The sequence below is a fragment of the Oncorhynchus mykiss genome, chromosome 28, assembly GCF_013265735.2.
Source record: "Oncorhynchus mykiss isolate Arlee chromosome 28, USDA_OmykA_1.1, whole genome shotgun sequence".
Classification (NCBI taxonomy): domain Eukaryota; kingdom Metazoa; phylum Chordata; class Actinopteri; order Salmoniformes; family Salmonidae; genus Oncorhynchus; species Oncorhynchus mykiss.
Window position 1 is genome coordinate 42,285,956 of NC_048592.1, and position 144,179 is coordinate 42,430,134.

General features: G+C 42.6%; 6 protein-coding genes and 1 long non-coding RNA gene across 14 annotated transcripts in view; 4 read left to right on the top strand and 3 right to left on the bottom strand.

Moving 5' to 3' along the window:
* The first annotated feature begins 8,424 nt into the window (after positions 1 to 8,424).
* LOC110508269 (collagen alpha-2(VI) chain) lies at positions 8,425 to 54,913 on the top strand. Its single transcript, XM_036966129.1, has 28 exons — positions 8,425 to 8,590; positions 12,589 to 12,686; positions 13,560 to 13,660; positions 19,094 to 19,237; positions 19,537 to 19,899; positions 20,002 to 20,022; positions 21,629 to 21,694; positions 23,942 to 24,040; positions 28,649 to 28,675; positions 28,779 to 28,904; positions 29,958 to 30,020; positions 30,121 to 30,183; positions 30,950 to 31,003; positions 31,094 to 31,129; positions 31,297 to 31,359; positions 31,484 to 31,609; positions 31,927 to 31,989; positions 32,561 to 32,611; positions 33,657 to 33,818; positions 34,396 to 34,431; positions 34,955 to 35,000; positions 37,327 to 37,479; positions 37,635 to 37,729; positions 39,353 to 39,534; positions 39,697 to 39,875; positions 39,966 to 40,004; positions 49,881 to 50,215; positions 53,702 to 54,913. The coding sequence occupies exons 2-28, from the start codon at positions 12,602 to 12,604 to the stop codon at positions 53,966 to 53,968; spliced, it is 3,045 nt and encodes a 1,014-aa protein (XP_036822024.1). The 5' UTR covers positions 8,425 to 8,590; positions 12,589 to 12,601; the 3' UTR covers positions 53,969 to 54,913.
* Positions 54,914 to 63,187: 8,274 nt separating this feature from the next.
* Positions 63,188 to 70,437, top strand: si:ch211-227n13.3. Of its 4 annotated transcripts, none has more exons than XM_021590146.2 (7): positions 63,234 to 63,536; positions 63,967 to 64,024; positions 64,928 to 65,465; positions 65,578 to 65,653; positions 65,729 to 65,821; positions 65,922 to 66,084; positions 69,042 to 70,437. In XM_021590146.2, the coding sequence occupies exons 1-7, from the start codon at positions 63,493 to 63,495 to the stop codon at positions 69,243 to 69,245; spliced, it is 1,176 nt and encodes a 391-aa protein (XP_021445821.2). In that variant the 5' UTR covers positions 63,234 to 63,492; the 3' UTR covers positions 69,246 to 70,437. The 4 variants fall into 4 exon arrangements, with proteins under 4 accessions (XP_021445824.2, XP_021445823.2, XP_021445821.2 ...); XM_036966484.1 differs by having other exon boundaries at positions 63,967 to 64,001; XM_021590149.2 differs by lacking the exon at positions 63,967 to 64,024 and having other exon boundaries at positions 63,188 to 63,270.
* A 4,354-nt stretch (positions 70,438 to 74,791) lies between these two features.
* Positions 74,792 to 82,185, bottom strand: cfap410 (cilia and flagella associated protein 410). The gene is made up of 7 exons (XM_036966040.1): positions 81,752 to 82,185; positions 81,637 to 81,655; positions 81,198 to 81,244; positions 78,965 to 79,194; positions 78,622 to 78,802; positions 78,452 to 78,533; positions 74,792 to 76,179 (listed from the first exon to the last, which is right to left on the bottom strand). Exons 1-7 carry the CDS (start codon positions 81,826 to 81,828, stop codon positions 75,880 to 75,882), a joined length of 936 nt encoding a protein of 311 aa, XP_036821935.1. The 5' UTR covers positions 81,829 to 82,185; the 3' UTR covers positions 74,792 to 75,879.
* A 322-nt stretch (positions 82,186 to 82,507) lies between these two features.
* On the top strand, positions 82,508 to 99,456 carry rpl37a (ribosomal protein L37a). Of its 2 annotated transcripts, XM_036965881.1 has the most exons (5): positions 82,508 to 82,573; positions 92,197 to 92,303; positions 94,428 to 94,556; positions 94,890 to 94,972; positions 99,295 to 99,456. In XM_036965881.1, exons 2-5 carry the CDS (start codon positions 92,301 to 92,303, stop codon positions 99,356 to 99,358), a joined length of 279 nt encoding a protein of 92 aa, XP_036821776.1. In that variant the 5' UTR covers positions 82,508 to 82,573; positions 92,197 to 92,300; the 3' UTR covers positions 99,359 to 99,456.
* Positions 83,910 to 84,525, bottom strand: LOC118944818. Of its 2 annotated transcripts, none has more exons than XR_005040198.1 (3): positions 84,493 to 84,525; positions 83,973 to 84,116; positions 83,910 to 83,926 (listed from the first exon to the last, which is right to left on the bottom strand). It is a non-coding gene; the product is annotated as an uncharacterized LOC118944818 (long non-coding RNA). The 2 variants fall into 2 exon arrangements; XR_005040199.1 differs by lacking the exon at positions 84,493 to 84,525 and adding an exon at positions 84,303 to 84,366.
* Positions 99,457 to 114,559: 15,103 nt separating the features above from the next.
* On the bottom strand, positions 114,560 to 124,746 carry LOC110509173 (UDP-glucuronosyltransferase 1A8). Of its 3 annotated transcripts, none has more exons than XM_036966737.1 (8): positions 123,851 to 124,746; positions 123,005 to 123,217; positions 119,781 to 119,908; positions 119,210 to 119,303; positions 118,939 to 119,064; positions 118,766 to 118,853; positions 116,382 to 116,601; positions 114,560 to 115,342 (listed from the first exon to the last, which is right to left on the bottom strand). In XM_036966737.1, the coding sequence occupies exons 1-8, from the start codon at positions 124,694 to 124,696 to the stop codon at positions 115,069 to 115,071; spliced, it is 1,989 nt and encodes a 662-aa protein (XP_036822632.1). In that variant the 5' UTR covers positions 124,697 to 124,746; the 3' UTR covers positions 114,560 to 115,068. The 3 variants fall into 3 exon arrangements, with proteins under 3 accessions (XP_036822632.1, XP_036822631.1, XP_036822633.1); XM_036966736.1 differs by having other exon boundaries at positions 123,608 to 124,746; XM_036966738.1 differs by lacking the exons at positions 119,781 to 119,908; positions 123,005 to 123,217; positions 123,851 to 124,746 and adding an exon at positions 119,697 to 119,702.
* An 18,327-nt stretch (positions 124,747 to 143,073) lies between these two features.
* The window catches only part of LOC110508270 (serine/threonine-protein kinase pim-2-like), a 6,889-nt gene continuing 5,783 nt past the window's right edge, over positions 143,074 to 144,179 (top strand). Inside the window, exons 1-2 of the mRNA XM_036966349.1 lie at positions 143,074 to 143,172; positions 144,082 to 144,179. The exon at positions 144,082 to 144,179 is cut by the window's right edge and continues 139 nt beyond it. Of these exons, the coding sequence (XP_036822244.1) occupies positions 143,074 to 143,172; positions 144,082 to 144,179 (197 nt within the window). The remainder of the gene's footprint in view (positions 143,173 to 144,081) is intronic.

The following is a 144,179-nucleotide window of genomic DNA, read 5'->3' on the forward strand; positions in this document are numbered from 1 at the left end:
CAGTACTCACTGTGGGGTCTCAGTACTCACTGTGGGGTCTCAGTACTCACTGTGGGGTCTCAGTACTCACTGCGGGGTCTCACTGGGGTCTCAGGGCCCTGTCCATCAGCCTCTGGAAAATAGGCGGAGCTCCATGCTGCCGAAGGGTAGAACGTGTAATGGTACAGCCCTGTAGGCGTGGCAAAGGCCATCTTCTCTTCACATCTGGAGCCAGGGGAACCTCCCAGTACCCCTTAGTAAGATCCAGGGTGCTGATATACCGGGCGTTGCACAGGCGGTCAATCGGTGCATAGGATAAGCGTCACATTTCGATATCTCATTTAGTTTTCCGAAGTCATTGCAAAACCTTACTGACCCGTCCGACTTCGGAACAAAGACGATTGGGCTGCACCATTCACTCTGGGACAGACGATTGGCTACACCATTTGCCAGGGCTGGCAAAACCTTGGATCATTGCTATTCTAACTTCCACGACGCATATAAGGCCCTCCCCCGCTCTCCTTTCGGAAAAGCTGACCACGACTCCATTTTGTTGCTCCCTGCCTACAGACAGAAACTAAAACAAGAAGCTCCCGCGCTGAGGTCTGTTCAACGCTGGTCCGACCAATCTGATTCCACACTCCAAGACTGCTTCCATCACGTGGACTGGGATATGTTTCGTATTGCGTCAAACAACATTGACGAATACGCTGATTCGTTGAGCGAGTTCAACGTGCGTTGAAGATGTCGTTCCCATAGCAACGATTAAAACATTCCCAAACCAGAAACCGTGGATTGATGGCAGCATTCACGTGAAACTGAAAGCGCGAACCACTGCTTTTAATCAGGGCAAGGTGACCGGAAACATGACCGAATACAAACAGTGTAGCTATTCCCTCCGCAAGTCAATCAAACAAGCTAAGCGTCAATATAGAGACAAAGTAGAATCGCAATTCAACGGCTCAGACACAAGAGGTATGTGGCAGGGTCTACAGTCAATCACGGATTACAAAAAGAAAACAGTCACGGAGCAGGATGTCTTACTCCCAGGCAGACTAAATCACTTTTTTGCCCGCTTTGAGGACAATACAATGCCACTGACACGGCCCGCAACCAAAACATGCAGACTCTCCTTCACTGCAGCCAAGGTGAGTAAAACATTTAAACGTGTTAACCCTCGCAAGGCTGCAGGCCCAGACGGCATCCCCAGCCGCGCCCTCAGAGCATGCGCAGAACAGATGGCTGGTGTGTTTACGGACATATTCAATCAATCCCTATCCCAGTCTGCTGTTCCCATATGCTTCAAGAGGGTCACCATTGTTCCTATTCCCAAGAAAGCTAAGGTAACTGAGCTAAACGACTAGCACTCACTTCCGTCATCATGAAGTGCTTTGAGAGACTAGTCAAGGACCATATCACCTCCACCCTACCTGACACCCTAGACCCACTCCAATTTGCTTACCGCCCAAATAGGTCCACAGACGATGCAATCTCAACCACACTGCACACTGCCCTAATCCATCTGGACAAGAGGAATACCTATGTGAGAATGCTGTTCATCGACTACAGCTCAGCATTTAACACCATAGTACCCTCCAAACTCGTCATCAAGCTCGAGACCCTGGGTCTCAACCCCGCCCTGTGCAACTGGGTACTGGACTTCCTAACGGGCCGCCCCCAGGTGGTGAGGGTAGGTAACAACATCTCCACCCCGCTGATCCTCAACACTGGGGCCCCACAAGGGTGCGTTCTGAGCCCTCTCCTGTACTCCCTGTTCACCCACGACTGCGTGGCCACGCACGCCTCCAACTCAATCATCAAGTTTGCGGACGACACAACAGTGGTAGGCTTGATTACCAACAACGACGAGACGGCCTACAGGGAGGAGGTAAGGGCCCTCGGAGTGTGGTGTCAGGAAAATAACCTCACACTCAACGTCAACCAAACTAAGGAGATGATTGTGTACTTCAGGAAACAGCAGAGGGAGCACCCCCCTATCCACATCGACGGGACAGTAGTGGAGAGGGTAGTAAGTTAAGTTCCTCAGCGTACACATCACAGACAAACTGAATTGGTCCACCCACACAGACAGCATCGTGAAGAAGGCGCAGCAGCGCCTCTTCAACCTCAGGAGGCTAAAGAAATTTGGCTCGTCACCAAAAGCACTCAAACTTCTACAGATGCACAATCGAGAGCATCCTGTCGGGCTGTATCACCGCCTGGTACGGCAACTGCTCCGCCCACAACCGTAAGGCTCTCCAGAGGGTAGTGAGGTCTGCACAACGCATCACCGGGGGCAAACTACCTGCCCTCCAGGACACCTACACCACCCGACGTCACAGGAAGGCCATAAAGATCATCAAGGACAACAACCACCCGAGCCACTGCCTGTTCAACCCGCTATCATCCAGAAGGCGAGGTCAGTACATGTGCATCAAAGCTGGGACCGAGAGACTGAAAACTGTTAAACAGCCACCACTAACATTGAGTGGCTGCTGCCAACACACTGACTCAACTCCAGCCACTTTAATAATGGGAATTGATGTAAAATATATCACTAGCCACTTTAAACAATGCTACTTAATATAATGTTTACATACCCTACATTATTCATCTCATATGTCTACGTATATACTGTACTCTATATCATCTACTGCATCTTTATGTAATACTGTTACGGTTTTCTTGTGGTGATGGAGAGTCAGACCAAAATGCAGCATGGTAATTTAGATTCATTTTTAATAATAATGAAAAACGAACAATACAAAAACAAGAAACGTAACACGAAAACCTAACAGCCTATACTGGTGCAAAACAGAGACAGGAACAATCACCCACGAAACACTCAAAGAATATGGCTGCCTAAATATGGTTCCCAATCAGAGACAACGATAAACACCTGCCTCTGATTGAGAACCACTCCAGACAGCCATAGACTTTGCTAGAGAACCCCACTAAACCACAATCCCGAAACCTACGACACACCACATAAATAAACCCATGTCACAACCTGGCCTGACCAAAATAATAAAGAAAACACAAAATATAAAGACCAGGGCGTGACAAATACATGTATCACTAGCCACTTTAACTATGCCACTTTGTTTACATACTCATCTCATATGTATATACTGTACTCGATACCATCTACTGCATCTTGCCTATGCCGTTCTGTACCATCACTCATTCATATATCTTTATGTACATATTCTTTATCCCTTTACACTTGTGTGTATAAGGTAGTAGTTTTGGAATTGTTAGTTAGATTACTCGTTGGTTATTACTGCATTGTCGGAACTAGAAGCACAAGCATTTCGCTACACTCGCATTAACATCTGCTAACCATGTGTATGTGACAAATAAAATGTGATTTGATTTGACCATTCACTCTGGGACAGACGATTGGCTGCACCATTCACTCTGGGACAGACGATTGGCTGCACCATTCACTCTGGGACAGACGATTGGCTGCACCATTCACTCTGGGACAGACGATTGGCTGCACTATTCACTCTGGGACAGACGATTGGCTGCACCATTCACTCTGGGAGGGGAGAAAAAAACGTCAATGCTCTGGTTCACTAGTTGTTCCATCTCTTCCTGCTGTAGTTTTGTATGCTGGGTGCTAATGGAAACCTCTTCTCGAGCTGTTTCTGTGAGGACAGGAGACACAGCAACACCAAGCAACGCCTCTCGGGCTTGCTGCTTTTTGATATAGCTAATGTGATGTATTTGCACCGGCTTCCGGCGCCCTGGCTGACGAACTTTGTAGTTCACTGGACTCACCTTCTCCTGGATCTTGTGTGGCCTCTTCCAGGTGGCCAGAAACGTATTCTCTGTTGTGGGCACCAGTACCAGGACTCTCTCCACATTCTGGAATTCTCTGGGTTGAGCTCCCCAATTGTAGACCCTCCTCTGCGCTTCTTGGGCTTGGGCCATTTGCTCTCTTTACATTGGCCACGACATTTGCATCCGATCAGCCATTTCAGCCACATGGTCGATGAAACTGTGACGCGGGCTTGGCTTAGTCTCCCAACTCTCCTTTGCAATCCCCAGGAAGCCCCGGGGTTGTCGTCCATATAGGAGCTCGAACGGGAAGAATCCAGTGGACGCCTGGGCCACCTCCCTTATGGAAATGAGCATGTATGGCAGCAAATCGTCCCAGTTGCTTCAAATCAAATCAAATGTATTTATAAAGCCCTTCTTACATCAGCTGATATATCAAAGTGCTGTACAGAAAACCCAGCCTAAAACCCCAAACAGCAAGCAATGCAGATGTAGAAGCTCCTTCCATCCTGGTCTACTACCTTACGGTTTTATTAAATCTTTCAACGAGCCACTCTGTAAGGGTGGTACACAGATGTGCGGATTTGTTTTACCTTCAGGAGCTTGCAAGTCCTGCATGATCTGGGACATTTATTTTTTTATTTATTTAACCTTTATTTAACCAGGTAGGCAAGTTGAGAACAAGTTCTCATTTACAATTGCGACCTGGCCAAGATAAAGCAAAGCAGTTCGACAGATACAACAACACAGAGTTACACATGGAGTAAAACAAACATACAGTCAATAATACAGTATAAACAAGTCTATATACAATGTGAGCAAATGAGGTGAGAAGGGAGGTAAAGGAAAAAAAGGCCATGGTGGCAAGGTAAATACAATATAGCAAATAAAACACTGGAATGGTAGTTTTGCAATGGAAGAATGTGCAAAGTAGAAATAAAAATAATGGGGTGCAAAGGAGCAAAATAAATAAATAAATTAAATACAGTTGGGAAAGAGGTAGTTGTTTGGGCTAAATTATAGGTGGGCTATGTACAGGTGCAGTAATCTGTGAGCTGCTCTGACAGTTGGTGCTTAAAGCTAGTGAGGGAGATAAGTGTTTCCAGTTTCAGAGATTTTTGTAGTTCGTTCCAGTCATTGGCAGCAGAGAACTGGAAAGAGAGGCGGCCAAAGAAAGAATTGGTTTTGGGGGTGACTAGAGAGATATACCTGCTGGAGCGTGTGCTACAGGTGGGAGATGCTATGGTGACCAGCGAGCTGAGATAAGGGGGGACTTTACCTAGCAGGGTCTTGTAGATGACATGGAGCCAGTGGGTTTGGCGACGAGTATGAAGCGAGGGCCAGCCAACGAGAGCGTACAGGTCGCAATGGTGGGTAGTATATGGGGCTTTGGTGACAAAACGGATTGCACTGTGATAGACTGCATCCAATTTGTTGAGTAGGGTATTGGAGGCTATTTTGTAAATGACATCGCCAAAGTCGAGGATTGGTAGGATGGTCAGTTTTACAAGGGTATGTTTGGCAGCATGAGTGAAGGATGCTTTGTTGCGAAATAGGAAGCCAATTCTAGATTTAACTTTGGATTGGAGATGTTTGATATGGGTCTGAAGGGGGTCCCCGGGTCGGTGAGGATCTCCTCAACTATTCCAACTGGGCTGAAGAACATCACCAGCTCCTTGGCAATACCTTTCGATGACATAGTTCTTAGGGGAATGGGGCCGCTGGGTAGAGGGTAGTCTAAAATCACCAGGAAATATTGGTGCCCTTTGACCTTTACCAGGGGACCCACCAGGTCCATGGCAGTTCTGGTAAAGGGTAGGTGGTAGGGGGAAAGGGGTTAGGGTTAAGGGGTTAGGGGGAAAGGGGTTAGGGGGTAAGAGGTAGGGGTTAGGGGGAAAGGGGTTAAGGTTAAGGGGTTAGGGTTAGGGGGAAAGAGGTTAGGGTAAGAGGTAAGGGTTAGGGGGAAAGGGGTTAGGGTTAAGGGGTCAGGGTAAGAGGTAAGGGTTAGGGTAAGAGGTAAGGGTTAGGGGGAAAGGGGTTAGGGTAAGAGGTAAGGGTTAAGGGGAAAGAGGTTAGGGGGAAAGGGGTTAGGGGTAAGGGGTAAGGGTTAGGGGGTAAGGGTTAGGGGGAAAGGGGTTAGGGGTAAGGGGTAAGGGTTAGGGGGAAAGGTGATAGGGTTAAGAGGTAAGGGTTAGGGGGAAAGGGGTAAGGGTAAGAGGTAGGGGTTAGGGGGAAAGGGGTTAGGGGGAAAGGGGTAAGGGTAAGAGTTAGGGGGAAAGGGGTTAGGGTTAAGAGGTAAGGGTTAGGGGGAAAGGGGTTAGGGGGAAAGGGGTTAGGGTTAGGGGGTAAGGGGTTAGGGTTAAGAGGTTAGGGTTAGGGGGTAAGGGTTAGGGGGTACGGGGTAAGTGGTTAGGGTTAAGAGGTTAGGGTAAGGGGGTAATGGTTAGGGGGAAAGGGGTTAGGGGGAAAGGGGTAAGGGTTAGGGGGAAAGGGGTTAGGGTTAAGAGGTTAGGGTTAGGGGGTAAGGGTTAGGGGGAAAGGGGTTAGGGGGAAAGGGGTTAGGGTTAGGGGGTAAGGGGTTAGGGTTAAGAGGTTAGGGTTAGGGGGTAAGGGTTAGGGGGTAAGGGGTTAGGGTTAAGAGGTTAGGGTTAGGGGGTAAGGGTTAGGGGGAAAGGGGTTAGGGGGAAAGGTGATACGGGTAAGAGGTAAGGGTTAGGGTTAGGGGGTAAGGGGTTAGGGGGAAAGGGGTTAGGGTTAGGGGGAAAGGGGTTAGGGAGTAAGGGTTAGGGGGAAAGGTGATAGGGTTAAGAGGTTAGGGTTAGGGGGTTAGGGGGAAAGGGGTTAGGGTTAGGGGGAAAGGGGTTAGGGAGTAAGGGTTAGGGGGAAAGGTGATAGGGTTAAGAGGTTAGGGTTAGGAGGTTAGGGGGAAAGGTGATATGGTTAAGAGGTTAGGGTTAGGGGGTAAGGGGTTAGGGGGAAAGGGGTTAGGGTTAGGGGGAAAGGGGTTAGGGGGAAAGGTGATAGGGTTAAGAGGTTAGGGTTAGGGGGTAAGGGGGAAAGGTGATAGGGTTAAGAGGTTAGGGTTAGGGGGTAAGGGGTTAGGGGGAAAGGTGATAGGGTTAAGAGGTTAGGGTTAGGGGTAAGGGTTAGGGGGAAAGGGGTTAGGGGGAAAGGGTTAGGGGGAAAGGTGATAGGGTTAAGAGGTAAGGGTTAGGGGGAAAGGGGTTAGGGTTAAGAGGTAAGGGTTAGGGGGAAAGGGGTTAGGGGGAAAGGGGTTAGGGTTAAGAGGTAAGGGTTAGGGGGTAAGGGTTAGGGTTAAGAGGTAAGGGTTAAGGGGAAAGAGGTTAGGGGGAAAGGGGTTAGGGTTAAGAGGTAAGGGTTAGGGGGAAAGAGGTTAGGGGGAAAGGGGTAAGGGTTAGGGGGTAAGGGGTTAGGGTTAAGAGGTTAGGGTTAGGGGGTAAGGGGTTAGGGAGAAAGGTGATACGGGTAAGAGGTAAGGGTTAAGGGGAAAGGGTTAATTTTGGATTTAGAGAGAGAGGAAAGGACACGAGAGGAGGGTCATTCTTTCTTCATGAGTCACAGTGAAACAGAGGAGAGCAAAGCACCCCCCCCCCCACACACACACACACACACACACACACTTCTCTGTTCTCTTTTTAAGGAAAAATGCACCCCTCGCCAGAAACATCTGGCGTGTGTATGTATGTATGTATGTGTATATCTGTGTGTGTGTGTGTGCTGTGTGTGTGTGTGTGTGTGTGTGTGTGTGTGTGTGTGTGTGTGTGTGTGTGTGTGTGTGTGTAAGGCATGTTGACAGCAATTGATTAAACAGACCCTCCACAGGTACCTGACCACATACCTCTGCACCACATATAATCACACACATAAACACACACATACTTACATACACGCACTCCACACACACCTCAGCACCACATATAAACACACATCACACACACGGGTCATTACAGTGTTGTTTAGTGTGTGTGTGTGTGTGTGTGTGTTCTATAGAGCTCTAAAATGTGCAGTAGTTTAATCCCAGTCCATTTCCCTGTGAATCCGTCCATGTGTGTTCTATTACCAACCAGATGACATCAAACAAGACTTAAAGCACTGATGCCACCGCCCCGCCCGCCCACCCTGGCCTGGCTGGGTCTGGGTCTGGGTCTGTGTCTGTGGCTGGGTCTGGGTCTGGGTCTGGGTCTGGGTCTGGGTCTGGGTCTGTGTCTGTGGCTGGGTCTGTGTCTGGGTCTGTGGCTGGGTCTGGGTCTGTGGCTGGGTCTGGGTCTGGGTCTGGGTCTGTGGCTGTGGCTGGGTCTGGGTCTGGGTCTGTGCCTGTGGCTGTGGCTGTGTCTGAGCTAAACCCACTCCCCAGGCATCGCTATAAGCACTCATATGGTCAATTCAGATCCTGCTGAACTCTCTCTTAAGCCCTGCTGCTAGGCGCAATCTAAACGAGTCATATCACTGAATGCTGAAAGGATATTAACAGGCGTACTGGCACGCGCCAACACAAGTGCACACTCACACGCATAAGCATGCAAACACACGAGCGCGAATGTTCAGACAGACACACACACAGCTCCTGTGGACCCAGGGCGCCTCCTCGTGGATGCATACAGGAGAACAGAAGGAGGGATCAAAACAGCTCGAGCTCACGGAGAGAGAAACGGGAGAGCGAGCCGTCTCTTCTCCTTTGGGACGCCCGAACCTCGCGCACATCCAGACGTTATTTTATTCCTCTCCTTTTCCTCCTGTCTTTCTCCCCACGAGATGAGAGACTGAATCGGCGAGGGTTCCACGCGCTGTTACGAAGAGGTTTTGGGTGAGTTTAGAAAGTTTAACTGCATATCTCTGCCGTTAGTTCGCCCATCTATATCTCTCTCTCTAACTGCTGCTATCTCTGCGGTTAGTTCGCCCATCTCTCTCTCTCTAACTGCTGCTATCTCTGCCGTTAGTTCACCCGTCTCCCTCTCTCTCTAACTGCTGCTATCTCTGCCGTTAGTTCGCCCGTCTCCCTCTCTCTCTCAATTCAATTCAAGGGCTTTATTGGCATGGGAAACATGTGTTAACATTGACAAAGCAAGTGAGGTAGATATTATACAAAAGTGAAATAAACAATAAAACAAATAAACAATCTCTCTCTCTCTCGGTTATCTTTAATATCCAAATCAAATATGCATTAGGGTCTATCACATTTTAAAGCCTTGTACATGTGTGTGTGAAGTATTTGAATATATGCACGCGCATCGTCTCCACTCTCATTTGGTGACCAGTCAATTAGCAAAAACTATTTTTGGCCACCGCTAATATTTCGGTTTTAGACAGAGTTGCGAAAATCAACTTTAGTTCAGATGGACAGTGTTCTGTGCTGACTGGGTGCGTTCCTGTTCAGATGGACAGTGTTCTGTGCTGACTGGGTGCGTTCCTGTTCAGATGGACAGTGTTCTGTGCTGACTGGGTGCGTTCCAGACCTAGGCATACGCAGATTACAAATCCCATTAGTGCTTTATCGTGTTGATATGGTGGTTCCTCGGACAAACATATTGGAAAGATATGATATTCTGCTCAGATAATGTTTGTATAATTCTGGAACACACCCAGTGCAGAACATGTCTCCCTGTTCCTCCCCATTAAACGTTACCGGATCTTACCGTTAGAGGAGGCCAGACCGGAGACAGAACAAATCAGTTTGATTTCTATAGACGGGACCGTTGTTTTCACTGGAAATGGCTGGCTTCCCAACTAGGCATAGGCCTATGTACTTGTGATTTGAAACAATCCACAGCTATTAAAAAAATTAAAACAAATAAGTGAATGATCCTCTGTGGCTAAGTCAAGCTCTCTGTTGAAGTATTTTGAATGATTTTAATTAGACAGGAGTAGTTATATAATTTTGGCAAAACATTAATTTACTTTAGGGGAAGCCAGCATCCGAACAGTGCATTGTGCACTCGCCAACTTTCATTTCCATTTCGCAAGTGGCGGAAACCAGAGATCTGTATATAATGACGAGATGCTCATGTCTCCGCCCTAAAAAAATGTGAGTCCTTGTCCCAAGTGCAGGAATGCCGGCAATAAGCTTAGGACTGCATGTTATCCACATTGAAACGCATTGGGTTTAGTCAGGACAGATGTTGGCGAGAGTGAGCTCTCTCGCTTCGCCTCTTCCTCTCTGCTGAAACTAACGAGCAAAACAGCGTCCCCCTCTCTTCCTATATGTAGCCCATGTATCTGATGCTGTCTGGCCAGAAATAGTATGACATGCCATATTCTGGTCTTGACAGCATCAGATACAGTTGGGCAAAAAAGTATTTAGTCAGCCACCAATTGTGCAAGTTCTCCCACTTAAAAAGATGAGAGAGGCCTGTAATTTTCATCATAGGTACACTTCAACTATGACAGACAAAATGAGAAAAAAAATCCAGAAAATCACATTGTAGGATTTTTTATGAATTTATTTGCAAATTATGGTGGAAAATAAGTATTTGGTCACCTACAAACAAGCAAGATTTCTGGCTCTCACAGACCTGTAACTTCTTCTTTAAGAGGCTCCTCTGTCCTCCACTCGTTACCTGTATTAATGGCACCTGTTTGAACTTGTTATCAGTATAAAAGACACCTGTCCAAAACCTCAAACAGTCACACTCCAAACTCCACTATAGCCAAGACCAAAGAGCTGTCAAAGGACACCAGAAACAAAATTGTAGACCTGCACCAGGCTGGGAAGACTGAATCTGCAATAGGTAAGCAGCTTGGTTTGAAGAAATCAACTGTGGGAGCAATTATTAGGAAATGGAAAACATACAAGACCACTGATAATCTCCCTCGATCTGGGGCTCCACGCAAGATCTCACACCGTGGGGTCAAAATGATCACAAGAACAGTGAGCAAAAATCCCAGAACCACACGGGGGGACCTAGTGAATGACCTGCAGAGAGCTGGGACCAAAGTAACAAAGCCTACCATCAGTAACACACTACGCCGTCAGGGACTCAAATCCTGCAGTGCCAGACGTGTCCCCCTGCTTAAGCCAGTACATGTCCAGGCCCGTCTGAAGTTTGCTAGAGAGCATTTGGATGACCCAGAAGAAGATTGAGAGAATGTCATATGGTCAGATGAAATCAAAATATAACTTTTTGGTAAAAACTCAACTCGTCGTGTTTGGAGGACAAAGAATGCTGAGTTGCATCCAAAGAACACCATACCTACTGTGAAGCATGGGGGTGGAAACATCATGCTTTGGGGCTGTTTTTCTGCAAAGGGACCAGGACGACTGATCCGTGTAAAGGAAAGAATGAATGCGCCCATGTATCGTGAGATTTTGAGTGAAAACCTCCTTCCATCAGCAAGGGCATTGAAGATGAATTGTGGCTGGGTCTTTCAGCATGACAATGATCCCAAACACACCGCCCGGGCAACGAAGGAGTGGCTTCGTAAGAAGCATTTCAAGATCTCAACCCCATAGCAAATCTTTGGAGGGAGTTGAAAGTCTGTGTTGCCCAGCAACAGCCCCAAAACATCACTGCTCTAGAGGAGATCTGCATGGAGGAATGGGCCAAAATACCAGCAACAGTGTGTGAAAACCTTGTGAAGACTTACAGAAAACGTTTGACCTCTGTCATTGCCAACAAAGGGTATATAACAAAGTATTGAGATAAACTTTTGTTATTGACCAAATACTTATTTTCCACCATAATTTGCAAATAAATTCATTAAAAATCCTACAATGTGATTTTCTGGATTTTTTTTCTCATTTTGTCTGTCATAGTTGGAGTGTACCTATGATGAAAATTACAGGCCTCTCTCATCTTTTTAAGTGGGAGAACTTGCACATTTGGTGGCTGACTAAATCATTTTTTGCCCCACTGTAACTCTATAACTGTCAATCTGCACAATGGTCCATCTGTATAACTGTCCATCTGTATAACTGTCCAGGCATCGGTATAATTGTCCATCTGCATAACTCTCCACCTGTATAGCTGTCCATCTATTTAACTGTCCAGGAATCTTTATAACTGTCCATCTCTATAAATGTCCATCCCTTTAACTGTCCACACATCTGTATAACTGTCTATCTGCATAACTGTCCATCTGTATAATTGTCCATCTGTATAATTGTCCAGGAATCTGTATAATTGTCCAGGAATCTGTATAACTGTCCATCTGTATAACTGTCCATCTGTATAACTATATAACTGAACATCTGTATAACTGTCCATCTGCATAACTGTCCAGGAATCTGTATAACTGTCCAGAAATCTGTATAACTGTCCATCTCTATAACTGTCCATCTGCATAACTGTCCATCTGTATAAATGTCCATCTGTGTAATTGTCCAGGAATCTGTATAACTGTCCATCTCCATAAATGTCCATCTGTATAACTATATAACTCAACATCTGTATAACTGTCCATCTGTATAACTATATAAGTCAACATCTGTATAACTGTCCATCTGCATAACTGTCCAGGAATCTGTATAACTATCCAGGAATCTGTATAACTGTCCAGAAATCTGTATAACTGTCCATCTCTATAACGGTCTATCTGTATAACTATATAACTACCCATCCGTATAACTGTCCAGGCATCTGCATAACTGTCAATCTGTATATATTATAACTGTCCAGACATCTGTATAACTGTCCATCTGTATACCTGTCATCTGTATAACTATTCATCTGTATAACTATCCATCTGTAGAACTGTTCAGGAATCTGTACGAACCCAGGTGAGATACAGTCATTCTATGCAAATGTGATGTCATTTGTGGATTTAAGTTTTTAAAGTGTGTGTGTGTGTTTGTGTTTGTCATGTCAGGTAGGAAGAGAGGATGATGATGATGAGGTCAGAGTTCATCGTGCTGTGTTTACTGTTTGGAGCTGCAGCGCACGTCCAGGCCTTCCCAGAATGCAACAGTGAGTTCCCTTCCTACCATGCACAGCTCTAGTTCTGACATCATACTGACATCATACTCCAGTCTGCATTTGCATGCCAAATGGCACCCTATTCCCAACAGGGTGCCATATTATTGACCAGAGCTCTATTTGACCAGAGCTCTATTTGGCCAGAGCTCTATTTGGCCAGAGTTCTATTTGACCAGAGCTCTATTTGGCCAGAGCTCTATTTGACCAGAGCTCTATTTGACCAGAGCTCTATTTGACCAGAGCCCTATTTGACCAGAGCTCTATTTGACCAGAGCTCTATTTGGCCAGAGCTCTATTTGGCCAGAGCTCTATTTGACCAGAGCTCTATTTGGCCAGAGCTCTATTTGACCAGAGCTCTATTTGACCAGAGCTCTATTTGGCCAGAGCTCTATTTGACCAGAGCTCTATTTGGCCAGAGCTCTATTTGGCCAGAGCTCTATTTGACCAGAGCCCTATTTGACCAGAGCTCTATTTGACCAGAGCTCTATTTGACCAGAGCTCTATTTGACCAGAGCTCTATTTGACCAGAGCTCTATTTGGCCAGAGCTCTATTTGGCCAGAGCTCTATTTGACCAGAGCTCTTTGTAAAATGTGTTTTTCATTTCTCAGACTTTGATGTTCTGTAGTTTGGATGTCCAATAGGGCGTAGTGCTCTGTTTACACTTGACAGGAAGTAATACTTTGACTTGGGCTATTTTGAGATTTCATTGGATGTTTGTTTGTGTTTACATGTACATGCGTGTGTATGTTATCATATGTCCTAATGTGTGTGTGTTATCATGTGTCCAAACGTGTGTGTGTTATCATGTGTCCAAACGTGTGTGTTTGTGTTATCATGTGCCCTAACGTGTGTGTGTCCTACAGAGAAGCATGAGTGTCCTATAGACGTGTACTTTACGATCGACACGTCTGAGACCATCGCCCTGCAAGAACCTCCCCCTGGATCACTGGTGGAGAGCATTAAGGTTCCTACTACTACAACTATATTATAATGTCCCCCCTCCCCCTAGATCACTGGTGGAGAGCATTAAGGTTCCTACTACTACAACTATATTATAATGTCCCCCCTCCCCCTAGATCACTGGTGGAGAGCATTAAGGTTCCTACTACTACAACTATATTATAATGTCCCCCTCCCCTGGATCACTGGTGGAGAGCATTAAGGTTCCTACTACTACAACTATATTATAATGTCCCCCCTCCCCCTAGATCACTGGTGGAGAGCATTAAGGTTCCTACTACTACAACTATATTATAATGTCCCCCTCCCCTGGATCACTGGTGGAGAGCATTAAGGTTCCTACTACTACAACTATATTATAATGTCCCCCCTCCCCCTAGATCACTGGTGGAGAGCATTAAGGTTCCTACTACTACAACTATATTATAATGTCCCCCTCCCCTGGATCACTGGTGGAGAGCATTAAGGTTCCTACTACTACAACTATATTATAATGTCCCCCCTCCCCCTAGATCACTGGTGGAGAGCATTAAGGTTCCTACTACTACAACTATATTATAATGTCCCCCCTCCCCCTAGATCACTGGTGGAGAGCATTAAGGTTCCTACTACTACAACTATATTATAATGTCCCCCTCCCCTGGATCACTGGTGGAGAGCATTAAGGTTCCTACTACTACAACTATATTATAATGTCCCCCCTCCCCCTAGATCACTGGTGGAGAGCATTAAGGTTCCTACTACTACAACTATATTATAATGTCCCCCTCCCCTGGATCACTGGTGGAGAGCATTAAGGTTCCTACTACTACAACTATATTATAATGTCCCCCCTCCCCCTAGATCACTGGTGGAGAGCATTAAGGTTCCTACTACTACAACTATATTATAATGTCCCCCTCCCCTGGATCACTGGTGGAGAGCATTAAGGTTCCTACTACTACAACTATATTATAATGTCCCCCCTCCCCCTAGATCACTGGTGGAGAGCATTAAGGTTCCTACTACTACAACTATATTATAATGTCCCCCCTCCCCCTAGATCACTGGTGGAGAGCATTAAGGTTCCTACTACTACAACTATATTATAATGTCCCCCTCCCCTGGATCACTGGTGGAGAGCATTAAGGTTCCTACTACTACAACTATATTATAATGTCCCCCCTCCCCCTAGATCACTGGTGGAGAGCATTAAGGTTCCTACTACTACAACTATATTATAATGTCCCCCCTCCCCCTGGATCACTGGTGGAGAGCATTAAGGTTCCTACTACTACAACTATATTATAATGTCCCCCCTCCCCCTAGATCACTGGTGGAGAGCATTAAGGTTCCTACTACTACAACTATATTATAATGTCCCCCTCCCCTAGATCACTGGTGGAGAGCATTAAGGTTCCTACTACTACAACTATATTATAATGTCCCCCCTCCCCCTAGATCACTGGTGGAGAGCATTAAGGTTCCTACTACTACAACTATATTATAATGTCCCCCCTCCCCTGGATCACTGGTGGAGAGCATTAAGGTTCCTACTACTACAACTATATTATAATGTCCCCCTCCCCTGGATCACTGGTGGAGAGCATTAAGGTTCCTACTACTACAACTATATTATAATGTCCCCCCTCCCCTGGATCACTGGTGGAGAGCATTAAGGTTCCTACTACTACAACTATATTATAATGTCCCCCCTCCCCTGGATCACTGGTGGAGAGCATTAAGGTTCCTACTACTACAACTATATTATAATGTCCCCCCTCCCCCTAGATCACTGGTGGAGAGCATTAAGGTTCCTACTACTACAACTATATTATAATGTCCCCCCTCCCCTGGATCACTGGTGGAGAGCATTAAGGTTCCTACTACTACAACTATATTATAATGTCCCCCCTCCCCCTGGATCACTGGTGGAGAGCATTAAGGTTCCTACTACTACAACTATATTATAATGTCCCCCCTCCCCCTGGATCACTGGTGGAGAGCATTAAGGTTCCTACTACTACAACTATATTATAATGTCCCCCCTCCCCCTGGATCACTGGTGGAGAGCATTAAGGTTCCTACTACTACAACTATATTATAATGTCCCCCCTCCCCCTGGATCACTGGTGGAGAGCATTAAGGTTCCTACTACTACAACTATATTATAATGTCCCCCCTCCCCCTAGATCACTGGTGGAGAGCATTAAGGTTCCTACTACTACAACTATATTATAATGTCCCCCCTCCCCCTAGATCACTGGTGGAGAGCATTAAGGTTCCTACTACTACAACTATATTATAATGTCCCCCCTCCCCCTGGATCACTGGTGGAGAGCATTAAGGTTCCTACTACTACAACTATATTATAATGTCCCCCCTCCCCCTAGATCACTGGTGGAGAGCATTAAGGTTCCTACTACTACAACTATATTATAATGTCCCCCCTCCCCCTGGATCACTGGTGGAGAGCATTAAGGTTCCTACTACTACAACTATATTATAATGTCCCCCCTCCCCCTAGATCACTGGTGGAGAGCATTAAGGTTCCTACTACTACAACTATATTATAATGTCCCCCCTCCCCCTGGATCACTGGTGGAGAGCATTAAGGTTCCTACTACTACAACTATATTATAATGTCCCCCCTCCCCCTAGATCACTGGTGGAGAGCATTAAGGTTCCTACTACTACAACTATATTATAATGTCCCCCCTCCCCCTAGATCACTGGTGGAGAGCATTAAGGTTCCTACTACTACAACTATATTATAATGTCCCCCCTCCCCCTGGATCACTGGTGGAGAGCATTAAGGTTCCTACTACTACAACTATATTATAATGTCCCCCCTCCCCCTAGATCACTGGTGGAGAGCATTAAGGTTCCTACTACTACAACTATATTATAATGTCCCCCCTCCCCCTGGATCACTGGTGGAGAGCATTAAGGTTCCTACTACTACAACTATATTATAATGTCCCCCTCCCCTGGATCACTGGTGGAGAGCATTAAGGTTCCTACTACTACAACTATATTATAATGTCCCCCCTCCCCCTGGATCACTGGTGGAGAGCATTAAGGTTCCTACTACTACAACTATATTATAATGTCCCCCCTCCCCCTAGATCACTGGTGGAGAGCATTAAGGTTCCTACTACTACAACTATATTATAATGTCCCCCCTCCCCCTAGATCACTGGTGGAGAGCATTAAGGTTCCTACTACTACAACTATATTATAATGTCCCCCCTCCCCCTGGATCACTGGTGGAGAGCATTAAGGTTCCTACTACTACAACTATATTATAATGTCCCCCCTCCCCCTAGATCACTGGTGGAGAGCATTAAGGTTCCTACTACTACAACTATATTATAATGTCCCCCCTCCCCCTGGATCACTGGTGGAGAGCATTAAGGTTCCTACTACTACAACTATATTATAATGTCCCCCTCCCCTGGATCACTGGTGGAGAGCATTAAGGTTCCTACTACTACAACTATATTATAATGTCCCCCCTCCCCCTAGATCACTGGTGGAGAGCATTAAGGTTCCTACTACTACAACTATATTATAATGTCCCCCCTCCCCCTAGATCACTGGTGGAGAGCATTAAGGTTCCTACTACTACAACTATATTATAATGTCCCCCCTCCCCCTGGATCACTGGTGGAGAGCATTAAGGTTCCTACTACTACAACTATATTATAATGTCCCCCCTCCCCCTAGATCACTGGTGGAGAGCATTAAGGTTCCTACTACTACAACTATATTATAATGTCCCCCCTCCCCTGGATCACTGGTGGAGAGCATTAAGGTTCCTACTACTACAACTATATTATAATGTCCCCCTCCCCTGGATCACTGGTGGAGAGCATTAAGGTTCCTACTACTACAACTATATTATAATGTCCCCCCTCCCCTAGATCACTGGTGGAGAGCATTAAGGTTCCTACTACTACAACTATATTATAATGTCCCCCCTCCCCCTAGATCACTGGTGGAGAGCATTAAGGTTCCTACTACTACAACTATATTATAATGTCCCCCCTCCCCCTAGATCACTGGTGGAGAGCATTAAGGTTCCTACTACTACAACTATATTATAATGTCCCCCCTCCCCCTGGATCACTGGTGGAGAGCATTAAGGTTCCTACTACTACAACTATATTATAATGTCCCCCCTCCCCCTAGATCACTGGTGGAGAGCATTAAGGTTCCTACTACTACAACTATATTATAATGTCCCCCCTCCCCCTGGATCACTGGTGGAGAGCATTAAGGTTCCTACTACTACAACTATATTATAATGTCCCCCCTCCCCCTAGATCACTGGTGGAGAGCATTAAGGTTCCTACTACTACAACTATATTATAATGTCCCCCCTCCCCCTGGATCACTGGTGGAGAGCATTAAGGTTCCTACTACTACAACTATATTATAATGTCCCCCCTCCCCCTAGATCACTGGTGGAGAGCATTAAGGTTCCTACTACTACAACTATATTATAATGTCCCCCCTCCCCCTAGATCACTGGTGGAGAGCATTAAGGTTCCTACTACTACAACTATATTATAATGTCCCCCCTCCCCCTAGATCACTGGTGGAGAGCATTAAGGTTCCTACTACTACAACTATATTATAATGTCCCCCCTCCCCCTAGATCACTGGTGGAGAGCATTAAGGTTCCTACTACTACAACTATATTATAATGTCCCCCCTCCCCCTAGATCACTGGTGGAGAGCATTAAGGTTCCTACTACTACAACTATATTATAATGTCCCCCCTCCCCCTAGATCACTGGTGGAGAGCATTAAGGTTCCTACTACTACAACTATATTATAATGTCCCCCCTCCCCCTAGATCACTGGTGGAGAGCATCATCGTTCCTGTATTGATTGATTGATTGATTGATTTCACCTTTTACTGCAACACTATAATTACAATATTAGTATGTTACATTTAAATATATTTTATTATTTAGTTAACCTTTTTAGCACTTATTTATAAACTCTTATTTATAATCTCTTATTTATAAACTCTTATTTATAATCTCTTATTTATAAACTCTTATTTATAAACTCTTATTTATAATCTCTTATTTATAATCTCTTATTTATAAACTCTTATTTATAATCTCTTATTTATAAACTCTTATTTATAAACTCTTATTTATAATCTCTTATTTATAAACTCTTATTGCTCCTTAATGTGTGTGCAGATGTTTACAGAGCGTTTTGATAGATAGATAGATAGATAGATAGATAGATAGATAGATAGATAGATAGATAGATACAGTAGATAGATAGATAGATAGATGGATAGATACAGTAGATAGATACAGTAGATAGATACAGTAGATAGATACAGTAGATAGATACAGTAGATAGATACAGTAGATAGATACAGTAGATAGATGGATGTCTAACCCCTTCCTCCTCCTTGATGTGTGTGCAGATGTTTACAGAGCGTTTTGCAGAGCGTCTGGAGGATGCTGACTATAAAGGTCTGGTCCAGATCAGATGGCAGTTAGGAGGACTACACTTCTCCCAGAGACAACAGGTCTTCAGTCGCATACAGGCCAAGGACGCCTTCATCCAGGTGGGTCAAATTCACACACACTCACACGCACGCACGCACGTAGCACACACACACACACACGTACGCACGCACGCATGTAGCACACACACGCACGCACGTAGCACACACACAAACACACGTTTGCACGCACACATACACACACATGTACTTATTTAAAACACACACACACACACACACACACACACACACACACAGGTTGACCCTGCATGGGGCACAACATTAAAGACAGTTTCATACAGGTTGAACCTACATGTTGTTGTTGTTTCTGGGGTATACAGTAACTGTTGTTGTTGTTTCAGGGGGTGAGGGGTATACGGTATCTAGGTAAGGGAACCTACATCGACTGCGCCCTCGCCAACATGACACAGGAAATGACACGCTCGCCTTCGGACCCCAGGGCACTGCGATTCGCTGTCGTCATCACCGACGGTCACGTGACAGGAAACCCGTGCGGCGGGGTGAAGGTGACGGCGGAACGAGCGCGCGACGAGGCCATCAGAATGTTTGTGGTCGCGGCCACGAAGAACGTGGACGAGACGGGTCTGAGGGAGATCGCTAACTCTCCGGCCAACGTCTACAGAAAAGACTTCCTGGCTGTCGACCTCAGTGGCAACAGGCCTGTTATACAGCTGGACACTATAGACCGCATCATCAAGACCATGGTAACACACACTAACACACACACACACACTAACACACACACACACTGTGATGATGATGTACTATAGTTTAATATTTAAACTCTTTATTTTGTCTTTTTCCAGACCCATCTGGCCTATCAGGAGGTGAGACTGAGGACAACAATATCACTGTTACCATACAATCAACATACTGTTGTAGCATACCTGGTGACATATCACTATATATACACACAATATATCCAAAGTATGTGGACACCAATTCAAATGAGTGCATTCGGCTATTTCAGCTACACTCGTTGCTGACAGGTGTATACAATTAAGTACACAGCCATGCAATCTCCAAAGACAAACATTGGCAGTAGAATGGCCCTTACTGAAGAGCTCAGTGACTTTCAACATGGCACCGTCATAGGATGCCACCTTTCCAACAAGTCAGTTTGTCAAATGTCTGCCCTGATAGAGCTGCCCTGGTCAACTGTAAGTGCTGTTATTGTGAAGTGGAAACGTCTAGGAGCAACAACGGCTCAGCCACGAAGTGGTAGGCCACACAAGCTCACAGAACTGGACCGCCGAGTACTGAAGCATGTAAAAAATTGTCTGTCCTCGGTTGCATCACTCACTACCGAGTTCCAAACTGCCTCTGGAAGCAACATCAGCACAAGAACTGTTTGTCGCGAGCTTCATGATATGGGTTTTCATGTCCGAGCAGCCGCACACAAGCCCCAGATCATCTTGCCCAATGCCAAGTATTGGCTGGCGTGGTGTAAAGCTCATCACCATTGGACTGTGGAGCAGTGGAAACACGTTCTCTGGAGTGGTGAATCGCGCTTTACAATCTGGCAGTCTGACGGTCTAATCTTGGTTTGGAGGATGCCAGGAGAACGCTACCTGCCAAAATGCATACTACCAACTGTAAAGTTTGGTGGAGGAGGAATAATGGGTCGAGGATGTTTTTCATGGTTCGGGCTCCTTAGTTCCAGTGAAGGGAAATCTTAACACTACAGAATACAATGACATTCTAGACGATTCTGTGCTTCCAACTTTGTGGCAACAGTTTGGGGAAGGCCCTTTCCTGTTTCAGAATGACAATGCCCCCGTGCACAAAGCAAGGTCTATACAGAAATGGTTTGTCGAGATCGGTGTGGAAGAACTTGACTGGCCTGCACAGAGCCCTGACCTCAACCCCATCGAACACCTTTGGGATGATTTGGAACGCCGACTGCGAGCCAGGCCTAATCGCCCAACATCAGTACCCGACCTCACTAATGTTCTTATGGCTGAATGGAAGCAAGTCCCCTCAGAAATGTTCCAACATCTAGTGGAAAGCCTTCCCAGAAGAGTGGAGGCTGTTATAGCAGCAATGTTCCAACATCTAGTGGAAAGCCTTCCCAGAAGAGTGGAGGCTGTTATAGCAGCAATGTTCCAACATCTAGTGGAAATCTTTCCCAGAAGAGTGGAGGCTGTTATAGCAACAAAGGAGGGACCAACTCCATATTAATGCCCATGATTTTGGAAAGAGATGTTTGATGAGCAGGTGTCCATATACTTTTGATCATGATGTAGTGTATATTATAGGTTTGATTATTTATTCATTGATTGATTGATTGATACTAGATATCTCTGATTGATTGATTGATACTAGATATATCTGTTTCTCCCTGTCTGATTGATTGATTGATACTAGATATCTCTGTTTCTCCCTGTCTGATTGATTGATTGATACTAGATATCTCTGTTTCTCCCATGTTAGTGCTACAAGGTGAAGTGTCTAGAGACAGAAGGACCTCCTGGTCCCAAAGGACACAGAGGACAGAAGGTACACACACACACAGACAGACACACAGACAGACACACACACACACACACACAGACAGACAGACACACAGACACATAGACAGACACACAGTCAGTTGTTCTCCTCCTCTCTGGTTTCTCCCGTTAAAGGGCCATCCACACCAAGGACGATAATGATAAACTATACATGAATATACATAACGCTGTAGGTCTATTAATAATGTGGGATCACAGACCATCCTACTGCACCCTGCAGGTCTATTAATAACAGACCATCCTACTGCACCCTGCAGGTCTATTAATAACAGACCATCCTACTGCACCCTGCAGGTCTATTAATAACAGACCATCCTACTGCACCCTGCAGGTCTATTAATAATGTGGGATCACAGACCATCCTACTGCACCCTGCAGGTCTATTAATAACAGACCATCCTACTGCATGCACCCTGCAGGTCTATTAATAACAGACCATCCTACTGCACCCTGCAGGTCTATTAATAACAGACCATCCTACTGCACCCTGCAGGTCTATTAATAACAGACCATCCTACTGCACCCTGCAGGTCTATTAATAATGTGGGATTACAGACCATCCTACTGCACCCTGCAGGTCTATTAATAACAGACCATCCTACTGCACCCTGCAGGTCTATTAATAACAGACCATCCTACTGCACCCTGCAGGTCTATTAATAATGTGGGATTACAGACCATCCTACTGCACCCTGCAGGTCTATTAATAACAGACTGTCCTACTGCACCCTGTAGGTCTATTAATAACAGACCATACTACTGCACCCTGTAGGTCTATTAATAACAGACCATACTACTGCACCCTGTAGGTCTATTACTAACAGACCATCCTACTGCACCCTGTAGGTCTATTAATAACAGACCATCCTACTGCACCCTGCAGGTCTATTAATAATGTGGGATCACAGACCATCCTACTGCACCCTGCAGGTCTATTAATAATGTGGGATCACAGACCATCCTACTGCACCCTGCAGGCCTATTAATAATGTGGGATCACAGACCATCCTACTGCACCCTGCAGGTCTATTAATAACAGACCATCCTACTGCACCCTGCAGGTCTATTAATAATGTGGGATTACAGACCATCCTACTGCACCCTGCAGGTCTATTAATAACAGACCATCCTACTGCACCCTGCAGGTCTATTAATAACAGACCATCCTACTGCACCCTGCAGGTCTATTAATAATGTGGGATTACAGACCATCCTACTGCACCCTGCAGGTCTATTAATAACAGACTGTCCTACTGCACCCTGTAGGTCTATTAATAACAGACCATACTACTGCACCCTGTAGGTCTATTAATAACAGACCATACTACTGCACCCTGTAGGTCTATTACTAACAGACCATCCTACTGCACCCTGTAGGTCTATTAATAACAGACCATCCTACTGCACCCTGCAGGTCTATTAATAATGTGGGATCACAGACCATCCTACTGCACCCTGCAGGTCTATTAATAATGTGGGATCACAGACCATCCTACTGCACCCTGCAGGTCTATTAATAACAGACCATCCTACTGCACCCTGTAGGTCTATTAATAATGTGGGATCACAGACCATCCTACTGCACCCTGCAGGTCTATTAATAACAGACCATCCTACTGCAACCTGCAGGTCTATTAATAACATACCATCCTACTGCACCCTGCAGGTCTATTAATAATGTGGGATTACAGACCATCCTACTGCACCCTGTAGGTCTATTAATAACAGACCACCCTACTGCACCCTGCAGGTCTATTAATAATGTGGGATCACAGACCATCCTACTGCACCCTGCAGGTCTATTAATAACAGACCATCCTACTGCACCCTGTAGGTCTATTAATAATGTGGGATCACAGACCATCCTACTGCAACCTGCAGGTCTATTAATAACAGACTGTCCTACTGCACCCTGCAGGTCTATTAATAACAGACCATCCTACTGCACCCTGTAGGTCTATTAATTAGTTTTTAGACAATAACATTATTCTATCTGGGTTACAACACAGTGCATTGGGGAATTTATTATTGCTATCAAGTGACTACGCTATTGTTTAGGGCTATAAACTGCAGTGATGTAGGCTAATTTGAATAACCGCCTAAACATCCTGTTTCGAATGCATGTTAATGCCAAAATAACTTCACTAGGCCTGATATGCAACCATTTGGATCTGTTTTCGACAGATTACGAGGTCCAGAAAGGAAGCAGGCCACTAATATCTTGTGTTTACAGGGGATCAAAGGAGACAATGGTAACGCCGGTCTTAAAGGAGACAGGGGAAGACAGGGCGACCCCGGCATCGAGGGTCCCATTGGTCAACCAGGAGTCAAGGTAATGCTTCATGCTCCTCCCATTCACACACACTACCAGTAATTATGTATGCTAAAGATGCAAATGTGACTAGTAATACCAGCAATAATGTATTTATATATAGTGACTAGTAATAATGTATTTATATATAGTGACTAGTAATACCAGCAATAATGTATTTATATATAGTGACTAGTAATAATGTGTTTATATATAGTGACTAGTAATACCAGCAATAATGTATTTATATATAGTGACTAGTAATAATGTATTTATATATAGTGACTAGTAATACCACTAATAATGTATTTATATATAGTGACTAGTAATAATGTATTTATATGTAGTGACTAGTAATACCACTAATAATGTATTTGTATATAGTGACTAGTAATACTAGTAATAATGTATTTCTATATAGTGACTAGTAATAATGTGTTTATATATAGTGACTAGTAATAATGTATTTATATATAGTGACCAGTAATAATGTATTTATATATAGTGACTAGTAATAATGTATTTATATATAGTGACCAGTAATAATGTATTTATATATAGTGACTAGTAATACCAGCAATAATGTATTTATATATAGTGACTAGTAATATCAGTAATAATGTATTTATATATAGTGACTAGTAATAATGTGTTTATATATAGTGACCAGTAATAATGTATTTATATGTAGTGACTAGTAATACCACTAATAATGTATTTATATATAGTGACTAGTAATAATGTGTTTATATATAGTGACTAGTAATAATGTATTTATATATAGTGACCAGTAATAATGTATTTATATATAGTGACTAGTAATACCAGCAATAATGTATTTATATATAGTGACTAGTAATAATGTGTTTATATATAGTGACTAGTAATACCAGCAATAATGTATTTATATATAGTGACTAGTAATACCAGTAATAATGTATTTATATATAGTGACTAGTAATAATGTGTTTATATGTAGTGACTAGTAATACCACTAATAATGTATTTATATATAGTGACTAGTAATACCACTAATAATGTATTTATATATAGTGACTAGTAATAATGTATTTATATGTAGTGACTAGTAATAATGTATTTATATATAGTGACTAGTAATACCACTAATAATGTATTTATATATAGTGACTAGTAATAATGTATTTATATGTAGTGACTAGTAATAATGTATTTATATGTAGTGACTAGTAATAATGTATTTATATATAGTGACTAGTAATACCACTAATAATGTATTTATATATAGTGACTAGTAATAATGTATTTATATGTAGTGACTAGTAATACCACTAATAATGTATTTATATATAGTGACTAGTAATACCAGTAATAATGTATTTATATATAGTGACTAGTAATAATGTATTTATATATAGTGACTAGTAATAATGTATTTATATATAGTGACTAGTAATAATGTATTTATATATAGTGACTAGTAATAATGTATTTATATGTAGTGACTAGTAATACCAGTAACAATGTATTTATATATAGTGACTAGTAATAATGTGTTTATATATAGTGACTAGTAATAATGTATTTATATATAGTGACTAGTAATACTAGTAATAATGTATTTCTATATAGTGACTAGTAATACCACTAATAATGTATTTATATATAGTGACTAGTAATAATGTATTTATATGTAGTGACTAGTAATAATGTATTTATATGTAGTGATTAGTAATACCACTAATAATGTATTTATATATAGTGACTAGTAATACCAGTAATAATGTATTTATATATAGTGACTAGTAATAATGTATTTATATGTAGTGACTAGTAATAATGTATTTATATATAGTGACTAGTAATACTAGTAATAATGTATTTCTATATAGTGACTAGTAATACCACTAATAATGTATTTATATATAGTGACTAGTAATAATGTATTTATATGTAGTGACTAGTAATAATGTATTTATATGTAGTGACTAGTAATACCACTAATAATGTATTTATATATAGTGACTAGTAATACCAGTAATAATGTATTTATATATAGTGACTAGTAATAATGTGTTTATATATAGTGACTAGTAATAATGTATTTATATATAGTGACTAGTAATAATGTATTTATATATAGTGACTAGTAATAATGTATTTATATGTAGTGACTAGTAATACCAGTAACAATGTATTTATATATAGTGACTAGTAATAATGTGTTTATATATAGTGACTAGTAATAATGTATTTATATATAGTGACTAGTAATAATGTATTTCTATATAGTGACTAGTAATACCACTAATAATGTATTTATATATAGTGACTAGTAATAATGTATTTCTATATAGTGACTAGTAATAATGTATTTCTATATAGTGACTAGTAATACCACTAATAATGTATTTATATATAGTGACTAGTAATAATGTATTTATATATATAGTGACGAGTAATACCAGTAACAATGTGTTTATATATAGTGACTAGTAATACCAGTAATAATGTATTTATATATAGTGACTAGTAATAATGTATTTATATATAGTGACTAGTAATACCAGTAACAATGTATTTATATATAGTGACTAGTAATAATGTATTTATATATAGTGACTAGTAATACCACTAATAATGTATTTATATATAATGACTAGTAATACCAGTATAAAGTATTTATATATAGTGACTAGTAATAATGTATTTATATATAGTGACTAGTAATACCAGTAACAATGTATTTATATATAGTGACTAGTAATAATGTATTTATATATAGTGACTAGTAATACCACTAATAATGTATTTATATATAGTGACTAGTAATACCAGTAACAATGTATTTATATATAGTGACTAGTAATAATGTATTTATATATAGTGACTAGTAATACCAGTAACAATGTATTTATATATAGTGACTAGTAATAATGTATTTCTATATAGTGACTAGTAATACCACTAATAATGTATTTATATATAGTGACTAGTAATACCAGTAATAATGTATTTATATATAGTGACTAGTAATAATGTATTTATATATAGTGACTAGTAATACCAGTAACAATGTATTTATATATAGTGACTAGTAATAATGTATTTATATATAGTGACTAGTAATACCACTAATAATGTATTTATATATAATGACTAGTAATACCAGTATAAAGTATTTATATATAGTGACTAGTAATAATGTATTTATATATAGTGACTAGTAATACCAGTAACAATGTATTTATATATAGTGACTAGTAATAATGTATTTATATATAGTGACTAGTAATACCACTAATAATGTATTTATATATAGTGACTAGTAATAATGTATTTCTATATAGTGACTAGTAATACCACTAATAATGTATTTATATATAGTGACTAGTAATAATGTATTTCTATATAGTGACTAGTAATACCACTAATAATGTATTTATATATAGTGACTAGTAATAATGTATTTCTATATAGTGACTAGTAATACCACTAATAATGTATTTATATATAGTGACTAGTAATAATGTGTTTATATATAGTGACTAGTAATAATGTATTTCTATATAGTGACTAGTAATAATGTATTTCTATATAGTGACTAGTAATACCACTAATAATGTATTTATATATAGTGACTAGTAATAATGTATTTATATATAGTGACTAGTAATACCAGTAACAATGTGTTTATATATAGTGACTAGTAATACCAGTAATAATGTATTTATATATAGTGACTGGTAATAATGTATTTATATATAGTGACTAGTAATACCAGTAACAATGTATTTATATATAGTGACTAGTAATAATGTATTTATATATAGTGACTAGTAATACCACTAATAATGTATTTATATATAATGACTAGTAATACCAGTATAAAGTATTTATATATAGTGACTAGTAATAATGTATTTATATATAGTGACTAGTAATACCAGTAACAATGTATTTATATATAGTGACTAGTAATAATGTATTTATATATAGTGACTAGTAATACCAGTAATAAAGTATTTATATATAGTGACTAGTAATAATGTGTTTATATATAGTGACTAGTAATACCAGTAATAATGTATTTATATATAGTGACTAGTAATACCAGTAATAATGTATTTATATATAGTGACTAGTAATAATGTATTTATATATAGTGACTAGTAATACCAGTAATAATGTATTTATATATAGTGACTAGTAATACCAGTAATAAAGTATTTATATATAGTGACTAGTAATAATGTATTTCTATATAGTGACTAGTAATACCAGTAATAATGTATTTATATATAGTGACTAGTAATAATGTATTTATATATAGTGACTAGTAATATCAGTAATAATGTATTTATATATAGTGACTATTAATACCAGTAACAATGTATTTATATATAGTGACTAGTAATAATGTATTTATATATAGTGACTAGTAATAATGTATTTCTATATAGTGACTAGTAATACCAGTAATAATGTATTTCTATATAGTGACTAGTAATACCAGTAATAATGTATTTATATATAGTGACTAGTAATATCAGTAATAATGTGTGTTGTTTCCCTAATGGCTGTTGTTCTGTTGATCCGTGTTCTGTGCTCTGTTGTTGTGTTGTTCTGATTTCTGTTCTGTTCTTGTAGGGTGAAATCGGTCTGGAGGGTGAAAAGGTGAGATAAATATTTCATTAGGTATTATTTATTGATTTTCAGATCTGGGCAGCGTGGGACTCGAGGAAGATTCTGTGTTATTGCTGAGTGTGTGTGTTTTCAGGGAGAGATCGGAGCTGAGGGGACGAAGGGTGTGGCCGGCCTCGCTGGACGCAACGGGACAGACGGACAGAAGGGGAAGATCGGGCGCATCGGCGCTCCCGGCTGCAAAGGAGATCCAGGAGACAGGGTATGTTCTGAGAAACCTGACTAGATCCAGGAGACAGGGTATGTTCTGAGAAACCTGACGAGGTCCAGGAGACAGGGTATGTTCTGAGAAACCTGACTAGATCCAGAAGACAGGGTATGTTCTGAGAAACCTGACTAGATCCAGGAGACAGGGTATGTTCTGAGAACCCTGACTAGATCCAGGAGACAGGGTATGTTCTGAGAAACCTGACTAGATCCAGGAGACAGGGTATGTTCTGAGAAACCTGACTAGATCCAGGAGACAGGGTATGTTCTGAGAAACCTGACTAGATCCAGGAGACAGGGTATGTTCTGAGAAACCTGACTAGATCCAGGAGACAGGGTATGTTCTGAGAAACCTGACTAGATCCAGGAGACAGGGTATGTTCTGAGAAACCTACAGGAACAGCGCCAGAACTGGGAACAGACAGGCGACAATCAATGCAGCAGCAGGGAACAGAGCAGGGAACTGACACAGGCAGGGGAGGTAATAAACAGACACGGTATGTTCTGAGAAACCTGACAGAACATAACATCTTGTAAGGTACGACGCTGCAGAAGAGAAGCAGGTACGGGGAGGTGACATGGCAACAGGACAGGAACATAACTGGGAATCACACAGACTATCAATGCAGCAGCAGGGAACAGAGCAGGGAACAGACACAGACAGGGGAGGTAATAAACAGGTGATAGAGTCCAGGTGAGTCCAATATCGCTGATGCGTGTGACTAGGGAAGGCAGGAGTGCGTAATGATGGTGTCAGGAGTGCGTAATGATGATGTCAGGAGTGCGTATTGCAAGGCAGCCTTTGAGCGCCGGGAGGGGGGAGGAGGAGGGGGAGTAGGCGTGACACATCTAGTATATGTTACTATTACTAGCAACACTATTGCCTTGATATTTAATTGTGTTCTCAACAAACCTGAATTCTACTTCAAGTAAACCAACCCTTGAAATCGTGTTGTTGATTTGTGGTTGAAATGAGTGTACATTGATCACTATTTTCCCTGTGTGTGTGTGTGTGTGTGTGTGTGTGTGTGTGTGTGTCTGACAACAGGGTCCTGATGGTCACCCAGGAGACGCGGGCAATGGTGGACTTCCTGGAACAGACGGAGAGAAGGTACGCGATTGAGATCAAAACAGAATTTTAATAACAAAATTACAACGCCTCGTTTGCTGCTTGGACCCTAGTTATACAATCACCGTGTTTGTGTCTCCAGGGAGATCCCGGTCGACCAGGAAGCGCAGGCCCCCTCGGCCCGGTGGGAGACGCTGGACCTAAGGTAAACAGGAAGTCACTGCACACGATATGATGTTACTTGCTACATCCCAGTGTTCCGTACAGCTCTGACATCAGAGGGATCATCCCTGACCTCTGTTGCTCTCCACGGCTCCTCTCTGGTTGTTAGGCCAGGGACCCGTGTCGTGGAAATTTCCTGTAATTACCAAATCATGAGAGCAAATCACACACAAGTCAGAGTTATCATAAAGTCCATCTTTAATTATATGAGCTCCATCACAACCCTGTGACTCTCAGATCAATTCAGTGTCTATAAATGAATTCTCTGAGAGTCCCTTACACGTTGCAACTGAGATCCTTTATAGCAAAGACACACATAGCCAGACAGCATTGGCCATAAATTATCGTTCAGCTTTGTCTCCTAAACTATGTTATTTTCTCAAACTCAGAACCATAAACCAAATCCACACATCAACAGGCATATATCACATCCACCCTATCTTGATAAGATCACAGAGACACATTGACTGGCACACAGACATTGTGGAGCCAAGAGATACACGCTTGACCTCTCCCCTCTCTGCGGCCCAAATAACTTAGTCCTGACAGAGAACAGATACTGCAACCCCGGCCACAGTATTATACAAACACATTCTGATGAGAAGTAACTTACAAACATATGATGAATATAAAACATCTTACCTATGTTACCAACTAATTCTGATTATTCCCCAACACCCGATAGAAAGGTTAGAGGTCAAAGTTAGAGGTCAAAGGGTAAATAACCTTGTTGTCTTCCTCCTCCTCAGGGTGAGAGAGGGAGTCCCGGCTCGCCTGGCTTCCCTGGAGCCAAAGGAACACCAGTAAGAAGCTCCACACATACTACAACACTCTAACTGGCACAACAATGTAAAATACTGTATGTCAGATAATCATTTGTGTGTCTCTTCTAGGGAACTATTGGAGGCCCAGGAGACAAGGGAGAACTGGTGAGACCCTCTGAAACTCTGCATGATGCCACAGGCAACGTGTTCTAGGGAAACTAGCTCTGTGTCTCAATATTGTCTGAACGTCGTGGCCATAGTCTAATGGGTTCTGTCTATTAACGGTTGTGTAAGGTTTCTCTCTAATGGTTGCTGGGTTGTTGTGTTTGTAGGGGAGAAGAGGAGACTTTGGGTCAAAGGGGACCCCGGGACCAGACGGAGTTAAAGGAGACAAGGTATGACACAACATCGCTCACACACACTTGCTCTCACACGCACGCGTACACACACACACACACTTTCACTCGCTCAGACACAGACACACCCCCTACCTGCCTGTGTTGTCCTTCTGTGTTTCAGGGCGAGGCAGGACCTGAGGGGCTGAGAGGACTGCCAGGTGAAGTAGGAAACAAAGGAACCAAGGGAGACAACGGACTCCCGGGGCCACGCGGGCCCCCCGGTACTTCAGGAGCGGCAGGGAAGAACGTAGGTCACAGATCATAGCTTCACCAGTCCGATCACAATGCTTTCCTAATGTTCTTGTCTTCCTGTATGTGTGTGTGTGTGTGTGTGTGTGTATGTGTGTGTGTGTGTGTGTGTGTGTGTGTGTGTGTGTGTGTGTGTGTGTGTGTGTGTGTGTGTGTGTGTGTACGTATGTATGTATGTATGTGTGTGTGTGTGTGTGTGTGTGTGTGTGTGTGTGTGTGTGTACATGGTTATGTTATGGTGATATGGTAGCAATTTACAGTAACCACGGGGATGGCATCATAATGTTGCTATGGTAACCACTATCTGTGTAACAGGGTACCCGTGGCGACCCCGGTGATGCCGGACCGAGAGGAGACCCCGGCCTGGCAGGACCAAAGGTGTGTGTGTGTTTGTCTGAGTGTGTGTGTAGTTTGTGTGTGTGTGTTTGTCTGAGTGTGTGTGTAGTTGTGTGTGTGTTTGTCTGAGTGTGTGTGTAGTTGTGTGTGTGTGTTTGTCTGAGTGTGTGTGTAGTTGTGTGTGTGTATGTCTGAGACTCAGTGATGAGGAGCAGGATGAACTGCAGATGTTACAGATGAGTGAGATGCAAAAGACAACAGAGAAGTTTAACGATCTTCTAGCTGTTGTGGAAGTCAACCTGATATTGCTGTTGACTTCATGCATGGCTGTGACTCTATCTTTAATGCAGGAGGTTCCCCAAACTCAGTTATCGGGACCTCGAGGGGGGCATGTTTTGTGTTTTTGTCCCTAGCATTACACAGCTGATTCAAATGATCAACTAATCATCAAGCTATTGATCATTTGAATCAGCTGTGGAGTGTTAAGGGCTAAAACCAAAACATGCCCCCAGGCGGACCCAGGACCGAGTTTGGGAACCGTAATGTGACTGTTTTGACTGTGTTGTGATTGATTGATCTCTGTACTGATCGATTGATTTCTGTGCTGCTGTAGGGCGACGTGGGAAGAGCTGGCTTCAGTTACCCAGGACCAAGAGGACCAACGGTACGCGTACACACACACACACACACACACACACACACACACACCAGTGGAGGCTGGTGACTTGAGCAATTTACAAGGATGGGAGAACCACAGTATAGGCGAGGACTGCACAGAGATGACAAAGCAGGAATGGGAATGAGAAGGCTACTTAGTGTTGGGAAGGGATCACAGCGGTGATTGAATGAGGTATAAGTTGAGGTGTTCAGAGGCTTCAGTCTGGAATGGTAGATCGGCAGAAGATGAATGTGCAAGTAGAGATACTGGGGAGCAAAGGAGCAAGATAAATAAATAAATACTGTATGGGGATGAGGTAGTTGGATGGGCTGTTTACAGATGGGCTATGTACAGGTGCAGTGATCTGTAAACTGCTCTGACAGCTGGTACTTAAAGACATTTAAGAACATTTATGGAAATAGTTTTTGCTTGTGTCTGTCGGGAGTGATGCACTGGTGTGAAACACAGAGAAATTGTGCGCGATTTGACAAATCATGAGGCAAAGAAGTCAGCCTCAAAAACAGTAGCCTACTTTGTCCCTGTTTTTAACTTGGACTCAATAGGTCTTATTTTTATTAAATACGCCCTTAGATTGCAATATCTACTAAGATAACATATGGAATTGTTTTTAACATTTAGCCATTTGATTTGGATTTCAGGACCCCTGTAGATATAAATAGATATAAAATATTTGAAAGAACGTAGAATTTGGCTTTTACTACTATAGCACATAGAAACAAATTGAATAACACATTCAGAAATGGCAAAACAGAAAGTTTAAAAAATAGCAGCTCTTTACAGCTCATCACACCCAGTGGCTCTGGGTCTGTTTACAGCTCATCACACCCAGTGGCTCTGGGTCTGTTTACAGCTCATCACACCCAGTGGCTCTGGGTCTGTTTACAGCTCATCACATCCACTTATGTATTTGGTGAATATATTTGAATATATTTAGTATAGTTTATTGAGTAGGATGGTTCCCTGACACACACACACTCCCTAACAGCCTAACACTCTCTCTAACACACCGTCTGACCCTGTGTGTATTCAGGGTGAACGTGGGGAGAAGGGCGGTCCAGGGCCCAGAGGAGGCAGAGGAGACTGTGGCCCCAAGGGAGGACCAGGGGGAAAGGGAACCTCTGGAGAGGAGGGAGAACCAGGGCCTCAGGGAGAACCTGGATTCAGAGGACCAAGAGGAGTGGGTGGACGAGACGTACGTACACAAGCACCCACGCACACACACAGAGACACGCACACACGCACACAGACACACACACACAGACACACACACGCGCATACACACACAGACACACACACAGACACACACACACGCACACAGACACACACACGCGCATACACACACAGACACACACACACAGACACACACACAGACACACACACACATACACACACACATACACACACGCATACACACACACACACAGACACACACACACACACACACGCGCATACACACACACACACACAGACACACACACACACACGCGCATACACACACACACACACACACATACACACAGACAGTACTTCCACACGGTGTGTGTGTGTTTGAGTGTGTTCGAGTGTGTGAGTGTGTTCGAGTGAGTGAGTGTGTGTGAGTGTGTTCGAGTGTGTGAGTGTGTTCGAGTGAGTGAGTGTGTTCGAGTGAGTGAGTGTGTTCGAGTGTGTGAGTGTGTTCGAGTGAGTGAGTGTGTGTGAGTGTGTTTGAGTGTGTGTGTGTGTGTGTGTGTTATAATCTGTGTATGAAAGCATCTCCTTTCTCTCTACAGGGAGATCCAGGTCCTGAGGGAGATCCCGGCCTAACAGTAAGAACCTCTATCCCCTCTCACTCTACTCCTCTATCCCCTCTCCCTCTACCCAATCTATCCCCTCTACCCCTCTATCCCCTCTCCATCTATCCCCCCATCCCTCTCCCCCTCTATCCCTCTCCCCCTCTATCCATCTATCCCCCCCTCACTCTATCCCCCCATCCATCTATCCCCTCTATCCATCTATCCCCTCTATCCCCTCTCCATCTATCCCCCTCTATCCCTCTCCCCCTCTATCCCCTCTCCATCTCCCCCCTATCCCTCTCCCCCTCTATCCATCTACCCCCCTCACTCTATCCCCCCTATCCATCTATCCCCTCTACCCCTCTATCCATCTATCCCCCCTATCCCTCTATCACCCCTCCCTCTATCCCTCTCTCCCCTCTCCTTATCCCTCTCTCCCCTCTATCCCTCTCTCTCCATTCCTCTATCCTCTCTATCCCCTCGCTCCCCTCTATCCCTCTTTTGTCATCCCTCTCAGAGAAAGGTCTTGTGATGAAATGTGATGTTTTCATTGTAGGAATGTGATGTTATGAACTACATCAGAGAGACCTGTGGCTGCTGTGGTGAGTTATTCAGACACACACACACACACACATTCACACAAAACACACACACAACAGCCTGAAATCCACGTGTCACATGCCTCCGACTGAGACCTGGTCAGCAGATAATGGCCCTGAATTAACAGGGTGGAATGACGAGGCGAACAATATTGGTATTAATATTAGTATTAATGTCAGTATTAGTATTAATGTCAGTATTAGTATTAATTTCAGTATTGTATTAATTTCCATATGAATTTCAGTATTAGTATTAATTTCAGTTTTAGTATTAATGGTAGTATTAGTATTAATTTCAGTATTGTATTAATTTCCATATGAATTTCAGTATTAGTATTAATTTCAGTATTAGTATTAATTTCAGTATTAGTATGAATTTCAGTATTAGTATAAGTATGAATTCCGGTATTAGCATTCATTTCAGTATTAGTATTAATATTAGTATTAGCACTAATTTCAGTATTAGCATTAATTTCAGTATTAGCATTAATTTCAGTATTAGCATTAATTTCAGTATTAGCATTAATTTCAGTATTATCATTAATTTCAGTATTAGTATTAATATTAGTATTAGCACTAATTTCAGTATTAGCATTAATTTCAGTATTAGCATTAATTTCAGTATTAGTATTAATTTCAGTATTAGTACGAATTTCAGCATTAGTATTAATTTCAGTATTAATATTAATTTCAGTATTAATATGAATTTCAGTATTAGTATTAATTTCAGTATTAGTATTAATTTCAGTATTAGTATTAATTTCAGTATTAGTATTACTCCAATATGTATTAAATTTTACAGTAGTTTTATTTTTTTCATGTTTTGTCATTACAAGTGCATTGTAGTATTTTTCACATTCCAAAAAATGAAGGCGTCAAGTTCAAAAAGCTATCTCCATACATCTGCAGAATCCGCTAATTACCTCAGTAACAGTCAAATAACTAGTGCGTATAACCTAAGACTATTCAATCAGTATAGAAGCGAGTGTATAACAACAACAGCTATTTGTCGTGTAAAACCGTCAAATTGGACCATAAAGGTTAACATTACATTATAGAGAGCTCAGTGTACTAGCAGTGTCAATTTCCATAAAGCTACACACGGCTTTGTGTTAAACAACGCTAGAAACGTCCCATTATTAACCAACACATGCGACAAGGATACCGGAAACCCAATAGCCTAGAGCTAGCTAGCGCTTAGCAAAACACATTTCCTGTTAGCATAATGCTAGCGAACTGTTAAATGCTATTTTCTTACAAATAAACATGTTTAACACATTCTATCTTCACTTTGCATGTGTACATATTTTACCTGAAGTTAACTGAGCCTTCGTTTATAGAAAATAAACGCAATAGGAGCTAAAAAAATATTGTTGAAAGGAGCTAAATAGTTTGTGTGCCATCTTGTTCACTTTGCTTACATGTAAAACCATTAGCATCCTAGTGAACCTCTATTACTTAAAATGGTGAAAATACCAACCAGTTCATCACTCGGTTTAAAACTCCCTTCAATTACCTTCAAATATCACCAAACTCATGGACTACAGAGCCTTCAGAAACAATTCACAGCCCTTGACTTTTTCCACATTTAGTTGTGATACAGCCTGAATTTAAAATGGATTCAATTGAGAATTTGTGTCATTGATCTACACACAATAACCCATAATGTCAAAGTGGAATTATGTTTGTAGAAAAAAAAAATGTAACATTAAAAGCTGAAATATCTTGAGTCAATGAGTATTCAACCCCTTTGTTATGGTAAGCCTAAATGAGTTCAGGAGTAAACATTTTGCATAATAAGTTGCATGGACTCAATAATAGTGGTTAACGTAATTAACGTAACATGAGCCGAACAAAGAAGAAGCGGTAGACAAACACACCATTAACCCCTGTACTGTGTTGTCCCTGCAGACTGTGAGAAAGCAGACGAACACACCGTTAACCCCTGTACTGTGTTGTCCGTGCAGACTGTGAGAAAGCAGATGAACACACCATTAACCCCTGTAACCCCTGTACTGTGTTGTCCGTGCAGACTGTGAGAAAGCAGATGAACACACCATTAACCCCTGTAACCCCTGTACTGTGTTGTCTGTGCAGACTGTGAGAAAGCAGATGAACACACCATTAACCCCTGTAACCCTGTACTGTGTTGTCCGTGCAGACTGTGAGAAAGCAGACGAACACACCATTAACCCCTGTACTGTGTTGTCCGTGCAGACTGTGAGAAAGCAGACGAACACACCGTTAACCCCTGTACTGTGTTGTCCGTGCAGACTGTGAGAAAGCAGACGAACACACCATTAACCCCTGTACTGTGTTGTCCGTGCAGACTGTGAGAAGCGGTGTGGGGCGCTGGACATCGTGTTTGTGATTGACAGCTCAGAGTCCGTTGGTCTCGCCAACTTCACTCTGGAGAAGAACTTTGTGATCAACACCATCAACAGACTGGGATCTATGGCCAAGGACCCCAACTCAGAGACAGGTACACACACACACACACTACGACCTTAGGCTTATTTGTGCAGTGTTAGTTCAGATTCACTCAAAACAATTTATTTTTTTTACACCCAGATAACTTCTCCTGCTAGTACCGATTGTGTAGAATGTAAAGTATTTTCTCCCTGGTGACTCCGGCAGGTACCAGAGTGGGGGTGGTACAGTACAGTCACAGTGGAACCTTCCAGGCCATCAGGCTCAATGACTCCAAGATCGACTCCCTGTCTGCCTTCAAGGTATGTGAATTTTTATTTATTTTTTATTTTCAATGACGGCCTAGTGGGTTTAACTGCCTGTTCAGGGGCAGAACGACAGATTTGTACCTTGTCAGCTCGGGGGTTTGAACTTGAAACCTTCCGGTTACTAGTCCAACGCTCTAACCACTAGGCTACCCTGCCGCCCCAATTGTGGCTTCAAGGTAGAGGGCTGCCTGGTGGGTCCGACAGAACTCGTTGTAGCTCTGCATTTTTCACGCTGCCGGCGAGCGAGTCAGACATTTGTCTTTGGGAGTTAAATATTTTTTGTTGTCCCGCAGATAATTTGGAAACGCCTTTTGTATTAAAACCTTTGTCACCTTATTCACACTCAGCATTCGCTGCTTCAACCTCTGCTGCGGCTATCTCTCCTCTCCTAGTAGGGCTCCTCTCATTGAAATAGAGTAGGCTGCCTACGAATCACTGGCAGTTATATTTCCTAGGAAATTAATTTGAGACTATTAGACTATAGTTTACTACTGTGTCTGTAAATACATATTGATAATGTAAAGTTAAATAAAGGTTCAATAAAAAAATAAATAGAAAAGAAGTGGAGTCGAGGTGCAATCAAAAAATGTGATCATCATTGAAAAGGAAAACGCGTGGACAGGCTACTAGCATATAGGATATAGGATTTAGCCTACCTTTAGGAGGACGATTAGCATATTGGATTTAGCCTACCTTTAGGAGGACGATTAGCATATTGGATTTAGCCTAGCTTTAGGAGGACGATTAGCATATTGGATTTAGCCTACCTTTAGGAGGACGATTAGCATATTGGATTTAGCCTACCTTTAGGAGGACGATTAGCATATTGGATTTAGCCTACCTTTAGGAGGACGATTAGCATATTGGATTTAGCCTACCTTTAGGAGGACGATTATCATATAGGATTTAGCCTACCTTTAGGAGGACGATTAGCATATAGGATTTAGCCGTAGGAGGACGATTAGCATATAGGATTTAGCCTACCTTTAGGAGGACGATTAGCATATAGGATTTAGCCGTAGGAGGACGATTAGCATATAGGATTTAGCCGTAGGAGGACGATTAGCATATAGGATTTAGCCGTAGGAGGACGATTAGCATATAGGATTTAGCCGTAGGAGGACGATTAACATATAGGATTTAGCCGTAGGAGGACGATTAGCATATAGGATTTAGCCTACCTTTAGGAGGACGATTAGCATATAGGATTTAATCGTCCTACTTCAAGGTACTATAACAATAATAACAATAATAAACTATATACCAAAAATATGTGACCTCTACCTCAAAGTAATATAATAATAATAAACTATATACCAACAATATGTGACTCCCTGTCTGTCTTGAAGTGGAGCGACACACAAGTCTAACATTACCTGACAACTGAAGACTTGTATTAGCTCCCCGAGTTAATGCCAAGGCTTTAGCTCAGCGGGCGACACAGTCTTGTGGTGTTCAGATCGCCTGAGTTTGACCTTTGAACCCAGACTGAGACATAAACACCCACACCCCCGCCCTCTCTCGGCCCGACCCTTTGCAGGATGAGACCTGAAGACTTGCATTAACTCCCCGAGCTCAGTGGGCTAACACCTTCCCACCCTGTCCGTCTGTCTGTAGGATGCGGTGAAGCGTCTGGAGTGGATAGCCGGGGGGACGTGGACCCCGTCAGCGCTGAAGTATGCCTACGACCACTTGATCAAGGACAGCCGCCGAGCTAAAGCCAACGTCACCGTGGTGGTCATCACAGACGGACGGTTCGACCCCAGGGACGATGACTCACTGCTCACATACCTCTGCAGGTACCAGACCCGGGAGCTGGAGCTGTGTGTGTGTGTGTGTGTGTGTGTGTGTGTGTGTGTGTGTGTGTGTGTCGAGGGGGGACACATGTTTTATCAGCTGTGTGTGCCACCTATCTTATGATTTGTGTGTGTGTGTGTGTGTGTGTGTGTGTGTGTGAGCAGCGACCCCAGTGTGGACGTGAGCGCTATAGGTATAGGGGACATGTTTGACCAGATAGAGGAGAATGAGAGCCTGAAGAGTATAGCCTGTCAGAGAGACGGTAGGGTGCTGGGGATGAGGCGCTTCGCTGATCTGGTGGCAGAGGAGTTCATCGACAAGATAGAGACCGTGCTCTGCCCAGGTACACACACACACACACCTAAACACACACATTCTCTTGTACACATAGTACTTGTATAACAGAGATAAATGATGAATACTTCTCTCTTAGACCCTGTGATCGTGTGTCCTGACCTTCCCTGTAAAACTGGTAAGATCATTCTGATACATACTATAACAGATACATACTATAACAGATACATACTTTAACAGATATATACTTTAACAGATACATACTATAACAGATACATACTATAACAGATACATACTATAACAGATACATACTATAACAGATACATACTATAACAGATACTATAATAATATATACATACTATAACAGATACATACTATAACAGATACATACTATAACAGATACATACTATAACAGATACTATAATAATATATACATACTATAACAGATACATACTATAACAGATACATACTATAATAATAGATACATACTATAACATATACATACTATAATATATACATACTTTAACAGATACATACTATAATATATACATACTATAACAGATACATACTATAACAGATACATACTATAATAATAGATACATACTCTAACGGATACATACTATAACATATACATACTATAACAGATACATACTATAACAGATACATACTATAATAATAGATACATACTATAACAGATACATACTATAATAATAGATACATACTATAATATATACATACTATAATATATACATACTATAACAGATACATACTATAATATATACATACTTTAACAGATACATACTATAACAGATACATACTATAACAGATACATACTATAACAGATACATACTATAACAGATACATACTATAATATATACATACTATAACAGATACATACTATAATAATAGATACATACTATAACAGATACATACTATAATAATAGATACATACTATAATATATACATACTATAACAGATACATACTATAATAATAGATACATACTATAACAGATACATACTATAATAACAGATACATACTATAATAGATACATACTATAACAGATACATACTATAACAGATACATACTTTAACAGATACATACTATAACAGATACATACTATAACAGATACATACTATAATAATAGATACATACTATAATAGATACATACTATAACAGATACATACTATAACAGATACATACTATAATAGATACATACTATAATAATAGATACATACTATAACAGATACATACTATAATAACAGATACATACTATAATAATAGATACATACTATAACAGATACATACTATAACAGATACATACTATAATAGATACATACTATAATAATAGATACATACTATAACAGATACATACTATAACAGATACATACTATAATAATAGATACATACTATAACAGATACATACTATAACAGATACATACTATAACAGATACATACTATAATAATAGATACATACTATAACAGATACATACTATAATAATAGATACATACTATAACAGATACATACTATAATAGATACATACTATAATAATAGATACATACTATAACAGATACATACTATAATAGATACATACTATAATAATAGATACATACTATAACAGATACATACTATAATATATACATACTATAATAGATACATACTATAATATATACATACTATAACAGATACATACTATAATATATACATACTATAACAGATACATACTATAATAATAGATACATACTATAACAGATACATACTATAACAGATACATACTTTAACAGATACATACTATAACAGATACATACTATAACAGATACATACTATAATAATAGATACATACTATAACAGATACATACTATAACAGATACATACTTTAACAGATACATACTATAACAGATACATACTATAACAGATACATACTATAATAATAGATACATACTATAACAGATACATACTATAACAGATACATACTATAATATATACATACTATAACAGATACATACTATAATATATACATACTATAACAGATACATACTATAATAATAGATACATACTTTAACAGATATATACTATAATATATACATACTATAACAGATACATACTATAATAATAGATACATACTATAATAATAGATACATACTATAACAGATACATACTATAATATATACATACTATAACAGATACATACTATAATAGATACATACTATAACAGATACATACTATAACAGATACATACTATAACAGATACATACTATAATAATAGATACATACTATAATAATAGATACATACTATAACAGATACATACTATAATATATACATACTATAACAGATACATACTATAATAATAGATACATACTATAACAGATACATACTATAACAGATACATACTTTAACAGATACATACTATAACAGATACATACTATAACAGATACATACTATAATAACAGATACATACTATAATAATAGATACATACTTTAACAGATACATACTATAATAATATATACATACTATAACAGATACATACTATAATAGATACATACTATAACAGATACATACTATAACAGATACATACTTTAACAGATACATACTATAACAGATACATACTATAACAGATACATACTATAATAATAGATACATACTATAACAGATACATACTATAACAGATACATACTTTAACAGATACATACTATAACAGATACATACTATAACAGATACATACTATAATAATAGATACATACTATAACAGATACATACTATAACAGATACATACTTTAACAGATACATACTATAACAGATACATACTATAACAGATACATACTATAATAATAGATACATACTATAACAGATACATACTATAACAGATACATACTATAATATATACATACTATAACAGATACATACTATAATATATACATACTATAACAGATACATACTATAATAATAGATACATACTTTAACAGATATATACTATAATATATACATACTATAACAGATACATACTATAATATATACATACTATAACAGATACATACTATAATATATACATACTATAACAGATACATACTATAATAATAGATACATACTATAATAATAGATACATACTATAACAGATACATACTATAATATATACATACTATAACAGATACATACTATAATAGATACATACTATAACAGATACATACTATAACAGATACATACTATAACAGATACATACTATAATAATAGATACATACTATAATAATAGATACATACTATAACAGATACATACTATAATATATACATACTATAACAGATACATACTATAATAATAGATACATACTATAACAGATACATACTATAACAGATACATACTTTAACAGATACATACTATAACAGATACATACTATAACAGATACATACTATAATAACAGATACATACTATAATAATAGATACATACTTTAACAGATACATACTATAATAATATATACATACTATAACAGATACATACTATAATAGATACATACTATAACAGATACATACTATAACAGATACATACTTTAACAGATACATACTATAACAGATACATACTATAACAGATACATACTATAATAATAGATACATACTATAATAATATATACATACTATAACAGATACATACTATAATAACAGATACATACTATAACAGATACATACTATAATAATAGATACATACTTTAACAGATACATACTATAACAGATACATACTATAACAGATACATACTATAACAGATACATACTATAACAGATACATACTATAACAGATACATACTATAACAGATACATACTATAACAGATACATACTATAACAGATACATACTATAACAGATACATACTATAACAGGTACATACTATAATAATAGATACATACTATAACAGATACATACTATAATAGATACATACTATAATAATAGATACATACTATAATAGATACATACTATAATAGATACATACTATAACAGATACATACTTTAACAGATACATACTTTAATAGATACATACTATAACAGATACATACTATAACAGATACTATAATAATATATACATACTATAACAGATACATACTATAACAGATACATACTATAATAATAGATACATACTATAATAGATACATACTATAATAGATACATACTATAACAGATACATACTATAACAGATACATACTATAATAATAGATACATACTTTAACAGATACATACTATAATAATAGATACATACTATAACAGATACATACTATAATAGATACATACTATAATAATAGATACATACTATAATAGATACATACTATAATAATAGATACATACTATAACAGATACATACTATAATAACAGATACATACTATAACAGATACATACTATAACAGATACATACTATAATAGATACATACTATAATAATAGATACATACTATAACAGATACATACTATAATATATACATACTATAACAGATACATACTATAATATATACATTCTATAACAGATACATACTATAACAGATACATACTATAATAATAGATACATACTTTAACAGATACATACTATAACAGATACATACTATAACAGATACATACTATAACAGATACATACTATAACAGATACATACTATAACAGATACATACTATAACAGATACATACTATAACAGATACATACTATAACAGATACATACTATAACAGATACATACTATAACAGATACTATAATAATATATACATACTATAACAGATACATACTATAACAGATACATACTATAATAGATACATACTATAATAATAGATACATACTTTAACAGATACATACTATAATAACAGATACATACTATAACAGGTACATACTATAATAGATACATACTATAATAATAGATACATACTATAATAGATACATACTATAATAGATACATACTATAACAGATACATACTTTAACAGATACATACTTTAATAGATACATACTATAACAGATACATACTATAACAGGTACATACTATAATAATAGATACATACTATAACAGATACATACTATAATAATAGATACATACTATAATAATAGATACATACTATAATAGATACATACTATAACAGATACATACTATAATAATAGATACATACTATAACAGATACATACTATAATAAAAGATACATACTATAATAATAGATACATACTATAACAGATACATACTATAATAAAAGATACATACTATAATAATAGATACATACTATAACAGATACATACTATAATAAAAGATACATACTATAATAATAGATACATACTATAATAATAGATACATACTATAACAGATACATACTATAATAACAGATACATACTATAATAATAGATACATACTATAATAGATACATACTATAATAATAGATACATACTATAACAGATACATACTATAATAACAGATACATACTATAACAGATACATACTATAACAGATACATACTATAATAGATACATACTATAATAATAGATACATACTATAACAGATACATACTATAATATATACATACTATAACAGATACATACTATAATATATACATTCTATAACAGATACATACTATAATATATACATACTATAACAGATACATACTATAATATATACATTCTATAACAGATACATACTATAATAATAGATACATACTATAACAGATACATACTATAATAGATACATACTATAATAATAGATACATACTATAACAGATACATACTATAACAGATACATACTATAATAATAGATACATACTATAACAGATACATACTATAATATATACATACTATAACAGATACATACTATAATATATACATTCTATAACAGATACATACTATAATATATACATTCTATAACAGATACATACTATAATAATAGATACATACTTTAACAGATACATACTATAACAGATACATACTATAACAGATACATACTATAACAGATACATACTATAATAATAGATACATACTATAACAGATACATACTATAATATATACATACTATAACAGATACATACTATAATATATACATTCTATAACAGATACATACTATAACAGATACATACTATAATAATAGATACATACTTTAACAGATACATACTATAACAGATACATACTATAACAGATACATACTATAACAGATACATACTATAACAGATACATACTATAACAGATACATACTATAACAGATACATACTATAACAGATACATACTATAACAGATACATACTATAACAGATACTATAATAATATATACATACTATAACAGATACATACTATAACAGATACATACTATAATAGATACATACTATAATAATAGATACATACTTTAACAGATACATACTATAATAACAGATACATACTATAACAGGTACATACTATAATAGATACATACTATAATAATAGATACATACTATAATAGATACATACTATAATAGATACATACTATAACAGATACATACTTTAACAGATACATACTTTAATAGATACATACTATAACAGATACATACTATAACAGGTACATACTATAATAATAGATACATACTATAACAGATACATACTATAATAATAGATACATACTATAATAATAGATACATACTATAATAGATACATACTATAATAATAGATACATACTATAATAGATACATACTATAATAATAGATACATACTTTAACAGATACATACTATAACAGATACATACTATAATAGATACATACTATAACAGATACATACTATAACAGATACATACTTTAACAGATACATACTATAATAATAGATACATACTATAACAGATACATACTATAATAAAAGATACATACTATAATAATAGATACATACTATAACAGATACATACTATAATAAAAGATACATACTATAATAATAGATACATACTATAACAGATACATACTATAATAAAAGATACATACTATAATAATAGATACATACTATAATAATAGATACATACTATAACAGATACATACTATAATAACAGATACATACTATAATAATAGATACATACTATAATAGATACATACTATAATAATAGATACATACTATAACAGATACATACTATAATAACAGATACATACTATAACAGATACATACTATAACAGATACATACTATAATAGATACATACTATAATAATAGATACATACTATAACAGATACATACTATAATATATACATACTATAACAGATACATACTATAATATATACATTCTATAACAGATACATACTATAATATATACATACTATAACAGATACATACTATAATATATACATTCTATAACAGATACATACTATAATAATAGATACATACTATAACAGATACATACTATAATAGATACATACTATAATAATAGATACATACTATAACAGATACATACTATAACAGATACATACTATAATAATAGATACATACTATAACAGATACATACTATAATATATACATACTATAACAGATACATACTATAATATATACATTCTATAACAGATACATACTATAATATATACATTCTATAACAGATACATACTATAATAATAGATACATACTTTAACAGATACATACTATAACAGATACATACTATAACAGATACATACTATAACAGATACATACTATAATATATACATACTATAACAGATACATACTATAATATATACATACTATAACAGATACATACTATAATATATACATACTATAACAGATACATACTATAATATATACATTCTATAACAGATACATACTATAATAATAGATACATACTATAACAGATACATACTATAATAGATACATACTATAATAATAGATACATACTATAACAGATACATACTATAACAGATACATACTATAATAATAGATACATACTATAACAGATACATACTATAATATATACATACTATAATATATACATTCTATAACAGATACATACTATAATATATACATACTATAACAGATACATACTATAATATATACATTCTATAACAGATACATACTATAATAATAGATACATACTATAACAGATACATACTATAAAAGATACATACTTTAACAGATACATACTATAACAGATACATACTATAACAGATACATACTATAATAATAGATACATACTATAAAAGATACATACTTTAACAGATACATACTATAACAGATACATACTATAACAGATACATACTATAATAACAGATACATACTATAAAAGATACATACTTTAACAGATACATACTATAACAGATACATACTATAACAGATACATACTATAATAATAGATACATACTATAACAGATACATACTATAATAAAAGATACATACTATAACAGGTACATACTATAACAGATACATACTATAACAGATACATACTTTAACAGATACATACTATAACAGATACATACTTTAACAGATACATACTATAATAACAGATACATACTATAATAATAGATACATACTATAACAGATACATACTATAATAATAGATACATACTATAACAGATACATACTATAATAATAGATACATACTATAACAGATACATACTATAATAGATACATACTTTAACAGATACATACTATAATAATAGATACATACTATAATAATAGATACATACTATAATAAAAGATACATACTATAACAGGTACATACTATAACAGATACATACTATAACAGATACATACTTTAATAGATACATACTATAACAGATACATACTTTAACAGATACATACTATAATAATAGATACATACTATAACAGATACATACTATAATAAAATATACATACTATAACAGATACATACTATAATAGATACATACTATAACAGATACATACTATAATAATAGATACATACTATAACAGATACATACTATAATAATAGATACATACTATAACAGATACATACTATAACAGATACATACTATAATAATAGATACATACTATAATAGATACATACTATAACAGATACATACTATAACAGATACATACTATAACAGATACATACTATAATAATAGATACATACTATAACAGATAGATACTATAATATATACATACTATAACAGATACATACTATAATAATATATACATACTATAACAGATACATACTATAACAGATACATACTTTAACAGATACATACTATAATAACAGATACATACTATAACAGATACATACTATAAGAGATACATACTTTAACAGATACATACTATAATAATAGATACATACTATAACAGGTACATACTATAATAAAATATACATACTATAACAGATACATACTATAACATATACATACTATAACAGATACATACTATAATAGATACATACTATAACAGATACATACTATAATAACAGATACATACTATAATAATTACATACTATAACAGATACATACTATAACAGATACATACTATAATAACAGATACATACTTTAACAGATACATACTATAACAGATACATACTATAACAGATACATACTATAATATATACATATTATAATAGATACATACTATAATAATAGACACATACTATAATAATAGATACATACTATAACAGATACATACTATGATAACAGATACATACTATAACAGATACATACTATAATATATACATACTATAATAACAGATACATACTATAACAGATACATACTATAACAGATACATACTATAACAGATACATACTATAACAGATACATACTATAACAGATACATACTATAACAGATACATACTATAACAAATACATACTATAATAATTACATACTATAACAGATACATACTATAACATATACATACTATAACATATACATACTATAACATATACATACTATAACATATACATACTATAACAGATACATACTATAACAGATACATACTATAACAGATACATACTATAACAAATACATACTATAATAATTACATACTATAACAGATACATACTATAACATATACATACTATAACATATACATTCTATAATAACAGATTCATACGATAATAGATGAAAATACACAAATGTTTATCCAATAGCTGTGTGTGTCTCTTCAACGTGTCAACGTGTGTGTGTGTGTGTTTCAGAACCAGCGGTGGCCAGCTGTGTCCAGCGCCCTGTGGACCTTGTGTTCATGCTGGACGGGTCAGAGAGGATGGGAGTGGAGAACCACCGCCGAGCCAAGGAGTTCATCGAGAATGTGGCGCGCCGCCTCACGTTGGCCAACGGCCAATCAGACGACAGGAACGCCCGCGTGGCCCTGCTGCAGTACGGCGGCCAGTCAGAACAGAGGGTGGAGTTTTCGCTCACGCACAATCTGACGGTGATCGCTGATTCGCTGGCAGGGATGAGCTACATGGACTCCGCCTCCTCTCTCGGCAGCGCCATCATACACGCTGTCAACAACCTGGTGATGTCACAGGTAGTCAGATCCTTCATTAATGGCACCCCTGATAAAGACGAGCAAAAACCCCTGAATGAAATAAATCATTCAAATACTGAGCTACATTGTATTCTCAAAACAAATTATATAAACATATAAAAAATATCTCATTAAGATGGGGTCAAAATGATGGCCCTCCCGTTTTAAATATTCTAGCAGCCTCCCGTTTTCAATATTCCAGCACCCTCCCCAGGTTTCAATAATCCAGCACCCTCCCCAGGTTTCAATACTCTAGCACCCTCCCCTGTTCAATACTCCAGCACCCTCCGCAGTTTTCAATAATCCAGCACCCTCCACAGGTTTCAATATTCCAGCACCCTCTCCTGTTTTCAATACTCTAGCACCCTCCCCTGTTTTCAATACTCCAGCACCCTCCCCAGTTTCCAATACACCAGCACCCTCCCCTGTTTTCAATAATCCAGCACGCTCCACAGGTTTCAAAAATCCAGCACCCTCTCCTGTTTTCAATACTCCAGCACCCTCTCCTGTTTTCAATATTCCAGCACCCTCCCCTGCTTTCAATACTCCAGCACCCTCCCTAGGTTTCAAAACACCAGCACCCTCCCCTGTTTTCAATACTCTTAAGACCCTCCACTGTTTTCAATACTTCCGCACCATCCCCTGCTTTCAATACTCTAGCACCCTCCCCTGTTTTCAATATTCCAGCACCCTCCCCAGGTTTCAATACACCAGCACCCTCCCATTTTCAATACTCCAGCAACCTCCCCAGGTTTCAATACATAGGCACCCTCCCTTGTTTTCATTACACCAGCACCCTCCCTTGTTTTCAATACTCCATCACCCTCCCTTGTTTTCAATACTCCAGCACCCTCCCCTGTTTTCAATACTCCAGCACCCTCCACATGTTTCAATATTCCAGCACCCTCTCCTGTTTTCAATACTCTAGCACCCTCCCCTGTTTTCACTACTCCAGCACCCTCCCCTGTTTTCACTACTCCAGCACCCGCTCCTGTTTTCAATACTCCAGCACCCTTCCCTGTTTTCTATACTCCAGCACCCTCCACAGGTTTCAATATTCCAGCACCCTCTCCTGTTTTCAATACACCAGCACCCTCCCCTGATTTCAATAATCCAGCACCCTCCACAGGTTTCAAAAATCCAGCACCCTCTCCTGTTTTCAATACTCTAGCACCCTCCCCTGTTTTCAATACACTAGCACCCTCCCCTGTTTTCAATACTCTAGCACCCTCCCCTGTTTTCAATATTCCAGCACCCTCCCCAGGTTTCAATACACCAGCACCCTCCCGTTTTCAATAGTCCAGCACCCTCCCCAGGTTTCAATACATCAGCACCCTCCCCTGTTTTCAATACTCTAGCACCCTCTCCTGTTTTCAATATTCCAGCACCCTCCCCTGCTTTCAATACTCTAGCACCCTCCCCTGTTTTCAATACTCCAGCACCCTCCCCAGGTTTCAATACACCAGCACCCTCTCCTGTTTTCAATACTCCAGCACCCTCCCCAGGTTTCAATACTCCAGCACCCTCCCTTGTTTTCAATACTCCACCACCCTCCCTTGTTTTAAATACTCCATCACCCTCCCTTGTTTTCAATAATCCAGCACCCTCCCCTGTTTTCAATAATCCAGCACCCTCCACAGGTTTCAATATTCCAGCACCCTCTCCTGTTTGCAATACTTCATCACCCTCCCATGTTTTCAATACTCCAGCACCCCCCCCTGTTTTCAATACTCCAGCACCCTAAACACATTTCAATATTCCAGCACCCTCTCCTGTTTTCAATACTCTAGCACCCTCCCCTGTTTTCAATACTCCAGCACCCTCCCCTGTTTTCAATATTCCAGCACCCTCTCCAGTTTTCAATACTCTAGCACCCTCCCCTGTTTTCAATAGTCCAGCACCCTCCCCAGGTTTCAATACTCCAGCACCCTCCCCTGTTTTCAATACTCCAGCACCCTCCCCGGCTTTCAATACTCTAGCACCCTCCCCTGTTTTCAATACACCAGCACCATCCCCTGTTTTCAATACTCCAGCACCCTCCCCTGTTTTCAATACTCCAGCACCCTCCCCGGGTTTCAATTTACCAGCACCCTCCCCTGTTAACAATACTCCAGCACCCTCCCCTTTTTTCAATACTCCAGCACCCTCCTCTGTTTTCAATACTCCAGCACCCTCCCGTTTTCAATACTCCAGCACCCTCCCCAGGTTTAAATACACCAGCACCCTCTCTTGTTTTCAATACTCCAGCAGCCTCCCCTGCTTTCAATACTCCAGCACCCTCCCCAGGTTTCAATACACCAGCACCCTCCCCAGGTTTCAATACACCAGCACCCTCCCCTGTTTTCAATACTCTAGCACCCTCCCCTGTTTTCAATATTCCAGCACCCTCCCCTGTTAACAATACTCCAGCACCCTCCCCTGTTTTCAATACTCCAGCACCCTCCTCTGTTTTCAATACTCCAGCACCCTCCCGTTTTCAATACTCTAGCACCCTCCCCTGTTTTCAATAGTCCAGCACCCTCCCCAGGTTTCAATACTCCAGCACCCTCCTCTTTTTTCAATACTCCAGCACCCTCCCCTGTTTTCAATACTCCAGCACCCTCCCCTGCTTTCAATACTACAGCACCCTCCCCAGGTTTAAATACACCAGCACCCTCTCTTGTTTTCAATACTCCAGCAGCCTCCCCTGCTTTCAATACTCCAGCACCCTCCCCAGGTTTCAATATTCCAGCACCCTCCCCTGCTTTCAATACTCCAGCACCCTCCTCTGTTTTCAATACTCCAGCACCCTCTCCTGTTTTCAATACTCTAGCACCCTCCCCAGGTTTCAATACACCAGCACCCTCCCCTGCTTTCAATACTCCAGCACCCTCCCCTGCTTTCAATATTCCAGCACCCTCCCCAGGTTTCAATACTCCAGCACCCTCTCCTGTTTTCAATACTCCAGCACCCTCTCACTGTTTTCAATACTCCCAACGCTGTATAACTGTACTGTCTCTGTGTGGTCTACAGGGAAGCCTCCTGGCAGTCCTACCGCTGTATAACTGTACTGTCTCTGTGTGGTCTACAGGGAAGCCTCCTGGCAGTCCTAATGCTGTATAACTGTACTGTCTCTCTGTGTGGTCTAAAGGGAAGCCTCCTGGCAGTCCTACCGCTCTATAACTGTACTGTCTTTCTGTGTGGTCTACAGGGAAGCCTCCTGGCAGTCCTACCGCTCTATAACTGTACTGTCTCTCTGTGTGGTCTACAGGGAAGCCTCCTGGCAGTCCTACCGCTGTATAACTGTACTGTCTCTGTGTGGTCTACAGGGAAGCCTCCTGGCAGTCCTACCGCTCTATAACTGTACTGTCTCTCTGTGTGGTCTAAAGGGAAGCCTCCTGGCAGTCCTACCGCTCTATAACTGTACTGTCTCTCTGTGTGGTCTACAGGGAAGCCTCCTGGCAGTCCTACCGCTGTATAACTGTACTGTCTCTGTGTGGTCTACAGGGAAGCCGCCTGGCACGTCGTAACGCTGAACTGTCCTTCGTCTTTATCACCGACGGCATCACCGCGGGCGACAGCCTGGAGGAGGGTGTCTCAGCCATGCGACGGGCCGAGGGCATTCCCACGGTGATCGCCATGGGGACCGACACGGACCAGGAAGTGTTGAGGAAGGTTGCCCTGGGAGACACGTCAGCCATCTTTAGAGGAGAGGACTACGCCACGCTGGGGAAACCCACATTCCTTGAACGCTTCATCCGCTGGGTCTGCTAACCAGCTAACCAGCTAAGCAGCTAACCAGCTCGTTAGAGCTAACCAGCTGTGTTCTAACTAGCTGTTAAAGCTGTAGTCCGTAAGAATCTTTTCAGTTATGAAAAATAAACAAAAGGGTGTTCTCTGGGTTTTGAATTAAAGTCATATGGTGCTCTGTGATTTTCCAGGTTTTAGCAAAATGGCAAAACTTGGAAGCTAAACTTCTAGCTCGTCCGAAAGACACAAGAGCCTCCAGATTGTTGAATCTTTTAAATTAGTTAAATGACAGATTCCACCATTAACTAGATAAGCACAAACAACCAAGCCTCTCTTATCAGAGAGTTACTGATATTGAATGTGTACAATGTTACAGCTGTAGGTCAATTGTTGTTGTTGTTGTTGATTTTTGTGTTTTTCTATAAGAGATCCCTCTCTGTGAGGCCTATATCAGTACGTTTGTATTTTACACTAAATGTGATATTCTAGTGGAAGGAGTTACACACAGTGTCAATGTCTCGCAAAACAGTCTTCACTTTTCAAACAGTCTTAACTTTTCAAAGTCTTAACTTTTAAAACAGTCTTAACTTTTCAAACAGTCTTAACTTTTCAAAGTCTTAACTTTTCAAACAGTCTTAACTTTTCAAACAGTCTTAAGTTTAAAAAGGCTTTGACTTACAAAGTCGTTATGTTTTCAAACAGTTTTATAGTTTTTAATTTCAGTGAAAGTGTCTCTTATCTGTTATTATTCTAGATCAGTCATTTAGACATCTCTCTCACACACACATACACACACACACACACACAGATCGGTAGTTACATATATCCAACACACCTACACCTATACCCAACACACACACACACACACACACACACACACAGAAACTCAAACACACACACAAATCACACTGAAATGCATTTGTTGTAAACTGAAAATGATGTAATAAAGCCAGCTGTGGTGTAACCAGACCTGTGTGTGTGTGTGTGTGTGTGTGTGTGTGTGTGTGTGTGTGTGTGTGTGTGTGTGTGTGTGTGTGTGTGTGTGCGCATCTGCACCTGGTTTTAATTTGTTAGCTGTGAACCATATGTATCCTGTCTGGAGGTTTACCAGACCTGGGTTGCTGTTGTCAATTAAATACTTATTCTCTGGATATTGGAGTATCTTCACCACAAAACACCACAACACACCACATGACACCAGAACACACCACAAGACACCAGAACACACCACAAGACACCAGAACACACCACATGACACCAGAACACACCACAAGACTCCAGAACACACCACCACACCACATCAACACACCACACTTCCCCACCCCTACACACCTCGCCACACCACCCACAACAACACACCACCCCACACCAATGCAATCTGGTTTCCGAGCTGATCACGGGTGCACCGCACCCACGCTCACGGTCCTCAACGATATCATAACCACCATCGATACGAGACATTACTGTGCAGCCGTATTCATCGACCTGGCCAAGGCTTTTGACTCTGTCAATCACCACATTCTTATCGGCAGACTCGACAGCCTTGGTTTCTCAAATGATTGCCTCGCCTGGTTCACCAACTACTTCTCAGACAGTGTGTCAAATCGGAGGGCCTGTTGTCCGGATTGGCTCAAATGCATTAAGGAAAGAAATTCCAGAAATGTACTTTTACCAAGGCACACCTGTTAATTGAAATGCATTCCAGGTAACTAACTACCTCATGAAGTTGGTTGAGAGAATGCAAAGCTGTCATCAAGGCAAAGGGTGGCTACATTGAAGAATCTCAAATATAAAGAACACTTTTTTTGTCACGACATGATTCCATATGTGTTATTTCATAGTGTTGATGTCTTCATTATTATTCTACAATGTAGAAAACAGTTCAAATAAAGAAAAACCTCGGAATGAGTAGGTATGTCCACACTTTTAACTGGTACTGTATGTGAGAGTCCCACCCTTCCACAGAGGGGTCATGTTAGTGTGTAACCCAAACTGTTCGCTATAGACAGAAGTTGGCAGATCGGCTGTACCGACTTTATATTTATTTAATGAGGCAAGTCGGTTAAGTCGGTTCTTAATTACAATGACGGCCTACCCCGGGCCAAACTTGGACGACGCCACCCAATAGGACTCCCATTCACGGCCGGCTGTGATGCAGCCTGGAATCGAACCAGGAACTACAGACCGCTGCCTCAGACCGCTGCCTCAGACCGCCGCCTCAGACCGCTGCACCGCTGCCTCAGACCGCTGCCTCAGACCGCTGCACCGCTGCCTCAGACCGCTGCCTAAGACCACTGCCTCAGACCACCGCCTCAGACCGCCGCCTCAGACCGCTGCCTCAGACCGCTGCCTCAGACCGCTGCCTCAGACCGCTGCCTCAGACCGCTGCACCGCTGCCTCAGACCGCTGCACCGCTGCCTCAGACCGCTGCCTAAGACCACTGCCTCAGACCACCGCCTCAGACCGCCGCCTCAGACCGCTGCCTCAGACCGCTGCCTCAGACCGCTGTCTCAGACCGCTGCCTCAGACCGCTGCGCCACTCAGGACTTCAAGCTGTGGACAACACCATCGTGTTCGTGAGAGTCTCATCTTTCCATAGAGTGGTCATAATATTGTATTTTGTCAAACCGTTCTGACTCTACAGATGATTTTGTGAGAAGACAGATTTTTGGAAATGTCTCACGGTCTGACAAACACAGCTCTAGCTCTGTCACCTTTCACCTCAGATGCAGGAAGTGTTACATAGGCAGATTCAGGAAGTGTTACATAGGTAGATTCAGGAAGTGTTACATAGGCAGATGCAGGAAGTGTTACATAGGCAGATTCAGGAAGTGTTACATAGGCAGATTCAGGAAGTGTTACATAGGTAGATTCAGGAAGTGTTACATAGGCAGATGCAGGAAGTGTTACATAGGCAGATGCAGGAAGTGTTACATAGGCAGATTCAGGAAGTGTTACATAGGTAGATTCAGGAAGTGTTACATAGGCAGATGAAGGAAGTGTTACATAGGCAGATTCAGGAAGTGTTACATAGGCAGATGAAGGAAGTGTTACATAGGCAGATTCAGGAAGTGTTACATAGGCAGATGCAGGAAGTGTTACATAGGCAGATTCAGGGAGTGTTACATAGGCGCTCTGACAAACACAGCTCTAGCTCTGTCACCTTTCACCTCAGATGCAGGAAGTGTTACATAGGCAGATTCAGGAAGTGTTACATAGGTAGATTCAGGAAGTGTTACATAGGCAGATGCAGGAAGTGTTACATAGGCAGATTCAGGAAGTGTTACATAGGCAGATGAAGGAAGTGTTACATAGGCAGATTCAGGAAGTGTTACATAGGCAGATGCAGGAAGTGTTACATAGGCAGATTCAGGAAGTGTTACATAGGCAGATGCAGGAAGTGTTACATAGGCAGATGAAGGAAGTGTTACATAGGCAGATGAAGGAAGTGTTACATAGGCAGATTCAGGAAGTGTTACATAGGCAGATGAAGGAAGTGTTACATAGGCAGATTCAGGAAGTGTTACATAGGCAGATGAAGGAAGTGTTACATAGGCAGATTCAGGAAGTGTTACATAGGCAGATGCAGGAAGTGTTACATAGGCAGATTCCGGGAGTGTTACATAGGCGGTCTGACAAACACAGCTCTAGCTCTGTCACCTTTCACCTCAGATGCAGGAAGTGTTACATAGGCAGATGCAGGAAGTGTTACATAGGCAGATTCCGGGAGTGTTACATAGGCGGTCTGACAAACACAGCTCTAGCTCTGTCACCTTTCACCTCAGATGCAGGAAGTGTTACATAGGCAGATGCAGGAAGTGTTACATAGGCAGATTCAGGAAGTGTTACGTAGGCAGATGCGGTGGATTCAGACGCATCCCATCTGATACTGTAATTTTCCCTGTACTCTTCATGAGGTTGCTACAACCTGGTCTATGAATGAAAGTTTACAATGTAGGTGCACACAGGTCAAGAGACAAATTTGAGGTGACAGACAGTGACATTCGATACTGCCTTGCACACTCTTACCTGCATCTTCCCTTCGCTTGTGGACTTCAATGAACAACACATCAGCTGTATGCGAACAGGCAGAAAAACCTTTCCAAGCCAAACCACTACACACAGCCTACATCATTGTCACGATATTAGCTAAAGTAACATCCTAGTCAACATAGCTAATAGAACTAACGCGTTAGTAAACCCGCTACATGCAGTAAAGTTACAGAGTCAGTAAGCAATTACAACGGGGGACCCCGGTGGCAAGAAATTAGTAAAACCAAAAGTTTACCTTGACTTGGAAGAGTTCCAGTGTTGTGTTGGAAAGTCCTAGCCAGCTAGCTAACATAGCATCCCTCTGTTATAGCCTGCTAGCTAACATAGCATCCCTCTGTTATAGCCAGCTAGCTAACATAGCATCCCTCTGTTATAGCCTGCTAGCTAACATAGCATCCCTATGTTATAGCCAGCTAGCTAACATAGCATCCTCTGTTATAGCCAGCTAGCTAACATAGCATCCCTCTGTTATAGCCAGCTAACTAACATAGCATCCCTCTGTTATAGCCAGCTAGCTAACATAGCATCCCTCTGTTATAGCCAGCTAGCTAACATAGCATCCCTCTGTTATAGCCAGCTAGCTAACATAGCATCCCTCTGTTATAGCCTGCTAGCTAACATAGCATCCCTCTGTTATAGCCAGCTAGCTAACATAGCATCCCTCTGTTATAGCCAGCTAGCTAACATAGCATCCCTCTGTTATAGCCAGCTAGCTAACATAGCATCCCTCTGTTATAGCCAGCTAGCTAACATAGCATCCCTCTGTTATAACCAGCTAGCTAACATAGCATCCCTCTGTTATAGCCAGCTAGCTAACATAGCATCCCTCTGTTATAGCCAGCTAACTAACATAGCATCCCTCTGTTATAGCCAGCTAGCTAACATAGCATCCCTCTGTTTGAGCAGGGTGTTTCAGTAGGCGAAACTAGCTAGCTAAGTAAGTGAAACTGAAAGTGAAAAAAAGGACAATCTCTCTATTTTTGTTTTGCTTCTCCTTAATTTTGGAAGAAATGCATTTGTTCAAAACTGTTCAACTATTGTATTTCTTTCTCTTTGAGTCAACTGCTCACCACATTTTATGCATTGCAGTGCTATATAGCTTATGCTTTCAGTACCAGATTCATTTCTCTGATCCTTTGATCATATCAAATCAAATGTCATTTGTCACATACACGTGGTTAGCAGATGTTAATGCCAGTGTAGCGAAATGCTTGTGCTTCTAGTTCCGACAATGCAGTAATAACCAACGAGTAATCTAACCTAACAATTCCACAACTACTACCTTATCCTTTCTAGCGCAGGGGTTCCACTAGCGAAACAACATTCCGCTAAAAAGGCAGCGCTCGAAATTCTAAAATATTTTGGGGAAATATGTAACTTTCACGCATTAACAAGTCCAATACAGCAAATGAAAGATAAACATCTTGTTAATCTACCCATCGTGTCCGATTTAAAAAATGCTTTCCAGCAAAAGCACAACATATTATGTTATGTTATGTTAGGTCATAGCCAAGTCGAAAAACACACAGCCAAAAAGCAGAAATATAGATCAAATTAATCACTAAACTTTGATGATCTTCATCAGATGACACTCATAGGACATCACGTTACACAATACATGTATGTTTTGTTCGATATTGTGCATATTTATATCCTAAAATATCAGTTTACATTGGCGCCTTACATGCAGTAATGTTTTCCAAAACATCCAGTGATTTTGCAGAAATACTCATAATAAACATTGGTAAAAGATACTAGTGTTATTCACAGAATTAAAGATAGACTTCTCCTTAATGCAACCGCTGTGTCAGATTTCAAAAAAACTTTACGGAAAAAGCATAATCTGAGAACGGTGCTCAGAGCCCAAACCAGCCAGAGGAATATCCGCCATTTTGGAATCAACAAAGATAGAAACAACACCATAAATATCTTAATCAGAAGGCACTCCCAGAAATCCCATTGATTTGTTCCATAAAGTTCCATAATTTATGTCCAAATAGCCACTTGTTGTTAGCGTGTTCAGCCCATAATCCATCTTCATGAGACGCGAGCATTTCATCCAGACAAAATCTCTAACAGTTCCATTACAGTCCTTTAGAAACATGTCGAACGATGTATGGAATCAATCTTTAGGATGTTTTTAACATAAAACATCAAAAATGTTCTAACCGGAGAATTCCTTTGTCTTCAGAGAAGCAATGGAATGAGAGGTAACTCTGTCGGGAGACCAAGGATCTCTGCCAGACCACTGACTCAAAGAGGTCTCATGAGCCCAGACATCATTCAAACAGTTTTAGAAACTTCAGAGTGTTTTCTATCCAATAGTAATAATAATATGCATATATTAGCATCTGGGACAGAGTAGGAGGCAGTTCACTCTGGGCACGCTATTCATCCAAAAGTGAAAATGCTGCCCCCTATCCCAAAAAGGTTAAGCACACAAGTGTAAAGGAATGAAGAATATGTACATAAAGATATATGAATGAGTGATGGTACAGAACGGCATAGGCAAGATGCAGTAGATGGTATAGAGTACAGTATATACATATGAGATAAGTAATGTAGGGTATGTAAACATGATATTAAGTGGCATTGTTTAAAGTGGCTAGTGATACATTTTTTACATGTATGGCAGCATCCACTCAATGTTAGTGGTGGCTGTTTAACAGTCTGATGGCCTTGAGATAGAAGCTGTTTTTCAATCTCTCGATCCCTGCTTTGATGCACCTGTACTGACCTCGCCTTCTGGATGATAGCAGGGTGAACAGGCAGTGGTTGTTGTCCTTGATGATCTTTTTGGCCTTCCTGTGACATCGGGTGCTGTAGGTGTCCTGGAGTAGTTTGCCCCCTGTAATGCGTTGTGCAGACCTCACTACCCTCTGGAGAGCCTTACGGTTGTGGGCGGAGCAGTTGCCGTACCAGGCAGTGATACAGCCCGACAGGATGCTCTCGATTGTGCATCTGTAAAAGTTTGTGAGTGCTTTTGGTGTCAAGCCAAATTTCTTCAGCTTCCTGAGGTTGAAGAGGCTCTGCTGCGCCTTCTTCACCACGCTGTCTGTGTGGGTGGACCAATTCAGTTTGTCCGTGATGTGTACACCGAGGAACTTAAAACTTTCTACCCTCTCCACTACTGTCCCATCGATGTGGATAGGGGGGTGCTCCCTCATGTCCTTTGTTTTGTTGACGTTGAGTGTGAGGTTATTTTCCTGACACCACACTCTGAGGGCCCTCACCTCCTCCCTGTAGGCCGTCTCGTCGTTGTTGGTAATCAAGCCTACCATTGTAGTGTCGTCTGCACACTTGATGATTGAGTTGGAGGCGTGCATGGCCACGCAGTCGTGGGTGAACAGGGAGTACAGGAGAGGGCTCAGAACGCACCCTTGTGGGGCCCCAGTGTTGAGGATCAGCGGGGTGGAGATATTGTTACCTACTCTCACCACCTGGGGGCGGCCCGTCGGGAAGTCCAGTACCCAGTGGCACAGGGCGGGGTCGAGACCCAGGGTTTCGAGCTTGATGACGAATTTGGAGGGTACTATGGTGTTAAATGCTGAGCTGTTGTCGATGAACAGCATTTATTTTCTCATAGGTATTCCTCTTGTCCAGATGGGTTAGGGCAGTGTGCAATGTGGTTGTGATTGCGTTGTCTGTGGACCTATTGGGGCAATAAGCAAAGGGCTGGAGGACGTCCTCCGGAATTTGATCGGAGCGCCCGCTCCCTCTGGACTGAAGAAACACAATAAATCATCACTAATCCACTCTGAGTTTCTCTCATCAACTGAACTGTCCCCAACCTCTTTTACACCCAACCTGACACCACATAAGGATCAGCCAAAATGCAAGGATCCATCCTTTCCACAAATCTCACTCCCACTGGACCCGAATCATCCTTTTCATCCTCGGGACGAGACCCGAAGTCAGTGGTCGTCACCACAGATACTACATCCATACTCTAGTCAGGTTCCATCTCTGAGCTCAGTGGTCCTCACCACAGGTACTACCATACTCTAGTCAGGTTCCATCTCTGAGCTCAGTGGTCCTCACCACAGGTACTACCATACTCTAGTCAGGTTCCATCTCTGAGCTCAGTGGTCCTCACCACAGATACTACATCCATACTCTAGTCATGTTCCATCTCTGAGCTCAGTGGTCGTCACCACAGATACTACATCCATACTCTAGTCAGGTTCCATCTCTGAGCTCAGTGGGCCTTTTATTTATTTAACCTTTATTTAAAAACCGACATTGAAACATGAACCAATGTGCAAATCTCCAATGTAAAGCCCAAAAGGTAAGCATCCATTATGTCAGATTGTGAAATGCGCTTTCAATTGTGTTTATGCCTGGCCAAATTATTACATGGCCTGCAATTTTTTTCTCTCTCAATCAAATCAAATCTAACAAGTAATCTAACAATTCCCAACAACTACCTAATACACACAAATCTAATGGGGTGAATGAGAATATGTACATATTGGATGAGCGATGGTCGAGAGGCATAGGCAAGATGCAATAGATGGTATAAAATACAGTATATACATGTGATATGAGTAATACAAGACATGTAAACATTATTAAAGTGGCATTATTTAAAGTGACTAGTGATCCATTTATTAAAGTGGCCAGTGATTGGGTCTCAATGTGGGCATCAGCCTCTCTGAGTTACTGGTGGCTGTTTAACAGTCTGATAGCCTTGAGATAGAAGCTGTTTTTCAGTCTCTCGGTCCCTGCTTTGATGCACCTGTACTGACCTCGCCTTCTGGATGATAGCAGGGTGAACAGGCTGTGGTTGTTGTCCTTGATGATCTTTTTGGCCTTCCTGTGACATTGGGTGGTGTAGGTGTCCTGGAGGGCAGGTAGTTTGCCCGGTGATGCGTTGTGCAGACCGCACCACCCTCTGGAGAGCCTTGAGGTTGAGGGTGGTGCAGTTGAAGACAGGATGCTCTTGATTGTGCATCTGTTTTTATGCATTCAAAAAAATCAAGAGTGGACCAGATTGACACGCTCTCGACACAATTTATTGTTTCTGCAGTTGCAGAAATTCGCCCACTTTAGATACCTATGTTGTAATTTATCTGCAGAAAAACATTGTTTGTTTTTTTAGCTGAAAAAGCAGTAGAATGCAGATTCGAATGAACGGCTCTTTCACACAATGCTATTCGGTTCTCGAAGTTCATCAGAAAGAACCGTTCAAAAAAAAAAGAGCCTTTCGTTGGCGAAGAACACGTCACCCGTGCGCATGTGCTGAAGTTTGATGTGAGTTTTGCGCGAGAGAGGTGAGTTGTTGCTGCCTCGAAGCTAACCGAAATCTGCCTCGAAACTAACCGAAATCTGCCTCGAAACTAACCGAAATCTGCCTCGATCCTAACCGAAATATGCCTCGATCCTAACCGAAATCTGCCTCGGTCCTAACCGAAATCCGCTTTCCTTCGCCGTCCGTTACTTTCAAACATCTAGTTACGGTAGTTAGCAAAAGCTCAAAGCAGGAGACCACGGAGATGATTCTTTCTAAGCGGATAGACTATGAACATTTTGAGACTCAGTAAGTAACTTTTAGCCAGCTAATACAGTAACTGTTTTGACCCTGATGGCTAACATAAACACAACAAACAGTTAGCTAACTGAGTTAGCTTAGTTAACTAGCTACTGTATAGGTTTTTGTAGGTTGTGTTGTACCTATCCCAGGCAGATCATTTGGTTTGGCTCGGACATTTGTTGTAGCTAGCTGGTAAGATTTCAGTGCAGTCATTTACCTTAGCTAGCTAGCAGCATGTTAGCAACAACCACAGATGGAAGTAACGTTAGTGGCAATAGCTAGTTAGCTAGCAGCATGTTAGCAACAACAACAGACGGAAGTAACGTTAGTGGCAATAGCTAGTTAGCTAGCAGCATGTTAGCAACAACAACAGACGGAAGTAACGTTAGTGGCAATAGCTAGTTAGGCAGCAAACAGTTGGTCCTTTTATTCACAGGTCTCAATATTCGACAGACCAAGGAAGTCAAGGAGGTGAGACCGGTGGCTACATCAGGGTAGGCAGCTAGAAGCACAACATTAAAGTACCACTCGTGTCTCCTTTTCACCTCCATTTAACACCTTGTTTAGTTAACAAAAGGCACATCTGAATAGGTGGTCCTGGTAAGTCATGACAGCAGAAGTTCCTCTTCGTTGATCCCCAACACCTTGAAGTTTGCACATTTCTAAACCCTTTTACTCAACATATTGTTTTACCCTTTAGTGTGTGTACTTTACAGTATTTATACTTGGGATATCGCTTTTCACCAGGCAAAGTTCACAAATCGTTGTCTTTAACTATATCCCTTTCATACACATACCAAAATCCCACAAATTTATGGCTGCTTTTTTTGTGTAATTGAAAGGGATAGTGGTAAGACGAAAGAAAAACATGACACATTTAAAACCCACCTAAAGAACTAGTCAAGATTGCTGCATTTTCAGACCCTGTAACCATTATACAGAAATTGGGTCTGTGAGAATGGTTCTGTTTTTTTGCAGGTGGATGTTTTACACTTCCATTGTTTAAAACACCTCCCTAATTTGAAATGAAAAACAATGTTTTTTTTGGTATTGTAATTAATTATAGGTCATATTTCATAGAAATCTGGAAACACTGGGCCGTTACTTTAACAACACCCCTCCCAATCTGCTAGTTACCCACTGATATGTATAAAAGGGGTATACCTGCAAGAAAGTGGTAAATAAGGGACTGTTTGAAAGGGGGTCATATAAACATTGCCTTATATATTTTTTTTTACATGTAATATACCACATCTTCTGTCTGAAATGGCAACTAGCTATTTAGCTACTTCTCCTTCAGACCTTTTTGTTCTGGTCCAGAACAAGGCGGTGTGATCCCCCTGTGTTGCAGCTGAATCTGCAGGGTTTGTGTGTGTAATGCTCTCCCTGTGTTGCAGCTGAATCTGCAGTATTGTGTGAGGTGGGGAAGCTCCATGCGTCCATCCAGACTGAGTCGCTCAGCCTCTAACAAGGCCTCTGAAGCCTGGGGCTCCAGTGACCATGCTGCCCAGCCGGGGATGACGAGGAGGAGGAGGAGGAGTAGTAGTAGGCGGCGAGGGCAGGGTGAAGGGACAGGGCCCGACTGGGACTCTGCTGACTCAAGCATCGTGATCTCAGATGAGGCCACGGATCATGACCTGATTGACCATCACCATGGAAACCACAGTGTCTCAGAATGTGGGTCACCACCGCTAGAGCTGTCAGTCAGCCAGGGGAAGGCTGTAATTGGTGGAAAGGTGACGGGGCAGACGGAAAGAGGCGTAGAGTCAGACGCTGAATCCTGCTGCTCATTGGACAGCATTGTCTCTGGCCCCTCTTTCATGGTTCAAGGCACTCCACTAACTCTTCCCCCTGGTCTGTGTTTGACATGTCAGAGACTTCACAGAGAAGCCCAGAGGGGAAGACCCACTCCGCTGGACAAACTAACAGACAACGGTGAATACACACAAACACACCCACCCTGTCAGAGAAGTCCTGTACCGAGCAAAACAAACCTACTGAGCAGATGTCTGATTCTAATAGACCTTCTCTCTGATTGGTCTATCAGATCCCACTTCCTTGTCATGTGACCAATGGGTTCTCATGAAGAAGTGGACACCCAGAAGACCACAGAACATTAAAGGGTAAGAGAGAGGAATGTGTGTGTGTGGTGTGTGTGTAAGTAAGTAAGTAACCCACAGTACTGCTGTTGCTATCAGGAGGCTGTGGATCCATCTGGGCCGGATTAGACACAGAGAGCAGACCAGGGGAGAACAGCCAGCCTGCTCCAGACCACACATTTTCCTACAGAGGTAACACACACTCACAACCGAAGGTAACACGGTTAAATAAAGGTTCAATTTAACACACACACACACTCACTCACTGAAGTAACAAACACCTTGTGTGTAGGAACCTGAGGAGATATGAGAACCAGGCTGTGAGCAGAGGGAGGAAGAGGAAGAAGAGGTCCAGAGGAAGTCGTCAGAAGGCGGGAACATGCATCCAAAGCAATAGTCTCAACTGCAGTGGTCTCCATAGCAGCGCTGTCCATAGCGATCCTGATGGAAAGGCGGTAGGTAGCCCAGATATGTGTTATTTCACAAAGTTCTATCTAGCGCTTCTGTGAACAAATCAAATGTATAGGTCTTTAATAACACTGGTCTTTAATAACACTGGTCTTTGATAACACTGGTCTTTAATAACACTGGTCTTTAATAACACTGGTCTTTAATAACACTGGCCTTTAATAACACTGGCCTTTAATAACACTGGCCTTTAATAACACTGGTCTTTAATAACACTGGCCTTTAATAACACTGGCCTTTAATAACACTGGCCTTTGATAACACTGGCCTTTGATAACACTGGCCTTTGATAACACTGGTCTTTAATAACACTGGTCTTTAATAACACTGGCCTTTAATAACACTGGCCTTTAATAACACTGGCCTTTAATAACACTGGCCTTTGATAACACTGGCCTTTGATAACACTGGCCTTTAATAACACTGGTCTTTAATAACACTGGCCTTTGATAACACTGGCCTTTGATAACACTGGCCTTTGATAACACTGGTCTTTAATAACACTGGTCTTTAATAACACTGGCCTTTGATAACACTGGCCTTTGATAACACTGGCCTTTGATAACACTGGCCTTTGATAACACTGGCCTTTGATAACACTGGCCTTTGATAACACTGGCCTTTGATAACACTGGCCTTTGATAACACTGGCCTTTGATAACACCGGCCTTTGATAACACTGGCCTTTGATAACACTGGCCTTTGATAACACTGGCCTTTGATAACACCGGCCTTTGATAACACTGGCCTTTGTCTAAATGAAATTCTAATATCCATGTGACATTGTTACATACAGGGATATACAATAACATTTGAAATGATTAAGTTAATAAAATCACAGACTTTTCAGTGTAGTTTGTATGAGGTACATGTATATAAAAAGTCCGGTAGCCTTCACCTGTCTAGCTTGTTGTTTATGTTGGCCAATCAAAGCAGCAAAGAGACTCAATGTGTCGCAAGTGGAGTGACAGTTCACAAAGTCAATGCAAGATGGAGTTAAATGGCTACAACGAGCACCAACATGTAGGCTGTTGTGTTATCTGTATGGGGTTGTGGAGAAAGCACAAAATGTGGCCTCAATTAGCCTAGCTAGCTAAATAGCTACTCCAGCCCATGACCTGATGAATAACATTGTGGGTGCTACATTAATTAATTAATCAGAAGTCTACATACACCTTAGCCAAATACATTTAAAGTAAGTTTTTCACAAATCCTAGTATAAATTCCCTGTCTTAGGTCAGTTAGGATCACCACTTTATTTTAAGAATGTCAAATGTCAGAATAATAGTAGAGAATTATTTATTTCAGCTTTTATTTCTTCCATCACATTCCCAGTGGGTCAGAAGTTTACATACACTCAATTAGTATTTGGTAGCATTGCCTTTAAATTGTTTAAATTGGGTCAAATGTTACGGGAATCCTTCCACAAGCTTCCCGCAATAAGTTGGGTGAATTTTGGCCCATTCCTCCTGACAGAGCTGGTGTAACTGAGTCGGGTTTGTAGGCCTCCTGGCTCGCACACTCTTTTTCAGTTCTGCCCACAATTTTTCTATAGGATTGAGGTCAGGGCTTTATGATGGCCATTCCAATACCTTGACTTTGTGGTCCTTAAGCCATTTTGCCACAACTTTGGAAGTATGCTTGGGGTCGTTGTCCATTTGGAAGACCAAGCTTTAACTTCCTGACTGATGTCTTGATGTTGCTTCAATATATACACATAATTTTCCATCCTCATGATGCCATCTATTTTGTGAAGTGTACTAGTCCCTCCTGCAGCAAAGCACCCCCACAACATGATGCTGCCACCCCCGTGCTTCACGGTTAAGATCGTGTTCTTCGGCTTGCAAGCCTCCCCATTTTTCCTCCAAACATAACAATGGTCATTATGGCCAAACAGTTCTATTTTTGTTTCATCAGACCAGAGGACATTTCTCCAAAAGGTACAATCTTTGTCCCCATGTGCAGTTGCAAACCGTAGTCTGGATTTTTTTTTCAGGTTGTGTTGATATAGGACTCGTTTTACTGTGGATATAGATACTTTTGTACCTGTTTCCTCCAGCATCTTCAAAAGGTCCTTTGCTGTTGTTCTGGGATTGATTTGTACTTTTCGCACCAAAGTACATTGATCTCTAGGAGACAGAACGCGTCTCCTTCCTGAGCGGTATGACGGCTGCGTGGTCCCATGGTGTTTATACTTCTGTACTATTGTTTAAACAGATTAACGTGGTACCTTCAGGCTTTTGGAAATGTCTTCCAAGGATGAAACAGACTTCAATGTTTTTTCTGAGGTCTTGGCTGATTTCTTTTGATTTTCCCATGATGTCAATCAGAGGCACTGAGTTTGAAGGTAGGCCTTGAAATACATCCACAGGTACACCTCCAATTGACTCAAATGATGTCAATTAGTCTATCAGAAGCTTCTAAAGCCATGACATCATTTTCTGGAATTTTCCAAGTTGTTTAAAGGCACAGTCAACTTAGTGTATGTAAACTTCTGACCCACTTGAATTGTGATACAATGAATTATAAGTTAAATAATCTGTCTGTAAACAATTGTTGGAAAAATGAATGGGGGTCATGCACAGCGCAGATGTACTAACCAACTTGCCAAAACTATAGTTTGTTAACAAGAAATTTGTGTAGTTGTTGAAAAACAAGTTAATGACTCCAACCTAACACTACATGTGAGGTCGTCTTGGCTGTAGCCCAGTAGCTTCTCTCTCTGCCTCCGTCTACTTGCTCCCATCTTACCAGCACCTCCGCAGCAATAGAGCACTAGCCTCCTCCACGTGCAGCAGTGCTCAGGTTACAAACGGTTTTTAATTAATTTTTATTCTGGATATCCGACGCACATTCGTGATACTGTTCGGATAGTGAAATGATTTCATAACCCCATCCCTAGCGGTTAGCGTTACCGCTCCATTGTGTATGTTGTGACCTGCAGGAGAACAGTGATGACAGCGGTCTGGAGCGTACACGCAGGGTCCTCACCTTCCAGGTGGTCCCCTCCACCGTTACCATGGAAACCCAGCCGGAGGCCATGCCCCCAGAGGAGGAGGAGCCCAGGAAGAAGAGCGGCGGCTTCAGATCGCAGCTGGCTCAGCTCCATGCCAACCGCAGCCGTGTCGTCAGGGAAACACACACATGACTGATGACATCACTGTCAGTTTCCAAATATGTTCTTTATTGCCATCCTTGATTGTTTGTCAATTCTCTACCTGCTTCTGCTCAGTTTGTTCTCCTTCAAGCATGGCTGGAGGGAGTTACCATCATATCTCTTCCATTAGAGGGGACATGCATGGAGTTACTATTTACACAGTGTCTCTTATACTAGTTGAATCTAGTTTTGAATGTAAATAATAATCAGCCTCATTGTCATGTTTCTGTTGAAGTTAGTTATCTGTATCAGATCTTCCCTGTTTATTTCACACTGAAGAATACATGTTATTTTATTGTATCTCTTCTGTTCAGAGATGAGGTCTCTACTACCAGACACAGCTGGGACAGTGCCCTCTACTGATCTGGCCCGTATTCATAAACCTCAGAATAGGACTGCTGATCTAGGACCAGATCAGAATGAAGGGACAGGGGGTCCTGATCCTATTCAGAAGGGACAGGGGGGTCCTGATTCTATTCAGAATGAAGGGACAGGGGGCCCTGGTCCTATTCAGAATGAAGGGACAGGGGGTCCTGATTCTATTCAGAATGAAGGGACAGGGGTCCTGATCCTATTCAGAAGGGACAGGGGTCCTGATCCTATTCAGAATGAAGGTACAGGGGGTCCTGATTCTATTCAGAATGAAGGTACAGGGGGTCCTGATTCTATTCAGAATGAAGGGACAGGGGGTCCTGATTCTATTCAGAATGAAGGGACAGGGGGTCCTGATTCTATTCAGAATGAAGGGACAGGGGGTCCTGATTCTATTCAGAATGAAGGGACAGGGGGTCCTGATTCTATTCAGAATGAAGGGACAGGGGGTCCTGATTCTATTCAGAATGAAGGGACAGGGGGTCCTGATTCTATTCAGAATGAAGGGACAGGGGGTCCTGATCCTATTCAGAATGAAGGGACAGGGGGTCCTGATCCTATTCAGAATGAAGGGACAGGGGGTCCTGATTCTATTCAGAATGAAGGGACAGGGGATCCTGATTCTATTCAGAATGAAGGGACAGGGGGTCCTGATCCTAGATCAGCACTCCTATTCAGAGATGCTTTTTGAATATTGACCAAGGCTTGACATTGCGATGAATTTGCTAGTGCCAACTGAAAGCTACTGGCCCGAATGGGAAATAATACTATCCTGGGTTGACATCTGACATAAACTCAGCAAAAAAAGAAACGTCCTCTCACTGTCAACTGTGTCTATTTTCAGAAAACTTAATTAACATGTGTAAATATTTGTATGAACATAAGATTCAACAACTGAGACATAAACTGAACAAGTTCCACAGACATGTGACTAACGGAAATTTAATAATGTGTCCCTGAACAAAGGGGGGTCAAAAGTAACAGTCAGAATCTGGTGTGGCCACCAGCTGCACCAGATTTGCCAGTTCTTGCTGTGAGATGTTACACCACTCTTCCACCAAGGCACCTGCAAGTTCCCGACCTTTCTGGTGGGAATGGCCCTAGGCCTCACCCTCCGATCCAACGGGTCTCAGACCTGCTCAATGGGATTGAGATCTGGGCTCTTCGCTGGCCATGGCAGAACACTGACGTTCCTGTCTTGCAGGAAATCACGCACAGAACGAACAGTGTGGCTAGCGCAAAAGACTAGCGCAAAGGACTAGCTTAACAGAATAGCGCAACAGACTAGCTTAACAGAATAGCGCAACAGACTAGCTTAACAGAATAGCGCAACAGACTAGTTTAACAGACTAGTTTAACAGAATAGCGCAACAGACTAGCTTAACAGAATAGCGCAACAGACTAGCTTAACAGAATAGCGCAACAGACTAGTTTAACAGACTAGTTTAACAGAATAGCGCAACAGACTAGCTTAACAGAATAGCGCAACAGACTAGCTTAACAGAATAGCGCAAAATACTAGTTTAACAGAATAGCGCAACAGACTAGTTTAACAGAATAGCGCAACAGACTAGCTTAACAGAATAGCGCAACAGACTAGCTTAACAGAATAGCGCAACAGACTAGTTTAACAGAATAGCGCAACAGACTAGCTTAACAGAATAGCGCAACAGACTAGTTTAACAGAATAGCGCAACAGACTAGCTTAACAGAATAGCGCAACAGACTAGCTTAACAGAATAGCGCAACAGACTAGCTTAACAGAATAGCGCAACAGACTAGTTTAACAGAATAGCGCAACAGAATAGCGCAACACCCTTCAAATGAAACATCAGGAAGCAAACCAAAGCCGCTATATTTTTCATAAACTGATCAGAAATGAAATCACGGAATAGCAGTAGAACTTCTAAATCGGTTACCATAACGCCAATGACTTTTCAAGCGCCAAAGAGCCTAGAGGAAATGTCAGATTTACAAAGTAGGCTATTACATGATGACTGAATTTCACATTCGCAAATATTCAACCAAGACTTTGAACTTTTTGATATGGTTTGCATAGCCATTCTTGGCTTCGCATTTACTGGTAGATATAATAACTTGGAACATCTTTCCTACTGCTTTCTGTCTTTGGTGAGCTGTTCCACACAACCAAATAACATTATATTAGTCAAATGCCCTGAATACAACAGGTGTAGACTTTACCTTGAAATGCCCCGAATACAACAGGTGTAGACTTACCGTGAAATGCCCCGAATACAACAACTTTATGCTTATTTACTAGCCCTTTCCCAATAATGCAGAGTTCTAAATTAAGAAAATAATTGCTAAAAATAAAAGGAAATAGTAGCACAACGATAAACTCAACATGCAACAATTTCAAAGATTTGATTTATGAGGAAATCAGTCAAATGAAATACATTCATTAGGCCCTAATCTATGGATTTCACATGACTGGGAATACATTCATTAGGCCCTAATCTATGGATTTCACATGACCGGAAATACATTCATTAGGCCCTAATCTATGGATTTCACATGACTGGAAATACATTCATTAGGCCCTAATCTATGGATGTCACATGGCTGGAAATACATTCATTAGGCCCTAATCTATGGATTTCACATGACTGGAAATACATTCATTAGGCCCTAATCTATGGATTTCACATGACTGGAAATACATTCATTAGGCCCTGATCTATGGATTTCACATGACTGGAAATACAGATATCCTCAAAAAAAGGTAGGTGCTTGGATCAGAAAACCAGTCAGTATCTGGTGTGACCTCCATTTGTGGTCACTTATTAGGACCCCATTATTAGGGTGAGGCACATGGGCTATCGACAGCTTACTTCACAACATACACTTAGTATTACTTTCTTTGCTACAGTACACATATCTTCCTGGCACATTACATCATTTATGCAGCAGCATACAATACATTTTTGGACTCACCTTGTTGTGCTGTGCTCACTTTTTCCCCTCTTAATTTCGCCTACTGTTCTGACTTGGTGGTGGACATGTAGCCTATAGCCTGTTTTAGAGAAATGTCATCATTGAATATTGTTAGAGCTGTCATTGTCTGCTTACATGCCCCCTTTATTTATCCTACAGTTCTGACTTGGTGTACAGGGAGGACACTGTAAGAACGGCCCATGTTCTGAATTATGTCGCTGTACTTTTCACTAGTGCTGAAGAAATAGTTATATTGACTACGTCATTCCTAGCTCGCTCATTGTCTTAATCAAAATTACGGATTGCCTCTTATCTGCTCGTCGTCCTCTTGAGTTTGTACATCTCAATTGTCAGTAGAAACCACATTTGATAAAGCAAGTCAGCCATATCAGCTATATTTTTTTTAAAGGCAGTAAATGAGGCTGAATGTTTTGCTGCCAGACAAGGCTCCGCTGATTGCCAGGTGTAGCAGTGGTAAGGATTCACTCCTTGGTACTGAAAATAAAGCTCTGCTGTTGGGACAGCTTTATGTCGGCCCTAACAGTTTTTGGGCACCGTTATAGTGCAATTAATGTATTGTTTAGAATTGTGTTGTGGCTTTGCTGGCATGCATCTAAAACTTTTAAAAAATGTTTTCCCCACCAAGATTTACATGCTAAAATCACCACTGCAAGAAGACCAAGACGAATGGATGCACTCATTAGCATTGCTACAAAATGTGAATGAAAACGACTCCTCCGATGGTGAGGAAGAAATTAATCATAGTGACATCTCTGATGAGTATTCTTCTGATTCTAGGCCTCAACCTGAACTTACACCTCTGAGGCCTGAGCGCAATAAAGCCATAACTGTGTGCCTTGAGCAGGTGCCCACACCACCACCAAAAGAAACAGGAGAATTCTACAGGCTATTATCAGCACAAAATGTCATCATTGAGGGAGCCGGCCCTACACCTCCAGCAAGAAACTAAATCAGCAACACAACAGCTTTCATTGTTCATGTGACATGCTCCAACTGACTGCTATCATATCAACACTTGTATTCAAATCAAATGTATTTATAAAGCCCTTTTTACATCAGCTAATGTCACAAAGTGTTTATAAAGAAACCCAGCGAAAAACCCCAAACATCAAGCAATGCAGATGTAGAAGCACAGTGGCTAGGAAAAACTCCCTAGAAAGGCAGGAATCTAGGAATAAACCTAGAGAGGAACTGTGGGTTTGCGCAACCGACGAATTTCTGCACAAACGGTCAGAACCCATCTGAGAGAATCTAGGAATAAACCTAGAGAGGAACCAGGCTCTCATTATGCCATTATTGCTTTTGCCATTATTGCTCATTCTGGCGCCGGCCCTGGAAGGTGAGCATTTGCCCACTGAACTCGGTTACAATGCCGAACTGCAGTCAGGTCAAGACAACGAGTTTCCCTGAGACGGTTTCTGAGTTTGTGCAGAAATTCTTCGGTTGTGCAAATCCACAGTTTCATCAGCTGTCTGGTCTCAGACGATCCCACAGTTTCATCAGCTGTCTGGGTGGCTGGTCTCAGAGGATCCCACAGTTTCATCAGCTGTCTGGGTGGCTGGTCTCAGAGGATCCCACAGTTTCATCAGCTGTCTGGGTGGCTGGTCTCAGAGGATCCCACAGTTTCATCAGCTGTCTGGGTGGCTGGTCTCAGAGGATCCCACAGTTTCATCAGCTGTCTGGGTGGCTGGTCTCAGACGATCCCACAGTTTCATCAGCTGTCTGGGTGGCTGGTCTCAGACGATCCCACAGTTTCATCAGCTGTCTGGGTGGCTGGTCTCAGAGGATCCCGCGGGTGACAAAGTTGAATGTGGAGATCCTGGGTTGGCGTGGTTACACGTGGTCTGCATTTGTGAGGCCAGTTGGACGTACTGCCAAATCGTCTAAAACGATGTTGCAGGCGGCTTATGGTAGAGAAATTAACAAATTCTCTAGTAACAGCTCTGGTGGACATTCCTGCAGTCAACATGTCAATTGCGCGCGCCCTCAACTTGAGACGTTTGGCATTGTGTCATGTGACAAAACTGCACATTTTAGAGTGGCCTTTTATTGTCCCCAGCACAAGGTGCACCTGTGTAATGATCATGCTTTTTAATCAGCTTCTTGATATTATCTTGGCAAAGGAGAAAAGCTCACTAACAGGGAAGTAAACAAATTTTGTGCACAAAATGAGAGAAATAAGCTTTTAGTACGTATGGAAAATGTCTGGGATCTTTTATTTCAGCTCATTAAACATGGGACCAACACTTTACATGTTGCATTTATATATGTTTTGGTTCAGTGTACATAAACTGTTGTATGCATGTATGTTGTCAACTCTTAAATTTAGTTTTTTTTTTTTTTATGCATTAAAGTGTCTCTTTATTAACACAAAGCAGTTTGCAAAAACACCATTCACTGATTAAGGAAAGGCAGATAGCGACGCGCTGCTAGAGAATAGATAGCGACGCGCTGCTAGAGAATAGATAGCGACGCGCTGCTAGAGAATAGATAGCGACGCGCTGCTAGAGAATAGATAGCGACGCGCTGCTAGAGAATAGATAGCGACGCGCTGCTAGAGAATAGATAGCGACGCGCTGCTAGGGATTTGATAGCGACGCGCTGCTAGGGATTTGATAGCGACGCGCTGCTAGGGATTTGATAGCGAAATGCTGCTAGGGATTTGATAGCGACGTGCTGCTAGGGAATTGATAGCGCCATGCTGCTAGGGAATTGATAGCGACGCGCTGCTAGTGAATTGATAACGACGCGCTGCTAGTGAATTGATAACGACATGCTGCTAGGGAATTGATAACGACGCGCTGCTAGTGAATTGATAGCGACCCGCTGCTAGTGAATTGATAGCGAAATGCTGCTAGGGAATTGATAACGACGCGCTGCTAGTGAATTGATAGCGACATGCTGCTAGGAAATAGATAGCGACATGCTGCTAGAGAATAGATAGCGACAACGATTAGCTCTGACTTCTCCCTTCAGTCTCCTCTATTTGGCTAAAAGCCTGTCACAACAATACTGAAGCCTGTGTGTACCAAGGTTTGGTGGGTGTGTGAGCCTGGAGTAGGGTAAAGTCCCTAGACGCTGATCTTGGGTCCGTTTTGCATTTCCCCCCACTAATGGTGAAGGTTAGGATTGGGGGAGGGGAAGCTGATCCTAGATCTGTACCTAGGGGAGCATGTGAACCCTTACCTCTCCCTCTGGTCACGGAGCATAAACATGACTTGTGTGTCTACCTCAGTGTTGGGTGGTTGCGTTAGTGTTTAAAGTCAGTGTGTGTGTGTCAGTGCTCGATGTCGGTCGTTCTCTCTCTGGAGTTTGTCAGTGTGTGTGTGTCGATGGTTCCATCTCCCTGCAGTGTGTGTGTGTCGATGGTTCCATCTCCCTGCAGTGTGTGTGTGTCGATGGTTCCATCTCCCTGCAGTGTGTGTGTGTCGATGGTTCCATCTCCCTGCAGTGTGTGTGTGAGCTTGGGGTGTGTGTGTGATCGAAGCTGTCTGTTCTGGGTTGCCATGTGAACGATGCGTAGCTCCTCCTCCTCCAGATCTTTCAACAGCATCAGCACTGCCTCCAGAGTGTGGGACTGGAAACGCACACACACACACACACACACACACATCATCAATACATACAATACACACTCAACGTCAACAAAACTAAGGAGATGATTGTGGACTTCAGGAAACAGCAGAGGGAACACCCCCCTATCCACATCGATGGAACAGTAGTGGAGAGGGTAGCAAGTTTTAAGTTCCTCGGCATACACATCACAGACAAACTGAATTGGTCCACTCACACAGACAGCATCGTGAAGAAGGCGCAGCAGCGCCTCTTCAACCTCAGGAGGCTGAAGAAATTCGGCTTGTCACCAAAAGCACTCACAAACTTCTACAGATGCACAATCGAGAGCATCCTGGCGGGCTGTATCACCGCCTGGTATGGCAACTGCACCGCCCTCAACCGTAAGGCTCTCCAGAGGGTAGTGAGGTCTGCACAACGCATCACCGGGGGCAAACTACCTGCCCTCCAGGACACCTACACCACCCGATGTCACAGGAAGGCCATAAAGATCATCAAGGACATCAACCACCCGAGCCACTGCCTGTTCACCCCGCTATCATCCAGAAGGCGAGGTCAGTACAGGTGCATCAAAGCTGGGACCGAGAGACTGAAAAACAGCTTCTATCTCAAGGCCATCAGACTGTTAAACAGCCACCACTAACACTGAGTGGCTGCTGCCAACACACTGACACTGACTCAACTCCAGCCACTTTAATAATGGGAATTGATGGGAAATGATGTAAATATATCACTAGCCACTTTAAACAATGCTACCTTATATAAATGTTACTTACCCTACATTATTCATCTCATATGCATACGTATATACTGTACTCTATATCATCGACGGTATCCTTATGTAATACATATATCACTAGCCACTTTAAACTATACCACTTTGTTTACATACTCATCTCATATGTATATACTGTACTCGATACCATCTACTGCATCTTGCCCATGCCGCTCTGTACCATCACTCATTCATATATCTTTATGTACATATTCTTTATCCCCTTACACTGTGTACAAGACAGTAGTTTTGGAATTGTTAGTTAGATTACTTGTTATTACTGCATTGTCGGAACTAGAAGCACAAGCATTTCGCTACACTCGCATTAACATCTGCTAACCATGTGTATGTGACAAATAAAATTTGATTTGATTTGATTTACCTACAAACAGTACATTCATACATACATACATATAGTACATACCTACATACACACGCACATACATACAGTACATACACACATACAGTACATACCTACATACACACATTTGAAATACATGAATGAAGCCATAGTATGAATGGAAGACCCCATCACCAAATAGTTTGTGTGTAGACAGCAGAGGAGTGTTGTCTGGGTAGCAGAGAAGGGTCTGGGTAGCAGAGGAGGGTAGCAGAGGAGTGTTGTCTGGGTAGCAGAGGTGGGTCTGGGTAGCAGAGGAGTGTTGTCTGGGTAGCAGAGCAGTGTTGTCTGGGTAGCAGAGGAGTGCGGTCTGGGTAGCAGAGGAGTGTTGTCTGGGTAGCAGAGGAGTGTTGTCTGGGTAGCAGAGGTGGGTCTGGGTAGCAGAGGAGTGTTGTCTGGGTAGCAGAGGAGTGTTGTCTGGGTAGCAGAGGAGTGTTGTCTGGGTAGCAGAGGAGTGTTGTCTGGGTAGCAGAGGAGTGTTGTCTGGGTAGCAGAGGAGTGTTGTCTGGGTAGCAGAGGAGTGTTGTCTGGGTAGCAGAGGAGTGTTGTCTGGGTAGCAGAGGAGTGTTGTCTGGGTAGCAGAGGAGTGTTGTCTGGGTAGCAGAGGTGGGTCTGGGTAGCAGAGGTGGGTCTGGGTAGCAGAGGAGTGTTGTCTGGGTAGCAGAGGTGGGTCTGGGTAGCAGAGGAGTGTTGTCTGGGTAGCAGAGGTGGGTCTGGGTAGCAGAGGAGTGTTGTCTGGGTAGCAGAGGAGTGTTGTCTGGGTAGCAGAGGTGGGTCTGGGTAGCAGAGGAGTGTTGTCTGGGTAGCAGAGGTGGGTCTGGGTAGCAGAGGAGTGTTATCTGGGTAGCAGAGGTGGGTCTGGGTAGCAGAGGAGTGTTATCTGGGTAGCAGAGGTGGGTCTGGGTAGCAGAGGAGTGTTGTCTGGGTAGCAGAGCAGTGTTGTCTGGGTAGCAGAGCAGTGTTGTCTGGGTAACAGAGCAGTGTTGTCTGGGTAGCAGAGCAGTGTTGTCTGGGTAGCAGAGCAGTGTTGTCTGGGTAGCAGAGCAGTGTTGTCTGGGTAGCAGAGGAGTGTTGTCTGGGTAGCAGAGCAGTGTCTATTACCTTCCTAGCTGCAGGTCGAGGTGATGGGGAGGAGAACTTGTCTCTAGGAATAGGCTTCATCCCCAACTGTTCCCGGATCTTACTGTAGAGGGTTAGGAGACAGGGTTTAGGAGACAGGGTTTAGGAGACAGGGTTAAAGGTGTGTAACGTTGTGAGGGGGCGGGTCTTACTTGGTCTCCTCCATACTGTAGTTTAGGGGGTCGTTCTCTGATTCCGCCTCTGTCTGTCCATTGGTGGAGCTGACGTTCTCCGGCTGGCCACCGGTCGAGAACTGCTTCTGGGCGGCGGCAGGGGGTGTGGTTATCTCCTCTCCCTCGTTGAGAGCGAAAACAAGCTCCTCCTCTGTCACCACTGGACACACACACGTTAGTACACACACACACACACACACGTTACTACACACACAGTTGCAACAGCCCAAAACCTAAATCGGACCCCTACGGCTTCAGGATATAAGTACTTGAAGCATACTTCCCCAAAACACAAACATTGTCACAGCTGAAGACAACTGACCCTGGTTGTCCAGTTTGTGTAGGCGTGGCAGGCATCGCAGCACGTTGAGACGGTATTGGCTGGGGACTGTTCCGCAGCAGGGGTTCTCAGCCAACCAGAGCACTCGTAGGCGTGTGAGGGGGCGGAGATGGGAGAGCTCTGAGAGAGAAGGGATGAGGTTCCGTCTGAGGTACAACTCACTCAGACACACACAGCCCGACAGAGATGACAGGGACAAGATGGAGTTCACACTGGAGAGAGAGGACCTGGTTAATGTAGGGTGTCGTCAAGGTTGATTTATCATATGCACAGCAGGCAGCGTAGTGTTACATTGAACCTTTATTTAACTAAACAAGTCAGGTTAAGAACAAATTCTTATTTACAATGACGGCCGGCTGTGACTTCATCAGTCCCAATTTGACAAGCACTTGATAATGCCTCGAATTTCACGTCGGCATCCCCTTTGTGTGGTCGTAATGCCCCCTAAAATACATGCCTTTTGCGGGCCAGTGGCTCACTCACATCCGTCACGTGATCTCACTGGCTACAAGTGAAGACAGACACAACTGCACGTGTCCTTATCCAATTCCGAGGTGCATATTGAAGATATTGGATGAACTGTCCAACAAGATGAGTAGGCCTAACGAACAGCAAAATCACTAGCCAATGTCAATCTACTATCCCCCATAGTACAACAGTTGACCTGTTCTATGCCAGAAAGAAATATTCCAAACATAGTCTTGGACAGTTGTGGGATGCGATAGATCCCACATTAATACAACCACTAGCATCAACACACCTTTTATATGCAATGTGGCTGACGCAACAGATCAGAACGTTTAGCTTAAAATGTTAATAAACTATTAGGCTACTTCTTCACATTATAAGCTCAGCAATGTGCACACAGGAGAAGGCTATAAGCGCGAATGTTCAATTAGCAGGAAAACACCAGTGTCAAAGGTGATCGCAAATGCACTTATGCATGTAATGCTTTTATTATAAAGGTGCATTTTTATGGCTAAAATGATCTTCCCCAAACATGAAACTCTCGTGCTACTTATGTATGTAGTTAGGCTCTACACCCCTTGTAAAGCAGATTAATGTGCTTCATTTTAAGAAGTTATTTGGCCACTTTAATTGTGATACAAATGTTATCTGCTCCCGAGTGGCGCAGCGGTTTAAGGCACTGCATCTCAGTGCTAGAGACATCACTACAGAGCCTGGTTCGATTCCAGGCTGTATCACAACCGGCCGTGATTGGGAGTCCCATAGGGCGGTGCACAATTGGCCCAGCGTCGTCCGGGTTTGGCCGGTGTAGGCCGTCATTGTAAATAAGAATTTGTTCTTAACTGACTTGCCTAGTTAAATAAAGGTTAAATAAAATATATAATTCACAAGTGATAGGATAATATTGTCAGCCATCAGACTATTCTTGATTTATTATTGCCTTTAAATATACTAAATAATATGTGTGAAATTTGTTTTGATTTAGAACGGACCATTATCATGCACATGTCTCAGAACAGGGGCAGCGGGAAAAAATACATGCCCTTAAATAGCGAATGGAGGACACTTTTCCCCCGTGATTCATTTTCATGCCAGTAGGCTATACTCTTGTTGTAAAGGGAAGTAATGTTAGGCGGCAGAGTAGGGTAGCCTAGTGGTTAGAGCGTTGGACTAGTCACCGAAAAGTTGCAAGTTCGAATCCCCGAGCTGACAAGGTACAAATCTGTCGTCCTGCCCCTGAACCCACTGTTCCTAGGCCATCATTGAAAATAAGAATTTGTTCTTAATTGACTTGCCTAGTAAAATAAAGATAAAATAAATAATTAAAGAAGTTGAGATATAAATATAGTAGGCCTAGTCTATAGAAAGCTGATTGGATCCTCCTATTTTCTCACCCAATTGCATAGCCTATAGAAATATTGTGCAACATGAGCTCATGGGCTCTCATGAAGTGTTTGATTAGATTTTCCATTACATTTACATTGATGTCAGAGTGATTCGAGGGACAATAGAGTTCTGAGTATCAGTCAGTTAGACAGTTTGGTAGGTTACTAATGACCAGCAGCAGCATCAGAGCTTGGAGAAGCCTAATTACCGTGACTAAATGGTCACATGGAATTTGACTGCCATCATGGCGGTAATACATTCACCGTAACAGCGTAATACATTCACCGTATGTGTGTGTGTGTGTGTGTGTGTGTGTGTGTGTGTGTGTGTGTGTGTGTGTGTGTGTATATAGACAGCCAACCTGAGAGTCAGGACCTCGATGTGGGGTATCTGGGTAAATATGGAGATCTAGAGAGAGGAGGGATAGAGGGAGGAGAAATAGGAGGGATGGATAGAGGGAAGAGAGAGAAAGGATGGATAGAGAGATAGGATGGAGAGAGCGAGAGGGAGGAGAGAGAGAGGATGGAGAAAGAGGAAAGAGAGAGGGAGGAGAGAGAAGATGGATTGAGGAGAGAGAGGGGGGGGGGGAGGAGAGGGAGAGAGAGAGAGGGTGGAGAGAGGGGGAGGAGAGAGAGAGGACAGATGGAGGAGAGAGATAGAGAAGGAAGGAAGAACTTTAGAGTTGAGACAAAGCTAACTAGTTAGCTAGCTAACCACTTAAACATGGGATATTAAAATTATATTCTGTCAACCCAGAACAGCTAAAAACAAACATAGAAATTGAGAATACACATACTCACGTCTGTCAAGTTGCAGCCCCTGAAAGGGAAAGACAAAACATTGGACACATTAGAGAAATGAGGACGGTCCACTAACTATAGGATAGTTAGCTAACCCATCTAGCCTCCCACCTACCAGCAGTTGAGTTTCTTCACACTGTCCAGATCCGAGGCCTTGGCTTTGGCCAGGACCAACTTCCGTGTTAGCTTCATACTGCAGACGTGTTGTGGGTGATTATACGAGTCTCTAATAACCAATTATCGATCCAAACTAAAGTATCGTGGCAATGCAGCTCCCATCAGATCATTTATAGCTACACAGCACACCTACCGGACCAGTAACGCCTGTGTGTGTGTGTACTGTGAACGGGCGGGCTACCGTGGCGTCTGTAGTTACCGACGTTACCGGACGTTACCATCCGGTTAACCATTTCCACTCTCACACTCACAAAGAGCAGATGGAAAGGTGTCACATATAACAGATGTACTTTAGAAGAAATGGGAGGAGGGGTCCTGCGTCGTCAGTGGGTCCCGCGGTGCATTCTGGGACATGGCGAGTCCTCCATGGAGACCGTTGGGCGCTTCCTCAAAAACACACAACAGTAGTATGACTTCCGCCAACAACAACATTATGGATATATATATATATATATATATATTTTTTTTTTTTTACCGTGATGTGAGATAATTAAATTGTTCTCTGTAATCTCGTATCGTTTTGTAATCGTGACATGTACGTACTTTTGAGGAAAACAGTGAGGTTTTGTCGACGTGCCAGTCGGATCGAGGAAACTCGAACATGTCTGCCTTGTTAGAGGTTAAACACGATGCGCGAGTCGGAGCGTCCTGAACGCGACATCATACCCTGACTTTCACAAGGGATTTTATTTTTTACAAACTGTACTTTTTGTGTTGAGCATCCAGAAACAATTTTGCATTTATTTTGGCAGTGTCTACTGTCTTTTTAAATGGGAGAATGTGCTGCTCGATTTCCTTAATAATAATAAGGATAAAGAAAAACAATTTTATCTGCATATTTCCGTAATGGAAAGCTTACTCTATGAAGTGTGCGTGTGCAATAACTAAATGTGCCTTTGCACTCCTCCTAAACAACGCATTTAAATCAATAAAAACTTTGGCTACGGGTAAAGTCTACAAAACGGAGTCCACTCCGTTCATAACAGATTCTAGTTTCAGTAACAGAAAACTGTATGGAGATCAAATGTTTCATCAATGAGAAAATGTGCAGAATTTCGGCCATAATCCATCTCGCTCCATCTTCTCCTACTGCGGGCCACTGGGGTTCCTCTCATCACCATATTTGGTAGTGAGTGGAAACACGAAAATACAGGAGATCTGATACAGAACACTAACCTATAGGTGTCTGGGGTAAACACAGGAGATCTGATACAGAACACTAACCTATAGGTGTCTGGGGTAAATACAGGAGATCTGATAGAACACTAACCTATAGGTGTCTGGGGTAAATACAGGAGATCTGATACAGAACACTAACCTATAGGTGTCTGGTAAATACAGGAGATCTGATACAGAACACTAACCTATAGGTGTCTGGTAAATACAGGAGATCTGATACAGAACACTAACCTATAGGTGTCTGGGGTAAATACAGGAGATCTGATACAGAACACTAACCTATAGGTGTCTGGTAAATACAGGAGATCTGATACAGAACACTAACCTATAGGTGTCTGGGGTAAATACAGGAGATCTGATAAGAACACTAACCTATAGGTGTCTGGGGTAAACACAGGAGATCTGATACAGAACACTAACCTATAGGTGTCTGGTAAATACAGGAGATCTGATAGAACACTAACCTATAGGTGTCTGGGGTAAACACAGGAGATCTGATACAGAACACTAACCTATAGGTGTCTGGGGTAAATACAGGAGATCTGATAGAACACTAACCTATAGGTGTCTGGGGTAAATACAGGAGATCTGATACAGAACACTAACCTATAGGTGTCTGGTAAATACAGGAGATCTGATACAGAACACTAACCTATATGTGTCTGGTAAATACAGGAGATCTGATACAGAACACTAACCTATAGGTGTCTGGTAAATACAGGAGATCTGATACAGAACACTAACCTATAGGTGTCTGAGGTAAATACAGGAGATCTGATACAGAACACTAACCTATAGGTGTCTGGGGTAAATACAGGAGATCTGATACAGAACACTAACCTATAGGTGTCTGGTAAATACAGGAGATCTGATACAGAACACTAACCTATAGGTGTCTGGGGTAAACACAGGAGATCTGATACAGAACACTAACCTATAGGTGTCTGGGGTAAATACAGGAGATCTGATAGAACACTAACCTATAGGTGTCTGGGGTAAATACAGGAGATCTGATACAGAACACTAACCTATAGGTGTCTGGGGTAAATACAGGAGATCTGATACAGAACACTAACCTATAGGTGTCTGGGGTAAATACAGGAGATCTGATACAGAACACTAACCTATAGGTGTCTGGTAAATACAGGAGATCTGATACAGAACACTAACCTATAGGTGTCTGGGGTAAATACAGGAGATCTGATAAGAACACTAACCTATAGGTGTCTGGTAAATACAGGAGATCTGATACAGAACACTAACCTATAGGTGTCTGGGGTAAATACAGGAGATCTGATAAGAACACTAACCTATAGGTGTCTGGGGTAAATACAGGAGATCTGATACAGAACACTAACCTATAGGTGTCTGGGGTAAATACAGGAGATCTGATACAGAACACTAACCTATAGGTGTCTGGGGTAAACACAGGAGATCTGATACAGAACACTAACCTATAGGTGTCTGGGGTAAATACAGGAGATCTGATAGAACACTAACCTATAGGTGTCTGGGGTAAATACAGGAGATCTGATACAGAACACTAACCTATAGGTGTCTGGTAAATACAGGAGATCTGATACAGAACACTAACCTATAGGTGTCTGGGGTAAATACAGGAGATCTGATACAGAACACTAACCTATAGGTGTCTGGGGTAAATACAGGAGATCTGATACAGAACACTAACCTATAGGTGTCTGGTAAATACAGGAGATCTGATACAGAACACTAACCTATAGGTGTCTGGGGTAAATACAGGAGATCTGATAAGAACACTAACCTATAGGTGTCTGGTAAATACAGGAGATCTGATACAGAACACTAACCTATAGGTGTCTGGGGTAAATACAGGAGATCTGATAAGAACACTAACCTATAGGTGTCTGGGGTAAATACAGGAGATCTGATACAGAACACTAACCTATAGGTGTCTGGTAAATACAGGAGATCTGATAAGAACACTAACCTATAGGTGTCTGGGGTAAATACAGGAGATCTGATACAGAACACTAACCTATAGGTGTCTGGGGTAAATACAGGAGATCTGATACAGAACACTAACCTATAGGTGTCTGGGGTAAATACAGGAGATCTGATACAGAACACTAACCTATAGGTGTCTGGGGTAAATACAGGATATCTGATACAGAACACTAACCTATAGGTGTCTGGGGTAAATACAGGAGATCTGATACAGAACACTAACCTATAGGTGTCTGGTAAATACAGGAGATCTGATACAGAACACTAACCTATAGGTGTCTGGGGTAAATACAGGAGATCTGATAAGAACACTAACCTATAGGTGTCTGGGGTAAATACAGGATATCTGATACAGAACACTAACCTATAGGTGTCTGGGGTAAATACAGGAGATCTGATACAGAACACTAACCTATAGGTGTCTGGTAAATACAGGAGATCTGATACAGAACACTAACCTATAGGTGTCTGGGGTAAATACAGGATATCTGATACAGAACACTAACCTATAGGTGTCTGGGGTAAATACAGGATATCTGATACAGAACACTAACCTATAGGTGTCTGGGGTAAATACAGGATATCTGATACAGAACACTAACCTATAGGTGTCTGGGGTAAATACAGGAGATCTGATACAGAACACTAACCTATAGGTGTCTGGTAAATACAGGAGATCTGATACAGAACACTAACCTATAGGTGTCTGGGGTAAATACAGGAGATCTGATACAGAACACTAACCTATAGGTGTCTGGTAAATACAGGAGATCTGATACAGAACACTAACCTATAGGTGTCTGGGGTAAATACAGGAGATCTGATACAGAACACTAACCTATAGGTGTCTGGTAAATACAGGATATCTGATACAGAACACTAACCTATAGGTGTCTGGGGTAAATACAGGAGATCTGATACAGAACACTAACCTATAGGTGTCTGGGGTAAATACAGGAGATCTGATACAGAACACTAACCTATAGGTGTCTGGTAAATACAGGAGATCTGATACAGAACACTAACCTATAGGTGTCTGGTAAATACAGGAGATCTGATACAGAACACTAACCTATAGGTGTCTGGTAAATACAGGAGGTCTGATACAGAACACTAACCTATAGGTGTCTGGGGTAAATACAGGAGATCTGATACAGAACACTAACCTATAGGTGTCTGGTAAATACAGGAGATCTGATACAGAACACTAACCTATAGGTGTCTGGGGTAAATACAGGAGATCTGATACAGAACACTAACCTATAGGTGTCTGGTAAATACAGGAGATCTGATACAGAACACTAACCTATAGGTTTCTGGGGTAAATACAGGAGATCTGATAAGAACACTAACCTATAGGTGTCTGGGGTAAATACAGGATATCTGATACAGAACACTAACCTATAGGTGTCTGGTAAATACAGGAGATCTGATACAGAACACTAACCTATAGGTGTCTGGGGTAAATACAGGAGATCTAATAGAACACTAACCTATAGGTGTCTGGGGTAAATACAGGAGATCTGATACAGAACACTAACCTATAGGTGTCTGGGGTAAATACAGGAGATCTGATACAGAACACTAACCTATAGGTGTCTGGGGTAAATACAGGAGATCTGATACAGAACACTAACCTATAGGTGTCTGGTAAATACAGGAGATCTGATACAGAACACTAACCTATAGGTGTCTGGGGTAAATACAGGAGATCTGATACAGAACACTAACCTATAGGTGTCTGGGGTAAATACAGGATATCTGATACAGAACACTAACCTATAGGTGTCTGGTAAATACAGGAGATCTGATAGAACACTAACCTATAGGTGTCTGGTAAATACAGGAGATCTGATACAGAACACTAACCTATAGGTGTCTGGGGTAAATACAGGAGATCTGATAGAACACTAACCTATAGGTGTCTGGTAAATACAGGAGATCTGATACAGAACACTAACCTATAGGTGTCTGGGGTAAATACAGGAGATCTGATAGAACACTAACCTATAGGTGTCTGGTAAATACAGGAGATCTGATACAGAACACTAACCTATAGGTGTCTGGGGTAAATACAGGAGATCTGATACAGAACACTAACCTATAGGTGTCTGGGGTAAATACAGGAGATCTGATACAGAACACTAACCTATAGGTGTCTGGGGTAAATACAGGAGATCTGATAAGAACACTAACCTATAGGTGTCTGGGGTAAATACAGGAGATCTGATACAGAACACTAACCTATAGGTGTCTGGTAAATACAGGAGATCTGATACAGAACACTAACCTATAGGTGTCTGGGGTAAATACAGGAGATCTGATACAGAACACTAACCTATAGGTGTCTGGTAAATACAGGAGGTCTGATACGTTTTGCTCTATGAGATAATCTTCATTAGCTAACATCACTTTTTGAGAATTTTGAAGAATTGATGTAATAATGAAAATCATAAATCACATAAAGGCTTGATTATTTCATAACCTCAGAACTTATTTTCTGTGTTTATTCCAAAACCAGCCTTTTTTTGCCATGAATTTTTCCAATGGGGATGGCTGAACGAACCAGAACGAACTCATTTCTGGGTTGTATAGGACTGACTACAAGCTGGCAACCTTCCACATAGCCAGCCAGACAGCCGGCCAGCCAGCTAGCCAAAGGTGCAATGTTGGATAGATGGCTAATCTGTTCCATTTAGTAAAAGAGCGACAATTATCTCACAGTATTTTTACTTATCTGATATTCACCCTCCGGCTGTGCAACATGCATGTATAGGTTATCTGACTATGCAAGGCCTCTTCTATCCCCAGGAAATGTAACTTCTTATTTAGTGTAAAATGTCTATTCCAAAAGGTCAGGTGTCCTTTACCTTAAAAACACTAAAATATGGATCTTGATATTTAGACTCTTTTTTTTTCCAGTGGATGTAGGCGTTTTTATTCATCACCTTCCACGAGAAATACAAGCCATAATATATATATATATATATATATATATATATATATATATATATATATATATTTATTCTTTATTATTTTATAGTCCTAGTTCAATTCTCTCTCATTAACTATATTCCTTTCATGTGTCTTTGACTTTCCACCATGTTAGTTTGTTGTAATTCTCCTTTAAGAAAACAACCACTTCCTACACTGACACCACATTCAGGAAGTGTTGTAATTCTCCTTTAAGAAAACAACCACTTCCTACAATGACACCACATTCAGGAAGTGTTGTAATTCTCCTGTAAGAAAACAACCACTTCCTACAATGACACCACATTCAGGAAGTGTCATCATTTCTTTGGTGGGAAACCATAGGTACATATATATATAAACAGATGTATCTATGTGTCCATGTTCCATGTTGTTAGTCTATATTCACCACTCATACATTTCCACCCTGTTAGGCTAAATTATAGAGAAACTTAACCACATTTCAAAATACGCCAAATTATACACGCCCTGCCATGCCAAGCATGTGCATTCGCTTAGCTACAGGTCATGGTGCAGATGAGAATGGTTTTGGCCATTTACCCCGTATGGATAAATCATTTGATTCGCTTGTTCTGTTAGAGGGTAGGGGGCGGCAGGTAGCCTAGTGGTTAGAGTGTAGGGACGGCAGGTAGCCTAGTGGTTAGAGTGTAGGGACGGCAGGTAGCCTAGTGGTTAGAGTGTAGAGGAGGCAGGTAGCCTAGTGGTTAGAGTGTAGGGGTGGTAGGTAGCCTAGTGGTTAGAGTGTAGGGGCGGTAGGTAGCCTAGTGGTTAGAGTGTAGGGGAGGCAGGTAGCCTAGTGGTTAGAGTGTAGGAGCGACAGGAAGCCTAGTGGTTAGAGTGTAGGGGAGGTAGATAGCCTAGTGGTTAGAGTGTAGGAGCGACAGGAAGCCTAGTGGTTAGAGCGTTGGGCCAGTAACTGAAAGGTTGTGAGATCGACTACCCGAGCTGATAAGGTAAAAATGTATCGTTCTGCCCCTGAACAAGGCAGTTAACCCCCTGTTCCTAGGCAGTTATTGTAAGTAAGAATTTGTTCTTACCTGACTTGCCAAGTTAAATAAAGGTAAAATAAAAAAGCCAGGTAATGGATGTAGTGTCTCATTACCGCCCTCTGTTGGATCATTCTGAGATTACACCATGAAATAGCACTGACATTTACAGTGATTCATGTTGTTGGAAAGTCTATTTGGCCGGCTCCTTACTGAACTGTCAACTACAGTAAAATTACTGATTTGTAAATACAGAGCACAGCCAAAGAGGTTTAGAAACTCTGTGGCACAACCATGCAGAGAACCATGCAGAGGACCACGGAAAGAACCATGCAGAGAACCACGGAGAGAACCATGCATAGAACCACGGAGAGAAACATGCAGAGAACCATGCAAGAACCTTGGAGAGAACCATGGAGAGAACCACAGAGAGAACCATGCATAGAACCATGCAGAGAACCACAGAGAGAACCATGCAGAGAACCACAAAGAGAACCACGCAGAGGACCACGGAGAGAACCACGCAGAGAACCATGGAGAGAACCACGCAGAGAACCACAGAGAGAACCACGTAGAGAACCATGCACCCGGAACTTTTGCTTTTGTGACATAATGGTGATCTCTCCTATAGACACACACAGACACACACACACATAATCACACACACACACACACACACATAATCACATACATACACAAACATACACAACCACTAATGCACACACACTCTCCATTCAATTTCATAATTCTCCAGTATGACTTACATCTCACACATTGAAATGTATTCCAGTCAGCACGTTAAATTTTCAACGGTGCTCCAAACCGTTCGGAGATAGTAGCGTGCAGTTTAACATCACAAGTTTAACCTCTATCATTGTCCTGTCCAGCCACAGCACTGAGCCCAGTTTAACCTCTATCATTGTCCTGTCCAGCCACAGCACTGAGCCCAGTTTAACCTCTATCATTGTCCTGTCCAGCCACAGCACTGAGCCCAGTTTAACCTTTATCATTGTCCTGTCCAGCCACAGCACTGAACGGTACTGTCCACAAATGTCTTGTTAACAAACTATAGTTTTGGCAAGTCGGTTAGGACATCTACTTTGTGCATGACACAAGTCATTTTTCCAACAATTGTTTACAGACAGATTATTTCACTTAGAATTCATTGTATCACAATTCCAGTGGGTCAGAAGTTTACATACACTAAGTTGACTGTGCCTTTAAACAGCTTGGAAAATTCCAGAAAATGATGTCATGGCTTTAGAAGCTTCTAATAGGCTAATTGACATAATTTGAGTCAATTGGAGGTGTACCTGTGGATGTATTTCAAGGCCTACCTTCAAACTCAGTGCCTCTTTGCTTGACATCATGGGAAAATCTAAAGAAATCAGCCAAGACCTCAGAAGAATAATTGTAGACCTCCACAAGTCTGGTTCGTCTTTGGGAGCAATTTCCAAACGCCTGAAGGTACACATTTATCGGTGCAAACAATAGCACGCAAGTATAAACACCATGGGACCATGCAGCCGGCCTACCACTCAGGAAGGAGACGCGTTCTGTCTCCTAAAGATGAATGTACTTTGGTGCGAAAATTGCAAATCAATCCCAGAACAACAGCAAAGGACCTTGTGAAGATGTTGGAGGAAACAGGTACAAACGTATCTATATCCGGGGGCCTTGGATATAGACGACAGCGCAGTGGTCTAAGGCGAGAGATTCTGGGTTCGAGCCCAGGTTCCGTCACAGCCGGCCAAGACCGGGAGGTTCATGGGGCGACGCACAATTGGCCCAGCATCGTCCGGGTTAGGGAAAGTTTGACCGGCAGGGATATCCTTGTCTCATCGCGCACTAGCGACTCCTGTGGCGGGTCGGGCGCAGTGCACGATGACCAGGTCGGCAGGTGTACAGTGTTTCCTCCGACACATTGGTGCAGCTGGCTTCCCGGTTGGATGGGCGTTGTGTCAAGAAGCAGTGCAGCTAGGTTGGGTTGTGTTTCGGAGAACACATGGCTCTCGACCTTCGCCTCTCCTGAGCCCGTACGGGAGTTGTAGCGATGAGACAAGATAGTAGCTACTAACAATTGGATACCACGAAATTGGGGAGAAAAAAAGGGTACATTTTTTAAAAATAAAAAATACTTTTTAAAGTATCTATATCCACAGTAAAACGAGTCCTATATCGACATAACCTGAAAGGCCGCTCGGCAAGGAAAAAGCCACTGCTCCAAAACCGCCATAAAAAAGCCAGACTATGGTTTGCAACTGCACATGGGGACAAACATTGTACTTTTTGGAGAAATGTCCTCTGATGAAACAAAAATACAACTGTTTGGTCATAATGACCATCGTTATGTTTGGAGGAGAAAGGGGGAGGCTTGCAAGTCGAAGAACACCATCCCAACCCTGAAGCACAGGGGTGGCAGCATCATGTTGTGAGGGTGCTTTGCTGCAGGAGGGACTAGTACACTTCACAAAATAGATGGCATCATGAAGCAGGAAAATTATGTGGATATATTGAAGCAACATCTCAAGACATCAATCAGGAAGTTAAAACTTGGTCGCAAATGGGTCTTCCAAATGGACAATGACCCCAAGCATACCTCCAAAGTTGTGGAAAATTGCTTAAGGACAACAAAGTCAAGGTATTGGCAGACTTATAGAGGGAAGCTTGTGGAAGTCTACCTAAAATGTTTGACCCAAGTTAAACAATTTAAAGGCAATGCTACCAAATACTAATTGAGTACGTTAACTTCTGACCCACTGGGAATGTGATGAAAGAAATAAAAGCTTATAATTATTTATTTATCTATTATTCTGACATTTCACATTCTTAAAATAATAGTGGTGGTCCCAACTGACCTAAGACAGGGAATTTTTACTCTGATTAAATGTCAGGAATTGTGAAACACTGAGTTTAAATGTATTTGGCTAAGGTGTATGTAAACTTCTGACTTCAACTGTGTATACATGCATATAGCTTTTATGACATTATTAACATTAGAATCCTGTGTATTGTGGCTATAATGTACATAGACAGTTTGGTTATTTTATTAATTTATTTGCATTTGGTTCAAGAAACTCTGGCTGTTTTTATCTTATTATAGGGGAGAAAAAAAACATTTACTAGATCAATATTCCTCTAGTGATGTATCACTTGTAGACAGACCCAAAACTAAATTTAAAAATATTTAAAACCTTTAATTTGTAACTACTTTTCTCTCTCAACTGGGGCTCAAAAGGCCCAGGACAGCGCCGACATCCCACAATGCAACACGTTCCACAGGGGTAAAGTGCGCCTGCGACCTCAGCTCTTCCTCTTTGGACCGACGTCTCCTCAGCAACAATGGTGAGCCCAAAATGTTCCCGTCTTAATCCACACCAATCTATCTAATCCAATGCGAATAATTGATCTGGTGGTCTGTATATATAATTCGCAATTAGATCCACAAATTATTACAGATATTATTGTGAACAAAATGCCAAAATATATATACATTTTTTTGTGTTCGCATACCTGAAAGTCGTAGCAATGGCCGCCCAGTACGTGCATGGCTTTCGGCTTGGTGTCAGGTTTCTGGCTGAAACCGGGTGTACTCGGTACAGCGGGGAGTGTGTTTTTTGTAATATTGCAGCAGTCACCAGACCCAAAGCATGGTCCGTGTCAATAACTCGTTATAAGCAAGCAACTAGCCTGTTTTTAGCATGCTCATCTGGAAAGGCTAAACTCCCAGTCCCTCCTCGCTGCTTTCACTAGAGGCGGCGTGGCTAATGTTCGGAGAAATACCGGTAACCGCGACTACCGATATTCCCGAGTGGGGTTGTCAGAGGTCTTAGTCTTCTGCCTTTAAGCCGAGAAGTCAACGGGAGCGCTAGTTGATTGCATGCTTTTACAACTTGGCTAATCGCTAACTTTATGCTTCTGTAATGTTGTTTAGGAAGAGACTGTCCTTGGCTAGTCAAATTGGCTGAATGGTTTGGCATTGCCTCTGTTTAGATATCTAGTGGTGTTGTGGCATTGCCTCTGTTTAGATATCTTTCGGTGGTTTGGCATTGCCTCTGTTTAGATATCTAGTGGTGTTGTGGCATTGCCTCTGTTTAGATATCTTTCGGTGGTTTGGCATTGCCTCTGTTTAGATATCTGGCGGTGTTTTGGCATTGCCTCTGTTTAGATATCTAGTGGTGTTGTGGCATTGCCTCTGTTTAGATATCTTTCGGTGGTTTGGCATTGCCTCTGTTTAGATATCTAGCTGTGTTTTGGCATTGCCTCTGTTTAGATATCTAGCGGTGGTTTGGCATTGCCTCTGTTTAGATATCTGGCTGTGTTGTGGCATTGCCTCTGTTTAGATATCTGGCTGTGTTGTGGCATTGCCTCTGTTTAGATATCTGGCTGTGTTTTGGCATTGCCTCTGTTTAGATATCTAGTGGTGTTGTGGCATTGCCTCTGTTTAGATATCTTTCGGTGGTTTGGCATTGCCTCTGTTTAGATATCTAGTGGTGTTGTGGCATTGCCTCTGTTTAGATATCTTTCGGTGGTTTGGCATTGCCTCTGTTTAGATATCTGGCGGTGTTTTGGCATTGCCTCTGTTTAGATATCTAGTGGTGTTGTGGCATTGCCTCTGTTTAGATATCTTTCGGTGGTTTGGCATTGCCTCTGTTTAGATATCTAGCTGTGTTTTGGCATTGCCTCTGTTTAGATATCTAGCGGTGGTTTGGCATTGCCTCTGTTTAGATATCTGGCTGTGTTGTGGCATTGCCTCTGTTTAGATATCTGGCTGTGTTGTGGCATTGCCTCTGTTTAGATATCTGGCTGTGTTTTGGCATTGCCTCTGTTTAGATATCTAGTGGTGTTGTGGCATTGCCTCTGTTTAGATATCTTTCGGTGGTTTGGCATTGCCTCTGTTTAGATATCTGGCTGTGTTTTGGCATTGCCTCTGTTTAGATATCTAGCGGTGGTTTGGCATTGCCTCTGTTTAGATATCTAGCGGTGGTTTGGCATTGCCTCTGTTTAGATATCTAGCGGTGGTTTGGCATTGCCTCTGTTTAGATATCTAGCGGTGGTTTGGCATTGCCTCTGTTTAGATATCTAGCGGTGTTGTGGCATTGCCTCTGTTTAGATATCTGGCTATGTTGTGGCATTGCCTCTGTTTAGATATCTGGCTATGTTGTGGCATTGCCTCTGTTTAGATATCTGGCTGTGTTTTGGCATTGCCTCTGTTTAGATATCTAGTGGTGTTGTGGCATTGCCTCTGTTTAGATATCTGGCTGTGTTGTGGCATTGCCTCTGTTTAGATATCTAGCGGTGGTTTGGCATTGCCTCTGTTTAGATATCTAGCTGTGTTGTGGCATTGCCTCTGTTTAGATATCTAGCGGCGTTTTGGGAGGGCTATTTCCTATCACAGTAAAGTGAGATTTGCTAACTTGAGAGAGTTGTGTATGAATAATTGTGTTTATTAATTATGGTCTTCCTCAGGCTAAGCGCACCAAGAAGGTGGGGATTGTGGGTAAATATGGCACGCGTTACGGCGCGTCGCTCAGGAAGATGGTGAAGAAGATTGAGATCAGCCAGCACGCCAAGTACACCTGCTCCTTCTGTGGCAAGGTACGGTCCACACCTCTAACATATACAGCCAGGTACACCAAGGTGCGGTCCACACCTCTAACATATACAGCCAGGTACACCAAGGTGCGGTCCACACCTCTAACATATACAGCCAGGTACACCGAGGTGCGGTCCACACCTCTAACATATACAGCCAGGTACACCGAGGTGCGGTCCACACCTCTAACATATACAGCCAGGTACACCGAGGTGCGGTCCACACCTCTAACATATACAGCCAGGTACACCGAGGTGCGGTCCACACCGAGGTGCGGTGATGTGTTATAACAATGCGGAGGTTAATCACAGCACTTAATTGTTTTTAATCTTCAGACTAAGATGAAGAGGAGGGCTGTTGGTATCTGGCACTGCGGGTCCTGCATGAAGACTGTTGCTGGAGGTGCCTGGACATACAAGTAAGTAGCAATGTGTGGGTGACGGGGGTGTGTGGGTGACGGGGGTCTGGGCAGTGGGTGACGGGGGTCTGGGCAGTGGGTGACGGGGGTCTGGGCGGTGGGTGACGGGGGTCTGGGCGGTGGGTGACGGGGGTCTGGGCGGTGGTTGACGGGGGTCTGGGCGGTGGGTGGGTGGGTCTGGGCGGTGTGGGTGCGTCTGGGCGGTGGGTGGGTGGCGGGGGTCTGGGCGGTGGGTGGCGGGGTTCTGGGCGGCGGGGGTCTGGGCGGTGGGTGGGTGGGTGGGTGACGGGTCTGGGCGGTGGGTGGGTGGGTGACGGGGGTCTGGGCGGTGACGGGGGTCTGGGCGGTGGGTGGGTGGGTGACGGGGGTCTGGGCTGTAGGTGTTCTTCACCCCCTGGTTGATTCTCCCTCAGATCTGTTTGCTGTCCAGCCTCTAGAACTAGCCGGTAACATTTAAGTTTTAGTCATTTAGCAGATGCTCCTATCCAGAGCAACTTCCTGTTCATCTTCCGATGGCTAGGTGGAATCCACGTCAGTCATAGTAAGAGGTGAACGAACACATGCAGCACCTGACTGTTCCAAGAGGCTTTCTGGGGGGTGGGGGAATTACAATGCTGTTTGTAGAGGTAGGGTTTTGTGTGCTTTTTGGAAGATGGGCAGGAACTCTGCTTTCCTAGCTTCAGGAGGAAGCTGATAACACCATTGAGGTGCCAGGACAGAAAGGAGATTGGCTTCGCGGGAGCGGCCCTCACGTAGGGTTGGGAGGGCCGAGAGACCTGAGGTGGCAGAACTGAGTTCTCGGGTTAATGTGTTGGGTTTGACGGTAGAGAGGTTCCTCTTGCTGCTCTGGGGGGGGAATCGGAAGGCTGTATGGTATAGTTTAGTGGCTTCCTGTCCGTCATCTGCACCGATCTGGAAACAGTGTTACAGCAGGACTGGAACTAAATCCTGCACCCTCAGTTGTTCATCCTCAGTCTAATGCTGTTTTCACATGTCTCTTAGAGAAGGTCAGAAAAAATCCGCCGCCATCACCTCATGTTTCATCATGATAATGCACGGCCCCATGTGGCAGGGATCTGGGCACAATTCCTGGAAGCTGAAAATGTCCCAGTTCTTCCACGATCCGCATACTTACCAGATATGTCACGTGTTAAGCATGTTTGGGATGCTCTGGATCAACGTGTACGACAGCGTGTTCCAGTTCCCACCAATATCCAGCGACTTCGCACAGCCATTGAAGAGGAGTGGGACAACATTCCACAGGCCACAATCAACAGCCTGATCAACTCAATGAGAAGGAGATGTCTCGTTGCATGAGGCAAATGGTGGTCACACCAGATACTGACTGGTTTTCTGATCCACATCCTTAGAGTTTCTGTGACCAACAGATGTATATCTGTATTGCCCAGTCATGTGAAATCCATAGATTAGGACCCAATTTTACTTCAATTGACTGATTTCCTTCCATGACCTACCTCAGTAAAGTCTTTGAAATTGTCTTGTTTTTTTGTTCAGTACCTCTGGAACATGACTGTTGGGAGAAGATGGAGTCATGGGCCCTGTTGAAAATAGTTTGGAAGCACATTTTTCCTTCAAAGTTTTGTAGGAAGGACTCCGCCATCTATCCAGTCATATCAGTTCAGTGTTTTGTCCTAGGAAAGATGTGCCAATGGTTTTGAGTTCTAGCAGTGTTTCCACTGCAGTCATTTAGCTGTGGCGCTGCACAATTGTGAAATCCACTACACACCCAAAAATATTTGTTTTAAACAGGCAAGTCGGCTGGCTTGTTCTATGCATGAGAATAGGCTACTATTAATTTGTGTGCCATGATTTAGGCTAATAAAGTTAACTGGGCGTTCAATGCATGGTTAAGTGCTTTTAGAGAAGGCCTAGGCTATATGCCATTTCTTTCTATGGGGAGAAATGTGACACAAACGCACTAAATGCAATTCTACTACACTGACTGTAGACGTTAGTTGAACTTGGTTTTAATACCACACATTACAGGGTAGCCTACTCTACTGACATTGACAAACAGATCATTCAAAACTACCTTGACTACCTTAAAACAATTCCATATAGTTTAGTAGAACCCCCCCCCCCCCTCCTGGCTTAGACTCGTGTGGGGGGGAAAACTTGGGTGGCTGTCAATCCTATTTATATGTATCTACCTACTAGATGGTAAACCACATATCCTGGCATAGCACACATCCTGGCACCTGCTGCGAACGCTACTTACTTAAAAAAAAAAAAAAAACATTTTATTTCACCTTTAACCAGGTAGGCTAGTTGAGAACAAGTTCTCATTTGCAACTGCGACCTGGCCAAGATAAAGCATAGCAGTGTGAACAGACAACACAGAGTTACACATGGAGTAAACAATTAACAAGTCAATAACACAGTAGAAAAAAGGGGAGTCTATATATACATTGTGTGCAAAAGGCATGAGGAGGTAGGCGAATAATTACAATTTTGCAGATTAACACGAGTGATAAATGATCAGATGGTCATGTACAGGTAGAGATATTCGTGTGCAAAAGAGCAGAAAATAAATAAAAACAGTATGGGGATGAGGTAGGTAAATTGGGTGGGCCATTTACCAATAGACTATGTACAGCTGCAGCGATCGGTTAGCTGCTCAGATAGCAGATGTTTGAAGTTGGTGAGGGAGATAAGTCTCCAACTTCAGCAATTTTTGCAATTCGTTCCAGTCACAGGCAGCAGAGAACTGGAACGAAAGGCGGCCAAATGAGGTGTTGGCTTTAGGGATGATCAGTGAGATACACCTGCTGGAGCGCGTGTTACGGGTGGGTGTTGCCATCGTGACCAGTGAACTGAGAAGGCGGAGCTTTACCTAGCATGGACTTGTAGATGACCTGGAGCCAGTGGGTCTGGCGACGAATATGTAGCGAGGGCCAGCCGACTAGAGCATACAGTTCGCAGTGGTGGGTGGTATAAGGTGCTTTAGTGACAAAATGGATGGCACTGTGATAAACTGCATCCAGTTTGCTGAGTAGAGTATTGGAAGCTATTTTGTAGATGACATCGCCGAAGTCGAGGATCGGTAGGATAGTCAGTTTTACTAGGGTAAGTTTGGCGGCGTGAGTGGAGGCTTTGTTGCGGAATAGAAAGCCGACTAGATTTGATTTTCGATTGGAGATGTTTGATATGGGTCTGGAAGGAGAGTTTACAGTCTAGCCAGACACCTAGGTACTTATAGATGTCCACATTCAAGGTCGGAACCATCAAGGGTGGTGATGCTAGTCAGGCGTGCGGGTGCAGGCAGCGAACGGTTGAAAAGCATGCATTTGGTTTTACTAGCGTTTAAGAGCAGTTGGGAGGCCATGGAAGGAGTGTTGTATGGCATTGAAGCTCGTTTGGAGGTTAGATAGCACAGTGTCCAAGGACGGCCCGGAAGTGTATAGAATGGTTGCTATCCATGCAGGTAATGCGCCCGGATGTGACGTTTGGGGAAATCTATCAAAAATGTTTAAAAAATGATTCGTGCCCAGACATAAGGACCATTCCACCCGTGAATACTATGGTCAGAAATGCTGATTTTTTATTTTTTTTCCCGGGGTTCACCTCCTCAAAAAGGTCAATACTATAACGCAACAATTTCAACTTTTTTTACTGGGTTACAGTATGTAGGAAATTAGTCAATTGAAATATATTCATTAAGTATGGATTTCACATGACTGGGCAAGGGTGCAGCCGTGGGTGTGCCCTGGGGGGCATTGGCTGGGTCTGGCTCCCCAGCGGCCGGACCTGGCTCCCCAGCGGCCGGACCTATCAGAATTTTGGCTTTATTACACCCACACACATTGCTCAGCCCCCCCACCCCGTACTGCCAAATTCTCTAAAACGATGGAGTCGGCTTACGGTAAAGCAATTAACATTCAATTCTCTGGCAACAGTTCTGGTGGGCTTTCCTGCAGTCAGCATGCCAATTGCACGCTCCCCCAAAACTTGAGAAATCTGTGGCATTGTGTTGTGTGACACAACTGGACATTTTAGTTTTAGAGTGGCCTTTTATTTTCCCCAGCACAAGGTGCACCTGTGTAATGGTGGTGCTGTTTAATCAGTTTCTTGATATGCCACACCTGACAGGTGGATGGATTATCTTGGACATGCTCACTAACAGGGATGGAAACACATTTGTGCACAAAACGAAAGCTTTTTGTGCGTATAGTTAATGTCAGGATTTATTTTTTGCTCGTAAAACATGGGACCAACACTTCACATGTTGCTTTTTTAATTTTTTTGTTCAGTGTAACTTGTTCCTCCTCTGTACTGAATCATTGTTCCCCTTTGTGTTCCAGCACGACGTCTGCAGTCACAGTGAAGTCGGCCATCAGGAGACTGAAGGAGCTGAAGGACCAGTAGAGGGTTACTTGGAGGGACCAGACTGTTGTGTTGTTTATCCTGAGCTGGACGCTGCCTCATCAAACATCCACCACAATAAAAAGCAGTCAAGAGAGGAACGCCTGAGTCTCTGTTACTATGTTGTGTTGCTGATTTTATTTCTACATTTTAGTCATTTAGTAGACTCTGATCCAGAGCCACTTTTTTAGCAGACTGATCCAGAGCCACTACAGTAGGGAGTCATTTAGTAGACTGATCCAGAGCCACTACAGTAGGGAGTCGTTTAGTAGACTGATCCAGAGCCACTACAGCAGGGAGTCGTTTAGTAGACTGATCCAGACCCACTACAGTAGGGAGTCGTTTAGTAGACTGATCCAGAGCCACTACAGTAGGGGGTCGTTTAGTAGACTGATCCAGAGCCACTACAGTAGGGAGTCGTTTAGTAGACTGATCCAGAGCCACTACAGTAGGGAGTCGTTTAGTAGACTGATCCAGAGCCACTACAGTAGGGGGGTCGTTTAGTAGACTGATCCAGAGTCACTACAGTAGGGAGTCGTTTAGCAGACTTATCTAAATCAAATTTTATTTGTCACATACACATGGTTAGCAGATGTTAATGCAAAATGCTTGTGCTTCTAGTTACGACAATGCAGTAATAACCAACGAGTAACCTAACAATTTCACAACTGTAAAGGGATAAAGAATATGTGCATAAAGATATATGAATGAGTGATGGTACAGAACGGCATAGGCAAGATACAGTAGATGGTATCGAGTACAGTATATACATATGAGATGATTAATGTGGGGTATGTAAACAAAAGTGGCATTGTTTAACGTGGCTAGTGATACATGTATTACATCAATTTGTAATTATTGAAGTGGTTGGAGTTGAGTCAGTATGTTGGCAGCAGCCACTCAATGTTAGTGGTGGCTGTTTAACGGTCTGATGGCCTTGAGATAGAAGCTGTTCTTCAGTCTCTCGGTCCCAGTTTTGATCCACCTGTACGGACCTCGCCTTCTGGATGATAGCAGGGTGAACAGGCAGTGGCTCAGTTGGTTGATAATCTTTCAAGAGCCACAACATTAGTGAGCCGTTTAGCAGACTTATCCAGACCCACTTTAGCTAGTGCATCTATCTTAAGATGGCAAGGTGAGACAACCACATCAGTCGTAAGTACATTTTTCCTCAAAGCAGGTGGGGTTAATGTAGGTCTTTGAAGAGCTAGGATGGGCAGGGAAGGTCCTTATTCCAGCCAATGATTTTGTATACCGTGCCTTGAGAAAGTATTCATGACCCTTGACCCGTGGCGGCTGCTGAGGGGAGGACGGCTCACAATAATGGCTGGAACGGCGCTAATGGAATGGTGTCAAACACATAGAAACCATGTGTTTGTATTTGATAGCGTTCCACTTATTCTGCTCCAGCCGTTACCACGAGCCTGTCCTTCAATCAAGGTGCCATCGACACTTATTCCACATTTAGTTATAGCCGGAATTCAAAATGGATACAACAACAAAATGTCTAACCCAACTACACCACACTCCCATAATGACAAAGTGAAAATGTGTTTTTAGACATTTTGGCCAATTTATTAAATTAAATATATCTAATGTACATAAGTATTCATCTGTGAGTCAGGACATGTTAGAACCAGTGAACACATCTGTGAGTCAGGACATGTTAGAACCAGTGAACACATCTGTGAGTCAGTACATGTTAGAACCAGTGAACACATCTGTGAGTCAGTACATGTTAGAAGCAGTGAACACATCTGTGAGTCAGTACATGTTAGAACCAGTGAACACATCTGTGAGTCAGTACATGTTAGAACCAGTGAACACATATGTGAGTCAGTACATGTTAGAACCAGTGAACACATCTGTGAGTCAGTACATGTTAGAACCAGTGAACACATATGTGAGTCAGTACATGTTAGAACCAGTGAACACATCTGTGAGTCAGTACATGTTAGAACCAGTGAACACATCTGTGAGTCAGTACATGTTAGAACCAGTGAACACATCTGTGAGTCAGTACATGTTAGAACCAGTGAACACATCTGTGAGTCAGTACATGTTAGAACCAGTGAACACATCTGTGAGTCAGTACATGTTAGAACCAGTGAACACATCTGTGAGTCAGTACATGTTAGAACCAGTGAACACATCTGTGAGTCAGCACATGTTAGAACCAGTGAACACATCTGTGAGTCAGTACATGTTAGAACCAGTGAACACATCTGTGAGTCAGTACATGTTAGAACCAGTGAACACATCTGTGAGTCAGGACATGTTAGAACCAGTGAACACATCTGTGAGTCAGTACATGTTAGAACCAGTGAACACATCTGTGAGTCAGTACATGTTAGAACCAGTGAACACATCTGTGAGTCAGGACATGTTAGAACCAGTGAACACATCTGTGAGTCAGTACATGTTAGAACCAGTGAACACATCTGTGAGTCAGGACATGTTAGAACCAGTGAACACATCTGTGAGTCAGTACATGTTAGAACCAGTGAACACATCTGTGAGTCAGTACATGTTAGAACCAGTGAACACATCTGTGAGTCAGTACATGTTAGAACCAGTGAACACATCTGTGAGTCAGTACATGTTAGAACCAGTGAACACATCTGTGAGTCAGTACATGTTAGAACCAGTGAACACATCTGTGAGTCAGGACATGTTAGAACCAGTGAACACATCTGTGAGTCAGTACATGTTAGAACCAGTGAACACATCTGTGAGTCAGTACATGTTAGAACCAGTGAACACATCTGTGAGTCAGTCCATGTTAGAACCAGTGAACACATCTGTGAGTCAGGACATGTTAGAACCTGTGAACACATCTGTGAGTCAGTACATGTTAGAACCTGTGAACACATCTGTGAGTCAGGACATGTTAGAAGCAGTGAACACATCTGTGAGTCAGGACATGTTAGAACCAGTGAACACATCTGTGAGTCAGGACATGTTAGAACCAGTGAACACATCTGTGAGTCAGTACATGTTAGAACCAGTGAACACATCTGTGAGTCAGGACATGTTAGAACCAGTGAACACATCTGTGAGTCAGTACATGTTAGAACCAGTGAACACATCTGTGAGTCAGGACATGTTAGAACCAGTGAACACATCTGTGAGTCAGTACATGTTAGAACCAGTGAACACATCTGTGAGTCAGTACATGTTAGAACCAGTGAACACATCTGTGAGTCAGGACATGTTAGAACCAGTGAACACATCTGTGAGTCAGTACATGTTAGAACCAGTGAACACATCTGTGAGTCAGTACATGTTAGAACCAGTGAACACATCTGTGAGTCAGGACATGTTAGAACCAGTGAACACATCTGTGAGTCAGCACATGTTAGAACCAGTGAACACATCTGTGAGTCAGGACATGTTAGAACCAGTGAACACATCTGTGAGTCAGGACATGTTAGAACCAGTGAACACATCTGTGAGTCAGTACATGTTAGAACCAGTGAACACATCTGTGAGTCAGGACATGTTAGAACCAGTGAACACATCTGTGAGTCAGTACATGTTAGAACCAGTGAACACATCTGTGAGTCAGTACATGTTAGAACCAGTGAACACATCTGTGAGTCAGGACATGTTAGAACCAGTGAACACATCTGTGAGTCAGTACATGTTAGAACCAGTGAACACATCTGTGAGTCAGTACATGTTAGAACCAGTGAACACATCTGTGAGTCAGGACATGTTAGAACCAGTGAACACATCTGTGAGTCAGTACATGTTAGAACCAGTGAACACATCTGTGAGTCAGGACATGTTAGAACCAGTGAACACATCTGTGAGTCAGTACATGTTAGAACCAGTGAACACATCTGTGAGTCAGTACATGTTAGAACCAGTGAACACATCTGTGAGTCAGTACATGTTAGAACCAGTGAACACATCTGTGAGTCAGGACATGTTAGAACCAGTGAACACATCTGTGAGTCAGGACATGTTAGAACCAGTGAACACGTGAGTCAGTACATGTTAGAACCAGTGAACACATCTGTGAGTCAGTACATGTTAGAACCAGTGAACACATCTGTGAGTCAGTACATGTTAGAACCAGTGAACACATCTGTGAGTCAGGACATGTTAGAACCAGTGAACACATCTGTGAGTCAGGACATGTTAGAACCAGTGAACACATCTGTGAGTCAGTACATGTTAGAACCAGTGAACACGTGAGTCAGTACATGTTAGAACCAGTGAACACGTGAGTCAGTACATGTTAGAACCAGTGAACACATCTGTGAGTCAGTACATGTTAGAACCAGTGAACACATCTGTGAGTCAGGACATGTTAGAACCAGTGAACACATCTGTGAGTCAGTACATGTTAGAACCAGTGAACACATCTGTGAGTCAGGACATGTTAGAACCAGTGAACACATCTGTGAGTCAGGACATGTTAGAACCAGTGAACACATCTGTGAGTCAGGACATGTTAGAACCAGTGAACACGTGAGTCAGTACATGTTAGAACCAGTGAACACATCTGTGAGTCAGTACATGTTAGAACCAGTGAACACATCTGTGAGTCAGTACATGTTAGAACCAGTGAACACATCTGTGAGTCAGGACATGTTAGAACCAGTGAACACATCTGTGAGTCAGGACATGTTAGAACCAGTGAACACATCTGTGAGTCAGTACATGTTAGAACCAGTGAACACGTGAGTCAGTACATGTTAGAACCAGTGAACACGTGAGTCAGTACATGTTAGAACCAGTGAACACATCTGTGAGTCAGTACATGTTAGAACCAGTGAACACATCTGTGAGTCAGCACATGTTAGAACCAGTGAACACATATGTGAGTCAGTACATGTTAGAACCAGTGAACACATCTGTGAGTCAGTACATGTTAGAACCAGTGAACACATCTGTGAGTCAGGGCATGTTAGAACCAGTGAACACATCTGTGAGTCAGGGCATGTTAGAACCAGTGATCACATCTGTGAGTCAGTACATGTTAGAACCAGTGATCACATCTGTGAGTCAGTACATGTTAGAACCAGTGAACACATCTGTGAGTCAGTACATGTTAGAACCAGTGAACACATCTGTGAGTCAGGGCATGTTAGAACCAGTGAACACATCTGTGAGTCAGTACATGTTAGAACCAGTGAACACATCTGTGAGTCAGTACATGTTAGAACCAGTGAACACATCTGTGAGTCAGGACATGTTAGAACCAGTGAACACATCTGTGAGTCAGGACATGTTAGAACCAGTGAACACATCTGTGAGTCAGGGCATGTTAGAACCAGTGAACACATCTGTGAGTCAGTACATGTTAGAACCAGTGAACACATCTGTGAGTCAGGACATGTTAGAACCAGTGAACACGTGAGTCAGTACATGTTAGAACCAGTGAACACATCTGTGAGTCAGGACATGTTAGAACCAGTGAACACATCTGTGAGTCAGTACATGTTAGAACCAGTGAACACATCTGTGAGTCAGGACATGTTAGAACCAGTGAACACATCTGTGAGTCAGGACATGTTAGAACCAGTGAACACATCTGTGAGTCAGTACATGTTAGAACCAGTGAACACGTGAGTCAGTACATGTTAGAACCAGTGAACACGTGAGTCAGTACATGTTAGAACCAGTGAACACATCTGTGAGTCAGTACATGTTAGAACCAGTGAACACATCTGTGAGTCAGCACATGTTAGAACCAGTGAACACATATGTGAGTCAGTACATGTTAGAACCAGTGAACACATCTGTGAGTCAGTACATGTTAGAACCAGTGAACACATCTGTGAGTCAGGGCATGTTAGAACCAGTGAACACATCTGTGAGTCAGGGCATGTTAGAACCAGTGATCACATCTGTGAGTCAGTACATGTTAGAACCAGTGATCACATCTGTGAGTCAGTACATGTTAGAACCAGTGAACACATCTGTGAGTCAGTACATGTTAGAACCAGTGAACACATCTGTGAGTCAGGGCATGTTAGAACCAGTGAACACATCTGTGAGTCAGTACATGTTAGAACCAGTGAACACATCTGTGAGTCAGTACATGTTAGAACCAGTGAACACATCTGTGAGTCAGGACATGTTAGAACCAGTGAACACATCTGTGAGTCAGGACATGTTAGAACCAGTGAACACATCTGTGAGTCAGGGCATGTTAGAACCAGTGAACACATCTGTGAGTCAGTACATGTTAGAACCAGTGAACACATCTGTGAGTCAGTACATGTTAGAACCAGTGAACACATCTGTGAGTCAGTACATGTTAGAACCAGTGAACACATATGTGAGTCAGTACATGTTAGAACCAGTGAACACATCTGTGAGTCAGTACATGTTAGAACCAGTGAACACATATGTGAGTCAGTACATGTTAGAACCAGTGAACACATCTGTGAGTCAGTACATGTTAGAACCAGTGAACACATATGTGAGTCAGTACATGTTAGAACCAGTGAACACATCTGTGAGTCAGTACATGTTAGAACCAGTGAACACATCTGTGAGTCAGTACATGTTAGAACCAGTGAACACATCTGTGAGTCAGTACATGTTAGAACCAGTGAACACATCTGTGAGTCAGTACATGTTAGAACCAGTGAACACATCTGTGAGTCAGTACATGTTAGAACCAGTGAACACATCTGTGAGTCAGCACATGTTAGAACTAGTGAACACATCTGTGAGTCAGTACATGTTAGAACCAGTGAACACATCTGTGAGTCAGTACATGTTAGAACTAGTGAACACATCTGTGAGTCAGTACGTGTTAGAACCAGTGAACACATCTGTGAGTCAGTACATGTTAGAACTAGTGAACACATCTGTGAGTCAGTACGTGTTAGAACCAGTGAACACATCTGTGAGTCAGTACATGTTAGAACCAGTGAACACATCTGTGAGTCAGTACATGTTAGAATCAGTGAACACATATGTGAGTCAGTACATGTTAGAACCAGTGAACACATCTGTGAGTCAGTACATGTTAGAACCAGTGAACACATATGTGAGTCAGTACATGTTAGAACCAGTGAACACATCTGTGAGAGTCGTTAAGTAAGAGCTTTCCACTCCTGGATTGTACAATATAAGCACATTTTTATTTTTGATATTCTTCAAACTCTGTCAAGTTGGTTGTTGATCATTGCTAGACAGCCATTTTCAACTCTTGCTATAGATTTTCAAGATACTTTTAAGTTGACTAACTAGGCCACTAAGGAACATTCAATTTCATCTTGGTAAGCAACTCCAGTGTTTTAAGATTATTGTCCTGCTGAAAGGTAAATTTGTCTCTGGTGTCTTTTGAAAAGCAGGCTGAACCAGAATTTTCTCTAGAATTTTTCCCTGTGCTTAGCTCTATTCCATTTATTTTTATAAAAATATAAACTCCCTAGTCCTTGCCAATGACAAGCATACTAATAACATGATGAGGCCACCACCGTGCTTGAAAATATGAAGAGTGCTACTCTGTTGGATTTTCCCTGAACATAACACTTTGTATTCAGGACATAAAGATCATTTCTTTGCCACATTTTTTTGCAGTTTTACTTTACTCCCTTATTGCAAACAGGATACATGTTTTGGAATATTTTTTATTCTGTCCTTTTCACTGTCATTTAGGTTAGTAATGTGGAGTAACGACAACCATCAGTTTTCTCATATCACAGCCATTAAATTGTAACTGTTTTAAGGTCACCATTGGCCTCGTGAAATCCCTGAGCGATGTCCTTCCTCTCCGGCATCTAAGTTGGGAAAGACGCCTGTATGTTTGTAGTGACTGGGTTTATTGATACACCATCCAAAGTGTAATAACTTCACTGTGCTCAAAGGGATATTCATTGTCTGCTTTTTTATTTCTACCAATAGGTGCCCTTTATGAGGCATTGGAAAACCTCCCTGGTCTGGTAGAATCTGCGTTTGAAATTCACTGGTCGACCTTCCAATGATCTGTATGTGACTTATTAAGCAAATGTTTACTCCTAAACCTATTTAAGCTTGGCACAAATTGAATAATTATTGACTCACGACTTTTCAGCTTTTCAGTTTGTAATTCATTTTTTACAAATGTCTAAACATAATTCCACTTTGACTTTATGGCGTATTGTGTGACAATCTCAATTTAATGCATTTTAAACTGTAACACAAAGTGTGGAAAAAGTCTAGTGGTGTGAATAATTTCTGAAGGCACTGTATACACTAGATGACTGATAGGGGGCGTGGTGCCTCCATCTTGGCTCTCCCCCACCATTATGTTGAAGCCACCGTGCCTCCATCTTGGCTCTCCCCCACCATTGTGTTGAAGCCACCGAGCCTCCATCTCGGCTCTCCCCCACCATTATGTTGAAGCCACCGTGCCTCCATCTTGACTCTCCCCCACCATTATGTTGAAGCCACTGTGCCTCCATCTTGGCTCTCCCCCACCATTGTGTTGAAGCCACCGTGCCTCCATCTCGGCTCTCCCCCACCATTATGTTGAAGCCACCGTGCCTCCATCTCGGCTCTCCCCCACCATTGTGTTGAAGCCACCGTGCCTCCATCTCGGCTCTCCCCCACCATTCTGTTGAAGCCACCGTGCCTCCATCTTGACTCTCCCCCACCATTATGTTGAAGCCACTGTGCCTCCATCTTGGCTCTCCCCCACCATTGTGTTGAAGCCACCGTGCCTCCATCTCGGCTCTCCCCCACCATTCTGTTGAAGCCACCGTGCCTCCATCTTGACTCTCCCCCACCATTATGTTGAAGCCACCGTGCCTCCATCTTGACTCTCCCCCACCATTCTGTTGAAGCCACCGTGCCTCCATCTTGACTCTCCCCCACCATTATGTTGAAGCCACTGTGCCTCCATCTTGGCTCTCCCCCACCATTGTGTTGAAGCCACCGTGCCTCCATCTCGGCTCTCCCCCACCATTATGTTGAAGCCACTGTGCCTCCATCTCGGCTCTCCCCCACCATTATGTTGAAGCCACTGTGCCTCCATCTTGGCTCTCCCCCACCATTGTGTTGAAGCCACCGTGCCTCCATCTCGGCTCTCCCCCACCATTCTGTTGAAGCCACCGTGCCTCCATCTTGACTCTCCCCCACCATTATGTTGAAGCCACTGTGCCTCCATCTTGGCTCTCCCCCACCATTGTGTCTAAGCCACCGTGCCTCCATCTTGACTCTCCCCCACCATTATGTTGAAGCCACTGTGCCTCCATCTTGGCTCTCCCCCACCATTGTGTTGAAGCCACCGTGCCTCCATCTCGGCTCTCCCCCACCATTGTGTTGAAGCCACCGTGCCTCCATCTTGGCTCTCCCCCACCATTGTGTTGAAGCCACTGTGCCTCCCTCTCGGCTCTCCCCCACCATTATGTTGAAGCCACCGTGCCTCCATTTTGGCTCTCCCCCACCATTGTGTTGAAGCCACCGTGCCTCCATCTTGGCTCTCCCCCACAATCTCCCCCACCATTGTGTTGAAGCCACTGTGCCTCCATCTTGACTCTCCCCCACCATTATGTTGAAGCCACTGTGCCTCCATCTTGGCTCTCCCCCACCATTGTGTTGAAGCCACCGTGCCTCCATCTCGGCTCTCCCCCACCATTGTGTTGAAGCCACCGTGCCTCCATCTCGGCTCTCCCCCAGTAGTAAAAGTATAGATACCGTAATAGAATGTTACTCAAGTAAAAGTGGAAGTCACCCAGTAAAATACTACTTGAGAAAAATTATAAAAGTATTTGGTTCTAAATGTACTTAGGTATCAAAAGTATAAGTATAAATAATTTCAAATTCCTTATATTAAGCAAAGCAGATAGCGCCACAAACAAGAAACATGTTAAATTATAAAACAGTTCTCGACAATAGAGAGAGAGGGAGAGAAGAAAAAATAGAAGAGAGAAAGAGAGAGTGACTGAAGAGAGCGAGATCAGGTGTGTGTGTATAATTTAATATTAAGGCTATATGCACTATTTTTTCTTCTCTCCCTCTCTATTGTGGAGAACTGTTTTATAATTCAACATGTTTCTTGTTTGTCTATATTTTTTATGTATTCGTCTACAAGTTTATATATGTTTACAACAAGCAAGGGGAAGATATCAGAATAGGGGCATTGGGGAATAATAACATATTGTACGGAGTACATTTGTACTGTAGTGAAGCCGTCTCTAGAGTAATACAAGGTCTCTTTCATGATCATGTGAAACGTCAATTGCTATGGAAATGCTGGGATGTGTTTTTCAATGATGTTAAAGGTCATTATGATGCAACTATGATGGTGATACCATATGGATTACAATTATGAATATTAAGGCAATACACTCATAGACACTCAACCATGCAAATTGGCAGAGTTATTATTTATTTGGACATCACACATTATCGTCTTACTCTTATACAGACATCATACACACTCTCACTATATCACATCCAATATCATACACATCAACCGCACCAAACTGTCCACTTAGGAAGCAACACTGATTGACAATAAATTTCACATGCTGTTGTGCAAATGGAATAGACAACAGGTGGAAATTATAGGCAATTAGCAAGACACCCCCAATAAAGGAGTGGTTCTGCAGGTGGTGACCACAGACCACTTCTCAGTTCCTATGCTTCCTGGCTGATGTTTTGGTCACTTTTGAATGCTGGCGGTGCTTTCACTCTAGTGGTAACATGAGACAGAGTCTACAACCCACACAAGTGACTCAGGTAGTGCAGCTCATCCAGGATGGCACATCAATGCGAGCTGTGGCAAGAAGGTTTGCTGTGTCTGTCCGCGTAGTGTCCAGAGCATGGAAGCGCTACCAGGAGACAGGCCAGTACATCAGGAGACGTGGAGGAGGCCGTAGGAGGGCAACAACCATTATGCAGGACCGCTAACTCCACCTTTGTGCAAGGAGGAGCAGGAGGAGCACTGCCAGAGCCCTACAAAATGACATCCAGCAGGCCACAAATGTGCATGTGTCTGCTCAAACGGTCAGAAACAGACTCCATGAGGGTGGTATGAGGGCCCGACGTCCACAGGTGGGGGTTGTGCTTACAGCCCAACACCGTTTGGCATTTGCCAGAGAGCACCAAGATTGGCAAATTCGCCACTGGCGAAGTCCCTCAAGTTGCAGGTGCTGTGGAGAATTATTTTTAGCAACAGTGGCAATGTATTGGGCGAAATGAGTCATGCTAGAAGAGTGGGACAAAGGTACAACATTCATCACCAATGATTGAACAAGTGCCCTCTTGGACCTGTCAAAAGATAGTCAGGAACCTCTCTGTTTTACAGAGACAATATGCACAATTATTTTAGCATTTCCAATTTTCTGTACGTCTCTAGACATCTCCTGAATTCGGGTCCAGGGTACATTGACTTTCACAGGCAAGAGACAACACATGTTACAACAGTTTCAGACCAACCTTGATCAGAAAAAGATTGGGGCAAGGTTAGCTCAAATTACAATCTAGTGGCTCTCCTCACATGTTTAGGGACATTACTCTGTCTCTAGAAGGCTCTCCTTTCCAAATCATAATTACAACTATTGATTAATTATCCAACCCAAATGTAGAATGACAGTCCTTGTTGGTTCTATCACTTTAATTTAAGACCCTCAATGTATCACACATACTAGCAGAATGTACATTTACATTGACACTATATTCATCTTATATTATTATCCACATTTCAATCAGCGAAGGATCAATACAGGGGGCAGACAATTAAAGCTCTTACAATATTGAATGATAACGTGTCTCTAAAACAAGCTATAGGCTACATGCGCATCACCAAGTCAGAACAGTAGACTAAGTTCTGACAGGGAGAGGGACCAAATTATTAGGGTGAGGTGGATGAAGTCTGAGATTACCCAGATGTTTTAAACGTGGATGAAGTCTGAGATTACCCAGATGTTTTAAACGTGGATGAAGTCTGAGATTACCCAGATGTTTTGAACGTGGATGATGTCTGAGATTACCCAGATGTTTTGAACGTGGATGATGTCTGAGATCACCCAGATGTTTTGAACGTGGATGAAGTCATGCTGGATTGATAGCATGACCAACGTCTTCAACCTTTTCTGTCCCTTGGTGTTGCGTGTGAATGTTAGTCCTTTTAAAAAGGAAAAGAGACCAGAGAATGTTTTAAACCCTTAAACCCAGACCTGGACCACACACCCTCTCTGCCAAATAGCAGGAAGGGGGAAGGAAAATAATGTAACACTTGCAGTTACACACGGATTCCTTCCTTGTTGAATTTTGCGATTTCTCGATATGATGTGTAATGTTTATGTCCAATTGCCCCCTGAGCATCGATACGTTTGATCTATAATTTCTCTTCATATGACCAGGATTTAAAAGGATTTGCCAGTAGATTGTCGACGTGATTCATGATGATGACTGCTTGTCATGGTAAAATAAAAATATGGCCTAATATGGCCTTATATGGCTTAATATGGCCTTATATGGCCTAATATGGCCTAATATGGCCTTATATGGCCTAATATGGCCTTATATGGCCTTATATGGCCTAATATGGCCTAATATGGCCTTATATGGCCTAATATGGCCTAACGTGGCCTTATGTGGCCTTATATGGCCTAATATGGCCTTATATGGCCTAATATGGCCTAATATGGCCTAATATGGCCTTATATGGCCTAATATGGCCTAATATGGCCTTATATGGCCTAACATGGCCTTATGTGGCCTTATATGGCCTTATAGTGAACAACATGTAAGGAGTTGAAATAAAAAGCTCCAGAAATGTTCCATTCCATTTTAGTTCCACAAAAAGCTAATTTCTCCTTCGTCAAGATAATCCATCAACCTGACAGGTGTGGCATATCAAGAAGCTGATTAAACAGCATGATCATTACACAGGTGCACCTTGTGCTGGGGACAATAAGAAGTCACTCTAAAATGTGCAGTTTTTTCACACAATGCCACAGATGTCTCAAGTTTTGGGGGAATGTGTAATTTGCATACTGACTGCAGGAATGTCCAGCAGAGCTGTTGCCAGATAATTGAATGTTAATTTCTCTACCACAAACTGCATCCAACGTTGTTTAAGAGAATTTGGCAATTTCGAGTCTCATAGCAAAGGCTCTGAATCCTTTTTAATTATATATTGTTTTTTGCAAACAGTTTTCACTTTGCCATTATGGGGTATTGTGATGTCATTATGGGGTATTGTGATGTCATTATGGGGTATTGTGATGTCATTATGGGGTATTGTGACGTCATTATGGGGTATTATGTGTAGATTGACGAGGAACATTTTAGAATAAGGCTGTAACGTAACCGAATGTGGAAAAAGTCAAGGGTCTGAATACTTTCCGAATGCACTGTATTTGTTGGGGGGGGGAAGGTGTTAGCGGTTGTATTTTTTCCATTTATGTTGAGGTTGGACTTTAGCACGTATATCCCTTCAGCACTGATTACCTCGCTAGTCTGTATGATCCTAGGCCCCACGCTCTTCTCAATTTACACCAACAACATAGCTCAGGCAGTAGGAAGCTCTCATCCATTTATATGCAGATGATACAGTCTTATTCTCAGCTGGCTACTCCCTGGATTTTGTGTTAAATGCTCTACAACAAAGCTTTCTTAGTGTCCAACAAGCTTTCTCTGCCGTTAACCTTGTTCTGAACACCTCCAAAACAAAGGTCATGTGGTTTAGTAAGAAGAATGCCCCTTTCCCAACAGGTGTGATGACTACCTCTGAGGGTTTGGAGCTTGAGGTAGTCACCTCATACAAGTACTTGGGAGTATGGCTAGACGGTACACTGTCCTTCTCTCAGCACATATCAAAGCTGCAGGCTAAAGTTAAATCTAGACTTGGTTTCCTCTATCGTAATCGCTCCTCTTTCACCCCAGATGCCAAACTAACCCTGATTCAGATGACCATCCTACCCATGCTGGATTACGGAGACGTGATTTATAGATCGGCAGGTAAGGGTGCTCTCGAGCGGCTAGATGTTCTTTACCATTCGGCCAGCAGATTTTCCACCAATGCTCCTTATAGGACACATCACTGCACTCTATACTCCTCTGTAAACTGGTCATCTCTGTATACCCGTCGCAAGACCCACTGGTTGATGCTTATTTATAAAACCCTTTTAGGCCTCACTCCCCCCTAACCGAGATATTTACTGCAGCCCTCATCCTCCACATACAACACACATTCTGTTAAAGGTCCCCAAAGCACACACACATCCCTGGGTCGCTCCTCTTTTCAGTTCTCTGCAGCTAGCGACTGGAACGAGCTGCAACAAACACTCAAACTGGACAGTTTTACCTCAATCTCTTCATTCAAAGACTCAGTAAGAGTGTCCATGATTGACAATTGTGTATTTTGTGGCTGCTTTGTGTGATGTATTGTTGTCTCTACCTTCTTGCCCTTTGTGCTGTTGTCTGCCCAATAATTTTTGTACCCTGTTTTGTTCTGCTACCATGTTGTGTTGCTACCATGTTGTGTTGCTACCATGTTGTATTGCTGCCATGCTGTGTTGCTACCATGTTGTGTTGCTACCATGTTGTGCTGCTACCATGTTGTGCTGCTACCGTGTTGTGTTGCTACCATGTTGTGCTGCTACCATGCTGTGTTGCTACCATGTTGTGTTGCTACCATGTTGTGCTGCTACCATGCTGTGTTGCTGCCATGTTGAGTTGCTGCCATGCTGTGATGCTACCATGCTGTGTTGCTACCATGCTGTGCTGCTACCATGTTGTGCTGCTACAATGTTGTGCTGCTACCATGTTGTGTTGCTACCATGTGCTGCTGCCATGCTGTGTTGTCATGTGTTGCTGCCTTGGTATGTTGTTGTCTTAGGTCTCTCTTTATGTAGTGTTGTGGTGTCTCTCTTTATGTAGTGTTGTGGTGTCTCTCTCTATGTAGTGTTGTGGTGTCTCTCTTGTTGTGATGTGTGTTTTGTCCTATATTTATATTGTATTTATGTCTTTAATTCTTTAATCCCAGGCCCCGTCCCCGCAGGAGGCCTTTTGCCTTCTGGTAGGCCGTCATTGTAAATAAGAATTTGTTCTGAACTGACTTGCCTAAATAAATAAATACATTTCCCTAATTTGGTGTGCATCCTGTCTTTAAGTTTGTGTTTTTCTTTTGTTTGCCTTCCTGGGTACATTTAGAGGGCGCTCAAGGTGGGTGTCTTTTAGGTCCCAGTTGTTGTTGCTAGTCAACTGTCAGTGGACACGAGTGTCTTTCAGAACCCCTCCTAAACCTGTACCTGTTTGGTTTTATTTAGCTGTGGAACATAACAGTGGATTAGATTTGTCGTCAACAGTGGACCAGATCAGACTGTAATTCTAATGAATGCATAATAAACTTTTGTGTGGTTTTAATCCACTGAACAGTTGTATTGGCGTGGTTAGGATTACTCTCCCCGACACTGAAACAGAAAAACACACCACCATCTTTATGTCCTGAAGACATCTGTGGTGTATTCATTAGTTCATTAGTGTAGAGTCCTTTTTTGCTTTGCTTCTGATTCCCTCTTGGTTGGTTCCTTTATCCTCAGATGGAGATGTTGCCATTTCACTCAGTTGCCTCTCTACTGAAGGAGACCCAGGTGTGCTGGTGGTGGGACAGAACAAGGGGGACGGCTGTCCGTCCTCCAGGTGTTTATTAGGAAAAGTTGATATACACAATTTGAATACACAACATTTTAGGAAATTTAAAATAAATGTGGATATCTGTTGTTGCCTCTAGGCTCCGCCCCTACTGGTCAGTCCTCCTTAATCTTCCTGGTTGTGAACCTCCGCACGCACAGCGATAAGCACTTTAACGTCATCATGACAACGGCCGTCGCCGCGACGATCAACAGGCCAATCACATCCAAGCTGTGGTACTGGAACCAATTGAGGTCGTGGGCGGCGGCTCTCAGGTGGCCTGCCCCTTTGTGGCGCATCACAAACTCTGTCCAATAGGCAGAGAGCTCCAGGGGGTCCACTGGTTGGTCCTTGTGAATGGCTGAGAGCTTCAGCACACTGGACTTATACCTGTAGAAAGACACACCATGGCCCGATTACCAACCGGGGAAAATCCCCAGGAGCCTCGACCTCCAGAGGGCCCCAACTCATTTAGTTATAGTGTTTGATACACACACATATTATGCAGATGTTATCGCAGGTGCAGAAAAACACTTGTGTTCCAACACTGCAGTAATAATACCTAACAACGTACAACAAATCCCCAAAATAAAAAGAAAGGAATTAAGAAATATCAGAACGAACAATGTCAGAGTCTGGAATATAAAGATATAGTGGTGTGTATAGACAGAATAGAAAAGGTGTGGACAGCAGTAGTTATATAGGATGGACCATGACTAGAATGCAGTATATACATTGAACAACAATATATACCTCTGACCGTCTCACCCACTCCTCTGACCGTCTCACCCACTCCTCTGACCGTCTCACGCTCCTCTGACCGTCTCACCCACTCCTCTGACCGTCTCACCCACTCCTCTGACCGTCTCACCCACTCCTCTGACCGTCTCACCCACTCCTCTGACCGTCTCACCCACTCCTCTGACCGTCTCACCCACTCCTCTGACCGTCTCACCCACTCCTCTGACCGTCTCCCACTCCTCTGACCGTCTCACCCACTCCTCTGACCGTCTCACCCACTCCTCTGACCGTCTCACCCACTCCTCTGACCGTCTCACCCACTCCTCTGACCGTCTCACCCACTCCTCTGACCGTCTCACCCACTCCTCCGACCGTCTCACCCACTCCTCCGACCGTCTCACCCGCTCCTCTGACCGTCTCACCCGCTCCTCTGACCGCCTCACCCGCTCCTCTGACCGCCTCACCGCTCCTCTGACCGTCTCACCCACTCCTCTGACCGCCTCACCCACTCCTCTGACCGCCTCACCCACTCCTCTGACCGTCTCACCCACTCCTCTGACCGTCTCACGCTCCTCTGACCGTCTCACCCTCCTCTGACCGTCTCACTCACTCCTCTGACCGTCTCACCCACTCCTCTGACCGTCTCACCCACTCCTCTGACCGTCTCACGCGCCTCTGACCGTCTCACCTGGGGTTGTTGACAACCTCGTCCAGCGCCTGTAGCAGTGTTTCCACTGTGATATGGTTAATATCCAGAACCACGCCCACTCCCTTACTGGCCAATCGCTGAGCGTTGTCAGGTTGGTCGCCAAACAACGGCAGCATCACCATGGGAACGGCGTGACACACCCCCTCGTACAGACCATGGGTCCCGCTGTGGGTCAGGAAGGCCCGTGCACCATGGTGAGCTAACACACACAGATCAGACAGACAGACAGATCAGACAGATCCTGGCACATTTTGCATTTACAGTGCCTTGCGAAAGTATTCGGCCCCCTTGAACTTTGCGACCTTTTGCCACATTTCAGGCTTCAAACATAAAGATATAAAACTGTATTTTTTTGTGAAGAATCAACAACAAGTGGGACACAATCATGAAGTGGAACGACATTTATTGGATATTTCAAACTTTTTTAACGAATCAAAAACTGAAAAATTGGGCGTGCAAAATTATTCAGCCCCCTTAAGTTAATACTTTGTAGCGCCACCTTTTGCTGCGATTACAGCTGTAAGTCGCTTGGGGTATGTCTCTATCAGTTTTGCACATCGAGAGACTGACATTTTTTCCCATTCCTGCTTGCAAAACAGCTCGAGCTCAGTGAGGTTGGATGGAGAGCATTTGTGAACAGCAGTTTTCAGTTCTTTCCACAGATTCTCGATTGGATTCAGGTCTGGACTTTGACTTGGCCATTCTAACACCTGGATATGTTTATTTTTGAACCATTTCATTGTAGATTTTGCTTTATGTTTTGGATCATTGTCTTGTTGGAAGACAAATCTCCGTCCCAGTCTCAGGTCTTTTGCAGACTCCATCAGGTTTTCTTCCAGAATGGTCCTGTATTTGGCTCCATCCATCTTCCCATCAATTTTAACAATCTTCCCTGTCCCTGCTGAAGAAAAGCAGGCCCAAACCATGATGCTGCCACCACCATGTTTGACAGTGGGGATGTGTGTTCAGGGTGATGAGCTGTGTTGCTTTTACGCCAAACATAACGTTTTGCATTGTTGCCAAAAAGTTCAATTTTGGTTTCATCTGACCAGAGCACCTTCTTCCACATGTTTGGTGTGTCTCCCAGGTGGCTTGTGGCAAACTTTAAACAACACTTTTTATGGATATCTTTAAGAAATGGCTTTCTTCTTGCCACTCTTCCATAAAGGCCAGATTTGTGCAATATACGACTGATTGTTGTCCTATGGACAGAGTCTCCCACCTCAGCTGTAGATCTCTGCAGTTCATCCAGAGTGATCATGGGCCTCTTGGCTGCATCTCTGATCAGTCTTCTCCTTGTATGAGCTGAAAGTTTAGAGGGACGGCCAGGTCTTGGTAGATTTGCAGTGGTCTGATACTCCTTCCATTTCAATATCATCGCTTGCACAGTGCTCCTTGGGATGATTAAAGCTTGGGAAATCTTTTTGTATCCAAATCCGGCTTTAAACTTCTTCACAACAGTATCTCGGACCTGCCTGGTGTGTTCCTTGTTCTTCATGATGCTCTCTGCGCTTTTGACGGACCTCTGAGACTATCACAGTGCAGGTGCATTTATACGGAGACTTGATTACACACAGGTGGATTGTATTTATCATCATTAGTCATTTAGGTCAACATTGGATCATTCAGAGATCCTCACTGAACTTCTGGAGAGAGTTTGCTGCACTGAAAGTAAAGGGGCTGAATAATTTTGCACGGCCAATTTTTCAGTTTTTGATTTGTTAAAAAAGTTTGAAATATCCAATAAATGTCGTTCCACTTCATGATTATGTCCCACTTGTTGTTGATTCTTCACAAAAAAATACAGTTTTATATCTTTCTGTTTGAAGCCTGAAATGTGGCAAAAGGTCGCAAAGTTCAAGGGGGCCGAATACTTTCGCAAGGCACTGTATATGTTGTATTTATATGATGCAGATCATTCTGAGGGATCTACTTCATCATCTGTCTGTTCTAGATCTACGTACCCAACAGATCATTCTGAGGGATCTACTTCATCATCTGTCTGTTCTAGATCTACGTACCCAGCAGATCATTCTGAGAGATCTACTTCATCATCTGTCTGTTCTAGATCTACGTACCCAACAGATCATTCTGAGGGATCTACTTCATCATCTGTCTGTTCTAGATCTACGTACCCAGCAGATCATTCTGAGAGATCTACTTCATCATCTGTCTGTTCTAGATCTACGTACCCAACAGATCATTCTGAGGGATCTACTTCATCATCTGTCTGTTCTAGATCTACGTACCCAGCAGATCATTCTGAGGGATCCACTTTCTCATCTGTCTGTTCTAGATCTACGTACCCAGCAGATCATTCTGAGGGATCCACTTCCTCATCTGTGTGTTCTAGATCTACGTACCCAGCAGATCATTCTGAGGGATCCACTTCATCATCTTCACGTTGTCTGGAACGTTGCCAGGAACAGGCCCAGAGTACCGCCACAGGACCTACACACACACACAAACACACCCACACACACACACACACAGGTTAGTTGACAGTATCTTAGTGTGAGGGTCTGACTGTGTTTACCTTCTGTGGTATGAGGGTGAAGGCCTGTAGGAAGATGTGAGTGATGTCTTCTGGTAGAGACGCCACCATGGAGCCCAGAGAGAACACCATGAAGCCATGTTCCCCTGACACCCACTGCTCCAGCTCCTACACACACACACACACACACACACACACACACACACACACACACACACAGTTAATATATCAAATTAAATTAACCGACAGCAAGAGCATTTGAACCCTTCGTCAGCACAGTGTTTTGGACCAATCAACAAGCACACTCACTCACCTGTGGCAGAGGGTTCCTGACATGGCAGTTGATCCCTCCCACCAGCACCATATTAGGCATGAGAGGGCGAGGAAACTCCAGCGTAAAGTCATACCTTAGATTAACAACAAAATGTCATGTTGGAGAGCGTGCAGGGGAACTGCAGTCGTACCTTAGCAACCAGAATGTGTGTGCAGGGGAACTGCAGTCGTACCTTAGCAACCAGAATGTGTGTGCAGGGGAACTGCAGTCGTACCTTAGCAACCAGAATGTGTGTGCAGGGGAACTGCAGTCGTACCTTAGCAACCAGAATGTGTGTGCAGGGGAACTGCAGTCGTACCTTAGCAACCAGAATGTGTGTGCAGGGGAACTGCAGTCGTACCTTAGCAACCAGAATGTGTGTGCAGGGGAACTGCAGTCGTACCTTAGCAACCAGAATGTGTGTGCAGGGGAACTGCAGTCGTACCTTAGCAACCAGAATGTGTGTGCAGGGGAACTGCAGTCGTACCTTAGCAACCAGAATGTGTGTGCAGGGGAACTGCAGTCGTACCTTAGCAACCAGAATGTGTGTGCAGGGGAACTGCAGTTGTACCTTAGCAACCAGAGGGCGGTGTCTGCCAGTACCTCGGCCACACCCACATCCTCTCCCAGGAAGCGATTGGCCAGCTGGTCGAAGCGCAAGTACAGCAGTCGGCATAGCAACGGCTCCACCAGACTCACCTATAGAACCAGATGAAGAAGGCATGTTTGTGGTTTGTATTAATGAGTGAGTGAGTGTGAATGAGTGAGTGAGTGAGTGAGTGAAAATGAGTGAGTGAGTGAGTGAGTGTGAATGTGTGAGTGAGTGAGTGAGTGAGTGAGTGAGTGAGTGTGAATGAGTGAGTGAGTGTGAATGAGTGAGTGTAAATGAGTGTGAATGAGTGAGTGAGTGTGAATGAGTGAGTGAGTGAGTGTAAATGAGTGAGTGTGAATGAGTGAGTGTGAATGAGTGAATGTGAATGAGTGAGTGTGAATGAGTGAGTGAATGTGAATGAGTCCATGTACAGTTGAAGTCAGTAGTTTACATACACCTTAACCGAATACTTTCAACTCAGTTTGTAAGGGGTGTGTACTGACGACAGGGAGGTCAGGAGAGCCACCTACCACCAGAGTCTATACTACCACCAGTCTCTATACTACCAGCAGTCTCTATACTACCACCAGGGTCTATACTACCAGCAGTCTCTATACTACCACCAGTCTCTATACTACCACCAGTCTCTATACTACCACCAGTCTCTATACTACCAGCAGTCTCTATACTACCACCAGTCTCTATACTACCAGCAGTCTCTATACTACCAGCAGTCTCTATACTACCACCGGTCTCTATACTACCACCGGTCTCTATACTACCACCGGTCTCTATACTACCACCGGTCTCTATACTACCACCAGTCTCTATACTACCAGCAGTCTCTATACTACCACCGGTCTCTATACTACCAGCAGTCTCTATACTACCAGCAGTCTCTATACTACCACCGGTCTCTATACTACCACCAGTCTCTATACTACCAGCAGTCTCTATACTACCACCAGTCTCTATACTACCACCAGTCTCTATACTACCACCAGTCTCTATACTACCACCACTAGTCTCTATACTACCACCGGTCTCTATACTACCACCAGTCTCTATACTACCACCAGTCTCTATACTACCACCAGTCTCTATACTACCACCAGTCTCTATACTACCACCAGTCTCTATACTACCACCAGTCTCTATACTACCAGCAAAAACACATAAAACCACCGGAATCAGAACAAACAATCAAATGGGTACAAAACCCGTCGCACACCAGCTAAACGTGCACATGCACTTACAATAAACAATTCCGGGCAAGGACATGGGGGGAACAGAGGGTTAAATACACAACATGTAATGAGGGAATTGGAACCAGGTGTGTGGGAAGACAAGACAAAACAAATGGAAAATGAAAAGTGGATCGATGATGGCTAGAAGACCGGCGACGCCGACTGCCGAACGCCGCCCGAACAAGGAGAGGAACTGACTTCGGAGGAAGTTGTGACACAGTTTTTCACATTTCCTGACATTTAATCCTAGTAAAAATTCCCTGTCTTAGGTCAGTTAGGATCACCACTTTATTTTAAGAATGTGAAATGTCATAGAATGATTTATTTCAGCTTTAATTTCTTTCATCACATTCCCAGTGGATCAGAAGTTTACATGCACTCAATTAGTATTTGGTAGCATTGCCTTTAAATTGTTTAACTTGACACGCTTTTTCAGTTCTGCCCACACATTTTCTATGGGATGGAGGTCAGGGCTTTGTGATGGCCACTCCAATACCTTGACTTTGTTGTCCTTGAGCCATTTTGCTACAACTTTGGAAGTATGCTTAGGGTCATTGTCCATTTGGAAGACCCATTTGCAACCAAGCTTTAACTTCCTGACTGATGTCTTGAGATGTTGCTTCAATATAATTCACATAATTTTCCTACCTCGTGATGCCATCTATTTTGTGAAGTGCACAAGTCCCTCCTGCAGCAAAGCACCCCCACAACATGATGCTGCCACCCCCGTGCTTCACGGTTGGGATGGTGTACGTCGGCTTGCAAGCCTCCCCCTTTATCCTCCAAACATAACGGTGGTCATTATGGCCAAACAGTTCTATTTTTGTTTCACCAGACAAGAGGACATTTCTCCAACAAGTATGATCTTTGTCCCCATGTGCAGTTGCAAACCGTAGTCTGGATTTTTTATGGCGGTTTTGAAGCAATGGCTTCTTCCTTGCTGAGCGGCCTTTCAGGTTGTGTTGATATAGGACTCGTTTTACTGTGGATATAGATACTTTTGTACCGGTTTCCTCCAGCATCTTCACAAGGTCCTTTGCTGTTGTTCTGGGATTAATTTGCACTTTTCGCACCAAAGTACGTTCATCTCTAGGAGACAGAACGCATCTCCTTCCTGAGCGGTATGACGGCTGCGTGGTCCCATGGTGTTTATACTTCTGTACTATTGTTTAAACAGATTAATGTGGTACCTTCAGGCGTTTGGAAATTCCTCCCAAGGATGAACAAGACTTGTGGAGGTCTATAATTTTTATGGCTGATTTCTTTAGATTTTCCCATGATGTCAATCAGAGGCACTGAGTTTGAAGGTAGGCCTTGAAATACATACACATGTACACCTCCAAATGACTCAAATTATGTCAATTAGCCTATCAGAAGCTTCTAAAGCCATGACATCATTTTCTGGAATTTTCCAAGCTGTTTAAAGGCACAGTCAACTTAGTGTATGTGAAATTCTGACCCACTTGAATTGTGATACAGTCAATTATAAGTGAAATAATCTGTCTGTAAACAATTGTTGGAAAAATGACCTGTGTCATGCACAAAGTAGATGTCCTAACCAACTTACCAAAGTTTGTTAACAAGAAATTTGTGGAGTGGTTGAAAAACGAGTTTTAATGACTCCAACCTAAGTGTATGTACGGTTGTGTCATGTGTGTTTAAAAAAAAGTTTACCTTTATTTAACTAGGCAAGTCAGTTAAGAACAAATTCTTATTGACGGCCTAGGAACAGTTCAGGGGCACTGTCTAACTGCCTTGTTCAGGGGCAGAACAACAGATTTGAACCTTGTCAGCTCTGGGATTTGAACTTACAACCTTCCGGTTACTGGCCCAACACTCTAACCACTAGGCTACCCTGCTGCCCAGGGTGTGTGTGTGTGTGTGTGTGTGTGTGCATGCATGCATGTGCAGTGTGTGTGCGTAAGGTCGTGTATGCAGTCGTGTGCGTGTCCTCACCAGTACATTGCCCACCCTTTGTGGAAAGCTCATGCTATGTGTGTATTTGGTGAAGAAGCGTGGAACGTAAGATGGAGGAGAAGGGCAGGCGGCTGAGGCCAGGTCCAGACCACAGGGTATCCCTCTGAGCAGACACACAGACGGAACGCCCAGACGCCTGGCTATCAGACTGCCTGTAGGGACCAGCGGGTCGGTCAACACTGCATCAAAACCCTGGAGAGAGAGGGAAGGATGGAGAGAGGGAGAAGGAGGGAAGGAGAGAGGGAGAGAGAGGGAATGAGAGGGAGAGAGGGAAGAAGAGGGAGAGGGAGAGAGGGAAGGAGAGGGGGAGATAGAGAGGGAGAGAAGGAAGGAAGGAGAGAGGGGGAGAGAGAGAGAGAGGTGGAGAGAGGGATGGAAGAAGAGAGTGAGAGAGGGAGGGAATTAGAGAGGGGGAGAGAGGGAGGGAAGGAGAGAGAGAGAGAGAGAGAGAGAGAAGGAGGTAAGGAGGAGGAACACACAAGCTCACACACACACACACACACACACACACACACACACACACACACACACACACACACACACACACACACACACACACACACACACCCTGACCTGACTGACCTGCTGTTCCAGAGATGTGATTAGTGTGGTGTTGAACAGCAGACTCTCAGCAGTAGTCAGTATGAAGGAGCTGACATTCTGGATATTAGCCATGCGTTGAGTCATCCGCTCCACTAGGGGCAGTGTGGCAGCACGCAGGTTATCTGCATGCTTGTCCATCAGCATGTCCACTGTCTCCTGGCCGTATGGGACAGGATATGACACAGTCCTGCAGTTGCTGCTGGGGCCCAGACGCATGCTCACCTCGGGGATCACCACGGTAACCTGGTGTCCACGGCGACCCATCTCCTCGGCGATGGCCTTAACCCCCACCCAGTGGCTTCCGTCCATCGGTATTACCAGCAGACGGCCCACGGAACCAGTCGGACCACCGACGCCAGTTCCATCATTACCACTATCAACGGTTTGACCAATTACAATCTCAGGGCTACTAGTGTCATCACTAGTTCCACTAGTATCACTAGTTAAATGGTCTGCTCTACCAGGTGAACCATTCTCTATACTACCACCACTAGTCTCTATACTACCACCCCTAGTCTCTATACTACCACCCCTAGTCTCTATACTACCACCACTAGTCTCTATACTACCACCACCATTCTCTATACTACCACCACCAGTCTCTATACTACCACCAGTCTCTATACTACCACCACTAGTCTCTATACTACCACCAGTCTCTACACTACCACCACTAGACTCTATACTACCACCAGTCTCTACACTACCACCACTAGTCTCTATACCACCACTAGTCTCTATACTACCACCAGTCTCTATACTACCACCACTAGTCTCTATACTACCACCACGACTATCACTAGTCTCTATCCTACCACCACTCTGCCCCAGGGCTGAGGCACATACCCACAACAGGCACATACCCACAACTGCTGTTACCCCCATATCTCTCTCTCTCTCTCTCTCTCTCTCTCTCTCTCTCTCTCTCTCTCTCTCTCTCTCTCTCTCTCTCTCTCTCTCTCTCTCTCTCGTCACTACAAGATAAATGAGAACCTTTCTTGACTGTCTTCTTGTGTTCTTGTCATGTGTCTCCTTATTAAATATCCTTTGTCTTTCTCCCTCTCTCATTTACTCTGCTTCCTAATCTCTCTTGGACTGGATTGTTCTGAATTCCTCTGTGTGTGTCACAGGAGACTGCTGAGGGAATAACAGCTCATAATAAGGTCTGGCATGGAGCGAATGGAATTGCATTAGGCCATGTGTTTGATGTATTTCAAATAAAATAATACAACAGGCTTAGTAGACCTTACAGTGAATGCTGAATAAAACAGGTGTAGGTAGACCTCACAGTGAAATGCTGAATACAACAGGTAGACCTGTAGACTTACGAGCCCCTAACCAACAGTGCAGTTCCAAAAAATACAGATAAATAACAAGAGATTAAAGTAACAAGTAATTAAAGAGCAGCAGTAAAATAACAAATACAAGGGGGGGTACAGAGTCAATGTGGAGGCTATATACAGGGTATTACGGTACAGAGTCAATGTGGAGGCTATATACAGGGTATTACGGTACAGAGTCAATGTGGAGGCTATATACAGGGTATTACGGTACAGAGTCAATGTGGAGGCTATATACAGGGTATTACGGTACAGAGTCAATGTGGAGACTATATACAGGGTATTACGGTACAGAGTCAATGTGGAGGCTATATACAGGGGTGTTCCGGTACAGAGTCAATGTGGAGGCTATATACAGGGTATTACGGTACAGAGTCAATGTGGAGACTATATACAGGGTATTACGGTACAGAGTCAATGTGGAGGCTATATACAGGGTATTACGGTACAGAGTCAATGTGGAGGCTATATACAGGGTATTACGGTACAGAGTCAATGTGGAGGCTATATACAGGGTATTACGGTACAGAGTCAATGTGGAGACTATATACAGGGTATTACGGTACAGAGTCAATGTGGAGGCTATATACAGGGGTGTTCCGGTACAGAGTCAATGTGGAGGCTATATACAGGGTATTACGGTACAGAGTCAATGTGGAGGCTATATACAGGGGGTACCGGTACAGAGTCAATGTGGAGGCTATATACAGGGTGTTACGGTACAGAGTCAATGTGGAGGCTATATACAGGGTGTTACGGTACAGAGTCAATGTGGAGGCTATATACAGGGTATTACGGTACAGAGTCAATGTGGAGGCTATATACAGGGGGTACCGGTACAGAGTCAATATGGAGGCTATATACAGGGGGTACCGGTACAGAGTCAATGTGGAGGCTATATACAGGGTATTACGGTACAGAGTCAATGTGGAGGCTATATACAGGGGGTACCGGTACAGAGTCAATATGGAGGCTATATACAGGGGGTACCGGTACAGAGTCAATGTGGAGGCTATATACAGGGTATTACGGTACAGAGTCAATGTGGAGGCTATATACAGGGTATTACGGTACAGAGTCAATGTGGAGGCTATATACAGGGTATTACGGTACAGAGTCAATGTGGAGGCTATATACAGGGTATTACAGTACAGAGTCAATGTGGAGGCCATATACAGGGCGTTACGGTACAGAGTCAATGTGGAGGCTATATACAGGGGGTACCGGTACAGAGTCAATATGGAGGCTATATACAGGGGGTACCGGTACAGAGTCAATGTGGAGGCTATATACAGGGTATTACGGTACAGAGTCAATGTGGAGGCTATATACAGGGTATTACGGTACAGAGTCAATATGGAGGCTATATACAGGGGGTACCGGTACAGAGTCAATGTGGAGGCTATATACAGGGTATTACGGTACAGAGTCAATGTGGAGGCTATATACAGGGGGTACCGGTACAGAGTCAATGTGGAGACTATATGCAGGGGGTACCAGTACAGAGTCAATGTGGAGACTATATGCAGGGGGTACCGGTACAGAGTCAATGTGTGGGGGCACCGGTTAGTTCAGGTAATATCTACATGTAGGTAGAGTTAATTAAAGTGACTATGCATAGATGACAACAGAGAGTGGCAGTGGTGTGGAGAGGGGAGGGGTGGGGGGGAAATTAAAATAGCCATTTGACTAGGTAGCCATTTGACGAGATATTCAGGAGTCTTATGGCTTGGGGGTAGAAGCTGTTTAGAAGCCTCTTGGACCTAGACTTGGCACTCTGGTACCGCTTGCCGTGCGGTAGCAGAGAGAACAGTCTATGACTGGTGTGGCTGGGGTCTTTGACAATTTTCTGGGCCTTCCTCTGACACTGCCTGGTATAGAAGTCCTCGATGGCAGCAAGCTTGGCCCCAGTGATGGACTGGGCACTTCGCACTACCCTCTGTAGTGCCTTGCGGTCGGAAGCCGAGCAGTTGTCGTACCAGGCAGTGATGCAACTAGTCAGGATGCTCTCAATGGTGCAGCTGTAGAACCTTTTGAGGATCTGGGGGCCCATGTCAAATCTTTTCAATCTCCTGAGGGGGAAAAGGTTTTGTCGTGCCCTCTTCACAACTGTCATGGTGTTTGGACCATGTTAGTTTGTTGGTGACGTGGACACAAAGGAACTTGAAGCTCTCAGCCTGCTCCACTGCAGCCCTGTCGATGAGAAAGAGGGCGTACTCTGGTTCTCCTTTTCCTGTAGTCCACGATCATCTCCTTTGTCTTGATCACGTTGAGAGAGAGATTGTTGGCCTAGCACCTCACGGTGAGGTCACTGACCTCCTCCCTATAGGCTGGCTCACACCGCTGCTGGATTAACAAGAAGTTAAGCTTTATTTTGACATATTGCATGTGTATTTTCAAGAATGTTAAATATCTACAATTCTGTAGTTTGAATTTGGCGCCCTGCACTTTCACTGGATGTTGGTCAGGTGGGATGGTAACTTCCCATCTAGCCTAGAGAGGTTAATGATGGTGTTGGAGTCGTGCCTGGCCGTGCAGTCATGATTGAACAGGGAGTACAGAAGGGGACTGAGCACGCACCCCTGAGGGGCCCCCATGTTGAGGATCACAGTGGCGGATGTGTTGTTACCTACCCTTACCACCTGGGGGGTGGCCCATCAGGAAGTCCAGGATCCAGTTGCAGAGGGAGGTGTTTAGTCCCAGGTTCCTTAGCTTAGTGATGAGATTTGAGGGCACTATGGTGTTGAACGCTGAGCTGTAGTCACAGCATTCTCACATAGGTGTTCCTTTTGTCCAGGTGTGAAAGGGCAGTGTGGAGTGCAATAGAGACTGTATCATCTGTGGATCTGTTGGGGCGGTATGCAAATTGGAGTGCGTCTAGTGTTTCTGGGATAATGGTATTTATGTGAGCCATTACCAGCCTTTCAAAGCACTTCATGGCTACAGACGTGAGTGCTACGGGTCAGTAGTCATTTAGGCAGGTTACCTTTTTTTTAATTTTTTTTTTTTTTAACCTTTATTTAACCAGGCAAGTCAGTTAAGAACAAATTCTTATTTACAATGCCTTCCTAGGAACAGTGGGTTAACTGCCTGTTCAGGGAACGTCAGATTTGTACCTTGTCAGCTTGGGGGTTTGAACTTGCAACATTCCGGTTACTAGTCCAACGCTCTAAGCACTAGGCTACCCTGCCGCCCCACCTTAGTGTTCTTTGGCATAGGCACTATGGTGGTCTGCTTGAAACATGTTGGTTTTACAGACTCGGACAGGGAGAGGTTGAAAATGTCAGTGAAGACACATGCTAGTTGGTCAGCGCATGTTCGCAGTACATGTCCTGGTAATCTGTCTGGCCCCACAGTCTTGTGAATGTTGACCTGTCTAAAGGTCTTATTCACATCGGCTGCGGAGAGCGTGATCACACAGTCGTCCGGAACAGCTGGTGCTCTCATGCATGTTTCAATGTTATTTGCCTCAAAGTGAGCATAGTAGTAGTTTAGCTCGTCTGATAGGCTCGTGTCACTGGGCAGCTCTCAGCTGTGCTTTCCTTTGTAGTCTGTAATGGTTTGCAAGCCTGCCACATCCGACGAGCATCAGAGCTGCTGTTGTAAGACTCGATATTAGTCCTGAATTGGCACTTTGCCTGTTTGATGGTTCGTCTGAGTGCATTTGATACCATTCCACTAATTCCACCCCAGCCATTACCATGAGCCCGTCCTGTGATGTGTGTGTGTCTGAAGGCAAGGTCCTCTCAGTAATGTAAATAATGTGTGTAGTTGGCAGCTTATCCTGTACTTTACAGGGGGGTTATCATTATAAAACACACACACACACACACACACACACACACACACACACACACACACACACACACACACACACACACACACACACACACACACACACACACACACACACACACACACACACACACACACACACACACACACTGAGCTGTAAGAGCTGGGGTAAAGGTCAGAATGACTATCAGAGGTAAATTCAATTTATAAAGGGATTTATTGGCATAGGAAACATATGTTAACTTTGCCAAAGCAAGTGAAGTAGATAATAAACAAAAGTGAAATAAACAGTAAACATGAACAGTAAACATTACACTCACAGAAGTTCCAAAAGAATAATGACATTTCAAATGTCATATTATGTCTTTATACGGTGTTGTAACGACGTGCAAAGTTAAACAACCATGTGTGTGTGTGTGTGTGTGTGTGTGTGTGTGTGTGTGTGTGTGTGTGTGTGTGTGTGTGTGTGTGTGTGTGTGTGTGTGTGTGTGTGTGTGAGAGAGGTCATGTGAGCTTGTGTGTTCCTCCTCCTTACCTATAAAAGGGAAAATTAATCAACATAAATATAGGTTGTATTTACAATGGTGTTTGTTCTTCACTGGTTGCCCTTTTCTTGTAGCAACAGGTCACACATCTTGCTGCTGTGATGCACACGGTGGTATTTCACCCAGTAGATATGGGAAATGATCAAAATTGGATTTGTTTTCTAATTCTTTGTGAGTCTGTGTAATCTGAGGTAAATATGTGTCTCTAATATGGTCGTACATTTGGCAGGAGGTCAGGAAGTGCAGCTCAGTTTCCACATCATTTTGTGGGCAGTGTGCACATAGCCTGCCTTCTCTTGAGAGCCAGGTCTGCCTACGTCGGCCTTTCTCAATAGCAAGGCTATGCTCACTGAGTCTGTACATAGTCAAAGCTTTCCTTAATTTTGAGTCAGTCACAGTGGTCAGGTATTCTGCCACTGTGTACTCTCTGTTTAGGGCCAAATATCATTCTAGTTTTCTCAGTTTTTTTGTTAATTCTTTCCAATGTGTCAAGTAATTATCTTTTTGTTTTCTAATGATTTGGTTGTGTAATAGTGGGGGTTGGGCCTGTTGCAGGATGGGGCTTGGGGGGGGGGGGGGGGGGGGGGGGTGTGTAATAGTGGGGGTTGGGCCTGTTGCAGGATGGGGCTTGGGGGGGGGTGTAATAGTGGGGGTTGGGCCTATTGCTATTCTCACAGCCTGGGCATATGTCCTGCTGTCATGTTGAGGTCCTTGCCGCAGGGGCGGGGGGCATGGGGTGGGCATAGGTATGATATGGGGGGGCCTATATAGGGTGTGGCCAGGGTTTGCTCGGGGTGGCCTTAGCTGGTTGGGGTGTGGCTGGTGATGCTTTGGTCTGGGTATAGGTCCTCTTGGCGTGGGTTCTCTCGGTGCAGGTCCTTCCGGAGGGTGTCTCGCTGGTCTGGGAGTGTGTCCGTTGCTCTGTTGCCACAAAAATGCCACAACCAAAATCTGTCTGTCTGCATGGAGAGTCTCCCCAATGAATGGGGAAGAGGTGCATTTATCCTGGGACACACCCGAGCCCAGACAGAGTGGGAGGGTCGTCACACCTCAAGGAAGTGATTGTTGTATATTGTTGATCAATATAGTTTAGCCACTTTGTGTTTCGGAAAAAGTTTATCCTCGTGAAATGTATTTCCCATTTGAGTCAATGAGGAGCACAATCTCTGGCTTTTGTGGTTGTCAGCAGGGCTATCGGGGGAGCTGACAGGGGGGCTGTTAGGAGGGGGTGGGGTCTGTTGGGTTGGTGGGTCCTGTGTTGTCTGTCCCATTGTGGTGTTGAGGTTGTGGTCCGGGCATGTGGTGGGCTGTTCTGCTGGCTGCTCTTCACTCTGTCAGCTTTGTCACCTCGTCCTTCAGTACCATCATTCATTTGATTGGATGATGGAGCCAGAGAGGATGACTGCTGTAAAAAATTAGTAAAAAATGGATGAGTGGACAGATTATTTAGTCTAATGTATGAGCATTCGTTCTTGGCGCCTGAGGGGAAGGCTGCCGTCTTATTGGCTCTGAACCAAGCATACTATTTTGTTTGTTTTTTCATGTTGTTTGTAACTTGTTTTGTACATAGTGTTGCTGCTACTGTCTCTTATGACTGAAAAGTGCTTCTGGACATCAGAACAGCGATTACTCACCTCGAATTGGACAAAGAATTTTCTTTAATTAGTCGGACAGGAAGGATACACTCCAGACGCACTCATCCCGTCATTTGCAGCAGAAAGAAACTGAGATTTTGCGGAAAGAGATCAGGGTGCCTTGTAAGGATCAGACAACGAATGGCTAATCTGCCTTTGCCTTCCGTCTTGCTAGCTAACATTCAATCGCTGGAAAATAAATTGGACAAACTGAAAGCACATATATCCTACCAACGGGACATTAAAAACTGTAATGTCTTATGTTTCACCGAGTCGTGGCTGAATGACAACATTAATAACATACAGCTGGCTGGTTATACACTCTATCGGCAGGACAGAACAGCAGCCTCTGGTAAAGACACGGGGCGGGGGCCTGTGCATATTTGGGAACAACAGCTGGTGCACGATATCTAAGGAAGTCTCAAGGTTTTGCTCGCCTGACATCGCTAACATCAGTTCGCTAACATCAGTCCTTAGAGCAGTCAGCTCTCAGACAGAAGTCCATCTCCACCTTCAACCCTTCTGGTCTTGTTGGTGCGGTGTTATTGTGCTGGTCTGTTTTGTGAGTTTGTTCTGTCTGGATTGTGTGGACCAGCTCTCTGATCTCCACCATGTCTCTCTCCAGCTCTCTGAGCTCCACCATGTCTCTCTCCAGCTCTCTGAGCTCCACCATGTCTCTCTCCAGCTCTCTGAGCTCCATCATGTCTCTCTCCAGCTCTCTGAGCTCCATCATCTCTCCACCTCTCTGAGCTCCACCATGTCGCTCTCCAGCTCTCTGAGCTCCACCATGTCTCTCTCCAGCTCTCTGAGCTCCACCATGTCTCTCTCCAGCTCTCTGAGCTCCACCATGTCTCTCTCTGAGCTCCACCATGTCTCTCTCCAGCTCTCTGAGCTCCACCATGTCTCTCTCCAGCTCTCTGAGCTCCATCATGTCTCTCTCCAGCTCTCTGAGCTCCACCATGTCGCTCTCCAGCTCCACCATGTCTCTCTCTGAGCTCCACCATGTCTCTCTCCAGCTCTCTGAGCTCCATCATCTCTCCAGCTCTCTGAGCTCCACCATGTCGCTCTCCAGCTCTCTGAGCTCCACCATGTCTCTCTCTGAGCTCCACTATGCCTCTCTCCAGCTCTGTGAGCTCCACTATGTCTCTCTCCAGCTCTCTGAGCTCCACCATGTCTCTCTCCAGCTCTGTGAATGTATCCCTCTCAATGATGGAGGAGCAGTGCAGTTGTGGTACCTGGGTGTGTTCAGTGCTGGGGGGTGACTATCCTTGTCTGCAGGACAGTTTGAAGAGGTGTGATCAGACTCACTCAGGATGGGGGAGTCGTCACAGAGAGAGAGAGCTTTTCCTGCTGTGCTCGCTCCTCGATCCCGTAAAAGTCCTGTTGGAACTGCGTGAGGAAGCCCTGCACCATTACTGTCCCAGACTTGTACACGTTGACAGAGGTTGTTTCAATTTCCTCAATGTCTAATATTCTGAGTTTTCACCCTGAGCCAATACCCTCTCTCTTGATTTAAGGGTAACTTACTCTTATAGCACTGTGCCATACCAGGGGATGGTCTGTGTGGAAAATTAAGTTGCTTATGGTCCCCTCTTTGTAGCAGTCAGCAAATAGTGTCTCTGGATGGTCCATGAGGATTTTTTTTGTTGTACTTATTCCGTGCAGTGTTATTTTTAATATCCATGGAGTACTGTATCACTTCACACTTCAGTGCTAAATGAAGTCGGTTCTGTCATAGCATTTTTGTAGTTATTTATTAAGCTTTATATAACAAAATTCCCTCGAGAGATTGTCTTTTACTTTTTTGGCTTCAGAAGTGGCTTCAGACTGAAACTCACTCAGTTTTGTGTTAGATGGTGTTTCCAGGTTCAGCTGTGTTTTTTTCTACAGATTTTGGTTTGTTAGAAGTGTTTTCTTAGTAGTAATTGTCCATTCAGGTCATTTTGTCCAAATCAAGGATTTAGGTATGTAAAGGAAATCACACACAGAACGAGCAGTATGGCTGGTGGCATTGTCATGCTGGAGGGTCATGTCAGGATGAGTCTGCAGGAAGGGTACCACATAAGGGAGGGGGAGGTCTTCCCTGTAACGCACAGCGTTGAGATTGCCTGCAATGACAACAAGCTCAGTCCAATGATGCTGTGACACACCGCCCCAGACCATGATGGACTCTCCACCTCCAAATCGATCCCGCTCCAGAGTACAGGCCTCAGTGTAACGCTCATTCCTTCAACGATTAACACGAATCCAACCATCACCCCTGGTGAGACAAAACCGTGACTCATCAGTGAAGATAACTTTTTGCTAGTCCTGTCTGGTCAAGCAACGGTGGGTTTGTGCCCATAGGTGACGTTGTTGCCGGTGATGTCTGGTGAGGACCTGCCTTACAACAGGCCTACAAGCCCTCAGTCCAGCCTCTCTCAGCCTATTGCGGACAGTCTGAGCACTGATGGAGGGATTGTACGTTCCTGGTGTAACTCTGGCAGTTGTTGCCAGCCTGTACCTGTCCCGCAGGTGTGATGTTCGGATGTACCGATCCTGTGCAGGTGTTGTTACATGTGGTCTGCCACTGCGAGGACGATCAGCTGTCTGTCCTGTCTCTCCGTAGGGCTGTCTTAGTCATCTCACAGTAAGGACATTGCAATTTATTGCCCTGGCCACATCTGCAGTCCTCATGCCTCCTTGCAGCATGCCTAAGGCACATTCACGCAGATGAGCAGGGACCCTGGGCATCTTTCTTTAGGTGTTTTTCAGTCAGTAGAAAGCCCTCTTTAGTGTCCTAAGTTTTCATAACTGTGACCTTAATTTCCTACCATCTGTAAGCTGTTAGTGTCTTAACCTGTTAAGGCTGCAATCCCGATATCAGGATCGATATGACAACTACCAGTGAAAATAGAGGGCGCCGAATTTAAACCACAGAAATCTCATAATTTCAATTCCTAAAACGTACATGTGTCTTATATCATTTTAAAGCTACTCTCGTTGTTAATCCCACCAAAGTGTCTGATTTCAAATAGGCTTTTCAGCGAAAGCACTACAAACGATTGTTAGGTCTCCACCAAATCACAATAAGCACAGCCATTTTCCAGCAAAATATAGCATTCACAAAAAGCATAAATAAAGATAAAATTAATCACTAACCTTAAATTATCTTCATCAGATGACACTCATAGGACTTCATGTTACACAATACATGCATGTTTTGTTTGATAAAGTTCATATTTATATAAGAAAAATCTGAGTTTACATTGGCGCGTTAGATTCACTAGTTCAAAAAACATCAAGTGATTTTGCATAACCACATCGTTTCAACAGAAATACTCATCATAAATGTAGATGATAATACAGTGCCTTGCGAAAGTATTCGGCCCCCTTGAACTTTGCAACCTTTTGCCACATTTCAGGTTTCAAACATAAAGATATAAAACTGTATTTTTTTGTGAAGAATCAACAACAAGTGGGACACAATCATGAAGTGGAACGACATTTATTGGATATTTCAAACTTTTTTAACAAATCAAAAACTGAAAAATTGGGCGTGCAAAATTATTCAGCCCCCTTAAGGTAATACTTTGTAGCGCCACCTTTTGCTGCGATTACAGCTGTAAGTCGCTTGGGGTATGTCTCTATCAGTTTTGCACATCGAGAGACTGAATTTTTTTCCCATTCCTCCTTGCAAAACAACTTGAGCTCTGTGAGGTTGGATGGAGAGCATTTGTGAACAGCAGTTTTCAGTTCTTTCCACAGATTCTCGATTGGATTCAGGTCTGGACTTTGACTTGGCCATTCTAACACCTGGATATGTTTATTTTTGAACCATTCCATTGTAGATTTTGCTTTATGTTTTGGATCATTGTCTTGTTGGAAGACAAATCTCCGTCCCAGTCTCAGGTCTTTTGCAGACTCCATCAGATTTTCTTCCAGAATGGTCCTGTATTTGGCTCCATCCATCTTCCCATCAATTTTAACCATCTTCCCTGTCCCTGCTGATGAAAAGCAGGCCCAAACCATGATGCTGCCACCACCATGTTTGACAGTGGGGATGGTGTGTTCAGCTGTGTTGCTTTTACGCCAAACATAACGTTTTGCATTGTTGCCAAAAACTTCAATTTTGGTTTCATCTGACCAGAGCACCTTCTTCCACGTTTGGTGTGTCTCCCAGGTGGCTTGTGGCAAACTTTAAACAACACTTTTTATGGATATCTTTAAGAAATGGCTTTCTTCTTGCCACTCTTCCATAAAGGCCAGATTTGTGCAATATACGACTGATTGTTGTCCTATGGACAGAGTCTCCCACCTCAGCTGTAGATCTCTGCAGTTCATCCAGAGTGATCATGCCTCTTGGCTGCATCTCTGATCAGTCTTCTCCTTGTATGAGCTGAAAGTTTAGAGGGACGGCCAGGTCTTGGTAGATTTGCAGTGGTCTGATACTCCTTCCATTTCAATATTATCGCTTGCACAGTGCTCCTTGGGATGTTTAAAGCTTGGGAAATCTGTTTGTATCCAAATCCGGCTTTAAACTTCTCCACAACAGTATCTCGGACCTGCCTGGTGTGTTCCTTGTTCTTCATGATGCTCTCTGCGCTTTTAACGGACCTCTGAGACTATCACAGTGCAGGTGCATTTATACGGAGACTTGATTACACACAGGTGGATTGTATTTATCATCATTAGTCATTTAGGTCAACATTGGATCATTCAGAGATCCTCACTGAACTTCTGGAGAGAGTTTGCTGCACTGAAAGTAAAGGGGCTGAATAATTTTGCACGCCCAATTTTTCAGTTTTTGATTTGTTAAAAAAGTTTGAAATATCCAATAAATGTCGTTCCACTTCATGATTGTGTCCCACTTGTTGTTGATTCTTCACAAAAAAATACAGTTTTATATCTTTATGTTTGAAGCCTGAAATGTGGCAAAAGGTCGCAAAGTTCAAGGGGGCCGAATACTTTCGCAAGGCACTGTACAAGTTACACACATGGAATTATAGATATACCTCTCCTTAATGCAACCGCTATGTCAGATTTCAAAAAAAGTTTACGGAAAAAGCAACCCTCCATGTTGGAGTCAACAGAAACCAGAAAATACATGATAAATGTTTCCTTACCTTTGATGAACTTCATCAGAATGCAGTCCTAGAAATCCCAGGTCCACACTAAATGCTTGATTTGTTCGAAAATGTCTGTTATTTATGTCCAATTAGCTACTTTGGTTAGCGGGTTTGGTAAACAATTCCAAAGTCACAAAGCGTGTCCACTATAACATGACGAAATGTCAAAAAGTTCCGTAACAGTCAGTAGAAACATGTCAAACGATGTACTGAATCAATCTTTAGAATGTTGTTTACATATATCTTGAATAACATTCCAACCGGAGAATTAGAATTACTTCAGATGAGCGGTGGAACACAAGTCCTTCCCCTGTGAACGCGCCTGGTGAAAGCATAGTCCACTTATTGCTGTGGTGACTATTTCCTGTGTCAATCGACCCCCCTTCACATTAGAGTCATCAGTCACAGTTCTATTGACTGCTGACATCTAGTGGAAGGCGTAGGAAGTGAAAACTCATCCATATCTCTCTGTAATTTCAATGAGACCTTGGTTGGAAATCTGCCACCTCCAGGAAAAAAAAAACAGGAGGTGGAATTTCTCAGGTTTTTGCCTGCTATATGAGTTCTGTTATACTCACAGACATAATTCAAACAGTTTTAGAAACTTCAGATTGTTTTCAATCCAATACGAATAATAATATGCAAATATTAGCAACTATGACTGAGGAGCAGGCCGTTTGATATGGGCACCTTTCATTCAAGCTACTCAATACTGCCCCTGCAGCCATAAAAAGTTAACGACTGTTCCACAGGTGCATGTTCATTCATTGTTTATGGTTCATTGAACAAGCATTGGGAAACAGTGTTTAAACCCTTTACAGTGAAGATCTGTGAAGTTATTTTGATTTTTACGAATGATCTTTGAAAGACTGGGTCCTGAAAAAGGGACGTTTCTTTTTTTGCTGAGTTGATGTGCTATGGACAATGGCCTGGGGACAATGTTACAGTCTAGGTAAGTAACTGTGCAACATGGAACATCAATAATTATTTGATCGATTCTCCTTTGAAATATTTGATCAATAGATTGTTATGACATCACCTTTCAGAGTTGTGTGCCCGTAGAGATAAATTAATCAGTCAATTCTATCTGTTTATCTGTGATAAATCAATGTATTTATCTTGGATAGTGAACGTCATATAGCCTCAGTTTCTGGCATGGTCAGAGTCTCAGGTAAGGATCATATTAGTACAACGTTAGAGTTCTACTCTCACCTGCCTGCATTATGACATCACACTGAGCTCAGAGTGTTGCTGCTCTCATTGGCTCTCTGGTCTACCTCCATTATGACATCACAGTGAGCTCAGAGTGTTGCTGCTCTCATTGGCTCTCTGGTCTAACTCCATTATGACGTCACTGCTGAGGTCATAACAGGGGTGTTTCAGACAGTAAGGGCGTGTGCCTGTAAGCATTTGCTGTCTGTCTGTCTGTCTCTGCCAATTACACTCAGAGAGATGGAAGAGAAAGGAGACATGACTACAAGCCCGGCTTGTGAAGGCAAGAATACACCCTCACTTCTATAGGCTACTGTTACCTTTAAAAGTCTCTCTCCCCTTGACTCTCTCTCCCTTGATTCTCTCTCTCCTTGACTCTCTCTCTCCTTGACTCTCTCCTATTGACTCTCTCTCTCCTTGACTCTCTTTCATTGACTCTCTCCCATTGACTCTCTCTCCCCTTGACTCTCTCTCCCTTGATTCTCTCTCTCCTTGACTCTCTCTCTCCTTGACTCTCTCTCCCCTTGACTCTCTCTCCCTTGATTCTCTCTCTCCTTGACTCTCTCTCTCCTTGACTCTCTCTCCTTGACTCTCTCCCATTGACTCTCTCTCCCCTTGACTCTCTCTCTCCTTGACTCTCTCTCTCCTTGACTCTCTCTCCTTGACTCTCTCCCATTGACTCTCTCTCCCCTTGACTCTCTCTCTCCTTGACTCTCTCTCTCCTTGACTCTCTCTCCTTGACTCTCTCCCATTGACTCTCTCTCCCCTTGACTCTCTCTCTCCTTGACTCTCTCCCCTTGACTCTCTCTCCCCGTGACTCTCTCTCCCCTTGACTCTCACTCCCCTTGACTCTCACTCTCTTCTCTCTCTCACTCTTTACTACATTATATACAGTAGTTAAAAACAAATAATTGTATGATTCTCTGCTCTGTCTCTTCTTTGTCTATGTCTCTTCTGTCTATCTTTCCTTCCTAGATTTGACTACTTAGCCTTCACAGGGTCAGGGTCTACGCTAGTTTAGGTTAGGTTGGGTTAGTTTAGGTTAGGGTAGATTTGACTACTTAGCCTTCACAGGGTCAGGGTCTACGCTAGTTTAGTGTAGTGTAGGTTAGGTTAGGTTAGGTTAGTTGAGGTTAGATTAGTTTAGGTTAGTTTAGTTTGGGTTAGTTTAGGTTAGTTTAGTTGAGTGTAGGTTAGGTTAGTTTAGGTTTGTTTAGTTTAGGTTAGTTTAGTTTGGGTTAGTTTAGGTTAGGTTAGATTTGACTACTTAGCCTTCACAGGGTCAGGGTCTACACTAGTTTAGGTTAGTTTAGTGTTGGTTAGTTTGGGTTAGTTTGGTTAGGTTAGGTTAGTTTAGTGTAGTGTAGGTTAGGTTAGGTTAGTTTAGTTTAGGTTAGTTTAGTTTGGGTTAGTTTAGTTTAGGTTAGATTTGACTACTTAGCCTTCACAGGGTCAAGGTCTACACTAGGTTAGGTTAGGTTGGGTTAGTTTAGTTTAGTTTGGGTTAGTTTAGGTTAGGTTAGGTTGGGTTAGTTTAGTTTGGGTTAGTTTAGGTTAAGTTGGGTTAGTTTAGTTTGGGTTAGTTTAGGTTAGTTTAGTTTAGGTTATTATATGGCATAAGTGGCAAATTGATTGATTGATTGCATCAAACAGAAGATAGCGTAGCCTATTGGTTAATGGTAAAGTATTGACTGTTGCTAAGGCACTGACTGTTGCTAAGGCACTGACGAATCGTAGCTTCTGTTTTCCAGTAGCCCCTCCCGTTTGCACCTCCCCCTGTTGGGTCCCAGCCAATGAGGCGCAAGGAGAGGAGGAAGGGGAAAAGGACAGGGGAGAGAAGAGGAAGAGGGAACTGTCCGGTGAGGGAGGGAAAGGATGGGGGAGGAAAGACTCAGGTAGAGAGAAAGATGCCAAGAAGAGAGGAGGGGTGAGGAGGGAGGGGGAGGGGCCGGGACACCACCGCAACCTGCCAGTCAAACGGTCTGCCAGTCACAAGCTGACCAAACAGAGAAACCGCATGAAGGGAGGGGCGGGGTTCTGCAAAGAGCTGGAACGCTATAGGAGGCTGGCGTTTGGCCCCGCCCTGGGAACACGCAGCATGACCCGATGGAGAGACACATCGGCCAGCATCTCACAACACCCAGACATCCCCAGCATACACTACAAACACACACCGCTTCCCGCTGACACACACACACCGCTTCCCGCTAACACACGCACCAACACACACACACCGCTTCCCGCTAACACACGCACCAACACACACACACCGCTTCTCGCTAACACACGCACCAACACACACACAAAGACACCGGCTCTGCCCACACTGTCCCCGCCCACACCAGTCAACACACCCACACAGGACGCCACTGACAACACACACACACAGGACGCCACTGACAACACACACACACAGGACGCCACTGACAACACACACACACAGGACGCCACTGACAACACACACACACAGGACGCCACTGTCAACACACACACACAGGACGCCACTGACAACACACACACACAGGCCACCACACACACCAACAAACACACTCCTACAACCACACACAACACTCGTAGTAACAAACAGCAAGCACAGGCCTCACACACACAGGCCTCACAGGCCTCACACACACATAAAAGAACCAAACACACTCCTAACGCAGACCAGGAGAACACACAGGATAAACAGATACATCAGAACCAGAACCCACACACAGAGCGGACTCAGAACCAGAACCCACACACAGAGCGGACTCAGAACCAGAACCCACACACAGAGCGGACTCAGAACCAGGACCCACACACAGAGCGGACTCAGAACCAGAACCCACACACAGAGCGGACTCAGAACCAGGACCCACACACAGAGCGGACTCAGAACCAGAACCCACACACAGAGCGGACTCAGAACCAGGACCCACACACAGAGCGGACTCAGAACCAGGAGGGGAGCCTGGAGAGCACAGGCGCACCAACCCACATACACAGAGGTATGTATGGACACGTATGTGTGTGTGTGTCATACTTGTGTCTATGTGTATAATGAGAATGCTCTCTCTTGTGGGGAAGTATACTGTATGTATGTAACGGGAGCTGTGTGTGTGTGTGTGTGTGTGTGTGTGTGTGTGTGTGTGTGTGTGTGTGTGTGTGTGTGTGTGTGTGTGTGTGCATGCATGTTGTAGAGAGGTTTGAGGAGCTCTATGTGAAAGGAGAACTGATTGGACACGGAGGCTATGGGAGTGTCTATGCCGGGTTCAGGAAGACAGACAGCCAACCGGTGAGCAACTCCTCTTGTCTACTTCCTGTCTCAGTGCCTGCCCCAGCTCAACTCTGTCCCCCTCACCTTTCTCACCAACGTGTGCACTCATTCCATCCCCCTCATGGATGAAACAGCGTATAGGACTGGTCCAAGCATGTCAAACATATTCCTCAATCCACAAGTAGTGCCCTATGGGCCCTGGTCAGAAGTAGTGCCCTATGGGCCCTGGTCAGAAGTAGTGCCCTATGGGCCCTGGTCAGAAGTAGTGCCGTATGGGCCCTGGTCAGAAGTAGTGCCCTATGGGCCCTGGTCAGAAGTAGTGCCCTATAGGCCCTGGTCAGAAGTAGTGCCCTATGGGCCCTGGTCAGAAGTAGTGCCGTATGGGCCCTGGTCAGAAGTAGTGCCCTATGGGCCCTGGTCAGAAGTAGTGCCCTATGGGCCCTGGTCAGAAGTAGTGCCCTATAGGCCCTGGTCAGAAGTAGTGCCCTATGGGCCCTGGTCAGAAGTAGTGCCCTATGGGCCCTGGTCAGAAGTAGTGCCCTATGGGCCCTGGTCAGAAGTAGTGTCCTATGGGCCCTGCCCTGAATAGAGAATAAGGTGTCATTTGGGACTAGGTTGAATATGACAAAGGTTAAAAGACAATTGGATTCAAATTAAGTGTTAACACTCGAAAAGCTGGTGTTTGGAGGATAGGCCTAACAACTCCCGTGAAAATATATCCTCCAAACACCGGCTTCGAAGGCCTTATCACTTTTATACAACGGGTCACCAACATATTCAAATAATGATTAACGTATTTGAATTAAAAGCATTATTTTGATTAATTTATTCATACTATTTAATCCTTCCACAAGATATAGTCCCGACACAAATCTAGAGTTGCTAGAGACGCGACCCAGCCGTTCAGTCTTTTTGTTCTGTATCTATGGACTCGACCCAGCCGTTCAGTCTTTTTGTTCTGTATCTATGGACGAGACCCAGTCGTTCAGTCTTAATGCTCCATTGCCATACTGGTTGGCAACATTCTAATCCTTTGCTTGCTAGCTGGCCAACTACGACAAACTTACAGTCACGTCAAACAGTTTAGCCAGAATAACAAAAAAGTAGATGCATTTGTGAAAGCTGTTTTCTAGTGACATTTATTTTGATTCATCCATAACAATGAGCTGATGCGCAATTTCACCTGGCATAGAAAATGTGCTTTCTTGTCAGGACACTGTTGTTCGGAGGAGCTTGGCAACAACACAACAACTTCAAACTGAAGCTGGAAAGAAAACAAACTAGCTTCATTTGACCTTCTTCCTATTGACATTTCTTTGTTTAAAAAAACCATCAAGCGCTATGATGAAACTGACTCTCATGAGGACCGCCACAGGAATGGAAGAGTTGGAGAGTTACCTCTTCTGCAGAGGATAAGTTCATTAGAGTTACCAGCCTCAGAAATTGCAGCCCAAATAAATGTTTCAGAGTTCTAGTAACAGACAAATCTCAACATCAACTGTACACAGATGAGACTGCGTGAATCAAGCCTTCCTGGTCAAATTGCTGTAAAGAAACCACAACTGAAGGACACCAATAATAAGAAGATACTTGCTTGAGCCAAGAAACACGAGCAATGGACATTAGACCGGAGGAAATCTGTCCTTTGATCTGATGAGTCCAAATGTGGGATTTTTGGTTCCAACCGCCGTGCCTTTGTGAGAAGCAGAGTAGGTGAACGGATGATCTCCGCATGTGTGGTTCCCACCGTGAAGCATGGAGGAGGAGGTGTGATGGTGCTTTGCTGGTAACACTGTCAGGGATTCATTTAGAATTCAAGGCACACTTAACCAGCATGGCTACCACAGCATTCTGCAGCGATACGCCGTCCCATCTGAGAACTACTTCAAGACTGTTGGAAAAGCATTCCAGGTAAAGCTGGTTGAGAGAATGTCAAGAGTGTGCAAAGCTGTCATCAAGGCAAAGGGTGGCTACTTTGAAGAATCTCAAATCTAAAATATTTTGATTTGTTTAACACTTTTTTTGGTTACTACATGATTCCATATGTGTTATTTCATAGTTGTGATGTCTTCACTATTATTCTACAATGTAGACAATAGTAAAAATACCCCTTGAATGAGTAGGTGTGTCCAAACTATTGACTGGTAATGTGCGTTGTCCTAACACAGACCATTATAACAGAATGACATGTCTGTCTCCAGGGACAGCAGTAATAGACATGTCTGTCTCCAGGGACAGCAGTAATAGACATGTTGTCTGTCTCCAGGGACAGCAGTAATAGACATGTTGTCTGTCTCCAGGGACAGCAGTAATAGACATGTTGTCTGTCTCCAGGGACAGCAGTAATATACATGTTGTCTGTCTCCAGGGACAGCAGTAATAGACATGTTGTCTGTCTCCAGGGACAGCAGTAATAGACATGTTGTCTGTCTCCAGGGACAGCCGTAATAGACATGTCTGTCTCCAGGGACAGCAGTAATAGACATGTTGTCTGTCTCCAGGGACAGCAGTAATAGACATGTTATCTGTCTCCAGGGACAGCCGTAATAGACATGTCTGTCTCCAGGGACAGCAGTAATAGACATGTTATCTGTCTCCAGGTGGCGCTGAAGTTTGTGGACCAGAGGAAGATAAAGATGTGGGCTAAAATGGTGAGTCTACTACTTCTGGACGCATCCTAAATATCACATATCCCTTTATAAAGCACTACTTCTGACCCGGGCCCATAGGGCTCTATAAAGGGAATAGGGTGCCATTATTTAAAACCCGGGCCCATAGGGCTCTATAAAGGGAATAGGGTGCCATTATTTCTGACCAGGGCCCATAGGGCTCTATAAAGGGAATAGGGTGCCATTATTTAAGACCCGGGCCCATAGGGCTCTATAAAGGTAATAGGGTGCCATTATTCTGACCCGGACCCATAGGGCTCTATAAAGGGAATAGGGTGCCATTATTTAAGACCCGGGCCCATAGGGCTCTATAAAGGGAATAGGGTGCCATTATTTTTGGCCAGGACCCATAGGGCTCTATAAAGGGAATAGGGTGCCATTCTTTTTGGCCAGGACCCATAGGGCTCTATAAAGGGAATAGGGTGCCATTATTTCTGACCCGGACCCATAGGGCTCTATAAAGGGAATAGGGTGCCATTATTTCTGACCCGGACCCATAGGGCTCTATAAAGGGAATAGGGTGCCATTATTTAAGACCCGGACCCATAGGGCTCTATAAAGGGAATAGGGTGCCATTATTTAAGACCCGGACCCATAGGGCTCTATAAAGGGAATAGGGTGCCATTATTTAAGACCAGGGCCCATAGGGCTCTATAAAGGGAATAGGGTGCCATTTGGGAAGCAGACTGTTTGAGTTATACCAGTTACTGATGAAGTAGAATGGAACAGGAACTGATCATAGAAGTGTGTGTATTGTGTGTGTCTAATGTGTGTGTATTGTGTGTGTCTACTGTGTGTGTATTGTGTGTGTATTGTGTGTATTGTGTGTGTGTTCTGTGTGTATTGTGTTTATATTGTGTGTGTGTATTGTTTGTGTGTGTGTGTGTGCAGTCGGAGAGTAAAGATGTGTTGCCATTGGAGATCGCTTTGCTGCAGCAGGTGTGTCGCTTGCCCAGGAGTAGAGGCGTGGCCCAACTCCTTGACTACTA

Coding starts and splice junctions, on each gene's coding strand:
- cfap410 (XM_036966040.1), bottom strand. CDS start 81,828: ATGAAGCTAACACGGAAGTTGGTCCTGGCCAAAGCCAAGGCCTCGGAT. Junction 78,534..78,621: donor TACAGTATGGAGGAGACCAA/GTAAGACCCGCC, acceptor AACCCTCTACAG/TAAGATCCGGGAACAGTTGG. Junction 76,180..78,451: donor CTCGACCTGCAGCTAGGAAG/GTAATAGACACT, acceptor GTGCGTTTCCAG/TCCCACACTCTGGAGGCAGT.
- LOC110509173 (XM_036966736.1), bottom strand. CDS start 124,696: ATGAGAGAGGGAGAAAGACAAAGGATATTTAATAAGGAGACACATGAC. Junction 119,065..119,209: donor TCAGGAACCCTCTGCCACAG/GTGAGTGAGTGT, acceptor GTGTGTGTGTAG/GAGCTGGAGCAGTGGGTGTC. Junction 116,602..118,765: donor CCCTCAGAATGATCTGCTGG/GTACGTAGATCT, acceptor TGTGTGTGTTAG/CTCACCATGGTGCACGGGCC.
- LOC110508269 (XM_036966129.1), top strand. CDS start 12,602: ATGATGATGATGAGGTCAGAGTTCATCGTGCTGTGTTTACTGTTTGGA. Junction 19,238..19,536: donor CCAAGGACGCCTTCATCCAG/GTGGGTCAAATT, acceptor TTGTTGTTTCAG/GGGGTGAGGGGTATACGGTA. Junction 37,730..39,352: donor ACTCCCTGTCTGCCTTCAAG/GTATGTGAATTT, acceptor GTCTGTCTGTAG/GATGCGGTGAAGCGTCTGGA.
- si:ch211-227n13.3 (XM_021590146.2), top strand. CDS start 63,493: ATGATTCTTTCTAAGCGGATAGACTATGAACATTTTGAGACTCA. Junction 65,654..65,728: donor AGACCACAGAACATTAAAGG/GTAAGAGAGAGG, acceptor TGTTGCTATCAG/GAGGCTGTGGATCCATCTGG. Junction 66,085..69,041: donor GCGATCCTGATGGAAAGGCG/GTAGGTAGCCCA, acceptor TGTGACCTGCAG/GAGAACAGTGATGACAGCGG.
- rpl37a (XM_036965881.1), top strand. Junction 94,557..94,889: donor CCTGCTCCTTCTGTGGCAAG/GTACGGTCCACA, acceptor TTTAATCTTCAG/ACTAAGATGAAGAGGAGGGC. Junction 94,973..99,294: donor GGAGGTGCCTGGACATACAA/GTAAGTAGCAAT, acceptor TTTGTGTTCCAG/CACGACGTCTGCAGTCACAG.